Raw genomic sequence first — 121,896 nt, forward strand, 5'->3', positions numbered from 1 at the left:
ACGCCATCCTCGCTGGCTGCTTCTCATACGTGGCAGACGTGAGTGATAATAAGTCCCGCACCTTCAGGGTGGCAGTTCTAGAAGCTTGTCTGGGTGTTTCTGGGATGTTGGCCAGCATCATAGGAGGCCAGTGGCGGCGGGCACAAGGGTGAGAAACATTTGCTTTGTGCACTTCAATAAAAATATATATATATATATATATATATATTTCCCCTCCATAACCTTTTAATGTTGTTTATTGCAGTTACATTAATCCATTCTGGCTGGTCCTGGCCACCAACTTGGCCTCAGCTCTCTACGCCTACCTGTTCGTCCGAGAGTCCGTCCACCCGGACCCCAGCGCAAGGCTTTTCACGTCTCGCCACCATAAAGCTGTCTGGCAGCTGTACTCCACAGGACGTGTGAGCGCTGAGGCTGGCAGGCCGCTCCACAGAAGCAAGCTGTGGCTCTACACGCTTTGCTTCTTCCTGGTGGTGACCGTTCACTTCGGCAGCAGAGAGCTGTACGTGCTGTACGAGCTGAGCTCCCCGCTGTGCTGGGGCTCAGCTCTCATTGGCTGGGGCTCTGCAGCTCAGAACTTGGCCTACCTGAGCAGCCTGCTGGGGCTGAAGGTGATGCAGCGCTGCCTGCAGGACTCCTGGATCGCACTGGTGGGCCTGGCCTCAAATATGACTGGACTGGTGGTGTTCTCTGTGGCGAATACCACCCAGCTTATGTTCACAGGTGAGAAACGAATTAAACAACTTATAGAAATATGTCATTCAAATATTTTTAGAATATTAGTTGGAAAAACAACACATTGCCTTCGGAAACAAAGGTGCGTCATTTAATCTTATCCATTTGTTTTACATATTAGTTTTGGTCTCATAAGTAAAATGGCTGACACTAATGTTCTGGGTCAGTTATTAACGGTTTCCGATGGAAAACCCTCTGCATGTTTTTTAATAACCGGACATAAAAATATTTATTCAAAAACCCACAACTTGTTTATTTTACGGAGTGAAAAAAATCACTTGTTTTTTTTATCATGCTACTGTGCTGGGTGGATCAGCCAACAGGCCTTAAGGTCATAGGGTCTATATGTTGTTGAGATGAAGAGAAGAGACACCAGGGCCAGTGTTAGGTTAAAGGCTAGGTTAAATGCAGATACTTTGTAGCAGGCTTAAAATTAAGTTTAAGGAACCTGATTTTGGGTTGTCATTCTGTGTTAGCCATAATGATGAACATTACCAGACTTAAAAACCTGAAAAAGGATCATCTGACGGTAACACCTTAGGGTTTTATGTCCAGGTTATGGCCTGTGTTTCCTCTTCATGGCTTCAACTCCGGTCCTCAGATCCAAGCTGTCCAAACTGGTGGATCCATCAGAACAAGGTGAGGCAGCTTCTGGTTCTGAGCATGCAACCTTTTAGTTTCACAGATGTTGAATTCCTGAACTCTGTGGGCTAAAGGGATAACATGAGGAATGAAGCAGCGCAGTTCGATTTCACACTTTCCGGTCCTGTGTTCTGGTTTCTATAAATGTGTGTGTTTGGTCCCCAGGGGCCCTGTTTGCCTCTGTCGCCTGTGTGGAGAGCTTATGTTACCTCGTAGGCAGCAGCATCTTCAACTCCCTCTATCCAGCCTCGCTACATTTCATGAAGGGCTTTCCATTCTTGTTTGCTGCCTTCATTCTCTTCATCCCTGCTGGAATAATTGGGTGAGTTTGCTCTTTTCCACCTGCCTGTCAGCCCTTCTATCCAACCAGTTAAAGAGGCCACTCATTGGTCCGTCCATCTATTTATTCATCATCCAACCTTTCCTCATGCATCCCTCCTCCCATTCATCTATCCCTCCATCACCCTTCCACCTTTGTTTTTCTCTTTTTCAAACTGTTGGCTACAAACAGCAGCGTAATCTGCAACATATTTATCTGTCTCTGTAGAGCTCTGCAGTGTTTGGACCAGCGCAGGGAACACAGGGACTCTTCATTATCCTAAAGCTGGTCTTGATGCTTATTAGGGCGGAAAACAGCCCAGAAAGAGGGGCAACATGGAAACTGCCCCATGACTCCAAATGATGAAGTAAACTCCTCATTCCAACAAAAAGCCTCACCGTCACAATGTCCACAAATGAAGATTTGATTCACTTATTTTAAATGATTTTTTGTACTCTTTGGATCTGTCTAATGTTTTTTATTTTAATTTATTAACTGTAATAGTGGCTGCAGTGTCACTGCAGCGCACTGCTAAATGCTTTTTTTATTCATTTGTTGAAATATTTAATAATATTCACCTAAATCAGGTGTGATTTCTGATTCTATCAGCCTTAAGACACTTCTGCTCAACCAGGAGCTGACTTTTGTAAAAGAAACTGAAAATCTTAAGTATTTTTAAAAGATAATATTTAAACTAGTTTTAGATCAGGAAAACTTTTCTATAAAAGCAAAGGATATATTTACTTCAGTAGTTTTTTTTTATTATTATTATTATTATTATATTTGAGCAGGGGCAGTTCTAGAAATGAGCCAATGGGGGCCAGTGCCACTGTAGATCATAACCTGGTCCCTGTTATGGCCCCTGTAGCAAAGACGTAATACTAAATGAAATTCTAAGGATGATATGCGCTGGAACAGACATGGTTTCTCATTGGTCATTTTGTTTTTCTTTAAAATATTCTGTTTAACTAATTACTTAAAAACAATAAGGTGATAGCTTCAACGGTATTGAAATAGGATCCCAATTTTCATCTGCTTAAGGTTTTTTTTCAAAACGAAAAGAATACTCAAATTTTTTTACAGCTGAATTTATCAGTTTTTCTTGAGTTCTCCTTCTGCTTTCATAGAAAACTGTAATTTGAACTTAAATCAAGTTAAAAATATGTAAAATTCCTAAATTATGAATGTATATTGACCTAATATTCCAAATAATAGCTTTATTTGACCTTTTAGATATTTACATAGCTACAATTCTTTTAGTTGCTTTTTTGCTATGCTTATGGATTTTTATTTTAACGATAATCCGAATTAACATTTTTAAGCCAACAATAAATATTTTCAGTTGGAAGTTAGAATTTTAATTAAACCTAATTGAATGGAAATTTCACTACATGCAGCTCTCTTGATATATTTGAATCCCTTGCCCTGTTTTTTTCTTTACTTCATGCTCTTCTGTGCCGCCATGAAAACACGGGGCCCCACCCTGCCCCTCTGGAACATTTGGTCTAGAACCGCCACTGTATTTGACTTTTTTTTTTCACCAAAATGTAAAAGAATTATGGGATACTGAAAGCACTTTGGATCCAAGCATGGGATCCATATGACCATTTGTTCTGTGTTACGTGTTTCTTTATTTTTAAGCAAATTGAAAATGATAAACTTGAATGTTATTGTGGTAATGGTAAAGTTGAAGGGAGTTTTGTATTTTTAATATGTTCTCGATCTATTATGAACATGCTGGGCAATTCTTTTTCAACATGTTTTTATTTTTATTGAAGAAGATTTTGTGCTTTTATACTCTGATGATAACTGCACAGCTGGAAATGGACATACCGTAAATGTGTTTGAGATTCAACCTACGTTACCTGAAAACTGAGTTAAGGTTGAAATTCTAAATGTTTTTGAGGATTTTGTTTAAATAAACAGAATACATCCTTTTTGTCAGAAGATCCGACTGAATTATTTTCATTTATGAGCTTGAGGGGACGATTGTGGCCTAACTATGTTGGGAAAACTTTACGTTATATAAGACCAGGTGCCTATACTGTATGGAAAAGTGGTTGGTAAGTATAAAAGTGGTTGTAATAAGTAGTATAATAAGTGGTTGGTAATTGGTAAGTCTGGAATTCAAGGTCTGGATATAAGCATAGAAGAAGAAAATTATGAAACAATATTTTTTAACTCTGGAACTTCTTATGTTTTACTGGCATGTTCAGATACAATACATATACAATTTTTTGATTATTATTATTTTGTTTTAAATAAAAAGGTTTAGACAATTTTAAATTCATCTGAAAAGACTTTATAAAAATAGAGATACATCTAAATCTATCTAGGGGGTGCTAGAGGTCAATAATTTGCAAGCATCAGGTGGAATGTTGACTAGTTTTAATTGTAAAGCCTGCTAGAGTATATGAGTCCTTTCTGATCTGTATATTTTACAGGATTTGGAGAATTTCTCTTAGTGATCAAATCTTTTTTCCTTTCATGAAGCGGAAAAATGCTAAAATCAGAATCATTAAAAGGTACCGGTAGTTTGTCCTCTTCAGGTTGGAGGAGAGAGGAGGAATTTAAGTATCTTGAGGTCCTGTTTATAGGTGAAGGGAGAATTGAGTGGGAGATAGACTGATTGGACCTGCAGCTGCTATAATGTGGACACTTTACCCATGTGTTGTTGTTAAGATAGAGCTGAGCCAAAAGGCAAAGCTCTCAATATACCTGTCGGTCTGCATTCCTACCCTCCCCTACGGTCATTAAAAAACCGGATCATGACCAACAATACAAGATCCTGATCCTGAGTAGTTGAAATGAGCTTTCACTACAGCATAGCTGGGCTTTCCCTTAGAGAGCAGCTCTGTCATCCAGGAGAGGTTTTAAGTTGAGCCACTTCTCCACATCGAGAGGAGCTAGGAATGTCCCACAAGGAGCAGGTCCAGGGGACGACCCAGGGAGGACTATGTCTGCTGGCCTGGGAGCACCTCATGCTTCCCCCAGTAGAGCTGGAGGAGGTGTCTGAGGAAGGGGAAGTCTGGGAGTCTCTGCTGAGTCTGATGCGACCCTGTCCTGGATGAAGTGGAAGAAGATGATAACGATAAAATCCTTACGGTGAATCAAATACAGTGATATTTGATGTGGGCTGCTTAGTGGAGCAGTGGGTAGCACTGCTGCCTTGCAGCAAGAAGGTTCTGGGTTTCCCAGCCCGGGGTCTTTCTGCATGGGTTTGCATGTTCTCCCTGAACATGTGTGGATTCTCTCCGGGTACTCCGGCTTTCTCCCACAGTCCAAAAACATGACTGTTCGGTTAATTGGCTTCTCTAAATTCTCCTTAGGTGTGAATGGTTGTTTGTCTCTGTGTTCCCCTGTGATGGACTGGCGACCTGTCCTGGGTGTACCCTGCCTCTTGCCCGTAGACAGCTGGAGATAGGCACCACGACCCCACTTGGGATAAAGCGTGTCAGAAGATGGATGTATATTTGATGTGTTGATTCAGGTTTTAAAATAATAATAAAAAGGTTTTAGAGGTTGTAATAATTATTTATGGTTTTTTTCTTTACTGTGCTTAACTACTTTCACCTGTTTTGTTTTTTCCCCAGCTTGATTATCTCTTATCAGATCCACCTGTTTCTTCTGCTATTTATGCCACTGGGTCCCAGCCCATGGTGCCAGATTATTCCAGCTTCCAGCAAGTCTAATTCTAGCGTTTTCTGTGTGTGTTTGTTCTGCCTGATCTTGACCTGTTTCTCCCCACTGGACTTCTGAGTTTTGGCAGCCCCTGTTCTGCTCTGTTTTGCCTGTGTTTCTGGATTTACCTGGTTTTCACCTGTTGCGGACCCTGGACCTGTCTTCTGACCACGGCTTGGATAATCCCTTCTGGATCCTTTGTTGCCTCTGTGTGCTCTGGCTGCTGCTGATCGCTCCTCCTCTTCCCTTCACTCCTTCTTCTGTGCACAGACTGAACATTGCCAGGTTGGTGACTTTCAAGCTCGTTGTGGTTCTCCGTTGGAGTTTCAGAAGTCATTGATCTGTGCCTGCATTCCCGCAGCGTGTCCAGTGATCCTGCCCCAGCTGATGAGCAAACACACCCAGCCTTTTAATAAACGCCTTTAAGTTATCACTGTCTGTCTCGTCTGAATTCTGGGTCCAATCCTCTGAGCTGATGACAAGAGATGTCACCCCTGCAGCTTAGATTTAAAAAAAAGCTTTCTGTTTAATAACAGTATAAAATCTAAGACAGCAGAGTCATATCAGAGGCCTAGGCTGATTTATTATTGTATATACACGTTACAGAAAGGACTATTGCAGTATGTAATAACGTAGGGAGTGAAGGATTGGTGGAGCCTTCAGAAACTGTTATTGATGATGTCTCTGGGTGAAGCTGGTCTATCACTTGTTTTCCTGAGATTCAGAAAGGCATATACTGAACGTGGTTATACCAATACAGCAGTTAGTGAAGAGTAACATTAAAGGCATAAACGTAGTTACATACAGTCTGCAATTCCCTTTTTGAATCGCCTCCTGGTTTAACAGTTAAATCTGGTCATAGGGGCGTTTGTTTAAGCAGACTACACATTATACTTCACATGCTATTGGGCAGAGCAGGGAAAGCTGTCTGACAGCTGTTCGCTGGAAGATGGCGTCACAGTCTTAGAAGTGCTTCTTGGAATCCGTTCATTTCTTCTTCTGCGCTTTGGATTCATCTGAGGTGTCAGTTGCATCATGGGGTCTTTTAAGAAAGCGGATGATCTTTTCGATCGTGGCCTCCTGATATTCATGGGACCATCTATAACACAAAAAATGCTCAAGTTCAATTCTGTGGTATTTTACTTATCTACAAAACACCTTACGAGGATTATGTTAGTTGTGCAGAACTATAAATATAAAACAAATTATAAGTGAAATATATAAAGCTCTGTCTAGTAAAACTCACTTTATGCCATTAAAGTTGAGAATAGCTCTCATATCCTCTGGTAGAGATGTGGGGTCTGGCCACAGGAAGTTGTCGACGACAGGGACAATGTTCTTCTTACCAGCCAGAGCCGTGACTATTTCCTGCAATAAAACAACCTTTTAAATATGACATTTTAAAGGGCACAAAGGGATGGAATCAATTACATGTATAGTTCAGCCTTCAGACATTTGTTGTTTTAAAGGAATAGTACACCCAAAACATGATTAGCCTTCATTTTCTACTCACCCCCATGCTGAACAACACTCTGGAGTACTTTTTTGATATCTCAAATGCATCTGGAGATCTGGGAGGCTTCTTGCTGTCTGCTGACATTCAAATAATGGAGGTCTATGGTGCCCGAGGCAGAAAGGTCCATAAAAGTCCACAAAAAACGTGTCAATATTCCTCCATACTGCTCGTCCAATGTATTCCAAGTGTCCTGAGTGGGTAGTGTCCATAATTTACTCGAAACAAAGTCATTTAGAATGTTTTTAGAGCATAAACAGTAGTGTATAGGATTTCCTAAAAGAGCGTTCACGAGTCTACGGAAACCGCAGCAGACCAAACCAGATGAAAGTGCGCATTCAGCTATCAAAATATCAAAAAAGTACTCCAGAGTGTTGTTTAGCATGGGGGTGAGTAGAAAATGAAGGCTAATCATGTTTTGGGTGTACTGTTCCTTTAACTTAATAATTCATCTAGAGAAGATGTCAGAAGGAGTAACATGACATGTAGAATATGACCTTAGGTACAATGCAGAGAAATAAAACTAATAATTAAAAAAATATATATAGCAGAACATCACATTTCTGTAAGTATATACCTTTGAAGTTTAACCAAGTTCAGCTGATTTAGTTTTTTTAGTATATGCCAGTACAGCATAAATCGGTGCATCCATTGCCTCATGCACTGTTTTCCTGTTTATTTGCAGGAATAAGATCCCAATGCATGATCAGAGCATGACCACTATCATGTTTTACAGTGGATATACTGTGCTCAAGGTGATTTACAGCATGTTTTGTTAGCCAAAAAACAAAAGAATTTAGAAAATTGATGTTAAAACATCGTTTTAACAGTTTCTTCCAATTGAGATCTGTCTCTGCAGTGATCGTAAAAACATGTAAACATGAGATTTGAACTTTGGGGACCTTGATATATGAGAATTAAGGTGTAAATAAATAAGATATCAATAGATTAGATCGTGATGTTAAGGAAAACTAACTTTCCCATCATTATGCAACGTAACATCCCATCGTTTCCGAACTGATGGACTATTCAAAAGAAACATACATACTCCAAAGACTTTTTTGACAGTCTCTGCCCATGTTTTGTGTTTTGCAGGGACATGTTCTTTCCTGTCCCTTTCTGTGCTGCTCTCCTTCATCGCGGACTCTCATCAATCCAGCACATAAAGAGTCCCAGATTCAGGTTCTGCTCCAGCCCTGGCTCCTGTATCAGATACGGTTTCCTGCTCCAAGTCTTTCATTCTTTTATTTTAATTTCTTTCAAAAAATCTAGTTGATTTTGCCTCATCTCACCTCTCTCATTTGCTGCTCCTGAATCAGAGCTGTAACATGTGACAGGACTTGTCAGTTCAAAAAAAGTATCTTTTCCACATGTTTAGACTTGTATAACGTTTTTCTTCACAGAAACGCCAGACCAACGCGTTTGTGGTTTGGTGGTTTTCTTTAAACAACTGCAGCAACAGAAACTTTACAATGAATATGTTGATACTTGAAAATAGCCTTTTAATTATCTGGTCTTGGGTTAGGCGGCTTTAAAAACAACTGAACATGAGGCAGACCTGTTTATCTTCTAAAGTACCATAAGATTCCATCTGATGGATTTTTTGCCACAAAATAAATATACTGAATAGAAGCAACAAAAAAAAATCTACACAGACAAATAAAACACCTAAAACAACAAACTCTTTTCATGTTTACACCTCAAGGTTACTGCAGATACATTTGGACCAAAATACAGACATCAATTGCTCGATATTTAATACACCAAAGATCCCTCAACGTTAGAGATTTAGATGCATTGTTAGAAAATACAGCTAACAGTAGATGTTTAAGAGAATAGATGAATCTCCTGACCTTATGCACCCAGTCCTTCATATCGGTGTCACCCATGCACTTATCGAGCGCGCTGGCTGAGAGGACCAGGATGAAGTTGCGGGCCCTCTGTACGCTCTGAATCAGTTTGTCTTCAAATTTCCCAGCCTCCAGCTTCTCCACATCTATAAACACGCTGTAACCTCTGACCTGTAGGTGCACCTTCAGAAGGCTGGATGACAAGGAAAACCAACTTCAATGTCTGTTTTCCCATAACTTGGTTGTGTGTGCAAATACATTTGAATTCCCTGTAAATCTATACCTGGCCAGTTGGGAGCCGGTGGTCCGACGGTAGCTGATAAAGACGTCGGGTCCTGCAGGATGGGCGTCTGTGTGGCACGGCTTTTGCGGCCTGCGGGCGGCCGACAGTATCTTTGCTCGGTGGACTCCATTCTCAACCTGACAGTCGTGCTGCAGCTGCTGGTCAGTAAGGAGCTGGACGTTGCTGCGGTCCACTCCTGACTGGACAAGGCCATAGGTGTACTTTCGAAAACGGGGATCCACCTCAACCAACCAGTCAGCCATGTTGTTGGGGTCGCACGTGGAGTAGTCGGCGTATGTCTTCAGCACATGCAAGTCTCTCAGAAACCTAGAGGTAGACCAAAGCATTGCTTTCTTTCAGACACGTGCTGTTTTACCTCAGTGTTTTGGTGCGAAGGGTCTTAGCTACTTGCCTTTTGCGGGTGAGACCTGCAGCCATGCCGAGATCAGAGCTTAGTTCTTGATCTGTGATGTTCAGCAGCAGATCTCCATCCACCTGAAGCTCCTATAGAATGCACGAGTGGGAATTAGAGCAGGTTTACAGTGTCTTAGCAACCTTAACCTTTTATCTGATTTGCATTTTTAACAGATTGACACAAAGTATTGCATACAGGTAAATTGATCTCATAGAAACCATCGGTTGGAAATTTTTCTGACTATTTATTTTCACAGCGAACCAAAGTGTATTTTTGTGAAGTCTTCTAGTCTGATCTAAGACCTACCTGAAAACGGTCACTGAAGGCACTGAAGCCAACCTGCTGCAGCCATGTCTGCACCTCGAAGGTCTTCCAGTTGGGCACACAAGACAAGACCTGTTTTGGGACTTCCTCTCCCATCATACTCAGCGCCCGTTTGGCCAGACTGGAGACGGTGCCATTACTGGAGTACATGACGATTCTTTTGAGGCTCTGCACAGCTCCAATCTCTTGGAATATCTTTTAAAAAATGAAGATGAGAATTATAGTAATGCACCAAAACTTCCACACACACGGGTATAAATTGGGGCTTGTGGCAGGTAAAGTGATTGTACCTTGGTGTTGCGCTGGCGGGACTTGATACTGGTTTCAACACAAAGATAAAAGGCAGCAATACACTTTCCCTCCACTCTCGTTCCATCTAGTAATGGTAAGAGGTGCTGGAGGTCAGATGCTGTCTTTCCCTGCATGCAATCTGCACTGTCCAACAAAGAGCGAGCGAAATCATCTGGATCCAGAGAGGCGATAAAAGGCTCCACCAGCTCCAGGGTTCCAGACTTCACCACCTCTTTCTCGATCTCTTTGTTCGCTGCCAACACTGTCACAGCCAGGCAGGCGTGGAAGCGGATCAGCTCGTCCTCTTTGGAAAAAGCCAGAGGGAAGAGCCACTCGGCCGCCTGCTTCTCAATCATCCATCGCTGACAGCGGTGGCCACCGTACATTGCGCAGTTGGCCAGCGCCACGGCACAATGCCGCAGCACGGTGGGGTCCGTGCCCCTGCACCAGAAGAGGAGGGCGTCCAGGGCGCCGTTGGAGATAAGTTGGACGGATGTCTCCTCACTGTGTTTGAACATGTGCTCCAGGATGCCAGAGACGCTGCGAGCCAGCTGGGCATCGTCCTGCTGTCGAGTCAGGTTAAGGATGACCCCGAGACCGATGCGAGCAACATAGTCCCTGTCAGCAGAAGGATGAGATAATTAGAACACTGGGGAGACACCAAATTAACTAACAAAAGATTTACCAGTTAAATATACGTATCTAACAACAGCTCTGCTTATTTTCCCAAATGTCCTCCTCCAATCGGAGGTTTTCATCCACTTATCATGGACAACAATCTAAATTTTGCTTTTTCCAATAACACCTTTGAAACATGATGGTAACAAATTCAATGACCCAGCTTTAAAGCAGAATCCACAAATGTTCAACGAGGTGGAGATCCAGAAGCTTAACTCGCTGTAACTGTCCCAAAACAGGAGATTGTGTTTGGGATTACATTCCTGTTGAAACACCTGTGTCCACAACCATCTGTGATACTTGCAGCTGCTTACATAGACAGGGCAAAAGCCTCCTGGCTGATAGGCATGTGCTTAGAGAAGTAAAGGTTGAAGAAGTTTAGGTAAGGCTTTCAAACCAAAACAAAGATTTCACCCATCATCAAGCACTGTGATATTTGGCGGTTTAACTTCCAGTTCAGTTGCAATGCACAGAATAAACGTGTGGAACAAATAAGTTGGAGAAATGCCTCTAAAGTCTTCATATCGAACTCAAACCATAGATTCACGTTTAAAGCTGGGATTCACATTGATGCTATGACAGGACAGAATTCACATTAAAGACTGAATTTTAGGTGAAAAGTTACTTATTTTAAGTTTTTGGAATGGCTTACCCAAATTAGAGATATAAAAGGTCCAGATTTTAAATTTGGAGTGGTTAAAACAATGTCATTAAGCATAAGAAATTCAAAACTGAAAATAGAGACATAAATAAAATAATTTATCCCCCAAAATAGAGAAATTCTCAGTGACTGACTCTGCAATTTACACTCAACCTGCCTTCTTGTGACACAGTGTCATTATTAAGGCAATTGTAACTTCATTTGTATCTCTGCTTCTGTCTCCTTGAATCCCAGTAGAACTCGGCAGATGGCCACTCACACTGAGCCTGGTTCTGCTGGAGGTTTCTTCCTGTTAAAAGGGAGTTCTTCCTCTCCACTGTCGCTACAAGCATGCTTAGTGAGGGATTGCATGCAATCAACTGGTTTTCCTCAGATAGAAAACTTTTAATCAATTAAACTGTATGATCTGGTGTAACTGTAAATAAACTGTAAATAAATAAACTGAATAGAATTTTACAGACTGGCTGGATCCCTACCTGTTCTCTGAGATCAGGATCTGCTCCAGCAGCTTCGCAGACTCATAGATGATCTCCAAGGCTGATGTCTGCTGCAGCTGAAGCAGCAGCTCCAGGCCTCCATCCAGCCGGATCCTGTTGCAGATTTCCTCCGCCACCTGACGGCCCACGGTGGGCAGCACCCAGGCTTCCTCCACCAGCTGGTAGATCTCCGCGACGGCCCTGCGGGTCTCGTCTGAGTCGCAGTTTTCTTTGGCTGTCCTGAGGCTCCTGATGGCTTCCCGCAGGGCGGGGAGGGAGTCCTTCAGGACCGCCTGGACGTCTGCGCTGAGCCCCGGGGAGACCGGCTTGGGCTCAGAGCCGCTCCTCCCTCTCTGCAGCCGGCTGACATATTCCGGGACAGTGAGTCTGTCTGAGCTGAACATGAGGCCGAGGTGTCGGTGGAGCCTGAACAGGAAGAGCGTCAGCAACAAGAGCATCTACTGACTGATAAACAGAGGGAGATCCTGGCCTGCAGCCGTTTACAGATCGGCCCGATGCACTGATTGGTCCAGGAGATTTTTAAAATGACCAAATTAAAGCAAATACTGAATCATAAAGATACACAGATAACTCCTGATGGCTTTCATCACATTGCATCACCTCTATAGCAGATCCTGAACTCGGAGGATGCTTAATCTATTTCCACGATTAACATTTCTATGTACTTCTGTAAAAAAAAAAAATAAAATAAATAAAATCCAACGATCAAAAATGTCAAAGAAGCAAAGATTTTTCCTCAGCAGGACGCAACTTATATTGTATTTCCTCGTTCAGAGACAAAGGATGAGATGTCATAGTCCTCGTTTCCACAGCAACCAGATATCTATAACGGCTTTATAAAGCATAAATATCAACTGTAGCACTTACATAGAGCAGCCCTAGACTCCTATAATAATATCATTCAGTTAGTTTTAGACGTTTCGGATAAATCATGCACACAGTCTCCATCCTCCTTTTCTCTACCTTTGGTTCAGCCGGTCAGCGCATGCGCAGAGCGCGCACAGTCTCCAGGCCCCCTGCTGAGTCAGAGGCGTAGCCAGAAAATCTTTCTAAGGGTGGCCAGGCAATAACCAATAGGGTCAACTGTTCCAACAAGAAAATGAAAGAGCACGACATCCATATTTTCCGAATAAAGACAATCTATACTTTCCTACAGCCTTTGCTAACAAATAAAAATATATATTTAAACATTCATCTTGATAAAAGGTATATTTCAGGTTCTCGGGGCGAAACATCTTTTCCATTGTCAATACTTACCTACTTTTATCAATAATCATTCTGCATAAAATTGATATTTACAAGAACCAAAATCTACATAAATGTATTATATAATGTGTTTTTGTTAAAATTGTTGTTTTTCTATGATTTCACTGAAGACTCCTAGATGACTTGCAGATACATCATATTTTCTTTACCACATAAAACACAACATCTTGTTCTGAAAAGAGCATGAATTCTGTACTTATCATCTTTAATGTTAGTATGATGTGCATTATTAACCATAGTGTTTTTGTCAAGTAATTGTGGAAAAACATCCACAACTGGGAATTGTAGGAGCCAATTATTTTTTGTTAATAATTTAAGTTTTTTTTTTGTTTTTTTTTGCATAATCTAGCTAATTTTATTTTACTTTATTGTTTGATATCTGTTATGAGATTGTTATTTTTTATATAATTATTATTTTATAATTATGATTATTATTATAGGTTTTTTTTGGCTGTTTTTGGTTAGTTATGAATAATTTGGGTGAATTATTTTGATAAATACAGGTGCTGGTCATAAAATTAGAATATCATGAAAAAGTAGATTGATTTCAGTAATTCCATTTAAAAAGTGAAACTTGTATATTATATTCATACATTACATACAAACTCATATATTTCAGATGTTTATTTTGTTTAATTTTGATGATTACAAATGACAACAAATGAAAATCTCAAATTCATCATATCAGAAAATTAGAATATTACTGAAGACCAATAAAAACAAAGGATTTATAGAAATGTTGGCCAACTGAAAAGTATGAACATGAAAAGTATGAGCATGTACAGCACTCAGTATTTAGTTGGGCCTCCTTTGGCCTGTATTACTGCAGCAATGCGGCGTGGCATGGAGTCGATCAGTCTGTGGCACTGCTCAGGTGTTATGATAGCCCAGGTTGCTCTAATAGTGGCTTTTAGCACTTCTGAATTGTTGGGTCTGGTGTATTGCATCTTCTTCTTCACAATACCCCATAGATTCTCTATGGGGTTAAGGTCAGGAGAGTTTGCTGGCCAATTAAGAACAGGGATACCATGGTCCTTCAACCAGGTACTGGTAGCTTTGGCACTGTGTGCAGGTGCCAAGTCCTGTTGGAAAATGAAATCTGTATCTCCAAAAAGTTGGTCAGCTGCAGGAAGCATGAAGTGCTCTAAAACTTCCTGGTATGTGGCTGCGTTGACCCTGGACCTCAGAAAACACAATGGACCAACACCAGCAGATGACATGGCACCCCAAACCATCACTGACTGTGGAAACTTTACACTGGACTTCAAGCAACGTGGATGAAGTGCCTCTCTTCTTTTCCTCCAGACTCTGGGACCTTGATTTCCAAAGGAAATGCAAAATTTACTTTCATCAGAGAACATGACTTTGGACCACTCACCAGCAGTCCAGTCCTGTTTCTCTTTAGCCCAGGCAAGACGCTTCTGACGCTGTCTGTGGTTCAAGAGTGGCTTGACACAAGGAATGCGACAGCAGAAACCCATGTCTTTCATACGTCTGTGTGTGGTGGTTCTTGAAGCACTCACTCCAGCTGCAGTCCACTCTTTGTGAATCTCCCCCACATTTTTGAATGGGTTTTGTTTCACAATCCTCTCCAGGGTGCGGTTATCTCTCTTGCTTGTACACTTTTTTCAACCACATCTTTTCCTTCCCTTCGCCTCTCTATTAATGTGCTTGGACACTGAGCTCTGTGAACAGCCAGCCTCTTTAGCGATGACCTTTTGTGTCTTGCCCTCCTTGTGCAAGGTGTCGATGGTCGTCTTTTGGACAACTGTCAAGTCAGCAGTCTTCCCCATGATTGTGTAGCCTATAGAACTAGACTGAAAGACCATTTAAAGGCTTTTGCAGGTGGTTTGAGTTAATTAGCTGATTAGAGTGTGGCACCAGGGGCCATCAATTTTGAACCTTTTCACAATATTCTAATTTTCTGATATGATGAATTTGAGATTTTCATTTGTTGTCATTTGTAATCATCAAAATTAAACAAAATAAACATCTGAAATATATGAGTTTGTATGTAATGTATGAATATAATATACAAGTTTCACTTTTTAAATGGAATTACTGAAATCAATCTACTTTTTCATGATATTCTAATTTTATGACCAGCACCTGTAGGCTGTCAACAGTAGGACCAGCAGGAATCTGGGTGGGCGTATGTTTTTTTACCTGCACAAGAGAAACATGGAGGAAATGTTTGGCTTTTTTCTGTTTGCTTGCCTGAGGAGAAAATAAACTGAGAAAACCAAAGGACTTTACCTGGAAATTTTTTTCTTTTGCTTGCGTAAAATTAGTCCATGATGCATCGGTAGCTTTTGTGGATTTCCACTTTTTTTGAGTCATCAAAGCTGGACCACAACAGGAACAGATTCAGTTTTAACTTCCTAAAATAGCAAGACAACTAACAATTACAATGAAAAATTGAGATTAAAGTGAGGGAAATAAGTTACAATTAAAAAAAGAGAAAAAGGAAATGACATGCATGAATTATATCAGTAATTAAAAATACATTTAGGAACAATAAAGTAAATTTTGTCAATTAAAAACTGCAATAACTTACCAGTTGCAATTACAAAAACGCTAGAGAGGAAACATACTTAATGTAAACAAAAACTACATGTATATATTTGATGGGTAATAAAGAAGTAAATCAGACGAAGAAAAACTCTGAAACGTCTAATCTTTGTTTTTCTATATTTTTATTGTCATTACACTGTCACAAGAACAGAGCAATTAATTTAACTCTATGCATTTAATGTGCGGCACCTGGGGAGCGATGTGGGGTTAAGGATCTTGCTCAGAGTGCCAGAGTGGCAGTCTGTGGGAGTGGGGCTGGGACTCAGAACCTCAGAATTCCAAGCACAATGCCCTAACCACTAGGCCGCCACAACCCAAATCGAAATAAACTAATAACACAGAGATGGATAACCATACACACACACACACACACACACACACACTCCTAGGGTAATTTTATAATCACCAATTAACCTAATAGTCATGTTTCTTGACTGTTAGACTGGGGGAGAGAACCCAAGTTTGCAAAGAAGAACATGAATACTGCATGCAGAGTAAAACTAGTTCAGGGGTCAAACCCAGGATTCAGTTGCTTTCACCTTCCGGGCTTCTTCTAGTTCTTCCCTGAGCCCTTGGTATTTCTCCATCTTCTCGCTCTTTCTTCTGGATCTTCCCATTATTTGGGATTGCTACATTGGTCACTATGGCCGTCCTTTGCTGCTTATCAATGATCAAAATTCCTGGTTGGTTGGTCACCACTATTTAATCTGTTTGTATGTGGAAGTCCCACTGGATTTTAGCTCTGACATTCTCCACCACTGGTCTTTCTTTGGAGGTGGCTCCCATTTTGACCTGAGGCCACTTGGTTATGGTTTTCCATGTATTCCTTTCTTGCCTGTACACCCTGCTGTGAGATGGTGGATTGTTTCAGGGACAATAGCCCGCACCTTGGATCTTGCCTGGTTTGATAGATTTGGGCCTTTATAGCTCTCTAGCCATTGATAGGATTTGGTCACATTGGCCTCTATCTGTCGGTGGTACATCCCATGTATACATACACACACAGACACACATATATATATATATATATATATATATATATATATATATATATATATATATATATATATATATATATATATATATATATATATATATATATATATATATATATATATATATATATATATATATGGACGCACTGTATATACTGTATATACCCCATGCACCTTTTCCTTCTTTTGACTGTTGAGCCGATGTGACAAGTGAATTTCTCCACTGTAAAATCATTAAAGGCTATCTTATCTTATCTTACCATATCTTATTAATGAAAGAAGGGGAGTTCCAGAAATGTTAAGATTCATGAATGTTATGAATGAATTTAATGCTATAAAGAGACTTGTTTTTGTTTTCCAAACTGTCTAACTTTCATACAAACTGTAACAAACTAAATTTCCAGCACCATCTCCAGATTTATTCTCTAAATCCAATTACCAACAGCCCATAACTGCAGCTCTTATAAAGATACCTGATGTAGATCCCTAAATAGTTAAGTCAAATTTTGTTTCCTGTTTTTATGATTTGGTTCCCTATTTCTGGTGTTGTGAATTTCCTTGTTTCAACTGCAACACTTTCCTTTTTCTGACTCAATGTTTAGACTTTTATTGTTGTTCCTAACAGCTTTACATTTTAGAAACGGGAGGCTGAAAATAGCACACACCATTTACTCTGGATTGAAAACAACCAGCATTTTAGATTTTTGCCGCTTTTGATGGTTCTTACATATAAAAAGTCAAAATTATAGGGATGGTACACTCAGGAGATGTACAGTTCTGGTTTTCTAAAATGTGACATTTTGCATGTATGCCAGAGTGTTTGGGTTCAGGATAAGCCCCTAGTCCTTGTGTGTTCTGTGACCTCTATAAAACAATTAGCATTTTTAATTGCTTCTTTTACTAATGATTTTACTGTCTTCTACTGTCAAACATGAGCTTCATGCTCATGTTTGTTCAATAATGTTTTCTAACATTCTTTGACAGAAAAGCTTTATTTATACTCACACTAAAGGTATGGTGGAGGATGTTCTTTTTCCGGGTGGATCATCAAAATAAATTGTCCTCTTAATTGTCAATAATTCTAGTGATATGTAAGGCAGTCCTTCACGCTCGTCCCCATTTTCTTCTCTTGGAAGGTAAGATTGTATGAGGGTTGCAAAAAGCAATTTTAAACAGAGCCTGCACGAGGAGAAATGGACTAGTGCATGCTCTCACACACGTTTAACACGTATTCCCTCTCGTGAGCGGGTACAGGGTTGTGCATGTGCTTTTTTTTTAAGTGGAGAGGGTCTGTCTTTTTCATTCACGCAAATCCTCCTCTTTAGCTTTAAGTTATTCACATAGGTGGATTTATTTCAGGAAACTAATTAGATCATGTCAGAAATATGTGTGCAAACTTCCCAACAGAACAAGGATTCATTGTCAATATAAATAAATCATCTAAGTTAAGGAACAGTACTAGTTTTAATGTTTTGGAGACTGTAGAAAACTCAGCCAGTACTGTTTTTTTGGAGGTTGATTTTTTACCCCTGCTTTTGACTGCAGTTATCCTCTTGAAAGCAGCATTTTGAAATGCAGCTGCGGGTCTGATCTGTGTCTGTTTATCTGTAAAACCACTTATGTGTTTGCTTCCTGAACAATTGGCAAAACAGAGCTGTCCACTTCAGAAATTTAGGATGTTCCACAGAGGACACACAACTCATCAATTTTACAGAAGACACTCACTTCAAGATCAATAAACTGAACCAAAAACAGATAACATGTTTCCTTCAGATGAATCCAGCTTTGTGTTTTCTTATTGATTTCTTTCCTTTTCTGTCTGGAATTGGCTGCTTGTGAACAAACGAGGTTAAAGTAAACAGAGGGAAGAGGGGTGACTGACACATGCTTCCAATAACCTAGAGCGCATGGTTTATCATTACCTCCTCAGTCTGTCTGCTGACAGAACAGAGACAGCATGAAGCTGTGTGTCCTTCTTCTGCTCGCTCTGAGCACCAAGGCCTTCGCCCAAGATGGTGAGTAATGAAAAAAAATAAATTGTGTCTTCTTCTTAAGAAACCTTTCTTTTTACCCTTCTTACGGGGCATTAACCTTGGTGTCAGCCTCTTTCCCTACTAACCTCTTCTCTAGCCAGGTCAGTAATTAAACATAATTTTTATGTTTAATCAATTTTTTGTTTTGAATAGGACACAGTTGATTCGCTCTGATCTCATAACAAGCCTTTGATTTAGTGCAGGGAACTTTGGAAATGTAATTAAACCTGACTTGATCTATTTTACATTGACACGCAATGATGATAAACTAAATAAAAAAGGATATCTGGTTTTTAGAAGGTTTTATTAATGAAAATCTTAAAAGTGTAGCATGCATTGTAGTTCAACCATTCAGATTAATAGTTTGAAGAAGCCCCTTCAGGTCCAACAGAAGTCCACCTCTATCAGCTTTGCATATTCAAGTGATAAAATTCCTTTTTTTAAATGCTTAATTTGGATTGGACTAAGAGCTTGTACTGATCAGTCTGAACCCATAGACATGCTTCTTTTGGGAACCACTGCCGCTCTGGCTGCTCTGGCTTCTGCTGTATTTGGCTTTAAAATGGAACCTCCAACAAAAATTGTACTCAAGATAAATAAGATCAAGCACTACTTAATCATATTTTTACGTAAAAGTAAAAAGTAGCCATCTAGGAAATTAATCACTAGAGTAAAAAGTATTTAGAAAAAGGCTATTCAGGTGCTAAATCACTCATCATAACATCTGATATTTAAAGTTATGTAATAATGACAGATCCAAATGTAAAGTAATGTGTAACATCTGGTACGTTAAAGACTCAATAAAATGATTTAAACAAAAAATATATATGTAAGTGAAAAATTAAACTTTCTAGAAAGAAGGACAATTTTCTTTTTACCATAAATCTTTTTAGCTCTAGTGACAATATTTTCTCAAGTTAAAGTAAAAAGTATAGTGCAGTAAAACTACTCCTAAATCTTTTTTTAATTATTATTATTCAAGCAACTGAGTAAATGTAACTAGTTACTTTCCACATCTGCAATCAACTATGGTGTGGTTTTTCTGTTTTCCCTAAAGAAAAGCTGATTCCCTGTGTCAGAATGGTAATGATGTGATCTGGAGTGTTTTATGCTCCATCTGGGACATGTTATGCAGTATATAACCAATATGTGTCCAGTCAGTAGATTCTTAAAACAATGAAGCTTCTAAAAAGTTAGTTTTCTAAAATCAAAGTACATACAGGTGAGTTCTGTTGGTCAATGAGGTGACGCCTGTAGGCAACCGGTTACACTTTTCCTTGGGGGAATGTAAGGGACCAAACTTTAATGAGGACAAAGGGTGTTCAAAAATGAAAAAAAAAAATCTTGATTTAATAATGTCAAAAATAATTATGGCTAAAACGGCAATACAAATCACTTAAATAATAAATATGATTTGATTTTGGCCCAAATAAACTGAGGTCAACTAAACAGTAAACAAAAACTGACCTACCAATAAAGAACAGAGGCTGCTTAAATAGGGGTGGAATAACTTAAACCTGCCACATGTGGGAGACACAATATAACAGAGAAACAACTAATCAGAAAAACTCCATGCATTAAAACATATTAAACAAATAAAGCAACTCTTTAACTTAGCACACAATAATAAGTGCATATAAAGTTGACAAAAAAATAATGTCAACTTAAACAACATTTCCCCCCTCAGCTCTTTGGGAAAGTGGTATGTTCCTGGCTTTCACCTCTAGCTGATCTGCATTTGCAGAACCTCAAAGAAAAGAAAAAGTGTGAGTTAAACCATTCAGCCATTAAGTAAAGTGTGCACCCATACGTCTAAATTTCATACATCTAAATGAAACAACTTAAACTAGATATGGAACTAAATATGAACTATGAAAACTATACAAACAATTTGGGGTGGAGGTAGAAGGATCCACCACAGGGAATTAAACAAAGGGAGTAATGCGCAGATCAGATTTTCAGATTTTAAAAGCCATATATTTTTTTTATTTTCTCATTCACAATGATCCGATTCTATGTTGTTGGTCTTTCTGGTAAACAACTAAAAAACATGGAAGTTTGGCAAAGTGGCCATGAAGGCCAGTCTGCTTTTACCTCTTAGCCTGACATCCAGAAAGCCCAGAATCTGCCCATAGTGCTTTTCCATGAATAATGTTTTGGTGGGAAAAAATTACTTAAAATTTGCAAAATGTCTCACAAAATGTTCCGATTGCAATCTTTACATTCTAATCTATGGCTGATCAAAAAACTGAGGTTCCCTCGACTAATTAATCAAACAAGGTAGCTTCTAACTTCTCCAAGCATCCAAAAGGTCGGTATAATTGGATCTGATCCATTGCTGTACTGTCAGTCTCATATGACTGTAATCAAATATAATCTTATCAAGAACCAGAGGGAAGTAATTAATTTTTCTGGGAGATTTACTAACAAAACAGATTTAGCTGAAAGTGAGGAAGTGAATGAAGTGCATCGTTTTATCCAAAGAGTCCTGTCTAAACCGATGTGAAAATGGATTTGAGGCTCAGAGGAAGTGCCAGTGTGACTCCATGTGCAAGTATTACAAAAGCTGCTGCTCTGACTTTGAGGTCATCTGCGGTATGACGAGTAAGAAAACGTATCTCTTACGCTCCTAATCTGAGTTTGCATATTTTTACACAGTCTCTAGTTCGATTCCTACGACGAGCACTGCTGTTAACGATACTCTTGTTCCCCATCAGCCCGTGGTGACACCTTTGTGTTTGCAGAGGATGATGATGATGATGACTTGTTTGAAACCCCCACTTCCTCCCCTGAAGATGCCCCAGCTGTTGCATCCACCCAGCCCCCCGCCCCAGACTTTAACCAAAGAGAACATAAACCTAGGGAGTCCAATCTGGAAATGACCAAACCTTCGCTACTTGTGAATCAAAGAGTGACCCCTGAAAGTGAGCTCGCCTCCACAACTGAAGCTGCTCAGACTTCTCCAACCACAACAGCTGCTCCAAACACAACAGCAGCTACCACTGAAGCACCCGATCCAGATGCTGTGGTCTGTAGTGGAAGGCCTTTTGACTCCTTCATGCAGCTTAAAAATGGCTCCATCTACGCCTTCAGAGGTAGCACATATTTTATCTGAAATACAGTTATAGTCATCTAGATATGTTTTCTTTCATTATAGTAGCTTCATTGCATGTTTTCTGATTTCCAGGGGAGTACTTCTTTGAGCTGGACCAGAAGGCGGTTCTTCCCGGTTATCCCAAGCTGATAAAAGATGTGTGGGGCATCAGTGGGCCAATCGATGCTGCGTTCACCCGCATCAACTGTCAGGGGAAGACCTACATCTTTAAGGTGATGGCATGGAGACATTATCACCAGATGAATATCATTGGTTTCTAACCTGTTGTTATTAATACACCCATTAGGGAAACAAGTACTGGAGGTTTGACGATGGCGTCCTGGAGGGTGACTACCCACGGGACATCAGTGTTGGATTTGACAAGATTCCTGATCACGTTGATGCAGCGTTTGCCCTTCCTGCTCACAGCCACCATGGAAAGGAGAAAGTTTACTTTTTCAAAGGTATTCCCATAACTTTATTGTATTGCTGCTATCTTATAGTTTAGAGGTGACCCTGTGGCTTACTAACTATACTGTGGCTTGATCCAGGCGACCAGTACTACGTGTACGAGTTTTTACACCAACCCTCCCATGAGGAGTGTGCAGCCATGTCTGAGAGGTCTCCGTCAACACTCTTCAGGCGATACACAGACCTGTACTACAGCAACTATGAGCGCTTCTTCAGTGAACTATTCTCCGACTGTAAGTTTAGTAAGAGGATTCATATGGCTTAACCGTTATCTACATTTACACATCAAGTAATCTGTTCTCCTTCTTTACTTTAATACTTATTGGCCTAGACTGAGAATCTGCTGAGAGGCCCTAAAATATGTGCTCTCGGATGCTATATGTCCCACTTAATTAAACCTGAGTTATGTAAAGATTTAAATAAAAAATTATAAAAATCACAGGAGAACTATTTGGGATGTAGAGGAAAAGTGGTTCTATAAGCACAGACCCAAGGGACCTGAATAAAAATCAATTGTCAGCTTAGATTTTTTTGTTAGAAAAGAAACAAATCATGGATGTTTTTTACTATTTCTGTTTGTAACTTAAATAAACATGGATTGCAGGGCACTATATATTTTAAAGAAAGAGGCACGTGCTCATGTTGATGACTCGTATCTCACACAGTACCTCAGCATCATGACAAGCGTCACTTCATTAACAAAGACTGGAAAGGCCTCAAGTCTCCAATTGATGCAGCCATGGCCGGCAGGATCTACGTCTCTCCTTTGAGGCCATCATTATGGCTGGACCAGCAGTGGGGCCAGCAGTACCAGCAGAACAGATGGCAGAGAGGTCAGAGGCGGTGGAACCGTTCCCCCTCCTGGGGGTCCATGGCTGAGCAGGGTATGAGCATGGGGCAGGGGTTTGCAGAGAGGGGCATGGAAATGGGTCTGAGACTGGCAGAGAGGAGAATGGAGATGGAGGAGAGACTGGGCAGAGACTGGGACAGGAGGCGGGATCAGGACTGGAACCAGGACAGACGATGGAATCAGGACTGGGACCAGAATAGAAGGTGGGATCGGGACTGGGATCGTTACAACCAGAACAACAGAGGCAATTATGACACCAGAAATGATCGATTCCTCCAAAGGGAAATGCCCATCCAGAGTGTTTTCTTCTTTAAAGAAGGTAAACAGGAATATTGAAATATCATCTTCACGTATTATAATATACTTAATTTACATTAGAAAGCCTTAGTAGAGAATATTGCAAGGAATTTAGAGATTTTCATAAAAAAAAGTCTGGAAAGTCTGAGTTGATTCAATGAGAGAAAATAATTTGATTTTCCTTCCTGTTCTGTCTGCAAGACTTATTATAGTAACCAGTTTCACATGCTCTGTATTTTAACCCATGACAAAAGCGGAAATGACTAAAAATCAGGGGAGTTCCTCTTTAAGCCTTTTTTGTGTGATCACCAAGCCGCTATGCAAGATTGGAATCAAAGCTAATTGTATTTACACTTCAGTGAAGAATTGTTGCAATATTCCCCAAGCAGAGAGAGAAAACACCTAACGTGTTATGTTTTTCATCATTTCCAAACCAACACAAGTTCAGCAAAATGTTTTTATGTCTTGCTAACCTTGAACTCCCAAATAATATCAAACCAATCAATAATTGTTTCAGTCCTTTGGGACTTTCTGATAAAAACTGCTGAGTAACAGTCTAACTACTATTAGAAAAAGGTGCTAATAAAATTTATTTTATTGTTTGCCATATTTTCAGACTTTAGTTGCATTTTACCTAAAAAAGGTTGAAAATAACAGTAAAATGGATTGAATAATATTTAGAGGTGCAAATAAAGCTGTTATTACAGCTATCACTACGGTTTGTAGGCGGCCATATTGGATTATGAGATCGAGATTGGTGTGAAACCTTAGATTTTAATGCACTTCTCTGTACCTTTTTTAAAATCCGGCCCCCAAAACCAAACTGTAGAGGAAATTGATAAGATCCCTTTTAACATTTATGACCATTTTTTTCTCTCATTTTTGTTTTTGTTTTTATCAAATTATTCAACTAAATAAAAAAGGTCAAGTCCTGTTGAATTTCTTTAAACCTACCAGTGCTTCTCTTAAGAGGTTTGAGAACTTTTGCTTTAACAAAGGACTCTCTTGCGTTTTTTTTTTTTTTTTTTAGACAAATACTACAGAGTGGACCTCAGGACCAAGAGAGTGGATCCTGCTATGCCTCCATACCCCAGATCCATCGCCAAGTACTGGCTCGGCTGTTCAGACGCAAACGGAAAGGAGAAGAAGTAGTTTAACCCATTTACCCTTGTTGTCTGTTTTTGTCGTGTGAGTTTAAAATAATGTTTAACTGATGAGTCATGTTCATAGAAGCTATCTGTGCCAAACATTTGCAACGTCATTCATAAAGATCAGCAAACAGCAGCAACCAGAGAAAGTCCAAAGGGTCAAAGTTTGAATGGCTGATTTTTTTTAGTGGCTACCATGTGTTTGCAGCATCAGCTGATTGACTTTATCAAACACACAAAACGGACTCAAGTCAGATAATCACAAGATGGCAAAGAACTAACAAAAAATGTTGAAAAAAGTCTTCCTTATACTTTCTATTTCATGTCTACTATTTGTACCTTTAACAAAAATGAGTGAATGAAGAACAATATACTGCAGACATGTTAGTTCCAATCTACAGACCCCCATAACAGGTGATTTCCTGTTAGAGAACAGCAACAGTACAGCAGCGGATGTGAAAATGCACAGAAGTTCAACTTTGTCTCTAGTACTTCATTACGCAACAGAGGGAATCTACACTGCAGGGGAAATAATTAGGACAACCCACAACATGTTTTTCTTCTTGTATATCTGTTTTGAAGGATATGTTACATCAATCTGAGCAATGCAGAGAAATTCAATCAATTTAAATAAACAAGAAAAACTAAAGGTAACTGGTGTGATACAGTTGCACATCAAATGAGCCACAAATCAGTCATTTTGTAGGTTTGCCACAAAATCTGACCATTGAGATAAGAGAGTACTCCCTCATGATGTTAAATGAGGCTTTTATGAATAATATTAAGTAGATAAGAAGTCTGGTAGGAGAATTAAAAGTGATGTCACAGTAGAAATCAGACATTTAATTGTGGATGGCATTCAAACAACTTCCAACTTTCAAAATTCTGATCATCCAGTTTACTCCGAGTTGGACATGATGTCTCCAAAGATCCTTAAATGTGATAATAGGACCTACAGTACTGTTGGTATGAAAGTGAGTACCTGTAAAAAAATAAAATAAAATAATACTTAATTGAAGGCCAGACTAAGATTTGCCAGAGGAAGCATAAACATATACACATAAACCAGAAACCCATCTGTGAAGCATGGAGTTGGAAGTGTCATGGTCTGGGGATGTCTTGAAAATCTGCTCAAACTGGGCTCTGAATGAATAAGTGCAAAGTTTTTAGTCCAGATCTTGAACTCAATGAGAGGCTCTATGGTGACTTGAAACAGTCTAAATAGCAAAAAACAGAAAGAAGAACTTTCCTCAGATCGACATCAGGCTTCAAAAAGGTGTCTCTATAGACAAAACAAACAAAAAACGATGTAATCCTAATTTTTATTTCTACAAAAGCAATTCAACTTGTGTTAATTTTTTTATATTACTTGCTGTTGCTCAAGCTGTGATGTGATGTCAAACAAATTAGCAGCACAGAAATCGCTATGAAGTCAATGAAAAGGACTTCTGTTTAACAGCTCTACAGATATTTGAATCACATGCTGTTCTATCTTGTTGATCTTGTTCTGAAGTGTTTTTCATGTTTCATTCGTTTTCATAATCCAAATATCAACTGATTGTAGCGTTATCGTGTAAATGATAAATTAAAGCACTACTTTATGTCTGTAATTTTTTTTTACTCCATTGGGATAAACAAGGTTCATCACGCTCTGATCTTCTGGCTCAGCGTCTGTGGTTTATGGTTGTGTAATTAGGACGTTTTCATAGCAGGGTTCATAGTGTGCTGCTTCTTGGTTGCTGATAATCTCAGCGGCCTCTCCTGCTGGTCCCACTGTCAGATAGCTGCTCTCTGTTTGTTCTACACCTGCATTCACACTGTGCACGGCTGCTCCTTCAGCTCTTGGAGTTGACCCACAGTCAGCGGCGGCCAACTCTGGGACGCTTTTCAGAATTGATGACAGAGGTCGTTTGGGAGTGTTTCCTTCTGATGGAGGAGCCTCTGAGACATTCTTCTGCCTGATCGGCTTAGTCTGTGCTCCTGACGGCCCTCCCTGCTCCCACACTGCGGCACGAGCTCCCAGCTTCCTCCTTGGAGGTTTAGTGATCCCCTCGACGGGCTTTGACTTGGACTTTCCTCCATCCTGCTCTCTTTGTCTCTGCAGGCTGCCAAGTCTGCGCAGCATGGCCTGGACGGGCCCTTCAGAGCTTGACTCTGGTTTTGTTACAGGCCTCCCAGCCTTTCCTACCGTCACATATACTGTGGTCAGCTTATGAGAAGCTCCCACCTCACCATCAGATGTTGGGGTCGGGGTTCCTTTCAGACCAGCTGTGTTGGACATGGTCCGTCTTCGTCCTGATGTTCCAGGGACTTGTAAATTCGCATATGATGGGTTACTGTCTACTTCCTGGTCCTCACGGCTTGACTGCTGATCGTCTGTTGTTTGAGCCCCTTCCTCATCTCCTCTCTGCTCTTCTTCATCTTCATCCTCCTCCCCAGTCCTAGCTGTGCCTCCCTGACTCTGGAGGGCCGACAGCATCAAAACCCCCCAGGGGGTCTTAGCTTTGCCGCGAGAAGGACCACCGGGGTCCTGACCGGATCCACGCCTCTCTTTGGGACTAAAGCGTGTCCCTTCTGCAAACGACACAGACGGCCGCTTGGACTTGGCGATGCTGGAGGTCCGAGGGATGTTGAAGGACGACGTAATGTCTTCGTTGCTAAACCCAGATGGGTCTAGGAACATGTTACACTTGGAGCTCATCTCCTGGAACTCCCCACCTGCCACAGCAGGGATATCTGCAGAGAGGACACAGAGAGGACACAGAGAGGACGTTCATGACCGTAACGCTCCTGCTTTCCAGCTGTGTCTGTGCTCCTACCTTCCCTCGGGGGAACGCAGTAGAGGGACTCTCCCTCCTCTTCATCGCTGTCGAAGGACGAACCCTCATCGACCCAGCCGGATGAAGGAGGCTCAATGAAGCTGTGGTTAAAGGTCAGCTCTGGGTCATGGTGGGAAACTGTGTGCAAATAAAGAAAAAAAACTTCAACACAACAAAGTGCAGAAACAAACCAAGACACTAAGCGTGTCACGTTATACTGAAACATAGACAACCAGCGAAGGTTAAGGTCAAGGATTTCATATCAAGGTTTACATAGTTTTGAATTTTTCATTAGTTTTCTTTTTTTGTTTTGTAGCTTCTGATTTTCAATTCTGTTTTAATAGTGATTCATTCTTAGTATCTGTTAGCCAAGTTAATATTTGTTTTTTGAAAAAAAGCTTAGCTTTTTTTGTTTGTTTGTTTCAGTTATGATTTTAGTCTATTACGTAATATCAATAACATACCATGAGCAAGACTATAAAAATTAATAATATTAATTACATGAGAAATAAAATCCTAGCTAAGGACACACCGCCGCATCTGTATAATGAAAAAAAGCAACAAACGGCAACAGAAAACTAGACATCATATTAAGGCATTATGACAAAGGCAAAAAAGAAAAATAAGAACACTTTATGTTTATTTTCAGGGGGGGTTTTTGCATGGTGTAGTGTTATATTTTTTAACCTTGTGTATTTGAGGGAATTAAGTGTTTTAAAACAACACAACTTAGTATGTAAATATAAAATAATTGATACAAAATTATAAAACTTGTCCTTTTAAAGTAAAATCCCACTGCCTTTAACAACTGACCAGTGTTAATGTAATATTAGTGGAGTAAAACTTAAATATTGCTGTTCTGCAAAGGTCTCAAAGCATTCATGTTCAAACAGCATCATAAACACCAAGAGATGGAGCAGACAGGTCAGGGGGCGGAAGACTTTACATTATTTATTTTTGTTCATTACATTCTCTTGACCGCCCTCTGATAGGTATCTGTCAAATATACATCAAATGTATGTTTTGGATGCAGGAAAAGTCTAATCAAACTCTTAATACAGACTTTGTGAGAAGAATTGATTCAGGATTAACCCTTTGTGGGGGTACTGACCAGTGACTCGAGGCAGACCTGAGGACCAGTCAGACATACAGGGGAGGGCAGCACCGATGTTTGCCAGAACACTGTAGACGTGATATTTCATCCTGACCAACAGGCCACCCTCAGCCACAGCCACCCTGCCGCAGCACAGAAGCAGACAGAAGCAGGTGAAATAAATAAAAAGTTAAGGAGCTTTTTTTTTTTTTTTTTTTTTTTACAATTTTTCCCCCCTAAATGTAAGATTCATAGCTCTTGGGGAGTGGTACATTTTATATTTATAGATTTCCCAGTTTGAGCAGTAGGCTCACTATCAGTGAAAAGCAAATGTGTTTGTTCAAAGGAAAGCTTCAATATGAACAAGGAGAATTTTGCAATTACATTTCACTACCAGCAATGGAAACATAATCTTGGGGAAAGATAAGAGACAGAAGTTAAATTCAGTAAAGTAGAAGTATAATTACACAAGGCATTTAATTTCTTAAAACATTGTAAAATGTTCTTTTAACAAGCAGATAAATGAACACTTTACAGCTTTATAGGTATATGTAACGTATGTTTTTTTCTCTTTTTTTATCATTTCTTATGTTTTCATTATATCGGTTTTCAAACAGCCTCTTTAAATTACAATACGGATTAAAGGAAACAAAAAACGATTCAACAGTGTCTCTGATATGCATCCTTTTGTTAAAAGTCTTAGATCCTGATGGCAAAAAATCCAGTAAAACATTGCAAATATGTAATATTTGTGAATGCCAGTGGGGAAGAAACCTGTTTTTTCCATCAGTAGGACCTCCTCCACAACACAGGCAGCAGCACAGCACAGCAACAAACAGCAGGAACAAAGGAACCAGCACGCCTGCAAGCACAGCCCCTCTACCGCCTGCATGAACAAAAGAGTTGACCTTTAGGCTCAAAGGCAAACCAAAGAAAGATGCTGTGAGTAGCTTTACATACTGGAGGGACAGGCCCCTGTGACGGTGTTGCAGCTGACTCCCTCTCCACAGTCACAGAGGGACGAGCAGTTGGCCCCAAACATCATAGCGGGACAGGTACTGTTACAGCTGGAAATCAGAAATCAGAGCAATATGTCTTAAATTCATAAATATCTCTTAATTCAGAGATTGTCGAACGACCAAACATGATTAAAACCAAAAACTAATGTGATAATGATAATTATTGTTATAGGAAGAAATGAAGTAATTGTAATCCAATGTTTCCTGCTTCTCCAGAAGTTTAAACTTTGAGATAAATAAGTATTGCATATTTTGATGATAAAGTAGAATGGGATTTGATAAACTGCACACACAAAAAACATGTTTTATAAGATAATCTTAAGTCTACAGCAGTGGAGTTTGTTTTGGTAAATCAGGAGCACTTGGCTGCTCAGCATCATCGTCTTTGGAAATACTTTTGTGCTAAAACAGAAAAAATTTAAATGAAAATGATAAATTGATCAATTTAAAAAACATAGTGAGGAAGAACTTCCTGTAGTAATAAGAGCTCCATTAGTATCAATTTCCTTTATTTCATTATAGTCGACTTGTTTCACTCTAGTGCATCTGACAGGTAAAATTAAAAAATGTTTTCTGTAACTCTTTAATGAACTAACTGCATTTCAGTTGTCAGATCAGATAACAGTTTGCAAATTTATGATAGTTACTTTATTCTAAACCACCTAAATATGCACAGTGATAGAGAATATTCTACCAACAGAAAATAAGAAATTCCTCCTTTGTTCATTTTTAGATTAGAATAATCCTTGATCTTGCAATGGAGCTATTACTGATTTAAATATACTGATGGATATGTTGCTAAACATAAAAACCAGAGATATTGTTGGGTTGGATTGACAATATGAGAAATCACCCAGGGCAACATGTGGTAGGGTTTAGAAGAAGTACTAGATTAAAAATGAATATCTTATCTGTTAACTGATCCATTAACATGAGTAGATGAGTTAATCAAGTCTCCAGAATTGGTTGAAGGGACTCGTCCAGGGCTCCATTTCGAAACCGTCACTGATCCAGTTATTTGACCTGTGCTTTTAACATTGATCAATGGTTCAAATCTATTTTCAGGTTAATCAAATAATGGCTTCATTATCCAAAAAAGGTATTAATAAGCCCCTGGTATGTTGTTAGCGATTGAAAAGACAAAATAAACATGAGGGTGGGTGATTGTGTTTCACTGTGTGTGACTTTGTGAAGTCATTTCTTTATTTCTACAAAAGCAAAAAAAATCTATATTCAGGTCTGACAGCTTACCTGTCTCCTTGGAAACCAGGGCTACAGACACATCTTCCTGTCACATGATGGCATTTGCCCTGAAAGCACGGACTGCACAGGAAGTGGCAGCCGTCTCCATATCTCCCATCAGAGCAGAGCTCCTCACACCTGGTGGGGTCATAAGTAGAACAAAGTTAAGATCTGGAATATAACTTCATATTCTCTACTTTCTACAACAGGCAGACAAAGCTGCATGTCCATTAGGGATGCACAAGATAGCACTAATTTATTGTTAGCACAGAAGTACAGTACTTAATCAGTAGTGCAAAGAACTGTTTAACATGCAATAAATAGAGCTAATTATATAGATAGCATTCATTCAGACTGTATATGCTAGTAATGTGCATTTCTAAACTGTTTTATTGCAATAAAGCAGATGCAGCCACCATCATTTTCGAAAAAAAAAAAACAACAACAAAAACCCCTGTTATTCAAGTGAAAATAATATTAATTCTCCTCAAGTATTTTTTTATATTCCAACAAAAAACCTCACTATATTTGTGGGATTCTAGATGACAGAAGAACGAAGGTACAGTCTAATTAACGGGAAGAAAATTGGTTTTCAGCTTCTTTAATTTTGCCAACATTAATTAAATCCTGGGCAACAAATTGCCTAGAGAAGAGCTTTCAGTATTAAAAGAGTCCAATTGTTTGTAATTCCCTCTCTTTCTTAGACAGCATTAGAGCAGAGGTTAGAAAAAATTGAATTAAAGGAACCAACAGGGTGTAATGAGACACCAATTTAGGGAGGAGGATTTCAAGATCATCATTATGTGACCCTGGTGTATGTAGACCAAAGAGGTACAAAATAAGTTAAATAAATGCATTGTATAATGAATGAATAAGAATGTCCTATTAAAATAATAGATAAATGTTGAGTGAAATAAATAAAATGTAACATTAAAATTCTGTTTAGATTCTTAAAGGTATCATTGAATTGTTTCATACATTATCATGTCATTATTCTAATTGCAAGTAATGAAGTGCAAAAAATAATTAATTATACCATTGTATAATTAAATGTACCACTAAAACTGTGAGATTAATTGGTGAAGTTTTTTTTATTTTTATTATCAGGTACACTTTTGAAAGTCACAGGCTGAACCCCCAGAACATTGGGGGCTGGACACACAAAAAAACAAGAAAAACGGCTTTATATTTAGGATTTACTGGGTGTTGTGGTACCTTTGAAATAATAATCTGCTATGTATGCCATAATATATTCATTTTTAAAATAATCTTTTCAGTGTGGATCTCTAAAATCTGTAAAAATACGAATTCTTCGTTCTCTTCCAGTTACTATAACCACTGGTGGTCAGCTTATCTTTTTTAAACCTTTCTTGTCTCTATTTGCCTCTTGTTGGATTTTTATTAGTGAAGATTATATTTAACTTCAAATTTGTATTGGTCCATTTAAAAAGAACAAAAATAAAAATAAAAAAATTCAGGGTAAACGCTCTTGCTATGGTCGGTCTGCTACTAATAATTCTTTAATCTTATTTTTTTACTGTTATTGTGTAAAGGTAAACCGTAATATGTCACTTTCCCACTATATCAAACACGAGAAGATATAAAAACCCCAATGCATAAGAAAATGTTTTTATTCTCCAATATGAAAGGCCCTGAATTTGATTTTAGTTCAGAAACCCTTTTATACCTGGCTCCCGTCCTTCCAGGGTCACATCTCAAACATTTCCCTGTTATTGGATCACAGGGTTCATTATTCCAGCACTTTGGGCACTTATGCCTGCAGCCATCACCGTACCACCCAGAGGCGCAGGGGCGGTCACACCGCGTGCCGTTCCAGCCGGGTTCACAGGCAGCACAGGCACCATCAGTGGACGAACATGGCTGGTTGTCTTTACAGTGGCCACATCTAGAGGCAGGAGTTGGAGTTATGACACGTCTAACATGGAAACAAACAGGCTTAAAATAATCATTTACCTCATTTTACAGCTGCTGCCATAGTCCCCAGCTTTACAAGGGTGGTTGCATGAAACCCCTGTATAACCTGGTTGGCAGAGGCACTGCCCAGACACCGGGTCACAGCTGCTGTGCAGCAGGTCACAGTTACATTTCCTGTCACAGCTGGATCCCCAGGAGCCCGCCTCACATTCGCACACGCCGGTCCGCTCATTACATGGAGACTGGTTACAGTTGCAACTGGCCTGACATCTAATCCCCCAGTATCCCCTGCGACACTGGCAGCGGCCTGTTAGCGGGTCACAGCTGGAGCCCAGAGATCCAATGCTGGAGCATTGGCATGGTTTGGAGCAGGTTGGGGACCACCAGCCTTCATCGCAGATGCAGTTTCCCATGACGGGGTGGCAGTGGCCATTGCGAGTGCACTTGCAGGTGTTCTGGCAAAGCGGGCCCCAGCGGGTGGGGTTGCATGTACACTCGCCGGTGACAGCATTACAGTGGCCATGAGGGTAGCAGGGACACACCTGACGGCAGTCTGACGCCCAGAACTCAGGAGGACAGCCTCACGTTCAAAACAAAACAGAACAGGGATTATTTACAAACCTTTTTACAGCTTCCATATTTCATCACGTTTGAAGGTTTTTCCCCAAAATAAACTGAATATTTCAGTGTTAAAATAAATGGATGGTTTATGGGTCAAATATTGACATTTAACATTATGAACCAAGAGTTTGCTGTGTATCAGGTATGACTACATGAAAACCAACCTTTCAATATCTAAAGTCAATTTGATAATAAAGTTTATACAAAAAGTTGCTTTTACAGCTTTGAGTTGCAACTTTTCTGCAGAATAGTAACAAGTCATTTTATCCATCAGGTCTCAAAGCCTAAATTCTTTATATTCAAATCCTAAAAGTATAGTGGAGGATGTTCTTTATCCGGGTGGATCATCAAGATAAATGATCCTCCTAATTGTCAATCATTCTGGTGATATGTTGACGTACGTGCTCATCCCCAGTCAGTTATCTTTTTCTGTGCATGCGCACCACGGTTCTTTAAAAAATGGCTAAGGGTCGTAAGAGAAAAAATTTCTACGAAGTGTATGAGAAGAAAAGAAAGGCCTCAGAAGAGAGAAACAAGACCAGAGATTCTTTTACATGATGGCGTACAATAAAAGCACAGGTCGGGCTTCCCACTGATGCCGCAGTTGCAAAGTTTCTACTCGACAGGTAAAGTTTGGCATGCTATTTGGAAAAATCTATTTCACAACACTGCTGTTAAAAGTTATCTACCTCTATATTGTAATATTCCTGGGATAATAAGTTTTTATTTTATAATTTGCATCGTTAGAAGTTATACGGTGAACACAGATCCTTATTTAGCCCTTAAACACATTCAACTTCTCACTGCCTAACACACACACACACAATTACAAGCATGTCATGATTTTTTAATCTACCAGTAGTCTTATTTGAGGGAAAACTATTTTATATACAAATGTTGGTGAGATGAGATCCTTCCAAACGACGACGATCTTATCATTGGGTTCCCCGCACCGCCTCGAGGAGAAATGGGCTTGTGCATGCTGTCGCACGAGTTCAATAGGCGTTCCCTCACGGGAGCGTGTACAGGGTTGTGCATGTGCTTTTTTTTTTTTAAGTGGAGAGGGTGGGGTCTTTTGGAAAATTCGTATAAATCCTCCACAACACCTTTAAGAAAACACTAACAAGTTTGAAGTCCAGTCCAAGTTCTACACAAGGATTTAGCAAATTATAATGAGTAACCCCTGATTCGTTATTGAAGTGAGGAAGCAAACATTCAGGATCAATATTTTATTTTCAACTTGGTGGTGGAATATTTTTCTTTTACTTTAATGAGACCATCACAACATTTGAAGTAAAGACAATAGAACCCAAATAAGTCAAAAGATATTAGTACTCAAGTCAGTCAAGTGGTCAATCTTTTCTAATTTGACCAAATTAAATCTAAAGTAACCAAATCTGGGACTTGAGTCTGGTTCAAATCACCTCATAAATAATGGGGGAATGACGATGGCAGTGAAATATGCAATAAATGTAGAGGCCTAAATCTTTCACATGGCGACCTCATCTGTTTTTCTAATCCTGACTGGGTGAAATGTCTTGCTTATGTCAGTTTAAATGGAATAAATGATTTCCTTATATCTATTTTAGGTGCAAGTGTTTTTTTTTTATCATTAATGCATTTAATTTTTACTTATTGACCAATAAATTTAATAATGACACTACCTTTTTGACCAAATATTAAGTAAAGCTTCTTTATGTCTCTGGGACTTCAAATTTGTTTTTATCTCATTTTGATTTCACTCTTATTGAATGTATTACAATTTACTACTTTGTACTCCACTACCCCACTTTAACAGTCAGCTGTTAAAGTGGTGCTGACTCCATATATATAAATATACTTCTGAACCCTCAAAATGCGATAAAATATCCCAGTGTCCAACTGTAAAATATACCTAGCGACAAACAAATTTAGGCTTTATTTTCATATAAGAAGATGGGGGGAAAAAAGAGTTGTTTCCTCTGTGATTTTTCTTTTCCGGTCCAAATAATCTATTAATAATTTATTCCATTAATCTTATTTTGAATTATTCCACTCTTTATATATATATTGACTCACCCCTTCTGTTTTAACTTCAAGTAAAAATTTACATAGACACATATACATATTTTAGGCACCTCATACATATGGAACTCTATAAAATTGGATTAAATAACTGTTGAAATAAAACTGTACTTTCAACATACACCACCATCACAGGTAATTTAAGGTGTTTGATTTTACTTTGTGGTCATATAAATGATTTCACCATTGATTTTATGCAATTAAACACACATTACACTTTTACTATTACATATCTCTTCATTTCTGACAGCATTTGTCCTGTCTTCTTCGCGACCTCTACCATATTGTTAAAAAGGTACCAAACATCTGCTGCTTTTTGTAGCAACTCACGTGTTTTACACTGAGCTCCATAGTACCCAGGTGGGCAGCGGCATACTCCAGGAAACACACAGATCTCATTCTCAAGACACATTTGTTCACCTTCACAGAGAGCTGAAGACAAAAACACAGACAGCAGAAACATAAAGAATGAACCAACCTAACCTAGCAGGTTAAGACCCAGCTTTAGGTCACACAGGCTCACCTATAGTGCACTCTTTTCCCTGCTGGCGCCATCCAGTGCAACACAACAGTGTAGAGGAGTCCCTGAATATTTGTGATATGATAAAAAAAAGCATAAAATAAAAAATTTTACAGAAAAAAGAAATGGGGCTAAACAAGCCTGTTTTCAGGTTATAACTGTGTTAGACCCAGCGTTGTGGAGATGAATGGATAAAAAAGTTTAGGGAATACTTTCTTTATGGCTCCTAAATTCTTAACTTTCTCTACTTTTCTAAGTTAGTCAGTAATGCCGAAAACGGCACAGCCTCCTACAGCTATGTGCTGCTCCCCTGTAAAACAAGGAGGGATGAAACAGGTGAAGCCTACCTTGAATCCTTGCAAACATTTCTCCCACCAGGATCCAGTGTCTGTGCAGAGGACAGGGAGCAGCAGAGCAGAACGCTCAGAGCTCGGAGAAACCTCATCTTCACTCAGAACCCAGTGCTAAAAAAACTCCTGCGTCTGGGAACAAATATCTTTCTGCCTCACTTCTCTACTCACCCTCCACCCTTCCCTCTCTCCCTGCCTGCCTGCTTCCCTGTCCGGTGAGTCTTCTTGTGGCTCCGGTGCAGCCATAGAGGTCAAAGCACCCCCCAAAGTTTCCTCTCCACGTTTCCTCGGGAAGTCGGAGCCATTTCCTTCTATTCATGCCAGACGCAGGGCTTTTAAAAGAATGATTCAAACACATACACACATGATGGGGTTCACCTTTTCCCAGAATCCATTGCCTTCCTGGAGATGATGAAGACATCTTTAGTCATGGCGACTACATTTCATTTAAAAAGTGCTCAGTCTTCACAAAGAACAAAAGACGCAGATAAAGCGATTTCAGTTTTTCAGTGCATGATTTTTTTATTGAAAAACTGAATTTTGCAGTCACTTAACATCCAAATTGTTAATTCCTCCTGAAATAATTGTTACAAGAAATAAACTCCAAACATTTATTTCAGGGGTGGTTCACTCAGTGTCCCTCAAAGACATTAACCCTCTGAGTAGTGCATTTAGAGGAGGGGAAGAGCAGTGACATCATGTTGGCTGGAACAGGCTTGTTTGAAAATATGCATAAAATCAAGTCAAGAAGGACAGCCAATCACAGATTAATATGGCTTCAATGTTAAAAAAAACACAGCAGGCTATACTGTTGTTCAGTTTAGATAATTAATGACTGAGGAGGAAAAGGCATCTGTAATAATGTAAATGGTTAATTAAGGCGTAAGGAGTAGAATCTTCCCTATGGATAAAAGTGCTTAAAATACTGAAAAGTACTAAAGTAAACTCTAAAATCAACTACAGAGGGTTAAGGACAACCTGTATTCACCTTTTATAAAAAATGCCCCCATGTGGAACAGATGAGAACTTCCTCTGACACCTACCATACTAAAAAAACACAATCCCTCCATTATATTGGACTATCTGGATGTTAATTCATTAACATTAAATGCTCTTTTCTTTGGTTATAGCAAAAACAAAAACAAACAAATCAGATGATAAATATATAAAAATATAATACGGTATATTTCTCAAAATCTAAAACATTTAAATGTTTTTAAAACAAATATATTTATATCTCGCTGATTGTTTTAATTTCTGAACCATAAAAAATAGGGATTCCAAAAGTGCCTCCTGCTGTATACTCTGTACCGTTTGTGCAGTGTTTAAGCTCCGACTGAGCAAAATTGAAACAGAACTGCAAAGTGAGAACGTCAATGGCTTGCTATTAGACCTTTGCGTTAGAAATGCCTTAAAGTTCCCAGTCTGTGCAACGAGCTTCAGAATGAGAACAGGAGTGGCTGAAGAGCACGACGTAATCTCAATGCAGAGTTAAGAAGCCAGCTGTTGCTCTGGCTCTTCGCTCGCCTCGGATTCATCCAGGATTTCCCAGCTGGAGGGAGAGCTGCTCATTTGGGTGGGACTCCTGCTGCTCCCCGAACGCGTCAGAAAGCCGAAGCTGCAGCAGGACAGAGAGAGAGAGACACATGCCTCAGGTCAGGACACGCAGTCAGGGATTACAGCTAAATATAGACCAGGATTGGCCAATCATTAGAAGAGTGGAGCTGGTGAGGATCATGTCGCTGTGTCTTTTAGGGGGAATGCGTTTTATTTCTTTACATTCTCACCTTTGCAAAGTCACATTAAAAATACATCAACTTGAACTTTGATCAAATTTTGTCAGACTTTAAAAAGGTTTCCTTTAGCGATATCAGAGTTCATGCTAATCAAAAGATAGATAAGTTCTACAGATGTGAATGCGTTTGCAGCTCACTGTGAAAATTGTGAGATTTTTTTTTGTTTTTGCAGATTATTTCTCACTTACAGGCTTCGAATGCGTGACTCGGCTGGTTTGGTTGGTCCGTCCACCTCTGAGCCGTCCACTTCTGTCTGCCCGTACAGAGAACTCGTCTCTTCCTCGTCACTGAAGACAAAACAAACACCCCACATTCTTCACCACCTAAACACATTTAGTGTTTGTTTTTGCAAAAGAGGGATGAGAGATACCTGATGCTGCAGTCGCTCAGAGGAATCCCCAGCATCTTTGCCTTTATCAGCTTCCTTCGCTTTTTGATCGCCGACCGGACCGCTTCCAGAAGAAAGCCTGGGCACCTCTCCTCATTCAAAATTTCCCTGCAATAAAAAAAAGACAGTTCTGATTTCTGCTTCACATAAATTCAACACCTATGTTCGTTAATGTTTTTTTAAGACCCACCTCTGATAGTAGTTGAGCTCCTCCTGCACCAGGAAGAGGTTGGTTTTCAGCTCGTTCCTCTCAAACAAAATGTCCCGCACCTCTTTCTTTGTGAAGCATGGCTGATCGGGGTCGTTCTTCTCAGTGGTTGGCTGTTGGGTCGACTTTTTTGTCGACTGTACTGTTTGGTGCGGACTGGGCTGATGGGATGAAAGAGACTCAATAAATATATCATAAAATAAGTAATCAAATCCAAAGAAGATAGATGTTAATTTTACCTAGACTCTCTTCCTTCCTCTGCTGTTTTAAAACATGTCTAAGAAAGTTTTTAGAAGTTTAATCTTTTTTCTTGTTTAAAATTATTTTTCCTAAATCAACAATAACACAAATGTGACGCAGTTACATCAGTGCAACATCACAAAACTGATCAGTCATCAGTTTGGAGAAAGATTATGCTCCAACGTGCCAGATAATTTAAAGCGACAGAGCCAAAAATCAGGACATGCATGATGCAGCATGTGTAATGGGAAAATTCATTAAAGATGACATCATCATAATGACAGCAGCGTTGAACTTATCTGAGAGGTCAGCTGACCCATATTTATGCATGAAAACATCAAATGTTTTACATGCTGGCACATCAGTCCCTGAAAATCGAAGTAAAATAGGTCGTTTCTCTAAATATTTTTTTTAAAGGTGATAAAAACACTGAGTCCTCTATAAGAAATGCAGAAATTGTCACATATATATTAAAATGTGGAGTAGAAAACATAAAACTACTAAGTGAAATTCTCCACAGGAAACAGAGAAATGGTGTCATAGTTTTTTTCAGGAGAAGCCTTTGACTGATAAGTGAAATGCACACAGTAAATGTTTTTGAAACTGCTTAATATTCCATTTTCCTGATTATTAAAAACTGTTTTATTTTTTCCGAAATCAGGGTCAGAATCAGCTTTTTAGCCAATATCATGTGCACAAAAAAGGAATTTGACTTTAGTTTCTACAGTTAAACGCTCAAATTTCAACTTTACTAATAATTTGAAATAAAAGAAGAATTAATTCTTCACAACAAATCTGCATGTATGAAAATAAAACCCATTATATTGATTTTGGGGTTTGGCTCACTCTTTTTAACCAACACACTGATGTTATTCCAACAAAGCTCTCGACATAACACCTAAACTGTCTTTTTTTTACTATAACATATAAAAACTTGAATAATATTACGTAAGAGGACGACATACAGGGCTGTGCCCATTGACGCTATTCAGCTGTGTTTGGAGCCGTTCTATCTCCTTGTTTTTCTCCTTAAGGTCGGTCTCCAAGTCGGCCTTCCTCTCCACGATGCTCGTCAGCTGCGTCTGAAGCACGTTCTGCTTGTGCCGCAGCTCTGCGTTCATTTTCATGAAGCGGTCCAACTGCTCCTGGAGCTGCAGAGACATGAACACACATGCCGGTGTGAAAGGACAACCTGAACAATCGCACAGGTGTTTGCTTTTCTCTCTGAGAACAACCAGTTTTCTAGGAAGGAAGGAAGGAAGGAAGGAAGGAAGGAAGGAAGGAAGGAAGGAAGGAAGGAAGGAAGGAAGGAAGGAAGGAAGGAAGGAAGGAAGGAAGGAAGGAAGGAAGGAAGGAAGGAAGGAAGGAAGGAAGGAAGGAAGGATTTAGGAAACAGAGATGGTGGAACAGAAACAAGTAGAAAAGTAGGACAGTAGGACATTCCCCAAATACTGGAATTAGGGAATAGTGGAATTAAATTGTTCCAGAATAATCCTGAGCTGTGACTGCATGGGGGAAATTTCATAGCTCAGCTATGTAGATGACATTTAAACATAATCCCTGCTTGAAGCACCAGGTTAACCCATAAACCATACAATGTCCAAACAGATGCATTCAGTTTAAAGGACAACTATTTTAAAAACCCTGAGATAAAATCAGCAGAAAACGTCATGAGCTAAACTCCGTAAATTTGACATTTAAGGTTTTTTTTTTTTGTTTTTTCTTATCCTTTATGTTGACTGATTGGGAGCAACAAGTTAAGCATTAACAAACACACCCAGATTTGGCTGCTGTATAAGTCATGTGATGAGTGTGTCCCGACAGACGCAGAGACACATGCAAGCAATCATTTCAGAATATGTATATACACACACAGACACACAGAGATACTGTGTGGGTGAAGACTACGCCTAGACATGCCTGAAATCTGCTACCAGCAACAGATTAATCTTTTTTATAACCATACACATACCCTCCCTCATCCAGTGCCCACATTTTACTAACTAGTCTCATAAAACATTTCTGAATGTATGCTTTTCTAGGAGGGAACCAGACCTTCCTCTAGTGTTTTAAACTGATCTCCATCATTTCTGATGGTGCTTCAAAACTTTTTTTGTTGGACTTTGGCTGCTTTTTCAGGCCTTTCTTGGTCCTTCGATAAAAATCTATCAGCCTGTAATCAGTGAGATCTGAGTCTTACCGCCTCCACCTCTTTGGAGACTGTAGCGATCTCCTGGACCTTAGCCCTCAGCTCATCTCTCTGCTTGTCCACCACCTCCTTCAGCTTCAGCATCACCTGCCGCTCCTGCCTGTGATTACGGTCTAAAAATACAACAAACACATGCGCGTTAGAGGCAGATGAAAACAAAGGTTCAAAAAGGGGCGTCGTTTTCAATTGTTTCTTCTTCCGTTTTTTGCAGCCATTACAAAACAACCTACTTTAAGCCTTAATAATAGAGAAGTTTTTTTTCATTATTATATCATTCTTCCATCTGAACTGTGACATAAGGGAAATATATTTTAGTGAAAAGTTATCAGTCTGCTTTAAAAATTCCCAGTAACCAAAACTAACAAACTCTTTGTCAAAGAGCCTTTTGACGCAAAGCTAATACAAACATACCACAAATAACTCTATTCATCACCATAGTACTGCAGCCTTTCCAAACTGAAACATCTAGGTTGTTGTCTAAAACTGAACACAGAAACATAAAAACAGCACACAGGTAAAAGTTAAAGTAAAATACAGTTTAGTTGGTCATATTTCAATTAACTGACCCTGACTTTAAACATGCTGGGGCTGCATTAAGGTAAGAAACAAAGGTTAGAAAGTCTGAGTTCAAACGGTCTCAGCAGCATGGGTTCCACTTTCTCCTGTCTCACATGGCATAGATCCAAAACATACAGAGACAACCTGCCGCTGACTAATTAAAAACATCTTCACAGCTTATTATAATGCATGTTGGAGACACTCCACCTCAGACCTGCTCAACCAGAATAGAAAACAGGGATGATAGCGGTTTCACTTTTAAATTTAGAAACATCAAACAAAAAAGAAGGGGTAAGGAAATTTAACACCAGCCTATTTCAACAAACATTAAGTTTGATGTTTGATATTAGCTACAGCAGCATAAAACACAGAAGCCTTATTAGTTTTCACTTTCACTCATATAATTAGGTTCCACTTTTGCTTTTCTGCAACAAAGAAAAACAAAAATCCGTACACTGCTTTTGTTGCTTTATGATTAAAGTGTGTTGCAATTAAATAATACTCTTATTTTTATTTAGTTTTCAGGTTAACTGAATTGATATAATACACATCTTTAATCTGATGCTTATAGCCCTCATTACATATTATATCCTCTAAAACTTGTTTTAATGAGCAGTTATGAACTTTTTAGCATGTTTATTATTGCGAGGAGCTTCCAAAAAGGACTGGAAATCTAGCTATATGAAAACTACCTGCACCAAAGAAAGAGCTGTGCTAGTTCATTTAATCAAATACTATATATACCTTTGACAAAGTATGAGAAAAGAGTAAAATCTCAAAATAACAGTAAAACCAGTGGCCTGGATTATTGTTTTGAGCTTCTATGATAAATTAATTCTACAAATAAATGATCAGAGTCTATAATCAATATGGAGCCATAACTATAAGAAGTTAATTTTTTAGATCCTATCTCCTATCCCGTGTGGGCCTCCTCTTTATGTTGACATAGTAAACATATTTTCACAGAGCAGAGTATGTGCTGTGCACACATGGTGTGTTTACCGGTCAGACTGCTTTCAGGATCAGCATACAGGCCTTACAGTTAAACCGCTGTTTTGAATCTGTTCCGTTAACATCTGATAAATTTCCATACGGCTGAGTCTGCTACGCACACCAGCATAACTTAAGATTATGACGAGAACAGAGCAACCACAAGCCCTGGAGGTGGTTCTACTTGGGTGGAGCAAAGCAAAAAGATGCAGAAGAATTTATTTATTCATTTATTTCACAAAAAAAGAGAGTTTAAAGCAGAACTTTAGGAAGACTTTAGGTTGTTAAAGTATTCAAACATACCTTCCTGAGCACTGGAGCCATCCAGCCTGCTCTGGAGCTCCTTCCTGTCCTCCTGCAGCTGCTGCACCTGGACCTGTAGCTCCTCACATCTCCTCTTCCACTCTTCCTCCTTCTGCTGCAGCTCCTGCTCCACAATTAGGAGAAATATAAAATAAAATAAAAAACATGAGTAACTTAATATCCAATGTTTTTCAGCATGTATAGAAGCTGTTAAACATTTAGGGATCAGGAGCTTTCACTGTATGACATCACAGAGGGTGTGCCGTCTTTGTATCATTGCCAAGGCATGTCAAACTGCCAAGTAATCACCACACCTCAGAGCTCTTCCAGTAATGATTTGTTTTTTTTCTTTTGTATGTTTTGTTTAAAGCTCATTAAAATGGGAGCAAGGACAGGCATGCATGGATCAACTTAACGCACTGAAGCATGATACTTTTACGGCTTGTTGGAGCCTAATAAGAATTAGATTAATTTATTTTTTGCTAAATCATTAATGTTAAATCTAGGGTTGTGCGAATGGTAGAGCAATTGTTTATTTGTTTATGTATTGGTTTTGCTCTGATCTTCCTCCTTGTCAGTCCGCCTCCTGCTGAGATTAACAAGTAGAAGCAGTTGATGGGGTGGATCTGATTGTTTGTTTGAAGGAGTGAGGAGCGTAACAGTTTTTTCACGCACATCACTTAACGTTTATACTTGAATTTTTTGTAAGTCAACTCTGAGAATATTTATGTTATTTTTTATAAGTAAAGAAAACACCCCTTTTTGAGACAAGAAAATTCTCCATGAGTGCATTTTTTTTTAGAGTTGAAAAACCTCCTCGTAAGGCTACTCTGGCAATTTTTGATTTTTTGGGAAACTATTTTGATGCAAGAGTAGCTGTAACACGGCTTCACTATCCTATATCATGTTATAAGACATTGATAGAGTGTGTTTTCTAAATTATTAGACGGCAGCGAAAAATATTCTTGACACAGCTATTTCTACCCTAAAGTGAGAAGTATGAGTGTCTATGTTACACCTGCAACACTATTTCATTAACAAATCATATTATAGCTGACAGAAACATGAAGAATATGTCTCTGATCCAATTTATAATTGGGATTCAATCTCATAATAATGACTTTTAAAGTCATGACTAGATCAGCTTAGTCATAAAGTAGTGCTTTGTGCAAGTGCTATTATCGCAAGTTAATTAATGTGAGATAATGAACTTGTAGTTGTGCGATGATGAATGATAATAAAGAAAGATGGGAAGAACATAATATATAGAACATATATATTGAAGATGGTGCTGCACAGGGGATCAGTGGGTAGCACTGCTCTCTCGCAGCAAGAAGGTTTAGGGTCCGATTCCCGGCCCAGGGTCTTTCTACATGGAGTTTCCATGTTCTCCCTGAGCATGCGTGGGTTCTCTCCGGGTACTCCGGCTTCTTCCCGCAGTCCAAAAAAATTACCGTTAGGTTAACTGGCTTCTCTAAATTCTCCTTAGATGTGAGTGTGTGTGTGAATGGTTGTTTGATCTGACCTGTCCAGGGTGTACCCCACCTCTCGCCCATTGACAGCTGCAGATAGGCACCAGCCCCCCTCGCAACCCCAGCAGGGATAAGCGTGTTAGAAAATGAATAGATATATTGAAAATCACATTATTTTTTGCAAATATGCCTTATAATATTTCAGAGATATGAGTTACTGATTATTAACAACAAGCAACTTTAAATTTCGACTTCCTGTATTACCTGTATTATAACCGCACTAAAATATACATATAATCCATATCCTAACTTTCCTGTATAATCTGTATATAGTTTCTAAATGTATTTATTTTACAGCCTCTTACAATTACTCTCTGTTTATATATACCATTTATAGACAATACATAGTCTCTGTACACATGTAAATAACTACTATATATATATCCTGTGTAGCACTTCTGGATAAATGCAAGCTACATTTTGTTGCTTAGTACTTGTGGCAGTGTGATGACTATTAAGTTAAATTGTATTCTATTCTATTATAGTAACAAACTAAGTAATCTCATTGCTTTCAAATAATATAATTATCACATCATATTAGGGTTGTCAAAAGTATCGATACTCAAAAAAGTATCGATACTGAAAAGTTGTATCCGGATACAATACTCATTTTCAAAAGTATCGATACAGTGCTACCACCAGTGGCACCTAAACAGTCATTCATCTTATGTGCAGAATAGTGGAAAATGCACTTTCTGAACACTGTGTGATTGAATAATTCTGTGCACTTTTCAGTTTCAGACTTTTTTCTGTAACAGGTGCAGCTGCTGAGAATTATTTTTGTTTCTTAACTGGTTTGGCTAGTGTCATTGTTATGTGTGCAAAGCATAGCCAAGGAAGGAACACTTAATTTGAATTTTATAAGTTTTTTATCAAGCTTGCTTAATATTGTGCACAGCATACAACCTCAAAATATTGTTTATTGTATTTATTTATCTATTTATTGTATTTTGTTTATTAATGAAAAAATTTCTGTTGATTTTTGGAGTCTTTGTTTTTATCCTTGTGGTATCGAAAATGACATCGAGTATCGAATATTTTACTTAGTATCGGTATCGAGTTGAAAAGTTTAGTATCGTGACAACCCTACATCATAAACATTTTGAGATACTATTTTGTCATTTATTGAGGACCAATTCTGCCATATCTAAAAATAAATACAGAAATGAATAAATAAATGCTCAAATAATAAATAAGCATTCAATTAATTGCCCCCATAAATACAATAAACAAATAAATGTAGGTAGAAATGAAACTATACAGTGAGACATAAATGTATATCTCTTTTAAATAGCTTCTTTATTTATTTGCCTTTGTAATATTTACCTTATTTATTTACTGTCCGTTATAATCTTCAACTTTATTTATTCATTATTTATTTTCTAAGTATTTATTTATATGCATGATGTAATATTTTTGTCTGTTTTATTCTTCCTTTGTATTTTTTTACCCTCTTTATTTCTTCAACACTATTCATTAAATAAATAAATAATTTATTTAATAAACAGTGTTTATTAAAACTATTTATTAAATAAATTGCTTTGAAGAAATAAAGAGGGTAAAAAAATACAAAGGAAGAATAAAACAGACAAAAATACTATATCATGCACATAAATACATACTTAAAAAAATAAGTAATAAATAAATAAAGTTGAAGATTATAACGGACAATAAATAAATAACTATAACAAAGGCGAATAAATAAGAAAGCTAATTAAAAGAGATATATACATTTATGTCTCACTGTATAATTTAATTTCTGCCTACATTTGTTTATGGTATGCTTATTTATTTATTGAGCATTTATTTATTTCCGTATTTATTTTTAATATGGCGGAGTTGGTCTTCCATAGCCATTATGTTATAGACGGGAAATAATAACGGGGACATACCTTATATACCTTAGTAGCCATGTAATAAATATAACTAACTAAATTATTTAATTTATTTCTTATATAACGGTTTTCCAATGGTTGGACGATGAAGTTATTGAATATTTAACCAACACTAATGGAAACTTTAAAAAAATGGCAAATTAAACATATAACTACTTAAAAATAAAAACAAAAACATATTGTGAACCTACATCCAACTTTGATTTGGTATTTAATTGTGTTGTTATCGTGTAATACACTTTAAATAACCGCTTTATGTTGTAGTAACGTTCAGCAGATGTGGACCATGTCAGCCTGGATTCAGAAGCTGACAGTTGCTCCATATGTTGGCATCAATGTTTACAAAATGGTGGCCGTCTTTAAAGCTCACCCGTAGTTGGTTTTTGTCGCTGCCCTCGTCGCCGTCCTTCCCTCCCCGCTTCCTCTGCTGTTGGAGCTGCAGCTGCTCGAAGGTCTTCAGCAGCTCCTCTTCCTTCAGAGCGCGCGCCTGGTTCGTGGAGGCGAAGCTCTCCAGCAGCTCCAGCACCTTCACTATCTTCGGAACCAGACCCTCCACGCTCTCTTTGCCGTAGCCGTCGATCAGCTTCTCCACCTCGGCTCCGATCAGCTTCGCTATTTCGTACACATCGTTGACGGTTAGCGCGGAAAAAGTCCCGTTAAAGCAGGAGGACTCCTGCGGGACTCTGCTCTTCGTCTCCATGATGTCTCCTCATGCGGCAGCTCGGTTCATGCTTCACCAAAGCCTGCTGGCTTGATGTGAAAGTGAAACTGAGATATAGAAGTTTTAACACACGCCTGCTTTGGTGTTCACTTTTAAGCAAATATACTGAACAAAAGCTACAGACATGCCCGTACCAGCTCTCAGATATCAGACTAAAAACTAGAAGAGGAGCTGCGGTGGGACAGCCTCCTACTCCTCCTCTGCTGACCAATGCAAAGCTCGGATAAATACAAGCACCGACATGCTGCCACCTCCAGCAGAGCGCTGTTTCCTCTATATGTGGGTCTGCTGCAAAATCTGCTGCAAATCCTTAACCCCACACTAGTACTACGGAAGACAATCAGGGCCAAAACAAAAAAAGTTAACTGGTTTTTAAATTTTATTTCAGAATAATATGAGAAAAAAATCAGTAGTCTGACTTTAATCTCAGAATTTGGATTTTTTCTCAGAATTCTGACTTAATTTCAGAATTTAGACTTTTTTTCCCTCAGAATTCTGACCTTAAAACTCAGAATGCTGACTTTTTTCTCAGAATTCTGGTTTTAATCTCAGAATTCTGACTTTTTCTCATAATTCTGACTTTTTTCTCATAATTCTGACTTTTTTCTCAGAATGCTGACTTTAAAGGCACACTATGCAACATTTTTCAGTTAATTAATGTGTTCCATAACGTTTTGGATGATTAAATGAGTCATTTCAGGTTGAACAAAGGTATTCTCGGCCGCCCTGGTGGTCTGTGGGGGAAATACTGCACTTGCAATTGCAGGAGCACCGACCCGCACCCACAGGCTCAGAAGTCTCGTGAGAGTCAGTCTTGCTTTACGGCGAGAACTGCTACACCCCCCAGTTAAAAGCATTCTCGTTGCTAGCACAGTGGCGATCCTTGTGCAGTTATGCTACGTTCACGCAGCAAAAGCAGCAAAATCGTGTCTGCTGCTTCATTTTTGCTGCTTGAACCAGTTAGTTCTGACACGCGGCTGAAGCAGCTTTGCTGCTCTGGCTGTGCGGTGCAAAAGTGTGTCTGACGCGCGTTGGGCGGAGCTTCACTATCCTTTCTCTGCCTTGCAGCTATATTTGCTGTGATCATTTGGAATAAAGTAGTTTTAATATGTGTTTAAATGAGAAAATACACCTGAAAACGTAATCAGTGCCGTCAGTTCATTCAGATTATTATCCTGCCTTCAATATTTTTTCTGTCGGAGCCGCTCAGACCCCCACATACCAGCGGTGCGCCGACAGAAGGAACCCCTTCATCAGCAGCCTCTGGCCAGGTCACCTCCTCGCGGTTCACCGCGGCAGCTGGTAGGTGTTTTTGATCTAAATAATCCAAACTGCATATTCTGCCGGCAGATTTCTGCATTTTAAGTTAATTTAGGCGTCAATAAACTGTTTAAGAGGAGAGATCATAGCCTCTGATCATCAGCGCTGTGTCTCTCTCCCTGCTTCAGCTGCTCAGACGCGCTGGGCCTGCTGCTCAAAACGCGCCGCGGGACCTTTTGCTGCGCCTTGACGCGCGTCAACCATTGACTTTGCATGTAAACTCGCTGCTTCTGTCGCGCCAGCTGCGGTGTGAACGCAGCATTAGTCATTCGTTGCGTTCGCCTGTCTGCTAAGCTCAAAACAACCGCGCCTGGCTTGACGGAGAAACCAGGAGAACAGCTGTGCATATTTACGACAGTGCACTTTTACTTTCGCCCTCTGGGGGGAGCCTCGCTGGAAAATCAACACCGGTTGCATAGTGTACCTTTAAATCTCATAATTCTGACTTTAAATCTCAGAATTCTGACTTTAATCTCAGAATTCTGACTTTAATTTCAGAATTTTTACTTTTTTTTCTCAGAATTCTGACCTTAAATCTCAGAATGCTTACTATTTTTCTCAGAATTCTGGTTTTAATTTCAGAATTCTGACCTATTTCTCAGAATTCTGACCTTTTTCTCAGATTGCTGACTTTAAATCTCAGAATTCTGACTTTAATCTCAGAATGCTGACTTTTTTTTCTCAAAATTCTGACTTTGCTCTCAGAATTCTGAATTTTTTTCTCAGAATTCTGACTTTAATCTCAGAATGCTGACTTTGTTTTCTCAAAATTCTGACTTTGCTCTCAGAATTCTGAATTTTTTTCTCAGAATTTTGACTTTTTTCTCAGAATTCTGACTTAAATCTGAGAATTCTGACTTTTTTTTCTCAGAATTCTGACTTTTTTCTCAGAATTATGACTTTAAATCTTAGAATTCTGACTCTTTTCTCAGAATTCTGTCATTTTTCTCAGAATTATGACTTTAAATCTTAGAATTCTGACTCTTTTCTCAGAATTCTGACTTTAATCTCAGAATTATGATTTTTTTCCCCCCTCAAAATTCTGACTTTAATCCCAGAATTCTGACCTTACCCTCAGAATTTTGGATCTTAACGTAGATGGGAACCATGAAGGAAGAGATGTGGGAGCACTCAGCTTCACTGACAAAGATGTGAGTTGTTTGGGAGGGCCTGTATCACATTGGTGAAAAATGACGAAATTAGGCAACTTTTTACGTGCCCAAGGGGTCCCCAGTGATGCCATTTCATTAATGGAAGAGCAGAAGATCCTTAAAACAAGAGAGCTACAGACGTGGCTATGGCTTGATGCTAACATGTTTGTTAGCTGTCAGAATTCTGAGATTAAAGTCAGAATTCTGACTTTTTTCACAAATTAAACTGAAATAATATTTAAAAATCAGTTAACTTTTTTTTATTTTTTCAGTGGCCCCAATCCTCTTCCGTAAATCCCCTAGAAGTTTATTTTGTTTCAAAACTATTTGTGCTATGTAAGTGTGAATTTGAAGTTGTTGAGAGAGTTACATTCCAAGTTTTGTATTTGTAGAATAAAAACAAATTCACAACTACAATCTTTTTTTTTTAAAGCTGTTCAAATTTTAAGTACAAGTACACCAATCCTGTTCTACAAGTTGCATATCAAAAACCTCTTACATACTCACTTTTGCTTCAAATGGTTCAGAACTATTGTTGCAAAACCATGTGTGCATTGTAACTTTGGTGTTTTGTAACTGTAGATTGTGACAGATTTTAATCTGTCACAATTCCCAAAAAAAGTTACACCTCCCTAAAATTCTTGAGTACAAGTACACAAATGGTGTTCTGTGACAAATGGTGCAAAACACTCATGAGAATACAGAGTGGAATGAAGGTGACAATCACCAGGAGCATGAACAAATAAAAGAAAAGGTAATGATATTAACCTTAGTTAAATAACATGCTGCCATCATTTTGCACATCCCTGATGTTGCTGCTATTTAAAATATCCATTACTGTAAAAATGTCCATAGCTGCATATTGGTTATTTATTCTCCAGGTGCACAGTTTAATATTAAATATAAATCAAATGATTATAGAATAACTAATTCAGGCAGAAGAAACATTTTTTTTAGATCTATTTTTTATACCAACTTATAGAAACCAATCTTTACAGCATGTAGCTGAAGTTACTCATGGTGAACCTTGTCACAAAGATTAGGGTCTGGACTTTGACTAGGCCACTCCAACACATCCAAGTGGTTTTCCTGAACCATTTATTGTACCTCTTGTTACATTCCTCCTGCTGGGGAATCAGTCTCTGCTGCAGTCTCAGGTTTTATTTAGTTTTCTTGTTTTCAGCTTCCTCCATCTTCCCTTGGATGCGGATCACCTACTCTGCACATGGTTTGCTATATGATCCACAGTGGGGATGCTGTGTCCTCTCAACAGATTTTATGCTTAACTGAGAAACTCTAGTTCCTCCACATTTGCTCTGGTTTCTTTAAATTTTCGTCTATTTCAACAAGATTCTAATTTGTGGCCTTGTCTTAGCTGTTTTGCAGTTAACGTTTTTCATAGGCAAACTGAAAATCTTTAAAGCATAGGTTGCTTTATAAGCTAATTATATTATTTGTACTTTAAAGTTATTTTGTCTGTAGTGCGTTTTGTCTCACAATGAGTGACAAACCACAGATGCCTCTACAGAACTGCTGTATATACCGGTACTCAAGAGTGGGGTCTATTTACTGGTTATTTCCGATTTCAGCTTGTTAAAAATCTTTTTATAAAAGTTATCCTAGTTACCAGGAGCAGAAATAAAGTAAAATTAAATGTTTAAGATATTGTAAATGTGGGGTACTTTGGTCACATTACATTTTTTTGAGCCATAGTACAATATCAATTAATTATACTTTCAACCAGCATAACAATCTCGGATTCATGGGAAATGTAAAAAGAAAAAAACATCAAGGAAGCAAAAAAAAAAAAAACACAATTCTAAAATATATTTGCATCCATCAGCTGGAAGTGGCCGGTTTGAGTAAATCTAGATGTGGTTTTACAAGTATAGATTGGGTAAAACTAGATTTATGACTTATTTAGTCACACTTATTTACTCATGTAGGAGAATGAGGACTTGAAGGCTATTATACGAACTTCTTTTATAAAAACTGATCTTTATTTAAATCCAGAACATAACATCACAGGATGTACAGTTGGAAAACAACAGGGAATTTCTCATATGAAAATGCAACTTTCAATTTCATTTCTCACGGGGAAAAGGGGAAGTTTAACCTTCTGAACTAATGTTGCAAGTTAAACCAATTATCATGTGCAGGAATTTGCTAGTTTACACACAAAGTTTACGAGAAGCCACAAGAACCAAGACCTAATAGTTTCCATGTGATGTGACAGAAATAAGAAACATTTATGTAAAAATAATGAACAAAACGAAATATTAAAAGATCCACAAGAATTAAATGAACTCAGAGGAAATATTGCAGAGATCTCTGGACTGGCTCTTCATGATTCTGGCAGACCTATCTACAAACGTTAGAGGAGTAGTAAAGTGGCGCTCAGCCGAACATGTCCTCTCTGTCAGCGTTGTAAATCTCGCCCTCCTGCAGCGAGGCGAAGTTTAAGAAGTGCGAAGGCCGATGGACTTCATGGTAGAACTCTTTGGGGTTCGACAGCTGCAGGTCATACTTCATGTTTGGATCGTGCCGCACACCTAAAGAACATAAAAAAAAAAAATTAAATATCTACCGTTTTAGAAAACAAAATGATTTAAAAGGCTGAGGATAAACTATGGCTACTGACCCATGAAGTTGTAGTTCCAGGAGACTTGGCCAGGAACCATGAAAAAGCCCAGGAAGCGATCAGACAGCAGCATTTGGACCCTTTCATAGTGGGATGGCAGGTAACCTTTAGGGTTGTTGCCTTTATCGGTGTTCTGGCGACCCCATTCATAGCCGCTGGGTGTCAGCTTGTAGGCGGTGAGAGTGCATGAACCAGGTGTGAAGCTGAAAAAATATATAAGAGAAAAAGGTTATGGTGTCTTCTAGATTTCAGTCAATTCTTTCCTCTTAGTTCCAGATTCTCAGTAATTAAGCATAAATATATCCTACCTGCATGTGATTATGATGGTCTTCTCTCCATCCCATGACGGGTTATCAGCCATGACCTTAGCGTGGGTTGTAACGTCCTGTGGGGACAGCTGTGGCGACTCATTGGGCTGTGTGTGGATCCAGCCAAGGGGCTCCATTTCCTGATCAAGCATAATTAGCAAGTTTAATTATCAGCACATAAGTATTATAACCAGAGTAAAAACACAACAAAAAAAACCAAAAATGTGATCTTACTTTAAGGTATTCATGAGAGGGCAGCTGATTGGGGAGGTGGACAGTCTGATGTGTTCCCCACTGAGGTACCATGACAATGCAACGGATCTCCTTCACCTGGGGGTTGTCTGGTGGGCTGGTGCCGTACAGGTAGCCTGCAATCTGGAGCAATAAGAGCAGCTATTTTATTCTGATACAACCAACTAGTAAAATCCTGCAGTATTGAGTTCTACTATTATTTTAAGTAGTTCATAGCTATGGTGATCTTTTCATGACAGTCTAAACTGTTTTTTTTCGAAAGCGACCCATGCCACTTAGCCATGCGGTCCTGAACCCGACACGTATGTTATCTTTTTTAACCGACCTGTGTCTGAACAGCCAGGTCACATTCATCCAACCTATACACCATTCATACTCAAAGGTCACTCTTCTGCGTGTTGCTACGCAGAAGCGGGAAGAAAAACAACAACCATGGCGGACGATAATATGCGGAGCAGTTTTTATTTTGAACCTTCTTTAAAAAGACTGTGTTTTTAATGCACTGGCTGAGGTTGGGAAAGAAAGGAAAGATTGCAAGATGCGCTCCAGCACTACTATCCTTGATTACTTCCATAAACACGGAGCACACTCGTCATTGACGTCATTGCGACCTGTACAGCGAATGCAGGACACCTAAAGTTGTGAATGCATTTCACACTGTAGAACAAGTCAACCACGTAAAAGAATCAGATTATACAACAAAATCGGAATTGCCTGCAGTGTGAACGTAGCCTTAGAGGCACAAATGTGCTGGAAAAACTTAAATGATGCAATGGAAAAATTATGCTAGTAGCAAAAACAGCTGCGAGCTCAGAAAAACTGAATAAATGCTTCAGGCCACTAAGGGGAGATGATTATCAGAACTACAGTAATGACAAAGAACGTTTGTGCTTGCATCTCTCGGCCACCAAACGTACCTGAGCGCGCAGATCTGAGATGCAGATGAACTTCTTTAGAACGTTCTTGGGCAAAATGTATGTGTAACCCGTCTCTTTGATGTCATCAGAAGACACATAGATGTGGTTGGTCCGGAGATGGAGGTTAGCAGCAGATATGGCCCTGGCAAAGCAAAGCAACAGACATTACAGTGAGCTACTGAGGAAGACTCCAGCCAATTCCTTCACTAATGATATTTTGAACCAGTGTTTCTGTTTACCTGACTCTCCACTCCGTCTTTGAGGAGAAGGTCTGTGTTTCATAGTTGGAGGTAGTGGAGGTGATGATCTCGTCTCCATGTTTGTTGACGGTGCGGGTCTGTGTGGCTGTGAGCTGGGACTGCTCTTTGGTCTGCTTCTCGATCTCAGCGATCTGCTGGCGCTGCTGAGACGGGGCGGAGATCTCCATACCCAGGATGATGTCACGAATCTCAGACTGGGTAAGTGAGGCCACATTCACGCTACGCACAGACAAAACCAGCTTTTATTACAAAATACAAGACCCCTCTTATTCCACTCTATGAAATAACTAAACTCACATACTGGATGAATGACCAGAGCAACCCTTACTTGTTCTTTTTGCCATAATCGGCCAGAATGAGATCCTTTAGTTGAACTTCCACCTTTATCCACTCCTCATCAGTGAGCGTGGGCCAGATGTGATGGGGCTCTGTTATGGTGGTTTTATCAGGTTTCAGGATCACCTTGGCACGGTCGTTGTTGACGTGGAGTGCTCTTAGGATCAGGATCAGTCGGGAGAAGGCCTTGATGGGGAAGAGAAAACAAGCTTTTTACATCAGGAGAGTTGGCTTGATCTAATAAAATAAAACTGAATGGTGAAAGTCGACCTGGAAGAGAAGCTTCTTTCAGAGTACTCACTGTGTAAGATGAGATGGTCTTCAGCCAATCGTCATAGAGGTTGAACAGCACCATCTGTGGCTCTGTAGCCTTCAGGATCAGGTCTCCAAACTTCTCCACCTTCAAGCAAGCCTGGAAGGGCAGCTGGAGCTCTGAGCCCTTGATCACAATGTTGGGGAAGTCGAGCAAGTGGACCTAAAGGAGGCAGTGAAAAACATCTCTAAAGATCTTGTCTTTACACACTGAACGTTTCATCCATGGTGTATAATGGTCAAAGAAAAGATTAAAGTAGAGTCTTACCTCCAGTGGGTCCAGCATTCCCTTCCTCGTCACAATGATCTGCTTCGGCTGCTCCTCCACTGGGAGGGAGCGGATCAGGGCAGCAACTTCCTCAGCTGTTTTCCATTTGGCCAGCTACAAAAAAATAAACAATTGAATAAATTTAGCAAAAACATAATGCCTTTCATGATAGGAAAAAAAACAGGACTTCGGAACCAAACTCTAGGATTTCAATTTTAAATGTCTAATGCTTTAAACTGAAACTAATAAAACAAACAAGCTTTAATCTAAATATAAACCAGATGACCGGAATCATTACTGAAAGCTTTTCACCTGTCCCAGACGTTTCTGTCCAGCCCACACAGATGTGTGGATGATCTTGAGGAAAAGCTGGCCTGTCCTGGGGTTGAAAATGAAAATGGCTCCATTGATGGGCTTTGTGGTCAAGTTTCCTTCAAAAGTCTGTAAGCAGAAATGAAATCAGACAGTTTCATATACATCTCAAAAATAAAGCCTTCTGACATTTCTATTTCACAGTAGCGATTCTCACCTTGTGGATAGTGACTCTGTACACATTGGTGTCATCCACAAACCAGATGATTTGGTTAGAGAACAGTTCGCCGTAGTTCTGAGAGGACAGGTAAGGCTCAGTGGGCTCTGAAGAGTAGAGCTGCAGACCCTTGCGAATGCGCTCTCTCAGCACATACAGAGCCGGGTTGGCCTTCATGATCTTGGCCATGGCCTGCTGAATCAGAGGCTTGCTCCCAGGGAACCAGTTACCATAGGCACTAGACGAAAAGCAGGTAAAAGGTTAAATAAACCCCAAACAAAAATAGATACCTATTCCAGCTGAAACTAGTCACACTATTGGACAAAGGTTTAATAATAATGAATTCAAAGATGTGGACACCTGTGCAGGTTGTAAGCCAGGTCGATAGCAATGAGCACTCCGGTGGGGGAGGGGTAGATACTCATGTTATCTGTGGTGTAGTCCAGGAACTTGGCTCTGGCATAGCGCTCAATGTCATGAGAGTCATAGTCGCCCCATCGGAGCTGAATGTCAATCCAGTATTTCTGTGTGGTGGTGCTGTCCATCACATCCCTGAAAAAGGTCAAAGGTCATGTTTACTTTGCATGCAGATCAGAATCTTAATTCACTTTATATGAATCTCTCCCCAAAAGGCCTACTTTGAGTCAGCGAGCAGAGATGGTCTAGACACGTTCCACTTGTATGACGCAAACAGGAGGATGTCTGCACAGGAGGAATTCATCTTGTAGGACTTCCTGGGGTGGATGGTCTCCTTCTGCACGGTTTCTATCTCCAGAGCATCCAGCTCCTGATCAAACACCTGAGGTCCAAAACGTATAACAGAATTTATATCTTCTGGAACAGTTAAGAGTTTTGGGGAACTGTTCTCCTTAGCCTCTGGGTGAAAGCTTTTCTAGAGACGAGGACCCACCTGACAGAGATCCATGACGATGCTCTCATGAATCTTCTGCCACAAGTGAGCTCTGAAGATCTGAATGAGGGAGATCTTTAGCGTGGGGATCTTGCCGTGCATAAAGATTCCTGTCAAGTCCAGCTGCACTTGGAAACCCACGTAGACCTGAAGACGAGACAGAAGCACAAACTTAGAGCAGGCGTTTACAGTTGGCAGAAAGGTTCAGCTAGAAACAGATGTCTTTACTGACGTTGGCTCTGTTGATGGTGGGGGACCACCACAGAGTGAAGCGACGGTTCGGTATTTGGTTCAGACCAGACCTCTGGGCGTTCGTCAGCTTCTTCCATTTCATGGACTCCTCAAAGCCGCTGGCCTTTTCCCTAAAACAAAGAACAACTTCTACTGAAAGAAAATGTGGAGGACTGTAAAAAAAACTCAGAGAAAAATGATCACTGTAAGGACATATGAAGTATTTAGTCAAAAGGATAAAAAAAAAAAAATTCAAATTGCTTAGGACTTAAATTGTTTCCATGAGCGTTGCTTTAAGTGAGTCAGTATTATTCTTAAAGCACATACCAGAAGAGACCCTCCCAGGTGGGGAAGTAAGTGCCTTTGAAGAGGGTGTGCTCCAGGATGCCCTCCACTCCACCCAGAGCCTGGATCATGTCTGTGCGGTAGTTGTTCAGGTTCCACAGCTTACCGTCATGCCTCTGGTGGGTCCACCAGAATGGATTCTGCTTCAGCACCTGCATTCAGCACAGACGCATGATAAACAAAGGAAGCATTTATTAGAACTCACCTAGCTTCCTATTTCTGATCCAATTGTCTTGAAAAACAACACATACCAAGGTCATTTTCCCTGCTAGCTAATGAGCTCTTTTACCTGATACTGTTTGAAGTCTGTCCGCACTCTCCAGCCTTTGTCATAGGCCAGCGTGTGTCTGTCCTTCTGGAAAAGTGTGTTAATTCGAGGAATTCCTCTGTCCCAAGAGTCTTCCAAATCCTCCAGAGTCAGACGCCTGGAAGAATTAAATAAGTTATTCACAAGCCAATGACATTTGTTTCTACAGATTTCTCAAACAAAACCAAACTGTTTGCTAAAATTGAATTTGCTGATAAATGGCGTACCTGTTCTGGGCAATGGCCTCCTGTCTCTTGAGCGCATACTCAGCCCAGACTCTCTGAGAGTCGATGAACTCGCTCTCCCATGGCTGAATGTAGCGGTACAAGTTAGGAATGAGCTGATCTTCTTCATGACTCATTCCTGACCTGAAGTGGGTGATGCCCACATCTGTCTGCTTGGACCATCTGGCAAACAAACACACAACCACAGTCAGTTGGTTCAGACATAAAGGACTATCAGGCTACCAAGAAGATCTTAATTATCATAGGACTCCATACCGCAGGTCTGACTGCGGGATGAGCACGTGACCCATGGACAACATGCCAAGACCGCCCAACTCTTTGGGAGTGTAGAAGACCACAGGAGGGAAACGACTCGGCATCTTCGAGTTCAGCCCGATCTTGATTCGGGTCTGGATCTTGTTCTCGCATTTCACCAGAAGGTCCAGGAGCTCCTGTGTGTTGACTACAGCCTCCCGGAAGTACGTCATCAGACCGATGAGGGCCGTGTTCCACTTGTTCACAATCTGAACAAGACAGAACAATTAGAGAAATGAAGCTGGCCTTTTTAATGAGACGTTTCCGCAGCTGCTAGTGGTTTCTTTCTAACCTTGGTGAAGGTGGTGGATCCTGAAGCCATGAGGATCTGACGCACTCTGTTGTGGAAGCGCTGCATGGATTCATCATCGACCCGCAGGAAACACTGCGCTGTCCTCTCTTTGGTGACCTGCATCAAAATTCACAAAAGAAACCTTCAATTTCAGTAAAATGAAAACATAGACCAAATAATAACTTTTAACACATCAGCTGCTTCTTCCCCACCTCATTCTGCAGGTTCCAGACGCCATCCTTGTGAGTGAACTCCTCATAGCTGGTGCGACACTTAGGGAGGATGCGGCACTCAAAGCCGCACATGTTGAAGAGCAGATTGGGGTTGTCTTTGCTGTAGACCGACACAAAGCTGTTCTCCCACTGGACTGTGGTCACAGATCTGGGCAGGCGGTTCTTGATGTCCCAGAACACCGCTCGTCCACTGAGAACGACAGGGAAATGCTCAAAACCTAACTTTAACAGACGCCTGGCTGATTACTTAAGGTTTAACTTACAGGTTAACGTCGTGCTTCATCAGTCTCATGCGGGCATCACGAGGCCAGCACTTCTTGTTGTTGTATCCCACTATGTTCTCATTGTTGGGGTCTGGGTGCTCCGTCAGATACCTCTGAATCAGGTCTCTGGCCTCATCAGCAGAGAATCTGAAGAATCAAATACTGATTAAGTAAAACCCTCATATCCTTCAACCTTATAGCTGTCAGCTGAAGGTGACCACCTGGTCCTTGTTGATATATTCCTACCTGAAGAAGATGTGAATGCGATCGATGTAGCGACAGTACAGCCTGATGGGGTGGGCCGACTCTGTGGTGGTGTCCTGAAAACTCAGGAAGTCATTGGGCATCTGGGGAGGACCTGCCATCTCGCTGGCACGGTGCAAACCAAGCACTAGCAGGTCCATCACCAGGCCGTAATACTGAACAATGAAGGAGGCGAACTGGAGTCCCCTGATGATGCCGTAAGAGTTGGTGTGGTTCATGTCCTACAGGAAAGGTCAGAGCATTTAAATCATCTTCCAGGAACCAAACAAAGCAAACTGTTATGTTCTAAAGACGGACTGCCGTCATTACCTTATAGTTTATCACCACGTTGTTCTTGGCCGTCATGTAATCGGCGATGTTGTGGTCAACAATAAGACGCAACAGCCTATTGAGCAAAGTTAGATCAATCTTCTCGTACATCTTCTCATAGCGAGACTCGAGCATCACGTTGCACTCTCCTTCAGCGGTTTCCCACACATCCTGCAGGTTGTTGATGCCTGACAAAGAACCAGAGATGTTAGAGAGAATTTAAGATCTGCGGAAATATTCATTAAGTATTACAAAGTTCTCATGCAATATTTAATATGTTTTTTTACAATCAAAATTATTAATTTGTTTCTGGTCATTTTAAGTGGTAAACATTTACGCAGTTGAGTTTAATTCCCTCCGTTTCCGAAGCTTAATAGCGATTGGCTGATAAAGGGGCAATAGTAATCATTTTGAAATCTGACTGAACCCTGATCTTTCAGCCAATGCCATCAGAAGAAAGCTTATGTCCACCTCTAAAACGATCGCAGTGTAAGAATCTGAAGTCGGGTTTAAAAATAAGATCAAAGAGGTCCTTTTGCTGAAAAGGGGGAAATAACCTTTTTTTGAATGAAACATGGAATAAAAGCTTGGATCTTTGCTCTGTATGCATTCTGCCATTGTGTGTTTCTAAAAACACTAAAGTGATTTGTAGCATCAAAAAGCTTGGTGTTGGAGTCACCTTGGCACCACTTGTAGACCAGAAGCGGTGGTGGTTCAGTGTCTGCCGGCTTAATCCAGGGAGGGAAAAGCCTCCTCTTGTCTGCCTCATACCACAGGTACTGGTCCAGGTATGCATCAGTGATCTTCTCCAGGGGTTCCACGTCATACACAGGCACCAGGTGGCTGTACAAGTCCATGAACTCAATACCGACCTGCAAAAGAAGAAAATACTCAACCTCCAACAAAGAAATCCACTTATTTCTTCATTCTAACTTATCTCAAACTATCAGGAGTTAATATCTAAAAGTTTAGGAACACGTCCCTGCATTTTAGAGGAAACATCTGTAAACCACAGCATTTCTTAGAACTGACCTCTTTGAAAGCTCTCTGAGTGAGAAGGTGACGCTTGATCCTGGAAAGAGCCTCATGGGGGTTATCATAGGCCTGCTCTATCAGGCCCAGCTCCTCCCTCTGACTCTGATTCAGACGAGACTTCACACTACCAGACACAGATTCATGATTAGAATAATCTTTAAATGTTTAAACACAAAACATTTTAAAAATATTGATCATTTTCATAAGGTGTGTTCACCTGTATGCCTCTTTGAGCCTCTCCAGAGCCAGGATCAGCAGCTTTGTGTCGTGTTTATAGGACAGCGGAGGGAACGGAATGGGAGAGAAGCGCCGACTCTCCAGCCAGTGCACAGTGGTGGTGTAGATGGCCACGGCCTCTTCTGCAGTGATGTATGGTCCATCCTGCAGGCAGGAAATACATAAAACCAACATTTATTACCAACATTTGAAAAGGAAAGTATTCAGTATAAAATTTGATAGTAAAAATATCTAACTGACAAATAAAACAAAAGCATTTAGTCAACAAATACAAGGAGATTAACAGCTTCTAAGTGTTGAAATAGAGAAAGAGGAGTTTTCTTCTGCATTACCTTCAGATAGTTGTGCTGTCTTTCCTGCTCGGCTTTCAGGTACAGACGGGTCAACCTGCCCAGGTTCTTCTTGCACACCGTTTTGTCCACAGTAGCTCCGCGGCGAATACGCTCTCTATTGTAGTGAGCTGTGTTGGTCCACCAGTCAGCTTTGGCCTTCACGTATCGCAGGATCATGTTCTCAATGGGAGTAGGCAGACCGGGCACCTAATCAATGAAAAACTTTTATAAACTGACACAAACCCTGATAACCCGTGTTTATGGATTTCTAATGAGGTCATTGATTGAAAGCATAGACATAGAATACAAAATCAGTTAAAACATACTGTTTTATAAGTGAAATACACTGAATTCAAGTCCAGGCTTTAGCAAACGCCCCCAGTATGCATCACTGACCTTCCACGGGATGTTGGCCTTCCAGCACCTCCATGACTCACTGAGGTGTTGCAGAATGGTTCTGGCCTTGTTCTGTTTGATACCTTCTGGCATCATATCTAGGATGTCGTGCATCACAGCAGCACGCAACTCCAGGTCAAAGTGAGACTCCACACGCTGTTTGGTCACAGTCTTAGCAACACCCTTTGAATGACGTCCTGTTGTGGAAATTAACACAATGTTGGTGTTTTGCGTTCGTTCAGCAAATATCACCTGAATGTGTGTGTATGACAGCATTCGAACCTTCGAACTGCCTGGCCAGCAGATTCCCGAGCCACCGCTCCAACAGTGGAGTTATGCCGCGCATGAAGAAGAGCCAGACTCTCCAACCAGGAGCCCAGAACCCACAACCTGGTCCTTTGCCCACAGGACCCTGATCAAACATGAATGAATGAGACAGGTCTCTGTATTAGATGTTGGAATCAATCAACTTGTGTTCAGAGACGGAGGAACTACGCGGTGTGTTTACTCACGGTGTTGAACCGGTAGTAGACGAGATGTTTCAGGTCTTTGCACATGCGGATTTGTCTCATCAGCTTGTACTTGTAGCGGTACATCCCAGTTAGCTGTCCCACGTGAGCAAAGATGTACTGCAGCCCGTCGGCCAGCTACAAGACACAGAAGGAAAAAATTACTTAAAAAGGCAAAATCAGGTTCTTCAAACCTAAACCTTTCAGATAAGGTATGTTGATGGATTAAAGTTCTATTGGAAAATGGGAAATAAAGTACAGCTTTGAGGTTTCTTAGACTACATATATCCCTGAGTAATGGAGCATTTCTGTTTCAGCTGATGTTTCCTCAAATGAGGCATGTTAAAATATTTGGTTATAATTTTTTTTGCAAAGCTCGGTTAATGCGGAAACAGGAGAAGGGCCAGCCAACATGTTAACGCTGTTCGAAGAAAATGCAGCTGGGAAGCTGCAAACGGCTTGACTAACCAGCCATTATCAGCTGTTATTATAATTATATCAAACCGGTTAAACCAACAGTGGTGCTGAACAAAATAAGTCGTTCTCCTCTGTGGTGCCAAATGTGCATCAAACAAGGCAGAAGATCCTCTTAAGAAAAGAATAATCTGAAACACAAACCTGAAAGGCATCGACATTTCCCAGTCTGTATTGCACGTGGCTGTCCACCACCAGCTTGCTCAGACGCAGCACCTCTCTGCACAGATGGAAGGCGTTCCCGAATCTGGACTTCTTTCTCTCCTGCGGGTCAAATGTATACAGTGCTGCAGTTTACACCAACATACAGTAGATTTAAAAAGTTGCAGGCACCAGAATCCTTTCCCCTCAACTCTTTTTATAAATCACTGATACGATGGGGTCACTGTGCAGGAAACCGTACCTTGGTGGTGAGGGTCTTGACGGGCTTTAAGTTGAAGTTATAGTCCAGATGCAGGTAGTTGAGGTTCTTGCGGTGAATGAGCAGATTGAGCATGTTGTAACCCTGTCTGCAGACCTGCAGGCCAACCTCCACCCAGTCCAGCTTGGTGGACTGGAAAAACTTTGTTGCTTTGAAAGAGCGGAACAGATACCTGAAATACAGTGGAGGCAAAAAGTTTACACCAAACATTAATCAACATTGATAACAAGCCTTTGATTCCAACTAAAGAAATGATAACTATGGAAACTAGTGATAACCTCTTCTTTTGAGCCTTGGGGGGTCTGTGTTTGAGAGCATTGAGCACGTAGTACTTCAGTAGTTTCTGGTATGATACACGTACTTTCACTGGCTGTCCTGCAGGGCAATGCTCTCTGTACCTGAAGTTTAAAAATAAATAAATCTCAAAACATATACAGGTTTAATAAAATTTTCCCAAAATCCATTTGTTAACCTACCAGTTTTTGACCAAAGGGATATCAATGGCGCGCCTTGTGCGACCAGAGCGCAGATTAAAAGGTCTGGGGGCCCAAAGCAGAGCGATGCCATTGGCCGTGTTGTCGGTGTAAAGCGGCGTCTCTTTGAGCAACGGCTCCACAAACTCTGGAAGCTCAAACTCCTCGTCATCATCAGGGAGAGGCTCCTGGCTCTGAATGAGGAAATATTACAAGAATTTCTGAATTTTACAGAGAAAATGTGAAAAAAATTTTTTTTTTTTTTAAATAATTTTAGAGAATATCTGAATGGTGAGGAGTGTTCTGCAGCTGCAGACAGATACAAGTTAAATACTCGCCATTCCTTTTAATATTCCTCTTGTTCTTACGCACGTGCAAGCAGACCAATGCAAGTGCGCCTTTGTAAGAGGCCATTATAATGGAGCAATGATTTATTTTACATTAGCAGCTAAATAAAGAAGATAAACTGCAAACCTTGACTGAATGTCTGTGGGAGATCGGGTTGATCAGTGGATCAAAGTAGAACGCTGGAAGATCCGGATCCTCAGTCTTGATAAATTCCACATTGGGTGTATGGTACCTGCGGAAAACCACTGTAAGAGCCTAGCTTGTACAAAAAGTGCATAATAGCAACATTTCAACAGAAACGGGGAATGTCTTAAATCCCCCTTGCATTCACTAAAACAAGCATTCCAAAATGTGGTTCTTACCAGGTAAGATGGACGTGGTGCGGCAAGTTATTGTACAGATATGGGAAAGCAATCTTGTACTCTGTCCTGATTGGTTGCCGGATGATGATTTTGTTGATGTCGTTGAACTCGTTCCAGTCTTCATCCCTAGAGAAGATGGAAGCATTTATATATTTTAAAATCCCCAAATTCAAAGATTTTCCAAAAATATTTAGGCAAGGAAATTTTTTATCTGGTCGGGCTTCACGTTCTATACACCATGAACCAGCAAACTGCTGAGGCTGGCTTCTGGTGCAGCTATGTGGTTTAGGGCCGTGAAAACTATTCTAATAATTCGAGGACCTTTATTGCTAAAATTAATTCAGGCAAATCACCTGCCTTAATGCTTTGTTTAATGTTACACACACTTAGGTAGCTAGAGCTAATGTTAGCATACCCTGCTAATAAATGGATGCCAAAAGTGATTAATAAGTACGTTAGGAGACGCCTAGGGTGAAAAAGAATTTTAGAGAAATTTTTAATTGTGGGTTCATTTCAGAGTTTATTAAAGTGCCCTATAAAACGTTAACCACCATACAGAAACTATTGCCCTGAGGTTAGAAGTCAGTTTTAAAATTTTTCACGTTCTGACAAATGCATTCAAGTTGCGTGAAATGGCAAAACCAAGAAAAAGTCCCTGAAAAGTCTGTCTTTAAGAGGGAATGGGGAAAAAAAGTGCACAGATGCCTCTAGTCCCAGATCTACTGTCTTTATTCTCTTCAATGCAATAAGAGTAACCCCTGTTTATCGGCAGCCCCTTATAAGTTTTCTGTCGACTCAAACCATATTTTCACTGCTCAAAAACAGTCAGCAGCTAAACATTCAAAAACCAGTAGCATGAAATTGCAAAATGATTTTCTTTTTAGGGTCATTGTGTCAAGAGAGTGCCCTCATGTGGCTGTAGACTGTATTGTTTACTCCTTCCTTTTGGCAGGTGTGAATTAACTTTTGAATTTTTTTTTTTATTAAAAGTGTGTTGAAATGCCGCCTGCAGCAATACATAAAAAAGGTGGAACCCATAGTTAATTTGACACCTAAATCAGACAAAATCTTAACATGTCATGTGGTCATGAAGATTCTCAGTCATCCAGGTCAGTCATTCTAACAAAGTTCAGTTTAATTTGCTTGTTATCTAAGCCATAACAACACTTTGGTTGTGCAGCTCTATAAGCCTGGAACTCAACACTAATCCAGACATTTTGAACTCAGAAATCTTCCTGGATGGGAAGCAAAACATCTTCAGACTTAGAAAAGAAAGTTCAGTGGTTTGTTTTTAATTTTGTTGGAATGTCATATGGTCAAAAAGTCTGGTCTGTAAACAATGTTTAGATGCCAAAAATAGGTAAATATTACCTGTTTTAATAAACAATTCTGATGCCAGAATTGCTTTAAGTCTGTAAACATATTTTTCATATACTGCATGTTCATGTACCCCCAGTTAAAAATCTTCAAATTCCAAAGATCAAATCAATCCAACAGTGATAAATCGATTTCCTGTCAGTGTTTCTAACTTGATGCAAAGGTACTTACTGCAGGTTTATGTCTCTGACCAGTGGCTCAAACTTTGGTCCTCCTGGAATGGCCATGTTTAAAGCTTTTGAAGTGAAGAAGGCCTTCAGGTCAAAAAGGTAAAAGTAATTGAAGTCCACCAGATCTGTTAAAAGCTGATTGGCCAATCGATAGAGGGTGGACATCATCGGGAGCGTGAACTGCCAGCGACGGTAAGTTGTGCCGTTCACAAATCTGAAAGATTAATAAAACAAATGTTTATGACATCAAGTCATGCTGCAGTTCAACTTTCAATAAAACACCACTCACTTGGTATTATCCTTGAGGGGCTGGTGCTCATAGAACCAGTCCACAACTGAAGAATCCTCCTCAGAATCGAGCTCCATCTGAATGGCCTCCAGAGGTTCTACATCCAGGATGTTGTCAGCATAGTCCAGCGGTGGCTCCTCATCATCAAACGGTGGAAACCTCATCCTTTTGAAGTGCCGTCTGTCACGCTTCTCACGACGCATCATGATCCACATGGTGCTGAGATTTTTTGAGAAATCAACAGACAATATTAAAAAAAGTTTTTCAAAAAGTGAACCAGCTCCAACTTTCAGGGAAGCAGTTTAATAAAACTCCAAAACTTAATACGTGACTAGATCTCTTACCCCCATTGGGCAATGTAGACAGGTTCTATGACCCAAGGGATTTCATTCACAAAGGAAATGGCTCCAGTGATGTGGTAGAGCACAGGGACATCTCTGATCTGCTCCCAGGGCATCGGCATGTTTTCCAGGAGCTTCAGCACTGCGTGAGGCATGTACTTCAGAGCACTGCAACACAACAGGATAATCATCTTTAGGGACAAAACAAGGTTTCAACTAAATGGGAAATATCGTTGTGCAGGCAAACTGATTAAAATGTTTAAAATTATAATTATAAACTGAATGAGTAGAAGAAAAAAAAAATAATTCAGAGAACTCGATTTTACCCCAGGTAGACTCTTTTGTCGTGGCGGAACTTTCTATTGGTCATATCTCCATGGTCCCTAATGATCTTTCGGACATGCTCGGGGGGCATGTCTTCTTTCTGGGCGTCCACAAAGCCAAACTTCCTTTTCTCTGCATAGCGTTTGGCCTGCAGCTGCTGCCACTTCCTTGCTGGAAAGGGCATCAAAATCCAGACATTTTAAGAATTATTAAAATATAAAATATTACTAACTTCATATTTCCCTATCTAAAGTGAAATATTACCTTTTTCCTGAAGTTTTTCCTCAGACATGTAGTCTGGAATTGGTGCAGGAGGGGGGACAACTGGAGGAACGCCCGGTGGGACACCTGGGGGTACTACCGGAGGTACACCTGGAGGCACACCTGGTGGCAACCCCGGAGGGACTACTCTGTAAGGATAGGGAGCTGCCATTGTCCCTCACTAGAAGAACACAAATCAGTGTTAGTAACAAAGGAAGGCACAAAGGAAAATATCAAGTACGTTAAGCCAGCTTCTATGAACAAACTGATAAAGGGAGAAAATAAATGATTGAAGAATTGAACACAGAGAAATATCAAACATTTTTATGAAATTTAGTGTTCCTTTTCATATTTAAAATTATAATTTTCAATTTGAGCCAAGGGGCAAAGCTATCAGAAATGGAGTTTTTAAAAAATACTTTAGTTGTCGATTTATACACATCTTCTAGACTAATCCCATTTAAAAAAATCGATTCAAAGCCAAAGTAAACATGAACAAATGCTTGATTACGACGTTTTAAGAGGGGGCTGTATTTGATAGGAAATTACTTTTACCTCGAGGGAAAGTATGATAGCTATAAAATGTAAATAATAGATGTAAAGCCATACGCCAAAATTTGGGGAAAGGTTATAGCTGCGAAACTAAGATATGCAGACCCACATATGCATTTAAAAAATATTTCTTTGTTTAGAAACAAACTAAGATAATAGCAGCTTCTTGTTCGCGCACCATGCTAACTTAGTTAGCTCAACAAGGCTTCCACAGGAGGCGCAAACACAAACCAAATACAATCAGAAATAAAGCAGCTACATAAACAGTGCAACAAAGAAAATCGTCGTAGTTTAACGTTATTTAACAAAAAAAAGACTAAACATGAACTTTTCCGCATATCAGGAGAAGTATATATAACAGTGCGTATAGGCCAATGTTACATGTTAAACGCTAGCATAATGCTAACGTCCCCGTAAGTGGCTAATGGCTGCATGTTAAGTAACAGAACAAAAAAAAGCATATAAACGTTGACCCACCTCGATGACTTTGCGCCGAGTGCAGTTTCTGTACGTTAAAACAGCCTCTTACTACTCAATAACAGTTTTTACAACATCTTTTCAGACTCGACGACCGTATGGCGCTTTTGATCCACTTCAGCGTTGTGCCGAGCTATTTCCAAAGCACGACGGTGGCCACACGACGAGCGCAGCTCAGAGGGATTCACGTAGTAATTACGTAAAACTGAATCGCTTCTGCCTACGTTAAGAAGCACACTCTACGCCAAAAAGAAGCGCAAAACGTAAAAGAAGCGCATTTTTTGTGAATATCAATTTCATTTCCGGCACAATACTGTCTCCTGTCGTTCTGGAGTGTACATTGTAGGTATTAGTGTTAATTTAGCTACACTTTGAGACAAGATGGGATACTTGTAATATATTACTATATAATCTATAAATTTGGAAGAATTATTACACAGTTTGTGGTCTTGTGATGATAGAAATATTTCTGTTACATTTTTGTTGTGTACTGTTATTTTGTTATCCAGTTTTTTTTATCTCAGTATAGAAAATCACTGAAATATAACGAGTTCTATTTAGTTGCCCTTTTACGAAACTAAATTTTCTTTTTACTTAATCAAGGTTTAAACAGTTGCAAAACAAAATAATTGGCGCAGTTAGTTATATCACGAATGCATGCATGATATTCAAATAGCAGATTTTAAATATTTAAATGAAGTGTTTAACTATCTATTTTTTTTATCTTATGTTACCCTCCACAATTAGCAATCGGTGTAACTGATGGAAGGAGAAAAATATATATTTAAAGTATCCCAGTTAGTTAGATCTATTGGAAACGTTAGTGTTCTTCATGAAAAACGATTGTCATAAAATATTTATATAAAATATATATAAATAGGTAATTATACTATAATACATCTTAAAAAACATTATAGGCCCCGATAACAGCTTGAAACGATTACAAGCAATGTGAGGAAAAAACAATTAGGCTTTTATTCTGAAAGGTTGACTCGGAAAAGGCGCTGCTCTGACCTCAGCCTGCTGTTTATGGTCTAATAACTTTATAGCACTTTGGAAGTGATTCCCTAAGCAAGATGTCGAAAAGTGACGACGTGCGGGAGAATGTGAAGGTACTTCATGACATTCCGTGCAGCTTTATGTTTTATTTCAAGTAATAGTTTCCCAAAGAGATTTTAACAGATGTTATATAATATCTGCCTGTTCCAGTTTGTTTTGCATCAAAGATGTTTTCTGTTTAAGTCTTACATTGTAGAACTGATTCTGTGTCTTAAACGTTAAAATACTTTACAATCAATTTAACTATTTTTAAATAATTTCTCTACGGGGGTGTGGCGGCCTAGTGGTTAGGGCATAGGGGTTGTGAGTTCGAAACCCACTCCCCCAGACTGCCACTTTGGCCTTCTGAGCAAGACCCTAAACCACCAATTGTTAAATGCAGAGCCAAATATCTCCAAAGTGAGCTCAATAAAGTTCAAATTTTTTCAAAACATTGTTGTTACGATTTAAAGCAATCAATAAACCCAGATGTAAAATAATCCAGTATATCTAATACACCTTAACCTGCAACCTTTTTAACACAAACTCATCTGTTTTAATGTTTATGTTTCCTGTTTAGAAGTACTATGGCAGCCGTCTGGAGACCTCCTCTGACCTGCAAACCAGTGTTTCTTCCTGCGCTTTGCCCCTCAACCTGCTGCCTAAGAGTGTAAAAGAGGCCTTAAGTCTGATTCACCCTGAAGTAATCCAGAGGTAGCCCTGCTTTAATCATAACTGTGATTTAAAAAAAAGACCAGAATGATGCTTGAAGATTGCAAATAAATATTTTTTTTTGTTTTGTTTGTTTTTTTACATGAATATTCTGCATTGGTCTAAGCCTTCAGGTTGATTATGATTGGAATGTGGAATGTTTAACAGTACGTGCACTTTACATACAGGAGGCTTTCTATCAATATAGTATAACACACCGTGATATTATATGTTTAATCTGTGCATCCTTTTCATGTTAAAAACACAAAGTTTGATTGATTGTTGTTTTGTTTTTTTCCTGTAAACCAAAGCAAAAAAGCAAAGCCTGGGATATTTGTAAAGTAAAGTAAAGCACTTTACTTTGTAGAGCAGATTGCATTTAATTATTTTATACTACAACATCTTACTGAAAAGTGTTCAAGCCATTATCTAAGAATAAGTATGGCACAGTGGCAAACTTGCTGACAAGTACCGATATTTTTATCTCCTTAGTTATTAAACCATTGTTGAAAAAGAGAAATTTGGAAAAATGAACTACAGACCCATCTCGAATCTCCCCTTCAGCAGTAAAATTACTTAAAAAGTTGGGTTTCAACAGTTAAAGGCCTTCTTAAAAATCACCAGTTGCTTTGATGTCTTCCAGTGCCAACCAAATGATTTTTTTTAGAGCTTCTGGAAAACTTGGTCAGCCTTTCTAGTACCGCACTGGACTGGTTTAAATACTACCTGAAGGACAGGGACTTTTATGTGTCTGTACTTTAAGCCAAAGACCGGGAAAAAAAAATTATTCAACATGTACATTCTCCCCTTGTCTCAGATTACAGAAAAAAACAAGACCAGTTACCATAACTATGCAGGTGATACAGTTTTACATCACAATGTCACCAGGTGACTATGAATAGATCAGAACGTTGGTAGATGCATAGAACAGATCAATATGCAGATGCACCATAATTTTCTCCAACTGATAAAATCAAAACTGAGGTAATAATGTGCAGACCAAAGGAGGTGAGATCCAGAGTTAGCTCCCAGCTTCAGCTACTACAACTAGAAACCAGTGATTATGGCAGAACTCCTGGTGTCATGATGGACTCAGACCTGAACCTTCACAGGCACATAAAGGCAGTTACTAAGTTAGGCTTTTATCATATGAAGAACATTTTCAGGATTAAATAATTAATGTCCAAGCAGGATCTAGAAAAACTCATTTATGCATTTATTTTTAGTATAATTTATTACTGCAACAGTGTCTTCACAGGTTTGCCTAAAAAGTCAATCAGATAGCTGCAGCTGATCCAAAATACTGATGCCCACGTTCTTACTAGAACTAAGAAAGTAGAGCACATCAATTAGACTCAGACTTAGATAACCTTTATTGTCATTTTGTGCAGCTTTCAGACAGTGAATGAGCAGCAGCTTAGCAGTGAACATTTTAATTTCATATAGTGCAGCAGTGATCAAATGCAAACAGCAGTGATCAAATGTATCATCACCATTGTTCTGAAGTCCATATACTGTCTCCCTGTAGCTCAGAGAATAAACTCAAAAACCCTTCTGTTAGTCTGTAAACCGAATGGATCAGCACCTCAGTACATAACAGATTTGTTGTCCGTGTATCAACTTCAAAGACCACTCATGGTCTACTCTGTACACCTACAACTAGAACCAATTAAAACCATTTAGTTCCTATGCTCCACTTACCTGGAACAAACTCCCAGAAGGCTGTAAAAGTGGTGAAAGTCTGAGTTCTTTTAAGTCAAAGTAAAAAAAAAATTGATTGTTGAAGTTTGTTTTACTACCTGCTTTTATCATACATTTATCATACATTTATCTTGCTTTTACTCTGCTTTTATTTTTTCTTCTATACTGGTTTAATGTAAAGCATTCTGAATTATCCTTGTACTAAATTGTGTTATACAAATAAACTTATTTTGCCTTGCTATAAACTAAAAGGATGGGTAAGGTGAGTCTGAATCAGGAAATTATCTAAGAAACCCATGGTAACTCTGAAGGAACTTCAAAGACTCACCGCTCAGGTGGGAGACTCCAGAGAATCTGTTGCATCAACCTAAAAATAGAGTTTATAGATGCTCTCCATCCAGTCTGGCTGACGAAGGGATTTTCTATTCTATTCTAAAACTTGCAACATTTCTATAAAAAATATTAACTCAGAAAAACTGATGACACACAACAGTATGTTTTTTTTTTTTATTTGCATAAAAAGTTTAATTCCACTTCATGTTAATGCACTACCTCTATTGGTTTATTTAATATCCAAAATACAAATTAGCTTGCAGTCATGAAGGATTATTTTTTTCTTTTGGAAAGGTTTAAAGGATATGTCCCCTTGTATTGCCATGATTCCTCATTGCAGATTCTTCGGATGCGGCCTTCCATTTCCAGCCAAGCTAGAGGGCTGCAGGGTCTTGGACCTGGGTAGTGGATCAGGACGAGACTGTTTTGCCTTCAGTAAACTCGTTGGACCCAGTGGACACGTGACGGGCATCGATATGACGGATCAGCTGGTAAGATACACACAGAGCAGAGTACAATAAAGTTCATACCTACACTTGTACATGTTGCTGACCAGGTAACGCTTTCCTAGATCACGGCTTCCCGCCAGTTTGTCGAGTATCATAGGGGGAAGTTTGGCTACGAAGAGCCCAATGTCACTTTTATCCAGGGATACATGGAGAAGCTCTGCGAAGCAGGGATACAGAGAGACTCCATGGATGTTCTGATGTTGGTTAAGAGCTCTAGTTGTGATCATTTAGCTGAATCCAATGATTTTGGTCAATAAATGAGAGTAATCTTTCTTTTTCAGCTCAAACTGTGTGATCTGTCTTTGCCCGGATAAGAGATCAGTGCTCGAACAAGCCTACAATGTTCTGAAGGTTAGTTTCAGGCGTTACCTCATTGATGTGTGTAACCTCACGACGGTTTAACTCTTCCTCATTGTAAAACAGGATGGAGGAGAGCTGTACTTCAGTGACATGTATGCCAGCAGTGTCGTTCCAGATCACATGAAGCAGGATCCAGGCCTCTGGGGTAACATGTGAACCCTTTAGTGGAACCATAGGGAACCCTCCTGTGCAAAACTCCACTTTTACTCACTGTTGCAGGTGAGGGAATGAGCGGCTGTTTGTTCTGGAAAGATCTGATCCTGCTGGCCCAAAGTGTGGGATTCAGTACTCCACTTCTGGTTACAGCAAGCCATATTGAGGTCCACAACATGGAGCTCAAAGCAAAAGCAGGTAGTAAAAAGTGACTCAAGGCAAAGAGATATTTAAGGTTTAAGTCCTATAAGCTCTATGTTTTCCAGGTGACATCAGGTATGCATCAGGCACATACAGGCTCTTTAAGTTGCCCCGACAACCAAGAACGTCAGGTGCTGTTGTTATTTACAAGGGAACCGTTCCTGACTTTCCAGATCAGCTAGATTTTGACTCAACGCACTCTTTCAAGGTGAGTGAGACCAATTTGTTTTATCAATATTTGCTCAGGGATGTTTATTAACAGGATATTTAACAACAACAACATTTTTTTGTTTGTCTTTGGTGCAGAAAGATGTGGAAGTGGAGGTAGATGCAGAAATGGCAGCCATCCTCCAGATTTCCAGATTCTCCTCAGACTTTACAGTCAGGATGTTGGATAAAGAGCAGCCTGATTCTGACTCCACGCCACAGGTTGCTTATAGTTTTGGTTCAGTTCTTTTTATCTACATCTATGTTTTACACCTTTTGTTTCAATGCATTGTGTAATTATCATGTAATTATCAGTTCGATGATTAAATCCGCAGCACTGTGTTAGCTGTTTGTTCTACTCTTCTTTGTTACTTCTTTGTTAGATATATCCTTAGATATATTTTTCCCCAATGGCTTATTGCATTTGATGTTGGAGCATCTCAGTTGGATGATTTAAGTCCATAAACTCCACTTTGTACTCTTTATCGTGCAGAGGTGGACTCACTGGCCCGTTGGGTCCTTGTCTGGCTTTAATGGACCCCTCCAGAACCTTCTTCATTTTTTAAACATTCTTGCTGCTGTAATCATTGTAATACAGGTGCACTTCATTTCAAGAAATCCTAAAAAAAATATTTACAACCTCCTGGATGAGTCGAAATGCTCTTAGGTACTTCTGTAGAGCGACCACTCTTGGTTTACCACCGTAGATAGGCTTCTCCGTTTGTAAACGGAGGCTCTATTTGTTTTGCTGGAACCATCTTGGTTACCTTTCCCAGATTTGTAGACGTTAGTGTCATTGTTTCCTATCTGTTCTTGAATTCTTTTTAGTTTTGGCTTTGATGATGTTAATCTTTGAAATCTTTTCACCTACTTCATGTTGTCAGACTGGTCCTATTTGAGTGCCTTTGCTGGTTAAGATGTAAATTAGGAACTCAGCTTTACAAACAATGTGATTTATAGCAGTTAATTCTTTATTTAACAGCAGCAATTTATTATGATAGGGCCAGAGAGGATTGAATCCATTATATTTTTAACCCTTTGTTTAAACCATTTTCTGCAAGTTATTTTTTTTTCCTTCAAACATTTAAATGAGTCAAAAAACAAAAAAAAACAAAGTCTGACATTTTTTTTTTCTATTTCATTTTCATAATTGAAGTAGTATTTCCACATTTTGGCTGTTTAGGTTCTGATCATAATGTGACCAGTTTTTGATTATTCTTTGCAGTACTGCCACCTCAACCCATTCCTGCTTGCTGACAGACGGGGTCCTCTGTGAAACAGTGCTCTAAAACTTCCAAATAAACTAAACAGGAAGAAGCAACTTCAAAGGAATTACAAAACACATTTAATTTCTCTTTTTAATAGTGTTTATTTCATACTGCAATGTGATTTAAGTCTAGTGATGTCTGTGAAGAACGTGAAATATGCTAACTGTGCGGAACATCTTAACACTTCTAAGATCTAAAAGAAATGATTACATGTATAACAGTGTAATAGACTTTGTAATCCTAATTAATCAGCATGCTACAGCTGAGAAAATACCACATCTAACAGCTTTGAAGAAAAAATAAAGACATCTTAATACTTAAAGGAATATTGAAGTGTTTTAGTTTTATTTATTTTAAATACTTTTTCAAATATTCACCATGAGCATGACTGTAATGTCTGGTTGGAATTCATTACAGATGTTCTTTAATCCACATGTGTCAGATTAATATTTATACAGGCTGAAATATTTATATGGATTTGTAGCATTTGGAGTTGAAGTGGAATTATGTTTAGCAGCTTTCAACAAGCTTTTTATAGATATCTAGCAGAACGGCTGAACTCTCTTCAAATATAAATTGGTATTTTATTTTTACATTGATTGGTTTTCTGGTAAAAACGTGGATATTCTTCTGTTTAGGGTTCAGCATGGCTCAAACAACAGGCCTAATATCAGCCGACTGTCCATTCAACCTGTTTTTAATTTTGGATTATTCAACTAAAAACAACTATGTCCTTATTAAACGTTTCCTATTTTTCCTTTTTTCGATGTATGAATACAACTGTTGGAGAGAAAGACCCACAGCATGATGCTGCCAGCAACATACTTGACAACGTTAGCTGTTCTTAGGTTTGGTATTGTCACCTTGGCTCCTCGAGACATACTATTTCTCGGACAGCTAATCTCAGTCCATTGATACTAACCTCCCTTTAGAGTAAAACCTGCAGCCTATTGAACAACATACTATGCAATTTCCCCTCATCTCTGGGGGGCTGTTTGGGTCATATGGCTGAAATGTGGACATATTTGGATTTTCCAAAAAAAACAAACATCCAAAACATAGATCTGCAATTTCTTTGCGTATAAAGCAGGTTCCATTAAGCTTAAGGAGTGGCCCTGACTTTAGGTTCAGTGACAATTGGGCAAAGGTCTTGCTCGTGGAATACAAATTATAAATTAACTCTACCAATGCTGCCGAGCAGAGCAGTCAAAAGATTCAAGCTCAGTTATAGTGCAAAATATGTAATTTTTTGCAACTAGTTAAGATGCCTTTAAATGGTAGATAGACTGAATTTATACGCTACATTTCCAGAAATGCTGACCACTTAAAGTACATCGTAATAAAGTTTTAATGGTCAATAATTAAAATAGAAGTTAACTGAGAGGTTGGATATACTAAATCTAAAATATGCCATCTGCTAAAAAAGACAATTTGCATTTAGGATGAAAGACCTTTGTCAGCAAATCTGCTCCATCTAGGACTCTTTAGCTGTCAAAGTTTCAGCTTTAACTGGATCAAATTCTGTAAAAATATCTTCTATTAAGCACAGTTTGCTATCGGATTATTAGTCAGAAAAAATATAAGTGATAGATTAATCGATAAGTAGAGTAATCTTTAGCTGCAGCCTTTAAGATCCGGCCCTTATAGTTTTGTACCTATGATTGGAAAAGCTTTTGTTTTTCATAAAACAATTGGAAAACATTACAATGATAATGCGACTTGTATGACTCTCACATGTAATAAATAGACAATCCTGCTACTCTGCATATACTGCTTAGGAGAGATTTTGACCATAACCTTTGGTGCTCAAATCTAAACATGTCACACAAGAAGTCTATAAAAAAGATAAACTGTGAATGCAGCATGTATGGAAAGCAAAAAGTTCCACATATTTCACACTTTAAAAAGTGTTAAGGTTTCTATTTTTAAATGTGAAAATTTTACTTATGTATTTATTAAATAATTTTTTCCCCCAATTTATAAATATTTCTACATTTTAAGTTATTAGCCATTAAATGCTTGTTTTTACTGTATTGTCATCTTCATTTTCTTTACTATCTTGACAAATCAACGTTTATCTTCTTACCAGAAAAGTGTACTTAAAAATGTGTATTTTTAGGCTTGACTTTAACAAATACTTAATCAAAAATATGATAGGGCCTAAACCCTATAAATTTTTTCTGCGCCAAGCCGAGGCTGTCAGCTGGCCTGCATACAATAGGCAAACTTCTGGCTTATGCTGCTCAAAAATGAAGGAATTGGTGCACAGAATAAGTCTGCTATATGAACAACAGTTGAAAGGGTCTCCGGAAAAAAAAATAACTGTAGGATGCTGTATTTTAAAGACAGAAAGACATAAAATATTTACTGGAGACACACTTACAGAACATAATAATTCAAAAACTTGAATCGCCAATATGCTTTCAGTTGCCATAACATACAGCACTCAAAATAAATACGTTTTACGACATTTGTTTTACTTTTAAGATAACCAACACCAAACAATTAACAGAAAAACAAAACAGACAGCGCTATCCTTTTCCTTCTGCTACCCCATTACTCTATTTAAACAAATGTTGATTAAATTAGGATCACAATGAAAGCCCCTCAATGAGCCTATAATGAGTGCAGCAGAAACATTGTACAGTTTAGCAGTGAAAACAAACACTCGCTCCAGTATAATGGTTACAGGGAAATTAAATAATTTGTAGTAAAGCTGTATTTGCTGCTATGGCAACAGCACCATTAAGTAAGAAAAGAAGGGCAGTCAAATGAGTTTGCTGCAGTATGTGAGGCAATGAATGTATCGATGGAGGTAGGCACTGAATGGGACGACTTCTTTCTACTCCTGATGGATCCCGGTTACATCTGCAGCCAGCTCAGGTCTTCAGATCTGCAATGATCAGCAAGATGGTTATTACACATTAAAACATAATTCATTTCTTGATTCTTTTTATTTTTTTATTTTCACACATTTGAAAGCTTTCAGAAATAGTCTGTTGTTGCTTTTAAAGCTACATCTTTCATCAGTTTTCTCCTGACTTAAGAAATATTTGCTTCATTTTTTCTTAAACTTTTACTCTTTAGGTTTGCTGTGTCCAAATCTTTGGTCACAACAGCCAAAATTGTCAGGTAAGGAAGGCAAAAAGATATTATTAAAAGAACACTAAAAGCATAAAATATTATAATGAGAATTTGTTGTCCTATCGCAATAATAAACTAAGTAGGACAAAGAATAGGATGTCATAACATTTCATAACTATGATTAAAAGCGTTTGAATTTAAAAAAAATATTAATTTTCTTTCAAACATTTTAAAGTTTAAATCCAGATCTAAATAAGATTGTTTTAATAAGATCCTCCCTAATTCCCTATTTGTCTAGTTCAGTAATTAGTAGTTAAAAGACACCTTTGTCAACTTTAACTGTAAGGTAAGTGAAAATGATACCTTGTTTTTTTTTCTTGCTGAATGAATTGTTATGGTTGTTGCTAATTGTTGCAGTTTGTATAGAAGCAAACCATGACTCACTGAGCCTGTGCCTTTGTTATGACTGTGCCTTTAGCCATCAGCTCTGCAACATGAGCCACAGCGGGATCAAACATCAGGCTAGAAGCCGCTACCACCACCTCGTCCCTGTCAGCAACACACAGGAGAAACTGAAGCAGGACCGCAGCAGATTTGATCCCAGCAGTTTAAAAAGTCACTCCACAACCGCTCACTTTATGTAGAAGGCCAGAAATTTCCGTTCTTCCACTTTGCCTTTAAATATGATCTCTGTGTAGCCTTCTCCGTAACCTAGAGAGGAAATGAAAGAGGAAGGGAGACTGAATCTAACAAAAGTATGCACTTTTGAAAAAGCCGCGTCAGTAAAAACATTTAAAAATTCACATAACTATAACTTTAAAAACCTTTTATTGAATACTTTACCTGCGTATCTGATGCTCTTTCCACCCAACACAGACCAGAAGAAAGGAATGGACTCTATTGTGGTTGGTTTATTCAGCATGTTCAGAGCTGCTACTCTTCCTGATATTAAAAACAGGTGTTAAAGATAAAAATGTTTTAAAAAATTAAAGAAAAACCATTTCTTTTTTGTTGTTTAATCAGGAAGTTTCTAACCGTGAGCGTGGGCCATCTGCCAGTGAGCGATATTGACCGACTGGTCTCTGCGAATGGTCAGAGGGAAGGAGGTGACGTCCCCGGCACTGAAAATGTCTGGTACATTGGTCCTCATGAACTGGGAGAATAGATGGAACAGCTAATGAGTCCAAAGCTAATGTCTCACCTTCACTACCTCAGAACACTCATAATAGAGAGCTGCGCTGCTTTCATGTCAGGTAGAAACGCTGAAAAGCATAAACTGTAGACATCACTCTATCATAACTCTTGAACCCCAAGGTTTTCCCTGTGATTCGGGAGCAGCTGTTTTGGCCCCGCCTTTCAAACATCGTGTCTTGTCTCAGAATTGAGAAAATTGATGGTTCTGGTTTGACACAATGAACCCGACTTTCTATCTGACTTTGTTTCAAATCTTCAGCTTACAGCTAGCCCTCTGCAATACACTTGAATCAGGAACAATTGATATTTACCATCCTGTCAATGTACTACTTGACAGAAATGACTTTTTCAAATTTTTTCCTACTTTTATAATGTTAGATTACGTTAAAGGAATGGTGGATGATGTTCTTTTTCCTCGTGGATCATCAAAATAAATGGTCCTTCTAATTAAAAATCATCCTACATGTTCGTCTCTGTCTTCACTTATCGGTGGTGAGTCTGACGTACTGGAAAAAATGCAAATCTTCTTTTGGAAAGTAAGCTTGTATGAGCGATGCAAACAGCAACTTTTAAACTGAGCGTGCACAAGGAGAAATGGGCTCATGCACGCCCTCATACGCGTTTAATAGGTGTTCCCTCTTGGGTTGCGCATGTGCATTTTTTATTTATTTTTTTTAAATGGCAGGTCTTTTTAAAAAAAATTTGAAAATCCTCCACTATACATTTAAGTATAACTTTGCTTTTGGGTTTTCTTAATTGAATCTCGTAACAGTTCCTCTATACATAAGCTATAAGAGTCAGTGTTTTGGAGTTGGATTTAGGAGAGCTTTTCTTTTTCCTATGTATTTTTTCAATTTTTTTCAATGAACATCTTAAAGTTTGTCAGATGCTACGCTTTGCTTTACCTTATCCACAATAACTGCTTTTCTCGAATCCACTGCCACGTCACTTCCTTCTAGGAAGTCTGTATTAGGAACAACACCTGAAAAACAAAGAGAGAAAAAGCAATCAACATTTGCTGAAGAGAAACATTTTTCATGGGGTTAACATGAAAGGAACCAGTGGTTCTGGAGCTGCAAGTGTCTCTTCATGAAAGGATCTGATTAACGATCAAGAACTAAAAAGTTTGGTTAAACGGAAGAGATGTACTTAACGTCACGTAAGAAAATTTTAGTGTTTTTTCTTAAAAAACTGAATTGAATTGTGCTTTTAAAAAAATATAAAAATAGATGAGCTAACATCTCTCTTTTTCTAGGCAGTATTTTTGCTTTTCAAAAAATATTTTATTTTGCAGGACTCTTTAGTTTGCCCTCATAATAAAGATTGTTAACATCAACATATTTGCCAAGAATCACAGAAAATGGGCCAGATCTATAAACCATAAAGTAATAATCCAACATTTCCTTTCGTTTGAGGTCACGTTTATCTAACTGAACTTAATGCAAAAACTTGCTTTCATATGTTCCTTCAAATGTTGGTAATTGCCGTTTGGTTCCAAATAATAAATCAGTGTGCAGCTTTATTGCCCTTCCCTTTGTAAATAAATACCTTTAACATATTTATCACCCTTGGGTTAGGCAACACAATAAACAAATTACCTATTCCTGCTATCACCACATCAGCTTCCAGGACAGTACCGTCATTCAGCACCACCTCCTTCACCTACATAAAGGGACAAAAGAACACTTTCCATTTAAAAACCAAGTATCTTTTCTCTGTGTTCAGATATTTGAATGTTGCTCAGTGCAAAGCCATCCACAGTCATTGGTTCCCATACTGGAAGTATTTGCGACACTGGGGTGTAACAGTACATAAAATATTTAACATTCTTGGTAACAGGGCTGCATGGTGGAGCAGTGGGTAGCACTGTTGCCTTGCAGCAAGAAGGATGCATGTTCTCCCCATGCATGCATGGCTTCTCTCCAGGTATTCTTGCTTCCTCCCACAGCCCCAAAACATGTCTGTTAGGTTAATTAGCTTCTCTAAATTGTCATTAGGTCTGAGTGTTTTTACTCTTTACTTTTATTAGGTTAATTTCAAAAGCATCTTTAAATAAAAATCAAAAAATCACAGAGTGGAGATCTGGTTGCCAGCTGGACCTGAATCCAGTAAAGAAGCAAAACTTTTAGACTGCCATTACAAGCACTAACGTTACATTTATGGCTGGGTTAATGCGGCGCGTATCTCAGTTTGACCTTCAGCCTTCTTCTCTTAGTGCCAGTGATTGATTAATTATGCTCGCCATTGTTTTAGGGGAGTTATTAACCATTAAAGACTGCCAACCTTATCACTCTCAAAAACAAGCTTTGGTTGAGTCCAGGATCATGCATCATGCATCTTAATAGTAGACTGAAGTGTTGGCTGGTGGTTCTGTTTTGATGCAGTTCCCTTGTCGTTGTAGGTCTGGGTAGATGAATGCCATCTATTGTTTTGGACATAAACCTGTTCTCATAAATCTTTCAGGTTATCCCTTCAGCAGCACTGCTGCTCTATTGTATTCTAATACACTGTGTATGAAGCTAATCTTTAACTATCTTGAAAAAACAAATAGACCACAACAACTGCTATTGAACTGTAAGCGCACACACACGTACTGCTGCTTATATGTTTTTGGCTATAAAGTTTTTCAAATATGCACTTTTTTTTTAACAATCTGACTCAAATGTCTTGTTTGTGGATCATATTTGGACGATAAAGTTGATTGGGATCTTAATTACTCCTACTACTCCCCTTCCTTTAACATGTTTTATTTTTTGTCTGGTTGTAAGCTGAGAGGAGATGATTCTCTCCCACAGCTGTTTTTTGTCTAACCTGAATGACCTGTTGTCGGAAATTTTTTATCTCTCTTCTCATATAATATTTTAATTTATCCTATTTACTCACTATAAAAGTTTTCACTGAGTCTGTTTTTCTCTCAAGGCCACACAGTTCCCTGCAGGATGGTGTTTGTAGACCAGACATAGCTTCTTCCCATAACAAATCAGATTCTTTCTCAAGGTTTATTCATAACATGTTGCTGTTTAACCAAAGTGTGTGCAATTTGTAATGACTCTGACTACTTTCCATTGTTGTAAGAAAGGGGGAACGAAAGCTGTCCAGATCAGAACAAAGCAGAATGCTGTGCCATTAGGGCTGTACGATGACTGTTCTCTCTTTGCAAAGATATGAAAAAATGTGCCGACTGAGTGAAATCCATCGATCTCTATTTATTTAACTAGGATGAATAGTTGAATACTTTTTCCCACGACAGACCCCTCCCTTGTTTTCTCTTTTGAAGTAGAAATAGTAGAAACTGACTCCTAAATTGCATCATATAATACTTATACCTCACAGAAACCGGAAGTCAATGATTGCTGGAAGCAGTGTCGTGGTCAAGACCATCTAACCCGGGACCAGGTCAAGACCAAAAATTCTTGTCACGATAAAATGTGAAGCCTGATCAAAGTTTATTCTTCAATGAATCTAAAAGACCCATAAAACTAAAGAGATGTTGAAGATTCAGAGTTAAACTAATGTAACTTACTCAATTTAACACTCATTACTAAAGCCTTCTCTTCGCCTCTTTAATCAAGTATTTGATCAAATCATAAATGTACAAAAATGTATAGATCATTTTCCAAAGTTAAATCAATATGACAGATTTTCTTGTATCAAGAAGGATTTTTGATTTGTAAGACAGCAATAAAAGTGATCGATGTCTTAAGGAAATTGCAGAGAGATTAAAATATGTAATTAAAAAGTATAATTTTTTTTTCTTGAGTTTTTACAGCACTAGTGGCTCGTTTTTTTTTTGTACAGTAGCCTGACAGGAAAGAGAATAAGAGAGAGAGGGGGAGAGACGCGTGGCAAAGGACCAAAGGCAGCGAGGACTTAGGCCTCCGTATATATATGGGCCGTGCGCACAAACCACTGCTTCACCAAAGCACGCCCAAATTATCAATATTTAAACAACAACAATTCACTTATTAATTTATTTAGAATAAAGCTGCAATAGTTTAATGCATTTATCTCAACTACAATGTTTTGAACCAACTGAAATAATGCCCCTTTATAATGAATTTCCTTTGTGACGCTTTTGTCTTTCCATACCTGCTGCAGTTCAATGGTTCCTATATAAAGATCTACACATATTGACATGTTTATATTTGAGTTTAAAATTTTGTGGGCAGAACCTAGAGCAGGATCTTCTTTTTTTTTTAAGAGTGTTATATGATCAGTCACAGAATATAGTGTAATAAAAGCATTTTTGGTGGCAACTGGAGCTGCCAGCAGAAGTAGCATTATTGACTGCCACGATTTGAGCCTATTGTCTCTTAGAAGACCTTTTGACTTTCACTTGTTTGATGAGTTCTATTTTTTCTACTGTAGATATGAGCAAGTTTCAGTCAGCAGGAGGGTTTTATAGATGTATTCTCTTGACTAACAAAGATCTACACATATCAATTATCTTGAATTCATTATTTTGAAGAGAGACCAATTCAATATCAGTTTCAATGTGATATTTACCAAGGACAGCAGGAGTTCATGGATTACACACATTTTGAAGTAAAAGTCACTGTTGTAAGAATTAAAAAATAAATATTTCCCATCTATTTCTTTGAATTAATGTAGTCAGATTAGTTTTTAAAACATCTTTACTAAGGGAGTCAATAGCTGTGAAAGAACAGGAAGTAAAGGCAAAGTTACCTTTCCGTTCTCCCCTCTGATCTCTTTTACTTTGTTGTTCATGAAGAACTTTACATTGGCTTCCTCCAACATCTTAAAGGGAAAAAGACAACAATAAAACTAAAGCTGATAAGTTTTTTTTTTCTTTTTTTTAATCCAAGCATGGAGAATGAGTTTTGTGCTCCTCTTTACCTTCTTGGTCATCTTGCCGATCTCTGGCCCTAGAGATTTCTCAAACGGGAACTCGGTGGGGCCCACCAGGGCCACGCTCGCAGCTTTGTCCGACAGGTACGAAGCTGCCTCCATACCTGTTGACCAATTGAAAAACAATCCGGTCGTCTGCATATTTCCGGTGTAAAAAAAACTGCTAACACATGGGAGAAGAAACTAGCTTTCAAGCTCTGAATAATTACCTATGAAGGATGCTCCAATTACAACAGCTCTCTTGCCGACCGACGAAGCGTGAATCTCTTTAGCGTTGTCATAGCACTGCAGCAGATGCACTCCCTTTAAATCTGATCCAGGACAGCTGAGAGAGCGAGCTCTGTCGATATGAAATAAGCAATTTATAGTTGGGTTTATTTAGCATTTTTCTATGGAAACAGAGAGTTTTTTTTCTTTGAGGATGCAGAGACTCACCTGCAGCCTGTTGAGATGAGGAGTTGATCGTAAAGCACCGAGCTGCCATTACTCATCATCACTGATTTCTTAGTCGGATTCACAGAGACGACCTTTAACAGAGAAAGAAGCGGTTGAATCTACTGTTAAATGACAGCAAGTCATATATACACACCCTCACCTCTTTCCCGATCCACATTTCTATTCCATATTGCTGATAGAAGTCATCTTGCCGCAGGAGGATATTGCTGCTCTCCACATTCATAGCCTTGAAGACAATGAAAACAGCTAAATTTGTTTCCAACGGCTTTAAAGTGAAGGTGACTTTTGATTGAAACAGATTTTAAAGGGTATTTCTCCTATTTTGATCTCACTTTGCTCAGTTTGGGTTTGTCAAACGGAGGCAGGCTGTCTTTGGTTATGATGACGATGCGACCCTGGTAGCAGTTCTGACGAAGAGTCTCGGCACAAACAAGCGACGCAGGGCCTGAAATTTAATTTTAAAATATGATAAAAGGAACACAAGATATGATGCACTCTAAGATTTTTAATTTTTTTTCATATTTGCTGCTAATTTAGGACCAACACTGCAAGAAAAGAATAAAATCTAAAAAAGTCATTTTTCTGTTAAAATAAGTGCAATAAGTGAGACATTTTGGAATGAGTCGATTAACATTTAAAATAAAAAAAAAAGATTGAGTTGCCTTATTTCATGCGCATATATTCTAAATACTTATTTTAAGAGTAAAATACTTCTTTCATTGGCAAAACATCATTTTTACCTGTTCAAATTAATAATAAATACACTTGATTCAACTTATTTCTCGATGGTTTTTGCAAGGTAAAAGGAGCTACTACCAGACACGTACCTCCTCCTACCAACAGGATGGTGTGTTTGACATCAGATTGGACCGTGCACATCTCCCTCACCCGTTTGGTCAACTTCAAGGACTAAAAGTAGCAAATGACAAATAATTCAACAATAAATTAATAGATGTCTTTTAAATTGGACATACTTAGAACTTTTATGGCTTACCTTCTTATTAATAGACACGTAAACATTCCCATCTTTGACGTTGACCTGTCAGATAAAAAATAAACTATTTATGTTAAAAGCTGCTCAAAATAAGGCAGCTAACGGAAACGGTAGCTTTTTAGCAAACTGTTGGAGTATTTCTAAAGAAATTGACTCTTTTATAAAATCTTTTATGCATTTCTGTGATTTGCTTCCAATCCAAAACATCCAGTTTTAAATGAGGGATGAAACACCAGTGGATATATGTTCCAATTGTATCCTATTCTTTATTTTTACTGCCATGAATGTTGTTTTTTTTTAGACACATTTAAATGTTTAAGACAGTCAAACCAATTTTAAAAATCAGTTAGCGTTAAACCTTATCAAGTATGAAAAACTATTTTTCAAATTATGAACTAATTCATGAAGAGAGGAATTATTCAAACCAATTTGCCGATATGGGTAAAAAATGATAGAAAATTAATAAGTGTTAAAAAAAAATGAACTCATCATTTCCTGATTGCAGGAAATCCAAGAAACGATCTCAGCAAGTCTACAAGGGGTTAAAAAAACCTAACTGGGGTGTTTGGGACTCCAGCAAACCACAGTGATCCATAATTTACAACTGGAGACAACGTGGGACAATGTTAAAGCCTCTGAGGAGCGGATGTCACACCAATTTACTCAAAAAGCTAAGCAATGTTTCACAGAATATCTAAAGCCCCGTAGCCTCATTTCTCAGTTAAGTTCCTTCAGTTAGGAGAAGAAATCTCACAACTACCAAAAAACATCCTGTTGATCCATTCTAAAGGCTAAAACATGGAACACATCAGGTATAGAGGGAAATGTAATTTTATTTACGTACTGAAGTGAGAAAAGTTGGTTCAGATAGATTCACCTAAAGAAATTATCTCATCCTTATCAGCTGCTTTTTGTATTATTTAAGCTAATATTTAATGGTGACAAAACAGCAAAAGCAGGAAATCTGTGAGCAAAAACGTTTCCCTGCAGGGCATTGAAAAAAAGTTTATCCATACATCTTTGTAACTCCTTTAGGTCATGTGATGAGGGTCTGCTGATAGTTACAAACAATGCGGAAAAATTAGAGACAGAGAATTTGTTACACTAGTCGTCTACAACGTTCTCCCTCTGTGCTGCAAATCTGAGCCAATTTCTTCATAACTTGTGGTCAATTCTTCGTTTTATTGCTTTTTCTTCTCTTGCTTTAAATAACTTTCTGATATCTATCCTGAAAGTACTGCAAAAACGATCTAGAAATAATTTAACGTTTCTTAAATTTAGTGTATTTCCCCTTAATTTGAGTAGGCAAATAAGATGATTTGCCAATGGAATTAGTTTTTTTACCCTTAAAATAAGATAATTAGATAACGCACACTTAAAATAAGAGCATTAAATTGTTTTTTCTTATTTTAAATGTAAATTGTCTTGTTCAATTGGTAAACTGTCTTACTTACCTCTTCAATTCAGAAAGAAATGCACTCATTTTGAGAAAAAAAAATTCTAAAAATGTTTGTAGTGTGGGGCTTTATAGCTGACATTTACTTGGCATTAATTTTGCTGCTTTGAACTGTTCTACCTTGTAGGTTGGTAAAGAGTCCAGGCCTGGATACTCTTCGATGTCTCCAGTTCTCACATTGAAGCAGGCTCCATGAAAAGGACACCTCACCCTCTCTCCAACCAGTGTTCCTATGAATTTAATAATCAGTATTTAGCACTGATAGATGCGTTTGGATTAAGAATGGGAACAATCTGGAAATTATTGTTTTTACCTTTAATGAGAGGGGCATTATAATGGGAGCACCTGCTCCCAACTGCACTGTACTGACCCTTGGTACGGACCAACAGCACCTTCTGGTCCTCCACGGTTACCTCCTTCATTCTGCAAAAAAACAAAAACACACAAAATTGGCAAAACAAGTCAGCTGAGACTCTGTTATTCCCTCTAGAATCTGATCTTTTTTCCTTCATTTAAAGGTTGCATGATGTTACTCACTGTCCATCATGGAGATCAGTCTCCTGACAAACCAGTCCGGTCACCTCCTCCTGCTCTTCCCTTTGCCCTACTCCTTGGTGCATATTTATTCCTGCATGTCAATAGGCGAAAAAAGAAAAAAAAATCCCGATTGTTACAGCAGTTACATATGATTATCGATCTTACAGAAGCCTATAGAATCTCTATGGAACATGTTCAGTCCTGTAAATGAATAAGCAAACATGCTATTGTCCCAGCATTTGCTACAGTGACAGTTGATCTATGGGGGACCTTTATACACTATGACATGGCATATATTACATGCAAGACAAGTTTGTTTCAGTTAATTCCCATTTACCTGCATACACAACCAAAGAGTAATGTTTATTGTTTCTCTTTTGAATTTCACAAATAAAAGCTGTTGAAATGTGTCACTCTTTATGCCCTGTTTATCCTCTAATCATTTTATACCTCTGCTGCACATTCTCCTTATTCAGTCTATTTGATTTGAAGCATCTGTTTATATTAATTAATAAAAGAGTGCCAGACTCTAATAATTTAAGAACTACCCATAAAATTAAACCAGAATCTAACTAACACATTGTCACTAATGTGAGATGACTAAGATAAAGTCTAACCAACAATCTTGAGTCTTCATAAATGAAAGGGTTTCTGATACACACGTATAACAAATATTATTATCACATTACAAGAGTTGATAAAATAATATCAAATTAGTGTTTTGAAATAGAAATCAGGGCAGCCATGGTGCTGGCTGTGCTCACCTGTGTTGTTTCGCCGGTCAGCGGACACAGATGCAGCAGCCGCTCCAACAAACTGGCTTCCTGTTCGCCTATAGAATGTGTTACCGCACAGAAACAGGGGAACAGCCCGCATGACGCTCAGCGTATATCAGCAGATCATAACCCGTTAGCTCCTCCCGCAAGTGGCATGGGCTCCGCATCATTTACACGCCGGCGAACTCAGCGTCACCGGAAGAGGTCGGCGCGGATTTTCAAAGGGCGTTTCCACGGCAACAAATTAATCTCGATTGCTTTTTTTTTTATGCCAAATATAAAACGGTTCAATTAATGAACATAAAGAACGATAAAAAATGTACACACTGAGGTAACTCTGCACGATATTTATTTGATATGAAATATATTAAAGTGCATGACATGTATGTAAGCAGAAAAGATAATCTATATATAGGCTTTGTAGGGATCAATTAATTAGAGTAAGTTAACATGAGGATGGTTCGATCATTCAGATGTGATAGGCTGATAGGCTACATTTTACCCTAAATATTGTTTTTGTATATGCGGGGAATAAATTGTGCTTTTGAGTAATGAACATAAAGAACGTATATATATATATATATATATATATATATATATATATATATATATATATATATATATATATATATATATATATATATATATATATATATATATATATATATATATATATATATATATATATATATATGCTACTAAAACAAAACGAAAAGAACAACAAAAATAAATTAAAAAAATTTGATTTATGTATACATTTTCCCTTGAGGAAATGTATTACATTTGTCAAATGTTGAAAATAAAATTGATTCAGTCTATGATGCAAGGTGTTTAATCTTTTTTTTCCGAAATAAAGTTGGAAAAACTTCCAAATCGCCTGTTTTGATCAAATTAATTATAACATGTAAAAAAAAAAAAAAAAAAAAAAATTTAATTTAATCTTAATTATGGAGAATATATGATGCATATAATCCAATTAGAATTTACTAAATATGATGACAATATATGGGCGTCAATGAAGTACATTAATCAGAAAATGTTTTCCGTTGAATATATACTTGTTCTCAATCACAATCAACTCTGCAAAAATGTTTCTTTCTTACAGTAAAACCTTCCTCCTGATCCAAATGTTTTCTATTGTCATATGATGGGCGGCTGAGGGGAAACAGGCAGATACAGCAGGCACCGACGCTGCATTGTACAGTAGTCTTGCAAAGCGTGTAACGCGCATGCGCGAAGATCTGATCTACTCTGCTAGAAAACATTAAAGTAGCAGATAATTACTGTGGTTCCCTACTAATCTCCTTTTCTGTTTATGTTTAATGATAGTTTGGTCGAGAAATAGTTTGTCTTATTAATGGGTTAAAATGGTTATTTTTTTGCAAGATGAACCAGCCATATTTTATTCATTAAAGTAACATCATTTTAGCCGTGTAAATAGGGTCTAAATTAACTTAAGCTTATCGTATTTAAATAATTAGGGGAAAAAAGTATTTCGTAAACATTACATGAATTGAAATCTAAGGCAGATAAATCGCTACGGCTATTATAATATACACGGAGTACTGATGTAATCATATTTTATTTCATTTGAGCTTGCAGGAAAAATTATGTTGAATAACTCCTTTTTATGGTGCTATGCTTTGTTTAGCCTGAAGGTGTCGCACTATCTCCAGAAATAGCAGCAGTAATTATTTTCCGCTGGTTGGCGCTTTGTTGAATGAAAAGGGCGCTCACTGTGAAAATTCCCCAGTTTTAACCTTTATTCACAGCTTAATGCGTTGCAGTAATAAAGAATTATACTAATATAAGCACACGATATTATTTCTGTTCTGTGTGATTTATTTTTCATACATACAAAAAGCTTATATCGCATAAATCAACGTTGGTGTGTGAGCTCGTGAAGCGAGTTGCGTTTGAAGCTCCACGTAATTTACAACTTTATATTGAACGTGGTGGTTTTTAACGTTGTCTTTTTCCCCACATTGTAATAAACCGATTTTTTCATTTGAAATAATCAAAATCTTTTAGTTCGGTTATGTATAGCTATCTGAATTTTGGCAGTGAACATTAACTTGTCAGACCCTTTTTTGTACGCCTATTTTAAAAAATATCAAGTCAATAAATATCATGTCTGATTTGTGCACTGTTGTCTTTTTATAACCTTTGTTGTATCAATTGTCAAATTGTATTCCTTTAATTTCGTAGCAATCATTTAATTTACCTACCATTTAATGTGACAGTTTTATGTTACAATGATTTTGTATAAATGGTTTCACATCGAAAAATGTGTAAAATTCGAAGTTATATACAGGCGCTAAAGAAAATATGCTGTCTGTGAAATGATGGAACACTATATTATGTTTTCTTTAAAACATCAGCTAGTTAATCATAGTTATGTCACTACTGGCTGGTTAAAGATGGATATTATAAAAAATAATAACCAAAAGACAAAGCTTTACAAGATACTGCAAGTTTCAAAAAGAGTCCACAAGTGTGCTACATTTTTATATGCAAGGTAGTTAAAGATGGATAAAAAAAAAACAAAGATAAACTTTCAAAGCAGAATTAATCATAGAATGCTTGTTGTAACCCTCGCTTGATTTTGGAAGCAGTGGGTATGATAAGCCATAAATACAACCAACAATTTGTTCTTGGGGGGAATTTTTGATATTGTATTATTTTATTAAGTAATATTAGAAGAAGAAAATTAATCAGGTAAATCAGACATCAGATCCTTCCATCTGATAGGATGGAAGGATCTTGGCTGAACATGATATTAAGAACTAACTAATGTACTATAATAACAAATACTAGTCTTAGAAGCTTTTGTTGTTTTTATAATGAATATTGGAATTGCATTTTCACAACAGATTTACATAATAAACAGCAGAAATATGTTTTTAGAGCTATTTTTCTTTTAATTAACTTGGAAATTAAGTGATTGATTATTTTAAAAGCTAAAAACTAAGTAAACTCTTCCTATGGCAGACATTTAACAAAAATAATAGGCTGTGTTTAAATAAATTACATGCAATAATGTTAAGTTTTACTTGACTCATAGCAAAATGGCTGTTTGGACATAAAGGTTTACAGACCCAAGAATCATTTAAATGTTGTCCAGCTTGTGATGGAATTCTCCTTTTCCACAACTGTAAGCGAACGCCTCACAATACGTAAATCTCGCCATAGCCACGCCCCTTTGTAGTAGGGCGGGGAGAGGGCGCTGTTTGGTTTGTGTTGATGTCAAAAAAGTTACACAAGCTGAGCGGAGGAGAGGTTTTTCCAAAGGGCGGTTTCACAACTGTCAAGCAGGCTCCTCACCTCCTGGTTCTACCTGAGAGCAGGGAGCGCTTCTCTACCAACCAGAGGGGAATCATTTTTATTTCACCCATTCCTCGTTTTTTTCCCTCTCTTTCTTTCTCTGTTGGACGCTTATTGTGAGATCCCATCAATCTGCTTTATATTCCCACTGATCAGTTAATTGATATTGGAATAAAAAGTGGCATGTTAACGTGATCTCTGTGGCTCCGGGTCCTCAAACAACTCTCTCCTTCGTCCGTCTGCCTGGTCCGTGGATCCGCCGCCGCCGCCTTCACGCCATTCTCCCTCCTGCCGTGGCCTGTGGAACCGCCGCTCGCGCATCATCTGTACCGAGTCCTCAGCCATGGAGCTCAGCTCAGTGATAGTCACCACCGGGAGCTCGGTGGCCTTCTTCAGGCTGGTCAACGCGGGGATCAACAGGCTTCACATCCCGGAGTCCGCCTGCAGGAATTCTTGGAAATGGAGAAACATTTCCACGTCCTTCGTGCACAGCTTCATCACGGCCATCTGGGCCGTACTTTGGTACATTTAGACAGTTTTATACATTTAAAAAAATAACGACTCGCATTCAATCTTAGTCACTAAATCAGGTTTGCTGCTCCAGATATTCCCGTTACTCTACTTAGAGAAACTGACGTGGAGCAGCAGGAATTTCATCTGACAAAAAGAAACATTGTTCAAAATATGTTGTTTTGTAGTCCTCTCTTTATAGGCCATTTAACAAAAATGTATATATATGTGTATGTGTATATGTATATGTATATATTTATGTACATATAAACGTATATATGTACATATATGCATGTACGTATGTATATATGTATGTATACATGTATGTGTATATATGTGTGTTTGTGTATGTGTGTGTATGTATGTATGTATGTATGTTTGTGTGTGTATATGTGTATGTATATATATATATATATATATATATATATATATATATATATATATATACAGTTTGTGTGTGCATGTGAAATCCTTTAATGAGCTTGCTGAAATATTTTTTTCTGTTTTCAGCTTTTTCCGGCATCCACAGATGGCTGAGGATCTGATAGAAACCTACTCTGTGTTTTCACATGCTCTGGTCTCCTTTTCTATTGGTGAGTAGCTCCTTAAATCTTATTAAAAGAGGTTAATGGGGGGAGGGGGGGTGTCTTCCTGCTTCACTCACTTGCCAAATACTACAACTCTAACACCCACATGTGTTTATTTAGAGCTTGTTACAGTGGCAGATTGCTTGTATTCCTTTGGAAGTGCCTTTTATTGCCAAAATAAATGATTTATATGAGATAATGCTTCTGAAGATAGTTGAATTAACACAGTGGTGATGTTAATGAATTGAAAAGCATGCAGTCTTAAAAGACAAACTTTTAAAAGAACAGCAACAATGAAAAAGAGTTTATTGGACACAGCATATGAAGAGTTGAGGTTTGACTCTTGATGTGTAAATGTAGAGCAATTCTCAAGAGTGTGGAAAACTGTTAGCAAGACTGTTAATCATTGTAGCTCCAAAGTCTGGAGGCTCTTCAAAACTGCAAGGATGTCAGAAAATGTTGAAAATCCCATGTTAGAAAGGGAAACCACAGTACTCTTTGATGCGGATTTTATCCTCATCTGTTTTTTTTTTTTTTTTTTTCTGCGCTGGTATTTTAGAGTGATATCGTTCTTCAGCAGTAAATGGATGAGAGGCAGTTGGCCAGTCCATCACATGGCAGAAAAGAAATGTGCATCATAAACTAAATGATTTTATCTTAAAAAAAATAAAATGACTATTACTCCTACTATTTCTGCTAAAATAAACACAGAGTACACATATGTAAAATAAAGTATTATGCAATACAGTTCTTTTTCTCATCCGGAATTGAGAGAGACTCATACTATACATTTGGAAATATTTCCAAAAAGCAATGCTTGCTTTTCTTAATAACAAACAAAAGCTGTAGTAGCCCTCTTTCAGCCAGATGACTAACAGTTCTCAGCAACAGGTGGGGGAGGGTTTCACCACCTTTAATTCTGCCGCCAGATTAAAACTGCTACCCATCAGGCTGTATCCTACATATGATACATCCAAGCCTTTCTTTCACATCCTCTTACCTACCCATGCATCAGTTCCTCCATGCAGCACCTTCATATTCGCCCACCAACTGTACATTTTGTTTATGTTTAAAGCAGTCAGCAAACTCTGTTATAAGTAGGCGCTTTTCCTAGATCTTACATTTATCCAACACTTTCTGGCTGTTGTTGATCCCAGTCTGATTTGGGTATGTGTGTCAGTCACTGGAATTGTTGGTCATATTTTCTACAGTGGCAGTATTTCCAACAGTTAATATGCTAAACCGATTTTCTTTCTTTCGTTATTTTTATTTGTATTTTTTTGATTCGGGAAAAAAAAAACCTATTATGCTGTCTTGCACTTGTCCTTTAAAGTCGTAGGGAAGTCAAAGTTAAAAGTCAAATAATTCTGGCAATAATTCTTAAACGTGTATATAAATGCACTCTTTATCTGACGATATTGTCCCAAACTTGAGAAAATTTCTATTTTTAGAAAAATCCTGTCTTAAAATCTGTGGGGGGGGGGGGGGGGTTCGTTATCTTATGCAGGCCAGTTAGTTGTACGTCAGCTTGTACACCTAAATTCGGCCAATCATATGTCAATGGTCATCTGTCAATCAAATTTTTTCGTCATAGCATCTTGGTTCTTGATGCTGCAGTTAATATACGCAATGGTTGAGATAAGAAATAAAAATCATTATTTACTTTACCGTTGAGTTACGTCCCAGTGTTCACGGGGATGGACGTCTGTGTCTTCGGCAGGCGTAGAGCTAACAGAACTGGCAGTGTTGCGAGGCAAGGGCTCAAACATGTACGACTGTAAGCCTTCTACACCAAACAAAGCTTCTGCTGCCCTGGCGTTCTCTTCCACAACAACTTCGTCCCTGCTTTCCCCTCTAAATAAAAAATGTATTATGGAGAAGACTCATCCACGACCTCCGACACAAAACTCTCCTCCTCTTGCATGTTTTCTCTGTACATAGCGTTCTTTGACAGTGTCGTTTCCAAGTCACCAATTTAGAGCTACTTGGTCCCAATGTAATTTCCTATTGGGAACCTACTAGCACTAAGTTGCTAACTAGTTAGCAAGATGCTTCCAACAAACCGGACGCAATCAAACTTGCTTGCGAACCTTCCGCCACAACAATCCCGCCCCCTTGATAAACGACCAATCACATTCACTTTATTGACTCGTGTAAAGTCAGGCACCACTCGGGAGAACTCGGAAAGGTAACCGTTGGAACAGACGTTTCCCTACGACTTTAACAAACAACAGATTTTTCTATAATGTTATGTTCAAGTTTTACTTTAAATTGAAGTTCTTGTGTTCTAGATCTTTAAAAATAAAAAATAATACAATCCAGAGGTTTTTTTTTACTCTTTGAAAGTATCAGTTTTAAGAGAACACCCCAAGTTTAGTGTATAATATGGCTGCTATTATACTAAAAATAATACAGATACTTTTGATTTCTGATCTACAACCAGAAAAGGCTCAGTCTGAGTGATTTCTCTGAATCGTAGGAAGAACACCTTAAAGAAACGGCAGTGTACGAAAGCTAGTAAGACTTTTTGTAGCGTTAGTCTTTCACTACAAGTTGCAAGAGTAACAATTACAGACAGTCTCATGCTGATTTCTACACAATCTTAAAAAAAGCACTTGCATTGATTTCACTAAGTTTATTTATCCACTACCAACAACACCTGATCAAGGTGAACCTATTCCGCGCCTACTTCTAAATTTAAGCACAGCGTCCAGCTGATAGTCTGTGTAAATGATATGCAAATTTTGCATGCTTGGAGGGCCCGTTAAATGTGGTGGAACTGAACAGGCCTGATCAGTGATGCCTTTAAATAGTGTGTCTATATTTTAATATTTTAATAAACCATAAAGGCTTCTGCTTTTATTGTATAATGCCTTCCAAAAGTATTCACATCCTGCAACATTCTACGCTTACAACCTTGACACACACAGCTAAGAAGATAAACTCTTAAGAGTTAGTTTGCAGGTCAATATGTTAAGCAAGATAAGCATGTCCAGTTATTGATGGTAAATGTCAAGCATCAGAAATGTCTAACAGTCACAGGGTTAACAACTAAAAGACCAGGCCAAGTGGATAATCTATGAGCATGGTACATGGAATTGTTTGAAACAGTAACTTAGATGATGCCCAACAGAACTACAGGACTTATCAAAGTTGAGCAGAATTCCAGGCCAGATGTAGCTACTATGAAGAGACAAAAGTCGAACAAAAAAGTAGAGGGACGAAAAATGGCCATTATGTCCTCCAGCAGCCATAGCCTAAAGCAGCATTACTACTTAAAGTACCTAGAAAAGCCCTCGGAGAATTTTGACCTCCACCATGCATCAATCTTTGTCCCATATTGTGACTTCCACCTCTTGCCAAAACTCGCACATGATCTGGACCATTAGGAAGTTGTAATGAATTGTTCCTTGGCTTTGAGTTGAACTTTGGTAACAATTTCCTTAAAATCCTTTCATAAGTTTATAAACAAGGCTTAGCATGTGTCTGCAGCCTCTGGTGTTTGTTCTGCTCTCACCTTCTTCATTCACTCTTTTTCTTGTTTGATCAGCAGACTTCGAGCAAGGCATGACTCACCTTTTTCTGTGTTTGTGACTTCAGTATAAAGCTTCTGAACTTGTTTGAGTCTGATGCTGAAGCTGTCAATAGTCACTGCTGCCACCCTCTGGTTTAGGGGGGAACTGCTTGTTATGCCAAATAATCATAAAGAATCCTTAAAAAAATAGTTTACACCTCTGAGCTTTACTTCCAGTTCTTTTCCTGGGAGCAAGCTGCTTGGTTTAAATACTCTTAACTTAAAGGTATTTTTGAGAACTTTCTCAAATTATTTTAAAAGACCCGCCCTCCCTACTTGAAAAAAAAAACAAAAAACGCCTGCAAGAGCATGCACGAGCCCATTTCTCCTTGTGAACACTCTTGTTTAAAAGTTTCTGTTGTCATAGATAATACAAGCTTACTGTGTCCGAACGTCCACTCTATCCCCTAAATCCCTCAATCACTATATAGAGCGAGGTCTATAATTAACTCAGTCAGCCTACTGTTCGGACAGATGATCACTTACCTGTTGGTCCCCTGCGTGGTGCCTGCAGCATCTTTATTAGTCGCCGCTGTGGGGTAGTGGCAGCCTATTGCGACAGCGGGCCACTGTGACAGCAAATCTCATAATGCCTTGTGTGGAGAGCTCTCCATGCAAAGCTGTAAGTTAATGTTTTTTATCCAAAATTGACCCCTAAATGCTTTTTGTAGAGATGTTTAATCAAAGTTTTTATGATTACTTGATTGTCTATATTTTTACCAGCAAAGTTCTGTCAAAGTCAAAAAAGAAATGTACAGTAGAAGTTTTAGTAGAGACCTAAAACAAAAGGTACATGGGCTTAATAAAGCTGGCCATCAAGAAATATTTACGGCATCCAAAGGGTGCATTAGTCTGGAAAGGAGCGGATAGAGGCTGATTTCAAAGGCAGGACTAACAGAGTCAATGGAAAGTTTAGAACCAGACTGATAACTATGGAGGTGTCCCAAAAATAATTTCCTACAAAATAAAAGCTCTTACAACAGCCAGTTGTTAGAATGTAAACAACATGAACCACTGTTTTTTTTTTTTTGTCTTTTTTTAAAGGACATTGATTAAAATTGGCTCCATTGCAGCTGCAGTAACTGATATGGTTGTAGAAAAGCACTGCTGCATTATGTGCCCACCTCCCAAAAAGTAAGTTAGTCTATCTGACCAGGCTCGGACTTAACACCAAAACATAATTAAATACCAACTTCTGTTGTGCATGTCCAGCATTGATTGTGAAATAGACGGGTCCAGCAATTTCTTGCTGGTCTACCACATAAAACCTTAATTTATATCAATTTATATCAATACATACTTATTTAACACAGAAAGGGAAATTAGGTGGTGTTGTAACTTTTATTGTAGATGTTTCTTCAATAAGTTCTTGTTAAGATTTAAGACAGTAGGCAGGAATGATGTCCTGTTGTGGTCTGTGGTCGCATGGTGTGCAACTGAGCAATGAAACAAACAGAGTTTGTGTTTCAAGAAAATTATTGTTTTTGTACTGTCAGTATTTCAAACTTCTAAAATGTGGTTGCTTTCGGTTAACATGCTAAACTTTACCACCTGCTCTTTTTAAACTTCTACAATTAGATTAAGTTCAACTTTATGAGCTCTCAAACTTAGCAGTACTTGTCTCCACATTCTTAGCATAACAGCTTATTCTGTTTTTCTCATTTTCTCCATATTATTTCTAAACACTTGAGAGGAAATAATTTTTCTTTTTTTTAACCCTCTGTAAAATAAACAGTTTCTGAGGGAGATTCATGTTGTGTGGAAAGTGCTCTGGAGGATTTCCCCAGATGCTTGACGTTCCTTTAGGAAGCCCAGCCCTGAAAGCTGGAGCAGCAAGAAGCAGTAATGTTATGTTGGTATGTGATGATCAGTACAGGCCCTATAATCTGACCCAGGTAAAGGGCGTAAACACTCACTCATGTCCTCACAAAGGCTGTGATTTCATTGAGATTAAAAAAAAAAGTCGTCCCAACCATACGGGCTGTCTGCATCAGATATCAGTAGTGAGGGGGAGCCACCCACTCCCACACAAGTTATTTCTATTGGCCATCCCATCCCATATGGCAGGATTCTGACTCGTCTGGAAGTTTTGTTTTTCTAAGTTATTGCTCAACTCTTTTTTACCAGCTGCAAACTTCACATTGTCCAACAACACATTCCTCTTTATCCACCACTTGACATAACATACCCAAGCTTTTTTTATTATTTTTAAAGGAAGCCCAGCAGCAATCAAAGATTTTCTGCACTATTACTAATTTATTTATATTTTCTAAAGCTCTAACCTCATGTTTTAGCCTTTTATTAGCCTGATGAGCCAGACTAAATGTGAAATTAAATGTGTAATTTGGTCTGGCCTCGATGAATGAGACATCGGAAGATTGCTGATGAGAACAACCCGTTGTCTTTCAAACATGTCTGTGCCTATTGGCCAACGCTCTGACCAATGAGTGCAACTGACTGTGACGTAGTGTTAGGTTTATTATTTATCAAACATGACATTGTGTATTGTTACTCTGTTAGCCAGATTAGATAGAGTAGAAGGCCTTCCTTCACATGGTGGATGTCACTGTGTGTACTGAGGTCATCAAATCAGGACAGCCTTCGTGTCTTTAAAAATACACAGGATATGGTCACATCTTGGAGCCAGACTGATAGAAAAGAGCTATGTGTAATCCTGGGGCATAGAGGCAAGATGCATGAAGGTCAGGGCATGGATGGCGTGTCAGTTTCTGATACGGACAGCTAAGCATCCACCTGATAAGGTATAAGAAGGAAGAGATGTCCTTGTTCGGGGCTCAATCTTTGCCGAACGCTCGCAGGCATTTTTTGAGCCACAGCCCAAATTCTCTGTCCTGTAACGACCTGACCTGGAATTATCTGTTACTTTTTTACTCCTGTTTTATAGTCCTTTTTTATATGGTTTTACCCAGTTTGAGTTAAGAGTAGTAAATAACTTCTCCCAGGAAAAGAACCGGAGGGGAAGTTCCGAGGCGCAGCCGCCTTCAGGGGGACCAAACTTCCACATTTAACAATAGTGGGCACAGCAGCCTGTCAGTAAGACAGCGAAAACGTCCTCCTTAAAAATGAATGAGCGTAGAGCCTCTTCCTGCTCACGTTTCAACGAAAAGCCCAAGTCTAATCCTTCCAAAAGTGAGTCAAATGAGTCAAACTGTTCAATAGTTGCTGTCTTCTTCCTTGTTGTGCTTTCTCCAGCGTGGTGCAGCTTTGTCGTCACGCCCTCAAAACCCCACCCGCTTTGGATCCAGAAATTCAAAACGCATCTCTGCGTTCTGATTGGCCCGCCAGTTCTAGGGCCTGGGGCAATGATCGAGGCTAGACCAAACTCGCAGGCAAAAATGAATTTGGCTACTGGCGGGTGGAGCTAGTTTAGTAGGTGAGCCTTTTATAGCTCATCCTCTAAAATTAACAACAAAACCCTTTTTAAACTCTTTTCTGGATACATTTCTGATCACATTATAGGGATAATGCTATATAGCTATAAAGCTATAATTGCCCTCAAAACCAGTCTAAAAGTCGCTGGTTTTGAACACGCTGGTTTTCCATCCAGCCTATCACTGATCAGATTCTCTTGAGCGTTCATGTTTCAGGTCAATGGCCTCCTTCCCTATTTTTTCGAGGCTACTTGCATTTTTTTTCCATCAGTAAACCTTTTCTCATCAGTATTTTTCCAAGAAGATAAGATTTTTTTTGCTGTTGAATTTAAACCATCTGTCGTTAAAGTTAGTGAGAATAGTCACTTTCATATGCTGAATCGAGGCCTGATTTTTCCCTGCAATTGTTTTTTTGTGTGTGTTGAGAGCAAAATAAACCAAAGTAACGAACTCCAACATGGAGAACTTATAACATTGATACCAGAAGAATCTCATGATGGATTAGCTTTAATCCAATAAGACAAATCTAATGGAGGCATTGTGTTAATATGTTAAGTTATAGTAACAATATTGAGAGAGTTGATGAGAAGCAGAAGTCCTAATTGGATTTCTTAGTCATCTCAATAGTCATCATTAAAGTCATTTAACTGCTTGATGCCTTGTGGTTTTGACTAACCTGTTTAAGGAGGGAAAGCCCTGATAATGTGCACCTGGTGTTTGTGTAAATATGTTGTCCTCCATGGAAAATTCTGTTCTCATCAATATAAAAATAAGGTGCTGCATTTATCCCTTTAACAACAGCTTAGCTGTAGCCTACCTGACGTTCCCTGTTACGATTTAGACCATCATTTGGCAACAGTGTCAGTTTGCAGGAAGAGAAATGTCCGCCTCAAAAAGCAATGTCCCACTCGTAGGTGGTCACACCCGCCGGCTTTGATTGATTTATTTGGCAAAGCTCATTATTCAACATTAGGAGAAAAAAAAGCTAGCTTGAGGTGTTGTCATGGTTTCTCACCTTCATGTGGCAGAGTAGGAGATATTGTAGATCATAAAGTCCTGTTTTCATTTTTTTTGCGCTATTTACTATAGTGAGTTGTAGCAGGATCAGTAATGTAGTCCTGGAACTGTCTCTGTTTTTCCATTATATCATTCCCTTGTTAATTTACAGTTTCTGTTTTCATCCGAGTTGACTAGACCAGTGCTTCCCAACTGGGGTTACCATACCCCTAATGGTCCACCAGTGCATTGTAAGGGGTACATGAAAATATATTTTTTCTTTGGTAGTAAAATAAAATAGGGCTGGGATCTGTTTTGCTTTGTGCTGGCCAAATTTAAAAATCAAACAATCATTTATCAGTCAAAAAGTATGTTTTTCTTATATGCTCGAGTTCACCTTCAGCTTTGACAAACATAAAAATCAAAACAGAGGAGCAGACTGGATATAGAGAAAAGCCTGGTATCTGCTGTTTTTCATACTACTCTTTAAAGCAGCTCGGGTGTCTTGATAAAAACAAAGTAAATCTAATTAAGTCAGTCTGACTATAATTTTTGTTCTGTATTTTGTTCCAAATTTATCAAGTTTTAATGTGATTATAAGGGAGGCACTCAGACGAGCTCCAGTTTTACAAATACAGGTTTATGATATCATCTTATTTTGTATATATTTCTATTTCTTACTTAATTCCAGGCAACATACTTACGTTGTTGTTTTTTTGACACGGAAAACATAAAATTATAAAAATGAAATAGTTAAATTAAAAGATTAAGTAAAATAGTCTTTATTTTATAATCAATTATTGTATTGTTTTGGACAATCATCAATTCTTTATACTGAGAGGGGTACTAATGGAAAGACAAAATGCCCAAAGTGGTACATGAGTCAATAAAGGTTGGGAAACACTGGACTAGACATCCACCTGGGGATAAGATTTTAATGGTGTATATAGATCTTTGAAAGGTGTAGGATAGTTAAATTAATCAGATTGGAATTGATGTGGTCAAATTTACTTCCCATTTCAAGCATCCAGCATCCTAAGGTGAGGGGAAACCTTGCCTGGCTTGATGCTGTTGAGCCTGTATGCAGTTCACTTGTCCTGAGCTGCTGGCCTGCAGGCTTCAAACAGCCGGGGATATAGCTTTTCTACTTAGACTAAAACTGTTTTACCACGTTCAGCGCTCATGGACAACAGACCGGCAGCAGCGGGTGGCAGGGTGTGTTGCTTTACCTACAGGACCTACACTATATTGCCAAAAGTATTTGCTCACCCATCCAAATTATTGGAATCAGGTGTTCCAATCACTTCCATGGCCACAGGTGTATAAATTCAAGCACCTAGGCATGCAGACTGTTTTTACAAACATTTGTGAAAGAATGGGTCGCTCTCAGGAGCTCAGTGAATTCCAGCGTGGAACTGTGATAGGATGCCACCTGTGCAACAAATCCAGTCGTGAAATTTCCTCGCTCCTAAATATTCCACAGTCAACTGTCAGCTGTATGATAAGAAAATGGAAGTGTTTGGGAACGACAGCAACTCAGCCACGAAGTGGTAGGCCACGTAAACTGACGGAGCGGGGTCAGCGGATGCTGACGCGCATAGTGCGAAGAGGTCGCCAACTTTCTGCAGAGTCAATCACTACAGACCTCCAAACTTCATGTGGCCTTCAGATTAGCTCAAGAACAGTGCGCAGAGAGCTTCATGGAATGGGTTTCCATGGTCGAGCAGCTGCATCCAAGCCATACATCACCAAGTGCAATGCAAAGCGTCGGATGCGGTGGTGTAAAGCACGCCGCCACTGGACTCTAGAGCAGTGGAGACGCGTTCTCTGGAGTGACGAATCGCGCTTCTCCATCTGGCAATCTGATGGACGGGTCTGGGTTTGGCGGTTGCCAGGAGAACGGTACTTGTCTGACTGCATTGTGCCAAGTGTAAAGTTTGGTGGAGGGGGGATTATGGTGTGGGGTTGTTTTTCAGGAGCTGGGCTTGGCCCCTTAGTTCCAGTGAAAGGAACTCTGAATGCTTCAGCATACCAAGACATTTTGGACAATTCCATGCTCCCAACTTTGTGGGAACAGTTTGGAGCTGGCCCCTTCCTCTTCCAACATGACTGTGCACCAGTGCACAAAGCAAGGTCCATAAAGACATGGATGACAGAGTCTGGTGTGGATGAACTTGACTGGCCTGCACAGAGTCCTGACCTCAACCCGATAGAACACCTTTGGGATGAATTAGAGCGGAGACTGAGAGCCAGGCCTTCTCGTCCAACATCAGTGTGCGACCTCACAAATGCGCTTCTGGAAGAATGGTCAAAAATTCCCATAAACACACTCCTAAACCTTGTGGACAGCCTTCCCAGAAGAGTTGAAGCTGTTCTAGCTGCAAAGGGTGGACCGACGTCATATTGAACCCTATGGATTAGGAACGGGATGTCACTTAAGCTCATATGTGAGTCAAGGCAGGTGAGCAAATACTTTTGGCAATATAGTGTATATAATCATCCTGCATCACATGAGAAGAAGTTTAAACCAACGGGACATGTTGGTGGTGTTAAAAGCTTTCATTTGTAAAACGATGACAAGCCTAGAAACCTGCCCATCATCAAAACCTTACCTTTCTTTTTTTAGTGAAATCAATAAGTGGTTGGAATTTATTTAGTCTCTGTGGCGTCAGGGTTTTCTATCTTTTCTTTCACATTAACCTTAAAGTGTCAGTGTCTCCCTATAACCACAACCTCAAGTTCCTCAATAGGTCTGTGCATCCCCCCCCAGGGAAAAAAAAACAAACAAAAAAACACCAAATCCTCATTGTTTTTCCGTCATTCGTTTAAAGCTGTATCCATGGATACAGTTGGTGGTGAGAAGCGGGTGGTGGATATGAATAGCCTCTCTCTAAGAAGCCTCCTGGTTGCCATCGTTGCCGACATGAACCCCCCCCTGCACTCGATTAGCTCCAGGCTGCCTGTGTCCAAAAAAATCTGTTTACTCTTTGGTTATTTAACAAAGTGCTCGCTTGACCCAAAAGATGGCATTAACCTTGGCTGAACTCTCTCTCTCCTAACAGGATATTTCATCTATGACTTCCTCGACATGGTGTGCAACCAGAAGCTGAGTCAGTCCTGGGAGCTTCTCTTTCATCACATTGTGGTAGGTCTCTCTAGAAACAACTCAGGCTCATAGTTCTTCACTAACTCCTCACCCTGGTGGCTTCAATGTGTAGCAATGGGGAAAAGGATAAAATAAAAGATCCAGTAGAGGGAGGGACAAAGACAATCCCTCCCCGCTCAGCCTCTTTTCACACCCTCAGAGATGAAACTCCACCCAGCCTCGCCACTTTCTCGCGGTTGCTCCAACCGCTCTTCAGCTATTATCAGATTCCAATGAAAGTGAGTCGTTATTGTGACACCCCCCCACCGTCCTCAGCAGGCTGACAGATATTTTCCTGGTGGAGGAGCTGGGTTACAATGAGGAAAATAACGGTGGAAATAACCTTAGGCAGGACCCTGACTTAATTATTTTCCCTTTCCACCTCAGCTTTTGTGACCTACATCCGAGGCTGTGCTAAATCTTAATTCTTTGGTTGTTGTATAATTCTCACCAGTCATAATGTTTATTTATGGGATAGAGCCTGTATTGCAGTCATTGTTATGTTTATATTTAAGTGGTAGTATAATAGTTTTTTTCTTTAGTTGAAATACAGTACAATTGGACAAAAAAAAAATCCCTGAGGTCCTATTTTTCAATCTTGTCCTTCCATATATTTTGCATATTCAAGCTCGTCAATCATTTAAATCCTTCATTGCATTTTTTCTCCCTTGTTCCCTTTTTATTGTCTTCCTTTTTACCCTTCTTGTTCCTCTCTTTGTTGCTTCTGTATTTAAAGCCTTTCCGCTTCAGGAGTATCTGCCATCCATTCCTCGTGAAATTTACTGTTTCTTGTTTAAAGCCATTTAAAGAAAAGCTGAGAGTTGAGTCTTGGAAGAAATGCCTGTAACCCTTGAGAATGATGAAACTGACTATCAGGTTAATGTAAACGTCATTTTAAACATCCGGCTTTAGTCCCGGAAGGAGATGGGTTCTTTGTATAAACGATTAAGGTGTCTGGTTTTAAAGTTGAAGCTTTCTGCAGTTTAAAAAATCTGCTTTATAGTTCTGATGTAATTTTCCCTTTGGATTAACTTACAGCAGGTTTACTCAACAAACCTCAATTTAATTCTCTTCTATTTTACTAGTGTTTTTAATGTTGTTTTTTGGGGGGTCAGAAGTAAGTCTAGCTGTGGAAAGGTGTCCCATATTTAAGGAGTAGATGGTTTTCTTGCCTTTTCTTTAAAAGTCTTGTCCCCTTTCACTCTTAACTTCCAAGTAGACTTCTGAATGGACTTTTTTTTTCCTTTTCTTTTTTTTTTCCCGGCCAGCTGGCTTCAGATTGTCATTAAAGCGTGGGAGGGATGGAGCCTCGTCTCTCATGGCTCTGTGGGCTTCTCAGAGAGCGCTCTCTGTTTCGCTTTGCCCTCTTTGTTACCCTTTTGTACCATCTCTCATTCAGACTTTCCTGCGCGCCTCACTGCTGGATCTCAATGTAGATGCAATTCCTTGAATATCTTGCATGTTTATATTTCTACTGACTTATTTCTTTCATGTTTGAAAGATATTGCTTTGCAGTTAATCATAAAGCCACTGGAAACAGTTCAGGAGCAAAAACTTCAACATCCCTGACTCCTTTATTTTTTGCACCTAAACAAATGAGAGCAGCTTGTCATGCAGTCAGCAGCCAAACAGAACTGGAAAATCTGTTAATGTGCATTGAATGAAAAATGTTGGAGTCTGTCAGCAGGGGGAAAAATTGTGTATTTTCTTCCTAATCAAGCAACACCGCTGAGAACCGCACAAGCTGCACAGGTTGATCTCTAAAAATTACACTCCATAAAACTCTTTTCACATCCCAGTTGTTTCCACGCTCTGTAACTTAAGAACATTATGTCCCATTATAGTAACTCATATATAAAAATGCCACTGAGTTGTAAAGCAAGCGATCTTCCAAGTTTAAAGCTTCAGTTAATGTATGCTCAGAATCAGAGCCGCTCCCTGTTAGAGCTGCGTCACCTCACCCTGATCCTATGATATATATTTACGCTCTTCTAGCTCCAAGTTAAGGTTGTTTGCAGGACTGTGCCTATAAAGATAGCTGTGCTGAATCTTCATGTCTGAATTCTGCTCTGAGGGTTTGGCTCGTTTTACAAGCAAATACTGAACCAGCATGCGGTCTGAGGCAAGATTTGCTGATCGCTGTTATTGCCATCCACAAGGAATAACAGTCAAATATTCCACGGAAAGTTTTTTTTTTTTTCTCTTCTTTTTTTTACTTTTGTCTATGCTTCTAAATTGGGAATTACAGAGGGAAATGTTGCGTCCTGTCACAGTCGCTCCAACTTATTTAACTCCCGTCCAGCATAACATTGTGCTTCATTTAGAAAACAGAAAGTTCTGAAAATACTGTTGTTTTTATTAGCAATAGACTATGCATGCAAACATCTAAATAAACAAAGGGATGTTTTTGGTTGAATAGTGGAGTGGAAATCATTATGGATCCTAAACTTGGGTAAAAAGTTTTGCACTTTTTTTTCTTATTAAATCCCAGTTTGCAGAAATCTTTAGTATATTACTAATAACAGCAAGGTTCTAATTACTCTTTCTTTGAAACCACTTGCAGTATTTGGCTAGGTTTAATTATTTGATATGATCAAAAGCGGATATGGGTGCATAAGAGCTGCTTGTACTACCAGTAGTGTTTTTTAAAGGAAGGTTTATTAGAGACAGGCATTCGTGTATTTTGTTGTTAAGCTTTGATGCAACCCCAAAATTCATTGCTTGTTGCGAAACTTTAAAACTTAACCAGGATTGGAGATTTTTCACAGTCTATTTACTTATTAAACGACTCTTGAATCCATTGTACTGTTTGAATAGAGTAAAGAGAACGGAAGAGAAACCCTTAGTTCAGATCTTTGTTTACCAATAGTGTTTTTACAAAGTTAACAATGTACAGAAACATCTCAAAGCAGGACAGAAGATAAGTTCGCTCCCAGTAAAAAAAAACAAAAACAATTTTGTATTTCACTGGGTTAAATTGGCAATGAGTTAAGTTTAGCTTTTCTCTAAGCGTGTAAATAAGACAGGAGGAAAAAAAGGAAGAAAAAAATAGTTCATGCAATTACTGAGATTTATTTATCGAGAAGGAAGTAAGGAAGCATGTGAGAAGCATCACCCATTACTAATGTTCTCTTTTAGAAAATTGAATCATGTGCTACCAGGCGGCCATTGGGTGTTTTACAGCAACTCTCATGTTAAGCAAACTTATGTTAGAAATGTTTTTTGTACAGTGTATACCTGCACAAATGTGTCCTAAACAAACCAGTGCTAACTCTGACACAGGCTCTGAGTCCCAAATGTCAGCAAAATGTCTGCTTGGATATTGAATAATAATTTAAGCCGTCAGCTAACTTCATTATCTGGAATAACAGATAAAATAGTTTAACCCACAAGCATTAGGGTTAAAGATGAGATAATGTTAATTCCCCAAAAGAAGGTCTAATTCTAACCTCTAATCTGTCATTTTTCACACCTTATCTGTTGAAATAAACAGTATGAACTCTTTGATTGTTTCTTTTTCTTTAACAGGGGTCTTTGTGAAAGACTGCCTGATTCTCAAACAAAAAATGTGGATTTTCTTTTAATTTTGTTTGTTTAACTCAACACTTTACCCACGGGGCTGCTCAGTGGGCAGTGGGTAGCTTGCAGCAAGAAGGTTCCGGGTTCGATTCCCAGCCCGGGGTCTTTCTACATGGAGTTTGCATGTTCTCCATGAGCATGCATGGGTTCTCTCCGGGTACTCCAGCTTCCTCCCACAGTCCAACAACATGACAATTAGGTTAATTGGCATCTCTAATTTCTCCTTAGGTGTGAGTGTGTGAATAGTTGTTTGTCCTTTTTGTCTCTGTTGCCCTGTGATGGACTGGCGACCTGTCCAAGGTGTACCCCGCCTCTCGCCCGTAGACGGCACCCCTTGCAACCCCGCATGGGATAGGTGTGACAGAATATGGATGGATGGCACTTTACTGTGTTGCTAAAGCGACAAAGTTAATTAGAAAATCTCTACAGGTTAATTAGGTCAATGGTCTTTGTTCAGATATCCTCATCTACTCCAAGGCTGAAGCAGTTTACAGACTTTAAAATACTGATTTTCGCTTCTCTTATATTTAAGAAATACTTGTAATAACATTAGTTTCATAGATAGATCAAATCTGATTGTGCAAATAGTTATTTTCCTTCCTTTTATAATAAAACATAACTAAAGTTGTGAAAATACCCAAGGGAAGTGACTAATTTCTGAATAGCGGTCTATTTGCAGTGTATGATCTACTACTACATCAAAATGTGACGCACTTTGAAAAAGTTCAGTTGGTCACACTGTTTTCTAAGCTCTTGTCCAACTACTCAAAGGTTTGAGTCACATTTGCCACCATCATGACATTTTTTATGTCTTTTTTTATATCTCAACTTCCTCCTGCCTGTAGATTTTATGCAGTGATGTAATTGAAAATATGTTTGAGGATTTAGCGTGATTGGCTGTTTGTGACCTAGAAACACTTTTAGTCATGTTTTAACCTTTTAATCTCATTTTCATCTACCTGCTCCATCATGCACTGGGCTCAGATACAAGAGGAACTGGTTTCTGCTCACAGGGAATGAAAACAGTAGATTTTTTGCAGGAGGAGTGTGAAGCTGTCTTACGCAGCTTTCAAGAAATCAGATATTGGAGACAGTTCCTTACTGTTAGTTTGTTACTGGAAAAAACTAGCGATCATACTGATCTTTGATATTCATAGATCCAGTTTTACATGATTGGGTTTAACTTCTTTTATCTTAGCCTTTTTTCTCATTCCTCTCTGCAGAATCTTAATGATAGTTATTGCCTCAACCTGAAGCGTTCTCTGAGCGACATCTAGTCACTCTTTCCTCATTAACCCTTGCATTGATATTAACTGGAGCTTTTTTTAAAGTTTTTTACAGTTGCACAAATAAATTAAAAATAACACCAAGGCTTGATTTTTAGAATAAGTTGCTGGTAGATTGTTGCAGAATGGAAGCCCAGTACTATTAATTAACTTCAGACCTGTATCCACAAGAAGTGTTCTAACATTTCCCAGGAACTCTGCCTAAAGCTGGTTTATGAAGACATTTGCAGCCACTCCCAAATGGGCTATTAGTCATTTTAAGTCAAATTCTGTTTAATTTAGAAAAAAATTGTGTAGGATTAGATGTGTTGAGCTGTTTAAATCGTTCTTGAGGACTTTATTTATCAAAATGCTGCTACCTGGAATATTTTTTCCTATAGACCAGATTTTGAGAGGAAGTTGAAGACATTTAAGCCTCCTTTACGGTGGCTTAGAGTGAGATTTTTCCTCTTACTTTGCACAGTCCTGTGTATTGTCATGGTATTTCATAGCAGCTGCTCATATAGTATTTATGGATGTGTGTTTTGCTGTCCAGCGCATATAGCAATAGCTGTCTACATTCTGTGGGAATTTTGGCTCCTCCTTGTTGACCCACATTGTGGTGAGATACGCCTCTTGGAATGAATGTTTCTTCACCGCATCTCCAGTTTCAACACATCACGAGCTGCTGGGAACTCCTTTCTGTCGTTCTAGCTTAAAAAAAAAAGAATAAAACAAACAGACTTAAGCAGCAGAAAGCAAGCCGTGTTGCGCCACATACCAAAGCTATTGATAATGAAGGGCGTGTTTTAGATGAAATGAATCAACATTGGTGTGGGATCTCAGTGAATATTAAAAAAAACTATTCCTTTGATAAAAATGTCATTTTTCTTGCTGCTTTTATACCAATCCCAGTGTCAGTAGTGAATCTGCATCTAGCTGTTTACATAACTGACAGACATGCTAGTTCTTGTAGCTGTTTACTTTCACAGCACAGGTTTCGCTGCTCTGCTCTGTGCAACTGGAGATTAATTATATTTTATTAAATGGAAAGTTAAAACTATAGGAATAATTTGATGCAAAGGTTTTGTGGTTTTGAAAACCAAAATCCCGCTCAAACGAAGAGTACACACATCTTTAGATCAATTCGGGTCTAAAAATGTCTAAAAGAGATGAAAAGATCACCATAAAAACCTTTGTCTTGCTAAAATTCATAAATCGTATTTTATATTTTTGTTTAAAGTGGTTCCAAATGGTCTAAATTAGGGCTGAAACGATTAATTGGACTAACTAATTCAGGAATCAATTAATCGTTAACTGGAGTATAGAGACTGTTAAAAACAAAACAAAAAAAAACCTTTAGCTGACAGAGTAACCATCTTAGAGCACTACTAGTACTATGATTGTGATAAGAAATTACAATTTTGCATTTAAGTATAAAAAATAAAAAAAACATTTTCATCAGTCAATATGCTTTACCCAGAACTCCTCAAGTGGAAAAGTTTTAGTTTCATGTGGTTTAATTCTGTAAAAATCTTATTTGAGGAACCTTTTGCTATCCTTTTATTAATAAAAAAAAAAATCGACAGATTAATCGATTAGTAAAATATTGGTTAGTTGAAACCCTAGTCTACATATGTCATTATGGTGGCTGATTTAAATTATGAATTAGTTGAGATAAGCTTTTAAAATATTAATTAGCTGAGCTAAAGAGTTTTGTCATCTGTTAATTCATAGAAAAGTCTTAAGGCTTCTGAACTTGCAGACGACTTATTGACAAAAACCTCTGTGTAATCAGGACCTGATCTGAAAACGATGCATTTTTCTGCCTCTCACTTGAACAAAACAATTTAACAGATGTAAAGCATGTCTTACTCCACAAATATAGCTCTGTGCATAAACACACGCTGCATTGTTCTCCACCCTCGGATCTCGGTGGCTTCCAAATGTTTTCTCCCCTTCTTACTCATCCAGCCGTTCACGGCTCGCTCCACCCCTACAGTTCACACATCTGTGTTGTTTGGAATTTTTTTCTTACATTTTAAAGAAAATATGTTAGGTAGAACATAATTAGGTTGAAAATATTTAATTGCTGTCCAAAAATAAAATGACCACAGATTTGCAGTGGTTCCGATCTCCATATAGATTTGTTTAATTCTGTTTTCTGTAGCCACGGCAACCAAAAGGAGACAAATGTCAGATGATTGAAGTGAACTTGCAGCCTCAAGGCAGGTATGAACTGATGCTGAGTCGGTACATAATGTACAAGAGTAAACGGCTCCTTTTTATACTTTGAAATAGTTTAGTGTAAAACAGTTATGAATGAGTCACAATGAGCAGAACTGGTTCAGAAGAAGCAACAATCTCTCCTAAACGACGGCAAAAAAAATCAAGAAAGGAGATATCATTCATTAGGGTTGGCATAGCAACCAGGAAAGTTGTTTGTTTGGAGGTATTCGTCTTTTAGCGGTGCTGGAAAATTGTGGGAGTGTCTCACCTTCACGCCACACCTGATGACGGTGAGAACGCTGGCATGAAACGTGCTTTGATGGGAAAACCAGGGTCACGGCATATCATTCAACGCGCCTCGATGGGTGTGCCAGTAAGTCGCAGCGCAATGCAGGAATGACCTCACTCTGAAATGATGTCGTTGTTTGAGAAAAAAATCATCTGCATTTTAGAACGCTTAATTTAGCTCCTCTGGTTGTGAGATTTTTTTTATGGTTACGATCTACCTGTGATGATATGTATATTCAGGACTTTAAGGCATTGCAACTGATGAGTAACCTTTTTATTTCAATTAAAGATGCACTAAACAGAAGAGATGTTTTACTGAAACTACATACAGATATACAGCAAAAACAGGAATATCCTCTAGATAATGAACCAACACCTCTACAGGTTGATCATGTTAGAGGTTGAGTAAAGGGTAAACTAGGTGGTAAAGTGGATCTGTGTTAAACCAGGATGCCCAAAGCTATAAACGGTGCGTGACACAATGCAGTCCTATCATCTCCTGCAAATATGGCTGCCGGGAGTCCATCCGGCCGCTGCTTCTGATCAGTGAGATAAACACTGTGAGGCGTGGAAGAGTGTCTTTCACTCTGCGTCCTACACCTATTTCTAGAGATGTGAATTCACTGAATACAAACTTAGGTTATATATATATTTTTTTTGTTGCAACTATAAAGCAACTTATTATTGCAAAGTTCTGATGTTTAACTGTCCATGTGGTAAAAATAAACTTGGTTTGAATTAGCTACTACTTCTACAACCCCTGGCAAAAAGTATGGAATCACCAGTCTTGGATGAGCACTCATTCAGACATTTCATGCTGTAAAACAAACTCAGATCAAAAACATGATACAATATTAAGGTCGTTCCAAAGTGCAACTCGTTGGCTTTCAGGAACACTCAAAGAAATGAAGAGAAAATATTGTGGAAGTCAGTGAATGATACTTTTATTGACCAAACACAGGGAAATAAATATGGAATCACTCAATTCTGAGGAAAAAAGTGTGGAATCACTCAAATTGGAGGTAGAAAAAAAAGGACACACCCAGTCTATTTCCTTTCCCTAAATGGACACCTGCCCCAGATTAGATGTGCCCGTTAGTGTGCAGTTCAAAACACCTGCAGTCATGACACCTTGGAGGGCTGCTGGACCAAGTGGAGTGGTGAGAACCATGGCTCCAACAAGAGAAATGTCCCTTGAAACAAAAGAGAGGATTGTGAAACTTCTTGAAGAAGGTAACCCTTCACGCATGGTTGCTAAAGATGTGGGCTGTTCACAGTCAGCTGTATCCAAGATATGGACCAAATACAAACAGCATGGAATGGTTGTTAAAGCCAAGCGTACTGGTAGACCAAGAAAGACATCAAAGCGTCAAGACAAACAACTTAAGGCCATTTGTCTTGAAAACCGAAAAAGTACAACTAAACAGATGAAGCATAAATGGGAGGAAGTTGGAGTCAATGTATGTGACCGAACCGTAAGAAATCGCCTAAAGGAGATGGGATTTCAATACAGGAAAGCTAAACGAAAACCAGCATTGACACCTAAACATAAAAGAACGAGACTCCAATGGGCTAAGGAGAGGCAATCATGGACTGTGGATGACTGGATGAAAGTTGTCTTCAGTGATGAGTCAAGAATCTGCATTGGACAAGGTGATGATGCTGGAACTTTTGTTTGGTGCCGTTCCAGTGAGATTTATGAAGAGGCCTGCCTGAAGAAAACAACCAAATTTCCACAGTCCTTGATGATATGGGGCTGCATGTCAGGCAAAGGCACTGGGGAGACGACTGTGGTTAATTCTTCTATCAATGCACAAGTTTACATTGACATTTTGGACAGTTTTCTCATCCCTTCAATTGAACAGATGTTTGGTGATGATGAAATAATTTTCCAAGATGACAATGCATCGTGCCATCGGGCAAAAACAGTGAAGGCATTCCTTGAAGAAAGACACATTCAGTCGATGTCATGGCCTGCAAATAGTCCAGATCTCAACCCAATTGAAAACCTGTGGTGGAGATTGAAAAAAATGGTCCACAAGAAGGGTCCAACCAGCAAAGCTGATCTGGCAACTGCTATCAAAGAGAGTTGGCACCAAATTGATGAAGAATACTGTTTGTCACTCATCAAGTCCATGCCTCAAAGACTGAAAGCTGTTATAAAAGCCAAAGGTGGTGCAACTAAATACTAGTGATGTATTTTGAATGGTCTTTTGTTTATGCGTTTTTCATGATTCCATACTTTTTTCCTCAGAATTGAGTGATTCCATATTTATTTCCCTGTGTTTGGTCAATAAAAGTATCATTCACTGACTTCCACAATGTTTTCTCTTCATTTCTTTGAGTGTTCCTGAAGGCCAACAAGTTGCACTTTGGAACGACCTTAATATTGTATCATGTTTTTGATCTGAGTTTGTTTTACAGCATGAAATGTCTGAATGAGTGCTCATCCAAGACTGGTGATTCCATACTTTTTGCCAGGGGTTGTATCCACCCTTCTCTACATCTGTCAGTCGGTATTGGTCAGTTATTCCACCATCTACGTATTGTTTATATACGCATTCATTTAAAGGGCTTTGCACGAGGAAAAAATTGTAAAAATACACCAAAGGAACAATAGGAAATATCTAACCCTCATCTGAAACAATAAGAAAAAAAGTATGGATATTTTACCACTGAGCCAGTTAATATAACGCACTGGTCTGCAACCTGCGGCTCCGGAGCCACATGGCTCTTTGGACCCTCTACAGTGGCTCTTAATAGTGGCTGAAAATGCTATAAAGAACTAAATTACCTAATATAAGAACCATTCTATGATGCTTTTTTGGTTTTAATTAATTAATATTGAAAAGCACCAGAAAAATGTTTCTAGAGCTTCCTCTTTTTATTAATTAGCTTACAAACTAGGCATTTTATTATTGTTATCATTTTTGTTTATAATACCCTACCCCTACTAATTCCATGCTTCAGCTTTATGAATTGTTTTGTTTTTCCTTATTTTAAAAGCAGAAAATATAAATAAGCTCTTAATAGTTTAAAATGGAAACAGATTTCTTTTGGCAGATATTAAACAAAAGTAATAGGTAGTGTTTTTTTGTTAAAATATCTCTAAACAAGTTTTACTTAGCTGGACTCGGGGCAAAAAATCGCTTTTTGGATATGAAAAGTTGCAGAGTCTCATCCTGAGTTTTGTCGCTTCGCCTGCTATGAATATTTTTTTTCAGATGCATTTAGTTATTTTTGCCCCCTGCTTGCTTTCCTAAGAAGTGATGAAATATTTGAGACATATGTTTTACTGAAACTCTGTTTTTCACACTGCTCCCAGCATGCCTCATTCAACAGTGAGTCACAGACACCCCAGCCACAGGAAGAGGAGACTAATGCGTTCCCTTCATCTGATTAGCCCATTTGCTCCTCTAAATGAAAAGCCACACAGTTCTAATTGAGCGTGTTTATCATAGTAAATTGTGTTTTTGTGTACATCCGCTAAACTTCTGATCAAATGTGTGACCCTGAAGGGGCCCGCTCTGTAGCACTCAGCTGACCGGCCTCATGATACCATTTAAGACCCCAAGATAACCTCATGCCTCCTCTGAAACTTTGGACTTTGTGAGTGATCATTCCCATCTAGAGTTTCCTACCTCATTCCCTTCTCTTTTTTCCTGCAGACTTTGAGCCTTTTTTTCTTTTTTTGTGTTGTAAGACCCTCCCACCGGACAATCCCCCCATTGTTGGCCTTGTGTCTGACATCTTCATCCTAGTGCTGCTCTTTTCCTTAACTGCGCTGGAGCATTTCCTGTCTGTTTATGGCGCCACTCTAAAGAAGTGTTTCCTTTCCTGCAACTGTAGCTGTGTAATGTGCTGAGGTAAAGAGAGGAAGTGAAGTGCATTAGTGCCTTAAAGAATCAGTCCATTTATCGTATGCAAAAACAAATTCAAAACTTAATCAACATTCTCGGTTTCAGTTGCACTTCACGATCAAATAAAATCAAATGGAAATATTGTGGTTAAGTCACTAAATTTAAAAAACCTTTAGGGTTTCTGTTACCGTGCAGGAGCAGGGAGAGGCAGCATGCTAAAAACCACCCTACCTCCTGTTTGAGGCATATCTGCCCACACCCTGACACCTCTGGCCCCTGCTCCTGTTACAGCTTTAAGAAGCAGCATATGTTATTGCGTTTCTTTTTTCCCCCCCAACTGTGCTATAGAGACTAGTTATAAAGCCTGAAAATGACTTTCTTGCTCACTCCTCCTTATTTTCATCCTCCAAGATGTCATTCAAACAATTGCTTTGTCATGTCAAACAAAGGGCGTGTGACTTATACCAAACCTGTAAATCCCCTCTGACTGGGTCACATAGCACATTTTCACACAGGGGACTGGGTTAACTGGTTTGGTTTCCTGAATAAACTGAGTTCATTATTACTGTTAAAGAGTAAGAGACGGGTGTTTAAAAGGACACACCATCATTCTTCCACCACCGTGCTTTATACGTTGAAAAGCTTTCCACTCAACATGTTATTGAGCTTTATAGCCTCACTACTCTGCTGTGGTCAGTTTTTGAAACGTAACGGGGTTGATTGTGATGCGCCGTGTGGCCAAATTCCTTTCAAAAGGGAGGCTTTCTCATGGCAACTGTTAAAAACAAGCTATACTTGTTTGCCTGTTTTCTGTCTAACTTTAGCGGCTAACCTCCTGACTGAGGGCTGCGCTGTCGTTCAACTGTGTACTGTCCAATCCGGAAGGAATTTTCCCTGGATGTCCTTTATTGGAAAGACTGACAGCTCCCTGTTCAGCCAGAAATCAGGAAAAATCGTGCTTTTAGAGCTGATTACACCTGATTGTTAGGAAGAAAGAAGAGGGTACAAGGTTATCTCCTTGTAAGAATATCTTTCCCCCATGTTCATGCAGAGGCCAAATGTCGAGGGAGTTTGTGTCTTGAGCAAGTGAGAAATCAAACAAAGCTAAGCACTTCAATGCAGGGCTTTGTAGTTTACCTTTCTTCCAAAAGATGTCCCTGTTAATCTGTTGATGTTTTGTGGGGGTGAAGTGATTTATGGTGAGGATTGCAATCTACTATGTTGTTAAATTTCTGTATATTTAGCCACACATGCATCCAGTCTCCCCATGAATGTGGAAGTCCCTCTGCAGGCTTTAGAGGAGGGCTAATTGAGCCCATAGGGAGGAAGATGCAGAGAACAAACATACAGCTTTGTTTTTCCGGAGAAGCATAATATCTTATTTATGGTTTTGTTATAAACAAGCTGTATAATTATATTCTCCAACGATGAGCAAAACAAAAATGTAAACCCTTTTTGGGGGGGTTTGTTGAAATATGAAAATAAGTTTTTATTTTTTTTTTTGCTTAAGTTGATTTTGTCCATATTGACACACAAATCAAGATGGCTTTTTAGAAGCTGGTTGGATTGAATGAATGAGGCTGATGGCAGATTTTCACCTTCCAGCTTCCGTTTTTAGTAATGGCCACTTGAATCAATTATAGAAACCATAGAAATTTGTTAAACCAGTCTGATATAAATACTGAGATAATGACATTTTATCTCACTGAATCTTCTAAACTTCCATGTGTATAAGTGAAAAGCAGTTGGGGGAGATACCCCAATGCTTCCCTCCAATAAATGCTGCTGAAACTAAACATATGCCACACTTTTCAGATTTTCCTTTGTTCGAAGTGTTTAGAAACCACACACCAATTTGTTTTTTTCACTTCCCAAACTACGCCCTAGCGTTTGCTGGCCCAATTCATCCACCTCTTTTAAAAAGCTGCTGCGTATAGAAGCGGCGCATCAGCAGAGCTTTGTGCTGCAAATCCACCTAATGCTGAATCAATCCCATCATGATAGATCCAGAGGCCGGGGTGGGAGGTTTATTCTGATCTGCTTTAGTGCAGGATGCTGACAACAGTTCTGACATTATTTCTTTCTTTCATGTTAATTTTTACAGAAAGGATTTCACCAGGATCAGATTTTGGACTTATGGAGGCCTTGAAAAAGTGATATATAACTTAAGTTGAGGGTCTTGTGTGTCTCAGAGTTTTTATCTTTGTTTATTGGCAATCGTTTGATTACAGAACATCTGCAGTAAAAACCTCCATAAAAGATATGGAAAACATGTTATGTAGTCTAAAAAAAAAAGACCTTGGGCAGTTCATTATTACCCTCCTTATGAAGGGCTTTGACTTATATCACCTTCCACTATTACTTTACATAGTAACTCGGTCTGTTACCAAAGCGTCTTATCTCTGGATTGTATAAGGGTTTGTTATGACCTTTGCCGTCACGTTTTGTCGTGTTTTATCTGATGCAGTTAGACCTTAGATAAGGCAGCTTTTAAAGACCCTCTTGTTTCTGTGGTTTTGGTCAGAGCTTCTCTTGTCTGAGAACGAGCGGATCAGATCAGAACGCTCCTGAGATTTATGTGCGTTTACGTGGATGTGTCGTTTTTCTTAGTGGACCCACGCATCTCACAGATTTTTTCATTAAGTGTGTGTTGGGTTTGGTCTGATCACTTCTGTTTGATTTTTAATAGGAAACCTCTTTCAATTCTGTCTGAGTAAAAAGAGTTAACCTTTTTGTCAGAGGTATAAGGCAGGAGATTCCTAAACTTCTTGCTCTAAAGTCTAAATCTGGATTTTAAGATTAACTTGTGACAAGACACAATAAGCACTTTTATTGAATTTGCTTCCAACTTTTTTGTCACTTAAAGGCTTCAAATCGTTAAGTTGTCATATCAGAACAAATAAATGCAACAGTTTTTTTTAAAACAAATATTTATTTAATTTAGTAAGAGAAAAGAAGTGATTCAAAATGTCTGTTTTTACATCTAAAACAAAGTAAATACATTAAACTTAGATAAAAAAAACAAAGGCAGCCTTATCTGGGTTGTTGTTGATTTCAGATATTCAGATCTTTTACTTATTCCGATTTATTTCCAAATTTCCATCTTTCTGTTTCCACCCCGCTTTAGAGTAGCTGCTTGATAACATCTAAATGATAATTGTATTTATTTGTGGTCAAGCAATGTTTGGCTCTTGTTGGCTTCATCACCAGCATCCTGGCACTTCTCATCTATTGATGAGTTGTGAGATTCAGCTTCAAAGAAAAATTGGGATTTATGTGAAGAACCAGTGTTAAGGAGCACAGAGGAAAAAAGGTGAAAAGAACAGAATTGATTGGTGTTTATTTCCCTCTAATATGATACTTAGTCAATACTTTCTGCCTTTTTTCATTGTAAAATAGCTGACTCTGATAGTGTTTAAGTCTTTGATAGTTACGTCAGGACTTTGCCTCATCCGGCTGGAAGGTGAACTTCTTTTTCTCCTTTGCTGAAGTCAACAGGTTTTCTCGCCATCATAGGAACTCTTTTTGTCTTCTCATCATGATGCTGCCACCACCGTGTTTAACTGTGGAAAACTAACACTGACTTTCACACTTTCAATTTGCAGCTCTTTGATAAAGACCAGATCAGTGAGGTACATAACTTGTAGTTTTTTTTTTCTGGTGGGTTTCTTCCACTTTCAGACTAAAGAGCTATTTATTGTTGAGGATTTAAAAACATTTTTTTTAATCTGTTTTTAATTTTTACCACAACTCTGACCTAACTCTAGTGTTTCTATCCAATACTGATACTTTTGCTCACTAACCAACTCTCTGTGAATCACATCTAAGAAAGCCTTTTTATTTAAAAGTTTTTAAATCAGGTTTTGGTTTGATTATCATTAAAGTGGTTATTTTTAAATGTTCTCAACAGAAAGACCTGTGCAGAACAGCCATGCTGGGACAAAGACTGACACAGTCGGACATTTACACTAAACTAATGTCTAACAACCATTCAGTTTCACTGGATTTAACAGGAGGGTAACCGGGTAAAGGCTTGCATAATCAATCTGAAGCACAGATTTAAGATACGAACACAAAAAGGTATGGTGTCCAATACATTTTTGTATGTGAAATATCACAACAAACCAACAAACAGTTGAATAAAAAGGATTCATATTTATAATGTAAGGAAATATGAAGAAGTTTGACTGATTTTCCAGGACAGTGTGTTTCTTGGGTTGATGTCACTCCAGATTGTTTCCATCTTATTTTCCAGCATCATCTCTGCTCCAAACAGATCATTGAACCTCTCCCCTTCAGCTTTCTAGATGTGAGGTTTTTGCAGGAAAGTAAATGTGTTTAGTAAAGCAAACCTTTGACCCTCAATGCATCATGCTGTAAAGCATGATGTGTACTGCTCCCCCTCACATGTCCAGTTGCTTAACCAAGAACACACAGCATGTGACGTCACACGGGAGAAGCATGCATAAACACAAGTGGCCCCTTCAGCGGATGATAAAGGTCATCCCATATGTCCCAGACTGCGCTGTCCAGTGAAAGGGCTGAATTGCAGCTTTTATTTGCCCCTACGCTGTCTGTAAACATCTCAGCAAGGTGGTTAAAGATGTCTGAAAGCATGCTTTAGCTCTGAGCACATGAAGCTGTACCCCACAGAGTGTTTCCATATAAACACACCTCTGTCATGTAGATTTAGACCAGCAACACTGCGACTGTGATCGCGTTTGGTAACGGTTTCCTCTCAGAGGTGTGCAGTTGTCCAACTTTTCAGAATCAAGGCAACAGACTGGGAATGTAGAGCCGGCTGTTGTTAGGAAGTTGCTGCCACCTTGTGGATTGAGTCCATCTGTTACATCACAACCTTTCATAAGCACAATTCAGCACAAAGGTGGAGTAGGTGCATTGACCTTCCAAAAGCATCACAATGGATTTCAATACATAACTATTAAATGCTAGGGCAGCACCTTCAGAGATAACAGGGTCATAGTATGAAAACTTTCTGTCATACTTGATGTGCTTTTCTGAGGTTTTATTTATCTAATAGTTGATTGTTATGTTTTAGTGCTAAAGGTCATCTTGTCTTTATTTAACGACATTCCCTCCCTCCCTTCTCAGGCATCCTCCGTGTTATATAAGTGATTTTAAAGGATTTTAAAGAAATCTAGAGATTTTAGAAATACTGCCTCGTGCTGTTGTTTATTTTCAATTCAGTTTATCTATATAGTGCAAATACACAACACGTCATCTGCAGGCACTTTACAGAGACAATGCCGTCAGATTAGTTAGAAGTTACTGTCAAGGAAAATCAGTTGATTGCATCGAGTTATTGACTTGCAAGACATGGTCCTCCTGGATGAGGTTGTGTTGACGTTTTCTGCTTGCGTTTGTCTTTGACTCTTTAGCGATTCCTCATACCGAGCATGCATGTAGCGACAGTGGAGAGGAAAAACTGCCTATTAACAGGAAGAAACCTCCAGCAGATCCAGGCTCAGTGTAGGCGGCTGTCTGCCGAGACCAACTGGGGTTTAAGGAGACGGAAGCAGATATACAGAAAGTAGCATAGATACGAAAGTTAACTGTCAAGGAGCTCCACAGGTGGCCCACTCCAACAAAGGCACAGCCAGAAAGACAAGCTATGAGCCAATGCTCTTGTCAGAGGATGAAAGAGAGCACATGCAGTTGGTCACACAAAGAGAAACAGGACTACACTGAAAAACAATTCAAGCTCCAACATCTTTTAACAGAGAGGTTGATGGCAGCAGCACAGATGATATTTAAATCCAGAATGGAGTCACAGCCAAATAGGAACAGATCAGTTGAAGCTACTGTTACGGAGAAAGCAGAAAGAACTTGGTTATAAATGGAACTTAAATACTGCAGAGTGGGAGAATAGAGATAGAATGAAGCAGAGTGATGGAAAGTGGCCACTATGTCCTCCAGCATCCTAAACATAGAGCAGCATAATTTAATATCTTAGATAATCTTTTAGAAATTATGAAAAGTCCTTTCTGCTTAGAGGGACTGAAATCCACAGTTCAATGTGGCTTTTTAAATGACGAGGTAATAGTTGGCCCAGATTTATGGCATATTTGATCACTTAATGTTTAGTATCCTTTTTGCTTATTTTAATAAAATGAATTGACCATTGACATCTGAGAATGGAGAGAGATGCCATTGCTACAGCATGTTAACGTTTCTTCCCCTGTTTGTGTCCCTCTGTAGGTGATCACCTGCTTTGGCCTGTCCGTGGTGTCATGTCGCTACGTGGGATTTGCCGTGGTTGCCTTGCTGGTGGAGATAAACTCTGTGTTCCTCCACCTTAGGCAGATGCTGCGCATGGCTAGCATGGCGGCAGGCACACTCTACCGCGTCAACAGCATCATCAACCTAGGCACCTACGTGGTTTTCCGCATCAACACGCTGGCTTGGATGACCCGCTGGCTGGTGCTGAACAGGGATAATGTCCCCCTGCTGGCCTACACGCTGGGCAGCGTGGGAATGGCCATCATGACCGTCATGAACATCATCCTCTTCTGCCGGCTGCTCAGGAGCGACTTTTTAAAGAGCAGCACCAGGGAGGCCAAGAAGGAGAAGATGTAGAACTGTGCGTTAACACCAAGTGCCTGAGATCCGGTACTGTTTTCTGCTTGTGTTTAACAACCTCATAGCTTGGAGACGGACATGGAGAGATGTTTCCCCACACTGTTAATGTAATCAGACAGCCTCACTCTAAAAAAAATTACGACCTTACTCACCTCAAACCTTCTCCCATCAGCTGCAGTTTTGGCATCTGTGCTCACGTGCTTCTTCTCATGAAGAACACGAGTCCCTTAAAGATGTCACTGAATGCCTTAAAGTCCCAATTGACGTTTCATCTGAAGTTGTAGCAGGGGGGTGAAGTGAGGCCTTTAAACAGCTCCTCCAGTACTCACTGACACAGCCACTGGGAACAATATCAAATACCTTTACTAAATACATTATTTAATTCATATAGTTTATAGTCTATACACATTATGCTGTTAATTTTTTTTTCCTTTTTTAAAACCATCTGAGTAACATCAGTGGCGCCCCCTTATATCTGCCTTCGGCACTGCAGAGGTGAATGTGTTTTCCACCAAATCTCCTCAACTAAATACCGCCAGCTACCTCAGAACCGGTCGCTAACTCCCGCTTTGCTGACAGTGTTGATCACTTTACTAGAAATTTAAAAACCACTTTAAAAAAACGAAACGAAAAATGTAGAGCGCCGCTCTCCACAGACGTCGGTAAACCTGTTAAAGATGTGCCTTAGAGTAAATACCTCCCATCTTTTCTGCTAATCGTCGGTTGGTTCTTGTTTTTTTTTTTTTTTTATTCCAGTTTTTTGGCACGTTATTTATAATCTCACTCAAGATATCAGGATGTTTGGTCAAACACTAATTACCTGAGATATAGAGCATAAATATGCATCTACCTTTCTTTAATGTCACATGTTTCCCTTTTACTACATTTTGTCAAACAGTTTAAATACACAATATGAACCTTTAAATGCCTTGGGGGGAAAAAAGGCCTTATTTTAACGAGACGTTAAAAAGGTCATCAAAACACGAAACAGGCCTGACATTTATATTTTTTGTAATAAGCACAGATTGTGACCTTAATTGCGTTCCAACAGATGCAACAAATGGTTGGGTTATATATCAAAATTATATCTGATGTGGGAAACGAATGATAAAGTTAATCATTTCTATTCAAAACAGTGTGAAAATCACTGCAGAATTAATTTATGTCTCTTTAGAAAATAGAGGAAAAAGTCTGTAAAAATTAAAAGATCTATCC

At 38.9% G+C, this 121,896-nt stretch overlaps 9 protein-coding genes across 12 annotated transcripts in view; 4 read left to right on the forward strand and 5 right to left on the reverse strand.

Moving 5' to 3' along the window:
* slc46a1 (solute carrier family 46 member 1) overlaps nucleotides 1-2,457 on the forward strand; it is a 4,232-nt gene extending 1,775 nt beyond the window's left edge. Inside the window, exons 2-6 of one of the 2 annotated variants that reach the window (XM_038283965.1) lie at nucleotides 1-148; nucleotides 245-723; nucleotides 1,291-1,374; nucleotides 1,543-1,699; nucleotides 1,925-2,454. The exon at nucleotides 1-148 is cut by the window's left edge and continues 244 nt beyond it. In XM_038283965.1, coding sequence (XP_038139893.1) covers nucleotides 1-148; nucleotides 245-723; nucleotides 1,291-1,374; nucleotides 1,543-1,699; nucleotides 1,925-1,979 — 923 coding nt within the window. In that variant the 3' untranslated portion in view covers nucleotides 1,980-2,454. Of the gene's footprint in view, nucleotides 149-244; nucleotides 724-1,290; nucleotides 1,375-1,542; nucleotides 1,700-1,924 lie in introns of both variants that reach the window. The other variant, XM_038283966.1, reaches the window with a different exon arrangement.
* Nucleotides 2,458-5,935: 3,478 nt separating this feature from the next.
* On the reverse strand, nucleotides 5,936-12,886 carry sarm1 (sterile alpha and TIR motif containing 1). The gene is made up of 8 exons (XM_038284016.1): nucleotides 11,869-12,886; nucleotides 10,053-10,671; nucleotides 9,745-9,957; nucleotides 9,436-9,527; nucleotides 9,024-9,350; nucleotides 8,744-8,933; nucleotides 6,624-6,745; nucleotides 5,936-6,476 (listed from the first exon to the last, which is right to left on the reverse strand). Exons 1-8 carry the CDS (start codon nucleotides 12,324-12,326, stop codon nucleotides 6,365-6,367), a joined length of 2,133 nt encoding a protein of 710 aa, XP_038139944.1. The 5' UTR covers nucleotides 12,327-12,886; the 3' UTR covers nucleotides 5,936-6,364.
* A 5,695-nt stretch (nucleotides 12,887-18,581) lies between these two features.
* vtna (vitronectin a) lies at nucleotides 18,582-25,297 on the forward strand. Of its 3 annotated transcripts, XM_038283986.1 has the most exons (8): nucleotides 18,582-18,739; nucleotides 21,242-21,361; nucleotides 21,475-21,852; nucleotides 21,945-22,084; nucleotides 22,159-22,315; nucleotides 22,403-22,555; nucleotides 22,988-23,491; nucleotides 24,500-25,297. In XM_038283986.1, exons 1-8 carry the CDS (start codon nucleotides 18,682-18,684, stop codon nucleotides 24,619-24,621), a joined length of 1,632 nt encoding a protein of 543 aa, XP_038139914.1. In that variant the 5' UTR covers nucleotides 18,582-18,681; the 3' UTR covers nucleotides 24,622-25,297. The 3 variants fall into 3 exon arrangements, with proteins under 3 accessions (XP_038139914.1, XP_038139916.1, XP_038139915.1); XM_038283988.1 differs by lacking the exon at nucleotides 21,242-21,361 and having other exon boundaries at nucleotides 18,597-18,739; nucleotides 21,553-21,852; XM_038283987.1 differs by lacking the exon at nucleotides 21,242-21,361 and having other exon boundaries at nucleotides 18,610-18,739.
* Nucleotides 25,298-25,445: 148 nt separating this feature from the next.
* Nucleotides 25,446-36,489, reverse strand: scarf1 (scavenger receptor class F, member 1). The gene is made up of 11 exons (XM_038283985.1): nucleotides 36,278-36,489; nucleotides 35,934-35,995; nucleotides 35,741-35,842; nucleotides 32,765-33,305; nucleotides 32,478-32,696; nucleotides 30,800-30,928; nucleotides 29,490-29,596; nucleotides 29,304-29,415; nucleotides 28,548-28,672; nucleotides 27,437-27,574; nucleotides 25,446-27,353 (listed from the first exon to the last, which is right to left on the reverse strand). Exons 1-11 carry the CDS (start codon nucleotides 36,373-36,375, stop codon nucleotides 26,296-26,298), a joined length of 2,691 nt encoding a protein of 896 aa, XP_038139913.1. The 5' UTR covers nucleotides 36,376-36,489; the 3' UTR covers nucleotides 25,446-26,295.
* A 287-nt stretch (nucleotides 36,490-36,776) lies between these two features.
* Nucleotides 36,777-47,246, reverse strand: LOC119782844 (Rab interacting lysosomal protein). Its single transcript, XM_038284022.1, has 8 exons — nucleotides 46,770-47,246; nucleotides 42,973-43,096; nucleotides 41,113-41,234; nucleotides 39,878-40,063; nucleotides 38,655-38,833; nucleotides 38,447-38,572; nucleotides 38,265-38,363; nucleotides 36,777-37,898 (listed from the first exon to the last, which is right to left on the reverse strand). Exons 1-8 carry the CDS (start codon nucleotides 47,097-47,099, stop codon nucleotides 37,772-37,774), a joined length of 1,293 nt encoding a protein of 430 aa, XP_038139950.1. The 5' UTR covers nucleotides 47,100-47,246; the 3' UTR covers nucleotides 36,777-37,771.
* A 4,316-nt stretch (nucleotides 47,247-51,562) lies between these two features.
* Nucleotides 51,563-67,664, reverse strand: prpf8 (pre-mRNA processing factor 8). The gene is made up of 43 exons (XM_038283959.1): nucleotides 67,486-67,664; nucleotides 66,460-66,637; nucleotides 66,198-66,366; nucleotides 65,875-66,039; nucleotides 65,531-65,749; nucleotides 65,243-65,455; nucleotides 63,695-63,820; nucleotides 63,459-63,564; nucleotides 62,988-63,178; nucleotides 62,790-62,909; nucleotides 62,494-62,683; nucleotides 62,235-62,354; nucleotides 61,620-61,754; nucleotides 61,390-61,519; nucleotides 61,108-61,304; nucleotides 60,712-60,918; nucleotides 60,360-60,523; nucleotides 60,140-60,266; nucleotides 59,787-59,979; nucleotides 59,108-59,295; nucleotides 58,781-59,019; nucleotides 58,535-58,681; nucleotides 58,251-58,461; nucleotides 58,039-58,155; nucleotides 57,708-57,955; nucleotides 57,435-57,614; nucleotides 57,190-57,325; nucleotides 56,883-57,052; nucleotides 56,557-56,686; nucleotides 56,325-56,471; nucleotides 56,053-56,213; nucleotides 55,775-55,966; nucleotides 55,415-55,652; nucleotides 55,198-55,326; nucleotides 54,886-54,999; nucleotides 54,607-54,780; nucleotides 54,298-54,491; nucleotides 53,949-54,188; nucleotides 53,710-53,851; nucleotides 52,775-52,915; nucleotides 52,541-52,680; nucleotides 52,233-52,435; nucleotides 51,563-52,143 (listed from the first exon to the last, which is right to left on the reverse strand). Exons 2-43 carry the CDS (start codon nucleotides 66,626-66,628, stop codon nucleotides 51,989-51,991), a joined length of 7,077 nt encoding a protein of 2,358 aa, XP_038139887.1. The 5' UTR covers nucleotides 66,629-66,637; nucleotides 67,486-67,664; the 3' UTR covers nucleotides 51,563-51,988.
* Nucleotides 67,665-68,464: 800 nt separating this feature from the next.
* On the forward strand, nucleotides 68,465-74,292 carry zgc:153372 (uncharacterized protein LOC767695 homolog). The gene is made up of 10 exons (XM_038284011.1): nucleotides 68,465-68,597; nucleotides 69,104-69,237; nucleotides 71,609-71,759; nucleotides 71,840-71,976; nucleotides 72,059-72,128; nucleotides 72,201-72,282; nucleotides 72,357-72,488; nucleotides 72,557-72,699; nucleotides 72,798-72,920; nucleotides 73,924-74,292. The coding sequence occupies exons 1-10, from the start codon at nucleotides 68,562-68,564 to the stop codon at nucleotides 73,972-73,974; spliced, it is 1,059 nt and encodes a 352-aa protein (XP_038139939.1). The 5' UTR covers nucleotides 68,465-68,561; the 3' UTR covers nucleotides 73,975-74,292.
* On the reverse strand, nucleotides 74,290-87,473 carry aifm4 (apoptosis inducing factor mitochondria associated 4). Its single transcript, XM_038284010.1, has 19 exons — nucleotides 87,321-87,473; nucleotides 86,557-86,647; nucleotides 86,333-86,442; nucleotides 86,140-86,249; nucleotides 84,564-84,608; nucleotides 84,397-84,478; nucleotides 83,902-84,014; nucleotides 83,709-83,795; nucleotides 83,549-83,640; nucleotides 83,323-83,453; nucleotides 83,102-83,217; nucleotides 82,931-83,002; nucleotides 79,843-79,906; nucleotides 79,150-79,226; nucleotides 78,086-78,203; nucleotides 77,894-77,992; nucleotides 77,686-77,761; nucleotides 77,495-77,599; nucleotides 74,290-76,859 (listed from the first exon to the last, which is right to left on the reverse strand). The coding sequence occupies exons 1-19, from the start codon at nucleotides 87,430-87,432 to the stop codon at nucleotides 76,829-76,831; spliced, it is 1,731 nt and encodes a 576-aa protein (XP_038139938.1). The 5' UTR covers nucleotides 87,433-87,473; the 3' UTR covers nucleotides 74,290-76,828.
* A 3,086-nt stretch (nucleotides 87,474-90,559) lies between these two features.
* Nucleotides 90,560-121,615, forward strand: tlcd2 (TLC domain containing 2). Its single transcript, XM_038283958.1, has 4 exons — nucleotides 90,560-91,178; nucleotides 91,677-91,759; nucleotides 102,778-102,860; nucleotides 120,301-121,615. Exons 1-4 carry the CDS (start codon nucleotides 91,000-91,002, stop codon nucleotides 120,676-120,678), a joined length of 723 nt encoding a protein of 240 aa, XP_038139886.1. The 5' UTR covers nucleotides 90,560-90,999; the 3' UTR covers nucleotides 120,679-121,615.
* Nucleotides 121,616-121,896: the final 281 nt, after the last annotated feature.

The sequence above is a fragment of the Cyprinodon tularosa genome, unplaced genomic scaffold, assembly GCF_016077235.1.
Source record: "Cyprinodon tularosa strain WSP-4 unplaced genomic scaffold, ASM1607723v1 ctg198, whole genome shotgun sequence".
Taxonomy (NCBI): Eukaryota; Metazoa; Chordata; class Actinopteri; order Cyprinodontiformes; family Cyprinodontidae; genus Cyprinodon; species Cyprinodon tularosa.

Bases quoted from the DNA above. Each gene is read 5' to 3' on its own strand.
- sarm1 (XM_038284016.1), bottom strand. From the start codon at position 12,326: ATGCTCTTGTTGCTGACGCTCTTCCTGTTCAGGCTCCACCGACACCTC. The intron at 10,672-11,868 runs GTAGGGATCCAG...TTCTGCTGACAG, and splicing joins ATCCTGATCTCAGAGAACAG to GGACTATGTTGCTCGCATCG. The intron at 9,528-9,744 runs GTAGGTCTTAGA...TGCATTCTATAG, and splicing joins CCTTCAGTGACCGTTTTCAG to GAGCTTCAGGTGGATGGAGA.
- prpf8 (XM_038283959.1), bottom strand. From the start codon at position 66,628: ATGGCAGCTCCCTATCCTTACAGAGTAGTCCCTCCGGGGTTGCCACCA. The intron at 62,684-62,789 runs GTTATCACTAGT...ACTGTATTTCAG, and splicing joins CCCAAGGCTCAAAAGAAGAG to GTATCTGTTCCGCTCTTTCA. The intron at 61,305-61,389 runs GTTCGAATGCTG...TTTCCACAACAG, and splicing joins GCTGGCCAGGCAGTTCGAAG to GACGTCATTCAAAGGGTGTT.
- vtna (XM_038283986.1), top strand. From the start codon at position 18,682: ATGAAGCTGTGTGTCCTTCTTCTGCTCGCTCTGAGCACCAAGGCCTTC. The intron at 21,362-21,474 runs GTAAGAAAACGT...GTTCCCCATCAG, and splicing joins GGTCATCTGCGGTATGACGA to CCCGTGGTGACACCTTTGTG. The intron at 22,556-22,987 runs GTAAGTTTAGTA...TATCTCACACAG, and splicing joins CAGTGAACTATTCTCCGACT to TACCTCAGCATCATGACAAG.
- LOC119782844 (XM_038284022.1), bottom strand. From the start codon at position 47,099: ATGGAGACGAAGAGCAGAGTCCCGCAGGAGTCCTCCTGCTTTAACGGG. The intron at 38,573-38,654 runs GTGGGTCTTAAA...TTTTTATTGCAG, and splicing joins GAGCTCAACTACTATCAGAG to GGAAATTTTGAATGAGGAGA. The intron at 37,899-38,264 runs GTAAGTGAGAAA...GTCCTGCTGCAG, and splicing joins GAGTCACGCATTCGAAGCCT to CTTCGGCTTTCTGACGCGTT.
- aifm4 (XM_038284010.1), bottom strand. From the start codon at position 87,432: ATGCGGGCTGTTCCCCTGTTTCTGTGCGGTAACACATTCTATAGGCGA. The intron at 79,907-82,930 runs GTAACTTTGCCT...CCCTTTATGTAG, and splicing joins TCAGAGGGGAGAACGGAAAG to GTGAAGGAGGTGGTGCTGAA. The intron at 77,762-77,893 runs GTAAAGTATTCA...TTTCCTCTCTAG, and splicing joins AAAGAGCATCAGATACGCAG to GTTACGGAGAAGGCTACACA.
- tlcd2 (XM_038283958.1), top strand. From the start codon at position 91,000: ATGGAGCTCAGCTCAGTGATAGTCACCACCGGGAGCTCGGTGGCCTTC. The intron at 91,179-91,676 runs GTACATTTAGAC...TTCTGTTTTCAG, and splicing joins GCCATCTGGGCCGTACTTTG to CTTTTTCCGGCATCCACAGA. The intron at 91,760-102,777 runs GTGAGTAGCTCC...CTCTCCTAACAG, and splicing joins TCTGGTCTCCTTTTCTATTG to GATATTTCATCTATGACTTC.
- zgc:153372 (XM_038284011.1), top strand. From the start codon at position 68,562: ATGTCGAAAAGTGACGACGTGCGGGAGAATGTGAAG. The intron at 72,129-72,200 runs GTTAGTTTCAGG...ATTGTAAAACAG, and splicing joins AAGCCTACAATGTTCTGAAG to GATGGAGGAGAGCTGTACTT. The intron at 72,489-72,556 runs GTAGTAAAAAGT...TATGTTTTCCAG, and splicing joins GGAGCTCAAAGCAAAAGCAG to GTGACATCAGGTATGCATCA.
- scarf1 (XM_038283985.1), bottom strand. From the start codon at position 36,375: ATGAGGTTTCTCCGAGCTCTGAGCGTTCTGCTCTGCTGCTCCCTGTCC. The intron at 32,697-32,764 runs GTAAATGATTAT...TCCTGCCTCTAG, and splicing joins GGCAGCAGCTGTAAAATGAG to ATGTGGCCACTGTAAAGACA. The intron at 27,354-27,436 runs GTAGGAGCACAG...TCCTCTCTGCAG, and splicing joins CTGCGTTCCCCCGAGGGAAG to ATATCCCTGCTGTGGCAGGT.